A 144,179-nucleotide genomic window follows, 5' to 3' on the forward strand; every position below is an offset into this window, starting at 1 on the left:
AAATCCCTCCTTTATCTGTAAGCAGTTAATCAGTTCAATTAACCAGAAGGACCAATGGGGAGAGAAGATACTTTGAAATCTGGGGGGAGGGAAGAGGTTTTGTTTTGTGCTCTTTGTTTTGTTCCCTCTTGGGACAAAGAGAGAGACCAAGCAGGTTTCCCAGTGCCTATTGAAAAAGGGTCTGGTCTGTACTTTTATTAAAGGCAATTGGTTGGTACATTATTCTCAAGCCTCCCCAGGAAAGGGGGTGAAGGGACTTGCGGGGAGATTTGGGGGAATAGGAACTCCAAGTGGTCCTTTTCCTGAATGTTTGTCTAAATCACTTGGTGGTGGCAGCAATACTGTCCAAGGACAAGGGAAGGAATTTGTGCCTTGGGGAAGATTTTAACCTAACCTGGTAGAATATAAGCTTAGGGGGTCTTTCATGCAGGTCCCCACATCTGTACCCCAGAGTTCAGAGTGTGGCGGGAACCCTGATACCCCAAACATGTGCTCTGCTTTTAAAGGCCCAGGACACACTTCTCACAGCCAGGGCAGGGCTGTGCATTTCTGCTGTCTCACACCCACGCAGCAGCCTACGTAACCATCCATTCTTAGCACTGTTACTCCCCCATCTTCCCACTTGCCCCCTTTCCAGGATCTATGTCTTCAGTAAGCTCCTTGGGACAGGGTGTGACAATGTGGCCTCTGTTGGGACACTACTGAGAGTAATGATTCAGGAGAAATTGCTTAGAGCAGGGCAGTCACAGCCCCAGGCTGGGGGTCCTTCTAAACTAAGGCACCAAACCAGCCAGATAGAGAGGACTTCGGTTTCACCCCACAGGGTAACCAGAAGTCAAACACGCAATTCCCTCAGACACTCCACTTTCCCAGTATCACCACCAGCACCACTCCTTATGGGGATGAATTGTTATGAAAACCAATACCCCAGTAAAAGAAAAAAAGGTTGTCCCAATCAGAAAAGGACCAAGCCTCTGCTCCAGGTCAATATATAACTCAGATTTCATCCACAAATCATGCTGTTGCCAATCCTTTAGAATCTAATATCTAAAGGTTTATTCATAAAAAGAAAGAAATATAGATGAGAGTTAAAATAGGTTAAATGGAAACAAATACAAACAATTGCATCTCACTTCAGGCTTGTTTCAGGCTTGATGGGATTACTGCTGATTAAAACCAATCAAGTCTCTGGAGTACAAACATCCCAGCTTGGATGGGTTGTTCAGTCCTTTGTTCAGAGCTTCAGTTTGTAGCAAAGTCCCTCCAGAGGTTAGAAGCAGGCTTGAAGACCTGATGGAGGGGTTTCCAGGGCCTTTTATATCCTCTGCCATGTGCAAGAACATCCCGTTGTGCTTACTGGGGAAAATCACAGCAGCAAGATGGAGTTTGGAGTCACATGTGCAAGTCACAAATCCATGCCTGACTCAGTTTGCAGGTAGAGCAGCCATTGCTCACATGCTACCTTGAATGTTCCCAGGAACATTGCTCAGATGCGGATTGGAGTCTTCCAAGGCCCATTGTCAATTAAGTGTTTCTTGATTGGGCATTTACTCAGAATAGTCCTTTCTCAAGAAGCTGACCAAATGCTTCACTGATGTTACTCAGAATCAAACACCTTAAGATACAAATACATAGCCAATATTCATAACTTCAAAATGTTACACACAAGGCTTCCAAAATACAAATAATGATCATAAATAATAAACAAAATAATCCACACAAGTAAGTGCCTAGCTCCCACCACCCTTCATTGCCTTTAGCTACAGAGGAAGATCAAACCATGCTTGCCAGCTACAGAGTGTTAGTAACTTGAATACAGGAGGAAATGCCCCCTGTTCAGCTCAGACAGGAAAATTTGTTCTGTCTCATAACAGTGCTTAAAATCCCAGGTGCTCCACACCAGAGAAACACCCCCAATTAGCCAGATGATCAGACTGAGAACTCAGCTATGGAAATCCAACCACCCTCCACCAAGGCAGTCCTGGAAACTCAGACTCAGCCTGGAACATTTGATCTTCCCCCTGCCTTGCAGGAACCAGGCACAGTCCGATCCCCTTCTTGGCCAGACTTTCTAGTTCATAACCAGGTACCTGACAACCCTGCATGGAACCCAGACACGAAACCAAAAAACAGAGTGTCTGGATAAAACCTAGATTGGTGGAAACCCTATTAACTCACCATTTGTTATAGGAACCATGTGTATTCTTACATCTTTGGGATTTCCTGTACTCTTCACTCGCAGACCTTGTATTAAGAGACAACAGGCTGGGGTGGAGGCATCTGTTTATAACTAGGTTTGTCATTAAAGACTATCAGCCCTAGCGAGATCTTATAGGGACAGAAGAAGGGAGTAACCGCATTCTAAATTTTGTTTTCTTCAGTTTCTCTGCAGAGGGGCAGGCGTGGAAGGAACAAAACCTCCCCAGAAGGGGGAACACAGAGAGGCGGGGTTCATCCAGCCCTTTAAAACACAGAGACTGGATGAGCCAGAAGGAGCTGAGGCAGGAGAGAGGGAATCTATGGTTGCAGGGTTATGGCTGCAGCAGAGAGACAGACTCCAACTGGAGGAGAAGTCAGGAGTTGCAGGAGGTGGCCCCTAGACACCCTAGAAGGCTCTGACCAATCCCAAAGTATGCTCCAAGGTGATGTGGATAAAGTATACATACTGGAAAACATCATCCCGACGATACATATGAAATGATGGGGTCTAAATTGTAGCCAATGATTTTAGTTCATTATTCATTTTTTGTGTGATGTTATTATTAATCAATAAATTATATCATATATTTTCGCTGTATATTAATTAAGGTTAAATTGTGGGATTATAGAAGTGCAAGACTGATCAGTATTTAGAGGAACCAAGTACTAGACATGAGTAAGACAAGCTGGAATGCAAGAACCTGTAGGTTGAGGCCTGCAAGACTTTAGCTTAGCTATTGTAGGCATTGGAGACAAGAAATGATGGCATAAGTGACTGGGAAATAACCCGATGCCCTAAGATAATGTGTCTTAATCACAGGATACAGGTTGTGCGTCAATGGTAATGAGAATAAAGGGAACTTACCCACCCTATAGAAAATTGTGGTCCCTTAAGTTTCCAGGGGACGCAGACCAATAAGAGAAAAGAGGGTGGACAATTTTATGGACGTGCGCAGAATGTAGGTATAGGCAGAATCCCATTATAAAAAGGGGATGCCCAGAGTGGGAAAACTGGGCTCCCGAGGAAGACTCCAGCAGGAACCATCCCTCTACTGATGATCAAACTATGGGAGACCCATCAGACCCTAATACTATTGTGAAGGATGGGAATAGATTGTATTCTATATTGTAACTGGTGCATAGGTCTGTATAGACTTTCTATATATGCTTGGTTAATTGTAACTTTAATTGTAACTTTAATAAAACGTATAGAGTAGACTAGGCCTCGTACTGATGAATGTATGTGTGGTCACCCCCTTTGGTCTTTGTGTGTTCCTAGAGACTCTACATTTGAAGCAAGCAGCAGAGGTGACTTTCACTCTGTTAAACTTGAAACTATAGTCACCAGAGCCAAAGCCACGGTGGCATAACACCACATTACAGAATTTGCTTTAAATAAAATAAAAGGATAAAAAATCAATTTTTCCATCCGTCTGCACAATGAATTTTGTTATTTACACCAATATCGAGGTAATTTGCAGATGTGGGCCACCAGTAGAAAAAAAAAGCCTAGATATAATATATTTTTTAAAAGTTACCCTTGGGCTAATTACTCCAGCCAGGACAGGTTAGGTATTTTAGAACTCACTCACTATTCAAAGAATTAAATTTAAAAGTAAGAGAGAAATAAAATTTTGAAATGCACAGACCAGTCAAAAACCTAAAACAGCACTTGGAAAGAATAAAATTACAGCGCATAGATGTGCATTGCAGGAAATATGAAGAAGTAAGAACAACACCACATGTATGTGTTGTGATGTGACTATGAAAGACAGAATATGTGTGCATATGAGACTGAGACTCTGTGTGTGTGTGTGTGTGTGTGAGAGAGAGAGAGAGTGAGAGAAAGACACACACACATACAAACACAGGCTATGTGTGTGTGAGACTGAAACAGAGTGGGTGTGTGCTGGCTTGCACTGAGAGACCATGCTCTGTCTCTTTAAGCACAGCGGCACTCACCAGTCTGAAGGCTCATTCAAACCACAGCAGCTGCCAGCACCTCCATCCTCCTCCTGAGCCCTCCCCCTCCCCCACTCTGTGGAGATGGGGTACATGGATGGGGGGACGTGAGGGAGGGGGACACCTTGACATCAGCACCCCCTCCGTCCCTCTGAACAGCAAGCAGGAGAGTCCAGGGAGCAGCTGGCCAGGGGCTTCAAGGCAGAGGGCAGGAGCAGGGTGGCAGCAGACCAGCACGGGGAGGGGCATCTAAACACAAGTTGCCAGATGTGCAGAGCTGTACTAATGAAGTGCCCGACACTTGATTGACATGCGCACAGCTGCATAGCTTAGAGGGAGCACAGGTTTGGGTCTCACATGCTGGACTCGTGCTTTTGAGTCGCAGCAGCGTCCAGGCCCTGCCTCTGGGTTTCTAGGGCCATCCTCGAGGACAGCTTCCATTCTAGCACCACCCTGTCCAGCACAGGGTGAGTGTGTAGGGGAAGGACATACGTAACCTGTGTCAGTGCCTCCATAGCCAGAGTCTATATTCTCACCCCTGTTAGCAGGGCAATGAGGGCTAATGGGCAAAGTCAGTGTATTCACCCCTATTAGCAGGGCAGTAAGACCTAGTGGCCAATGTCAATGTTTGCCCCTGTCAATGGGGTAGTAAGGCCTCATGGCCAAGTGTTCTCTGTCAGGGAAAGTGACTGCCATGCACAAAAAGAGGGGTGGTGCTGGTCTGGGTTCGGGGGCCCAGGTGAGCACTCCCTCCATACTGGGCCCCTGCTATAAAACTGTAAGAGGGTTCCAAGAAGAACCAAAAAAGAACTAGATAAGTTCATGGGGGATAGGTCCATCAATGACTATTAGCCAGGATGGGCAGGGATGGTGTCCCTCGCCTCTGTTTGCCAGAAGCGGAGAATGGGCGACAGGGTATGGATGACTTGTAGATTACCTGTCTGTTCATTCCCTCTGGAGACTGAACTAGATGGACCTTTGGTCTGATCCTCTATGGCCGTTATTATATTCTTATAAGTTCATGGAGGATAGGTCCATCAATGGCTATTAGCCAGGATTGGCAGGGATGCAACACCATGTTCTGTGTAGACTGTTTGCCAGAAGCTGGGAAAAGGAAACGGGGATGGATCACTTGGTGATTCCTTGTTTTCTTTATTCCCTCTCAAGCACATGGCATTGGTCACTGTTGGAAGACAGGATACTGAGCTCATTGGACCATGGGCCATTCTGATGTTCTATACAAAACCCAGATTTATCTGCCCCCTTGCCCTGCTGTAATCCACTAGACACATCTCCACTCTCAGAGCTGAGATAGAACCTAGGGTGGGTCTCTCTCTCCACGGACTTAGTAACAAAAAAATAATATACATTAAAATTGTAAACCTAACCAGTGGCTCTCAAGTGCCTTGCCACAAGATAACAGAACATGTTAGTAATAGAGATGAGTGGGTCTAATATTAATGTATTTTTCTTTCTTTTAGACAGGAATTAGATACAGTGCTCCTGTCAGCTAATTGCTAAGTTACCTGCCAAAAAAATGAAAGTTTTCAAGAGCCTAGCTACTCTCTCTATTCACAGGTAAAGTTGCCTGCTGACCAAAATCTGAAATGGTGCCCCTGCAGCTGGCGGGGATAGTGAAGAGGATCGAGGGAGTGATGGGGATGGGAGTAAAGGAGAGAACAGGGACGCAGCCTTGGAGGAAGAGGCAGGGCAGGGGGTGGGGTCTCCAAGTTCCAGTTACCAGCAATTAAAAAGTTGGCATTCCTGAGTTAATGAGTAGATCACAGACCGACTCCCCAGTTTATCACACTGGCACAGCATAGTAAGCCAGGAATGGATTTAATGTCTCTTTAACTGCCCAGACAGTGATGCAGGGAAGAGGGCCCAGCACCATGTCACCAGTCAGCTCTGCACGGAGCTCAGTCTGAGAGCCAGAGCAATAGGGGAAAACTTTAGGTCCCTTTATGAATCAGGAGCCGGAGCAGCCACTTCCGGATCTGTTCGGTCCTTATCGCACAGATGATGGGGTTTAGCATGGGAGGCACCAGGAGGTACACACTGGTAATGACAACATGAAACCATAGGGCCGCCTTGTGGCCAAAACGGTATGTGAGGGAGGAGAAGATAACTGGGATGTAAAAGGTTAACACGGCAGAGAGGTGGGAGACACAGGTACCCAAAGTCTTGAGCCGGGCATCCCCGTTACTGTCACGGCTAACCTTGTGGCTGAACTTTGTGACTTTGTCCTGACCCATAACTATTTCACATTTGGTGACAATGTATACCTTCAAATCAGCGGCACTGCGATGGGTACCCGCATGGCCCCACAGTATGCCAACATTTTTATGGCTGACTTAGAACAACGCTTCCTCAGCTCTCGTCCCCTAATGCCCCTACTCTATTTGCGCTACATTGATGACATCTTCATCATCTGGACCCATGGAAAAGAAGCTCTTGAGGAATTCCACCATGATTTCAACAATTTCCATCCCACCATCAACCTCAGCTTGGACCAGTCCACACAAGAGATCCACTTCCTAGACACTACGGTGCTAATAAGCGAAGGTCACATAAACACCACCCTATATCGGAAACCTACTGACCGCTATTCCTACCTACATGCCTCTAGCTTTCATCCAGATCATAACACTCGATCCATTGTCTACAGCCAAGCGCTACGATATAACCGCATTTGCTCCAACCCCTCAGACAGAGACAAACACCTACAAGATCTCTATCATGTATTCTTACAACTTCAATACCCACCTGCTGAAGTGAAGAAACAGATTGACAGAGCCAGAAGAGTATCCAGAAGTCACCTACTACAGGACAGGCCCAACAAAGAAAATAACAGAACGCCACTAGCCATCACCTTCAGCCCCCAACTAAAACCTCTCCAACGCATCATCAAGGATCTACAACCTATCCTGAAGGACGAGCCATCACTCTCACAGATCTTGGGAGACAGACCAGTCCTTGCTGACAGACAGCCCCCCAATCTGAAGCAAATACTCACCAGCAACCACACACCACACAACAGAACCACTAACCCAGGAACCTATCCTTGCAACAAAGCCCGTTGCCAACTCTGTCCACATATCTATTCAGGGGATACCATCATAGGGCCTAATCACATCAGCCACACTATCAGAGGCTCCTTCACCTGCGCATCTACCAATGTGATATATGCCATCATGTGCCAGCAATGCCCCTCTGCCATGTACATTGGCCAAACTGGACAGTCTCTACGTAAAAGAATGAATGGACACAAATCAGACGTCAACAATTATAACATTCAAAAACCAGTTGGAGAACACTTCAATCTCTCTGGTCACTCGATCACAGACCTAAGAGTGGCTATACTTCAACAAAAAAGCTTCAAAAACAGACTCCGAGAGACTGCTGAATTGGAATTAATTTGCAAACTGGATACAATTAACTTAGGCTTGAATAGAGACTGGGAATGGATGAGTCATTACACAAAGTAAAACTATTTCCCCATGATATTTCTCCCTCCCACCCCACCCCCCACTGTTCCTCTGATATTCTTGTTAACTGCTGGAATTAGCCTACCTGCTTGTCACCATGGAAGGTTTTCCTCCTTTCTCCCCCCTGCTGCTGGTGATGGCTTATCTTAAGTGATCACTCTCCTTACAGTGTGTATGATAAACCCATTGTTTCATGTTCTCTCTGTGTGTGTGTGTATATAAATCTCTCCTCTGCTTTTTCCACCAAATGCATCCGATGAAGTGAGCTGTAGCTCACGAAAGCTTATGCTCTAATAAATTTGTTAGTCTCTAAGGTGCCACGGGTACTCCTTTTCTTTTTGCGAATACAGACTAACACGGCTGCTACTCTGAAACATACAAATGGGGTAATCTCATTCAGAAAATCATAACTTTTCCATCAATACCTTACATGTCATACAGTGTATAAATCACACAATAATTGTATCAAAATCGTAAATATGGGGGAGCCAGGGTGTTGCTTTGGGGCACAGGATGTCACACCTCCCAGGTTAGTCCACTGCAGGAGTGTTTGTCACTGACTGATGCAGGAGCAGTGTGCTCAAGGCTCTCTGCTTTTGGACCGTACAACTCCCAAGTGTTGTAAACATTGTAGTGTTGCCCAGAGGTGTTCTTGCAAGCTTCTGTGTACCTTTCAACACTTTGTATATCAGCCTAGTGATCTCAAAAGTCAGCAAGTGAGCTTCCTGTGCAGCATTGTTAACCATTGTGCTTTTCCAACTCGTGATAACTCAATATGTATATTCATCAGTGCCATGAGGTGTTGTGCCTCTGTTTCCCACTCCAGACAGCAGACCAAGTTTATTATCATTTCCCTCCTGTGACAAGCTTTGAGCTGTGAACAGGTGTTAGCTGAGAAGCAGTAGCCACATACAGCTTCTTAATGATTACTCCTAGCATATACAAAAGCTTTCCCCTAAAATCATGCCTGATTCACCTTTTCATAGTATCAGAGGGGTAGCTGTGTTAGTCTGGATCTGTAAAAGCAGCAGAGTCCTGTGGCACCTTATAGACTAACAGACATATGGGAGCATAATCTTTCGTGGGTGAATATCCACTTCATTGGATGCAATCCTGCAATTCTCCAACACCCCATGTGTAGACTGGACAGCCCCCTAATCATTTTTGTTGCCCTCCACTGGACTCTCCAATGTGTCCACATCTTTTCTGTTGTGGGGGCCTCAAATTGGGCACAATAGTTCAGATGTGCCCTCACCAGTGCCAAAAAGAGGGGAATGATTGCTTCCCTTCTTCTGCTGGCAGTGCTCCTACTAATGGAGCCCAATATGCCGTTAGTCTACTTGGCAACACTGTGGACTCATATCCATCTTCTTGTCCACTGTCCAATGTAATCCCCAGATCCTTTTCTGCAAAACTGGTGCTTAGCCAGTCATTCCCCAGCCTGTAGCAGGGCATGGGATTTTTCCCTTGTCCTTGTGAACCTCATCAGATTTCTTAGGGCCCTATCCTCCAATTTGTCTAGGTCACCCTGGATCCTATCCATACCCTCCAGAGTATCATCTGTGAAATTGCTGAGGGTGCAATCTATCTCATCATCCAGATCATTAATGAAGATGTTGAACAAAACCAGGCCCAGGAACGACCCCTGGGGCACTCTGCTTCATACTGCTGCCAATTAGTTAGAACGCTCCCGCTAGTATAAGTCCATATTCCAGAGGTTTGAGCAGGAAAGTGGCTAAATGAAAATGTTTCCAGGGCCTTTTGTAACTTCTGCATGTGGAGGGAACCCCATTCCTTCAAACAAAGCCCTCAGCCTAGTTTGTGGGAAAACACAGGTTAAGCCTCTTCTATGGTCCATTGTGAGTTAAGTGTTGTCTTAACACTTTAACATGGTGATTTAAGTGTTAAGATGTGCTGGCTGAATACCTTGTTGGTGTTACCACAGGAGCAAACACATTTACATACTCAATATTCAGATACAAAAATACATACAATATTCAGATACATATTCAGCAAACTATAACTTTCCCATAGACACCTTACTTGATATACTTTGTACAAGATTTGTTGCAATTATTTAATGTGCTATCACTAGTGATCTACATGGTCATATTTTAATCCAATAATATCTCAAGTATATTAGAAGAAAGGAAATCTGAAGAGTGGTAAAGGCCTTTACTAGATGGAGGTGGTAAAACTTAATAACCATGCAGAAAGGGAGGGGAAAACTATTCAAATAATCTTTCTGTGCTACATTTGGAAAGAAGCAGGACGATGCACTCAGATCACATGAACTTCTTTCTAGTCCACTGGTAACTATGGAGGATGGTAAACAGCACCTACTAGGGATCAATATTTTTAAATCAACTGTCCCAGATATCTCACACCCAAAGAATCCTAAAAGAATTGTCTGAGGAGGTCTCTGCCCTGCTGTTGTTAATTTTTAATAAATAAAGGAACGCCACGGATATCCTAGAAGACTGACAGTGTTCTAATGTTATGCCAGTATTCAAAAAAGGGATGACTTGGGTATTAAATGCCTGTTAGTTTGACATCAGTTGTGGGCAAAATAATTGAAAAGAAGATAGGATATTTAGTCAATAAAGACCTAAAGGATAAGACTACAATTCATACCAATGAACAAGATATGATGGAAAATATGACATGTCAAACAGACATGATTTCTTTTTTTAGGTGATATCAAATTTGGTTGATAAAGACAATTGCAGAGATAGAATAGACTTAGACCACTGCAAGTTGATTGACCTAATACCACGTGACATTTAGATCAACTAACTAGCACTAGGGGTTTCAGAGTAGCAACCATGTTAGTCTGTATTCGCAAAAAGAAAAGGAGTACTTGTGGCACCTTAGAGACTAACAAATTTATTAGAGCACAAGCTTTCGTGAGCTACAGCTCACTCATGAAAGCTTATGCTCTAATAAATTTGTTAGCACTAGAGGGTATCACTAGATCATTCATTAGATGGAGTGAGAACTGGCTAACTGATAGAACTCAGAAAGGAGACAACCACGGGGAATGATCATCCAGTGGGTTTTTTGTTTCTCATGGTTCACAAAGGTCCTTAAGCACCTAACTCCCACTGATTCATATCTCTAGGGGCCCATTTGGTGGGACAGAGAGAGGAGCCTATTTCCATGCAGGACTGCCAGCTGTGAGCCATCTCCTGGAGCCAGGAGGACAGGTCAGCAATTTCTCATGAGGTGCCTGAAAGAGACGTGGGAGACCCAGATACAAAATCTCTGCTCTACCTGATTTGGAGCAGGGCCTTAAACACAGGTCTCCGATGTCCTACATGAGTGCCCTGAGTACTCGGAAGGGGCTCTCTGTCTGTCTGTCTGTCTGTCTGTCGCTCTTCCACTTTGTACAAATAAACCTGCAGTGGAGCAGGGATTTGAATCTGGGTCTCCCACATTCCAGGGGAGTGTCGCTGTTAGCAGGCTGGCTTGCAGCACAACTGAGACAGTTGCTGGTAAAAGCATTTTATTTCTGATTATACAGTCATATATATACGATAGTTGTTTATCCTTTTTACAATTCATTATCCAATGTCCTTATCTTAGTGTTTCATTATTCTGCTGTGCTGGAAACTAGAAGTCGCTTCTCATGCTATTAGCTTTGTAGTGTAGCCAAATTCCCAACCTGTATATAATCTTGTTTACTTCGTTACTCATGACCCGTGGGGTAGCTTTATGCTCTGCCAAATTCTGATATCTTCCATTGACAAATTCTTCCTTAGAACATTTGATAGTCTCCATCTCCCACAGGGGAGGGTGCTAAACTGCTGGGCTATGAGATTATAGTGGGTCTGCACAAACACCCTCCGACATGCACACATACACATGGACCCACATGCACACACAAACACACATGCACATGCATGTGGACACATGCGCACACACACACACACGGACACACATGCACACACACATGGACGCACAGACACATACTTGGAGTATCCCAGGATACTAATGTCCAACAGTCCTTACAACTATAAGTAAAAAAAATTGCTTTAAAACATTAATAAGCATTTGATTATCACTTATAAATATTATTCATTACTATGGCAGTGTTGATAACTAGTTCCATTCCTTTCTGAACCCGGTGTTGTAATTTGGCTGTTTTGGTTGAGGTTGCATGTAGCAACACATTCCCGTCAGTGCAATTATTTCTATGGCTTGTATTCCCATCAGTGTTTGGGGCAACTCCATGTGTTAATGTATTAATTATAGGTGTTAATCTGCTTAATTTTTTTTCCTTTGAAATTCTTTTTTATTTACTGCCCTCCAGTCAAATCTCAGCTCCTGTCTTCTAATGTGCTTTGTGGACTATTCCATTTTTTCTTCATATGATTTATTAATTCAGTGACAGTATTGTTTGCTACTTTTTCCTTCTGTGCACTTACTTCTGACAGGCACAAGTCTAGGTTTGGGTTCAAGTTTTACCAGAACCTGCGTTTTATCATAAGGTGGTGGTTGCACTGCAGTGGACCCCGTTTCATCTTTTTAATTTTGCTAGGGCCACCTTTTTTCATTTCTCTCCTCATTCTTCAGACACAGGGTAGCTACCTGAACCCTGCTGTTAACTACACATATTTATAACCGGGATGACACATCTCTTTATGGTAGGCTTTTTAAAAGTGTTTCTAATATTTTGTTCTGTTCCTGTGATTACTGTCTCTGGACTGCTTGCCATCCTGCAAGGGGAGTGGGAGCATTTCAGAGCTCTGTGGCTTCTCCTTCTTCTTTTAACTCTTTATTTGTTTTTGTTACTTGTCCCACCAATTTTGTGGTGTGTTGTTTTAACCATTTAACAGCTCTGGTTATAGTTTGCAGTATTCCACATTTCAAGACAACACTCTTTGCCCTAGTCTTACACATTTCATTACATGTTCTTTCCCCACTATATTTTTTAATTCATATCAGTCGCTTTTGCTAGCAACCCAGCAGGTCCTTACTTCATTAAGCTTTGTGGAGATTTTCAGGGAGGGGATGAGAGAGTTCCTTTGCTTTTCATTTTCTGCCATGTTCAATTGAGATTCCTACAGAGGACAGCTTGCTTACTTACCAAATCCTGTCAGGGTCACCAGCGTGCCTAGCAGACCTCGAGCAAACCACCAAATGTCCACAAGATCCATTAGGGGATGAGGGCGGATCGGATGAAGTGAGCTGTAGCTCACAAAAGCTTATGCTCTAATAAATTTGTTACTCTCTAAGGTGCCACAAGTACTCCTTTTCTTTTTGGCCTGAATCTTATATCCCTTCTTCTGGTCGGGGGTCCATCATGAGATGAGAGATTATTGTAGTTCCTGCCCCAAGTTCCAGATTGCCGGGGGTGTCAAAAGCTCCCATAGTCCTCTTATTTGTAGTGTGGGTCCCCTTTGAGAGGGTCGTACTGGACCTGGCGGGACCCCTTCCGAAGAGTAACGCTGGGTTTTGTTATAGCCTTGTCCTGGTGGATTATGCTACCCGCTTACCCAAGGCTGACCCACTATGCAGTGGAGCTGGCAGAGATATATATCTGAGTAGGACTGCCCCAGAAGATTCACACTGATCAGGGAACCAACTTTACTTCCTGGTTGTTCCCAGGAGTTCACAGTACTGGGCATTAAGAAACTACAGACCTCAGTGTACCCCCCCCCCCCAGACAGATGGCTTTCTTGAGTGTCTTAACAGGACCTGAAAAGTTTCCCTGACAAGAATCACACCAGTGGGACCAATTGATCCCATCAGTATTGCTCCCTAATACAGAAGTGCCCCAATCTCCCCCTTTGAGCTCCTGTATAACCAACAGCCCCATGGCCTGCTGGATCAAATGAGAGAGGCCTGGTAACACGCCCCATCGACCACCCAGGGACTCTTGCAGTATATCCTGCATTTTCATGTACCCTTATGAAAGAAAATCTGCAGGTGGCCCCAGGATCCCAGGAAAGAAACTACAATCTGGGGGCCTGGGCCCCCAATTTGAGCCCAGGGACAGGGTGCTCCTGCTTTTCCCTAAAAGGAGCATAGTACAAGAATGTGACATGCTGCCAGGACAGATGGCAGAGCTTTTATTAGTAAGAGCTTACAGAAGCCTTGTGCCTTTGGCTAAAGTGCACACAGAAACTGAGGGTTTGGAAGCTGTATTGTCAGTGGAGGTAACCGATGATAACCTTATTGATATGATAATTAGCAATGAATTTTCCATTTGAAGCTCAGACTATTGAAGTGTCCATCTGCAGCAAGAAGGAGTGCTCTGCTGGAAGTTCAGAGGGAAAGAGGAAAGACCCAGGAACTTCTGAGAGAGTCTCCTTGATTCCTCTGCAGCAGGAGAAGCTGCATGCTTTCAGGGATGGGGTGGTTGAGTCAAGGTTCTGCCACGGACCTGAAGGCAGTGGCTCCTCAGTATGGGAGGAGGGTCTATTGCCTGTTTGGGAGAAAAAATGTCCATGTTGCAGCTAAGCCAGGGACACACACAATGTTAGGGCACATAGGAAGATGTGTCCCAGAGGGTAGCCCAGAGAAGGGTGATGAAATCATAGAAACCAGTGAGGAGGTGGAGGAGGGTTACTCTGACACTGCAGCATGATAGCTGTGAGCCCTTCACAGCCGAGCAGGGGATAGATCCCACCCTAGAGAGCACAGGGGTTTGTGTCCTGGGGGGAAGAGAAGGAAACTGAGGGAAAGTAATAGTGGGAGAAGAGGAATGTCTCCTCACTGGTCACTTGAGAGACGATATCCAGGACAGAATGGGTGGCTCAGCATCTGTGCACCCAGGTACTCAACCTGTGGCTCATACTTCGAGAGGAAACTGTGTAATGGACCTTCCGGAGGGGAGCAGTCACACAACTGACCTCTCAGGGATGGAGAGAGGGTGACAGAGAGTACCCTAATCCAGGTCCTGATATTTCAGGAATTTGTTCCTGATGAGTTTTTGAAAACGAACTCTGTCTCTTTAAGACAGGATGTGGCTCCTACTGAAGAAATGTTTGTCTTTGAAAATGTGAATGACCCATGTAGTAGAGAGGAGGAGGTCATTCCCTGGGATGGTAGGCAAAATATTCCAGAGGGCTCAGGAGTAACCATATTCCAGTTTGCACCACAGAGAACTCTGTCACACCCAATGACCAGGCCCTGATAGACCATGAATCCATTTCCCTCTTCTCAAGCCTTCAGTTACTGACAGAGAGCCTGTGATTAAGGCAGGAAAATCAGGACTCGTGGGGTCAGTTTTTCATTTTCTGTCTGACCTTCACCAAGTCACGTCAGCCCTTGCCTCAGTTTACCTACCTGTATAATGAGGATATGATCATAGTCACTTTCCTTTGCTAGGTGTTTTGAAGACCCTTCGATGAAAGGTTCTGCAAAGTATGATGGTGGTTACTGATGAGAATTATTGATTTCTGGTCCCTTAGTGACAGCCTTGTGTGCCTGCAGAAAATACTCATGTCTCCCTTCAGTCATCTTTCTCCAGATCTGTCTATCTACTATCCAACCAGCCGTCCTGGCTGTTTACAGTGTATAGAGATCTACACATTATCCCAAGTTTTCTTCCTAATCAACTATAACTTTAAAATATAAACAAATACATGGAGCAGCCAATTTCTCTCCCACTCAGCACAGAGCCCAAATGTTCTCATCTCTCTTTGGGAAGCTCCATTAATTACTGTTTACTCCTAAACCTGGATAAAGAGCACAGAAGCACAGAAATGGAAACAGAGACATTGGCTCAAGTGTCTCCAGTCTCCAGCCTGTTTACATCCAGATGCCACTTCTCCCGTAGAGGCAGACTGAAGTCCACAGGGATTGCAAAGAGCCATATTATAAACAGTTCTTACAACAGTGTTGGCTCTTGGCGTGGGATGATGCTGCAGATGCTGGCGTGAGAGAGGTGTGGGACACGGCTACCCGAGGGGGATTCCCAGGGAAGACACTTCCGTCTCAGGATTCACAGGTACCCATCCCTTGCTGAGGAGCTCACCTACTAAACAAACTGAGTGCAACATGGGTGTGATGGGATAGAGGGTAAGTCTATTATCCTTTTCAAACTGTGTTAGGGGGCTTATTCCTTCACCCACTTGCTTCCCTGGTCCTTCTCACATGAACAGAGAGCAACAATACCCGAAGTCCAAAGGTGTAAACAATTCAATGTTTATTGGGGTGAACTTCCAGCAAGCATGATTCCAGTTTCCTTCCTTAGTGTCCCCCCTTCCCAGCTCTGACACCACAGAGGCTTACCTGTGTCCCTGTTCCCATTCCCCCCTTTAGCTTTTAAACATGATTCCAATTTCCCCACCCCCGTTCCCTGTTCCCATTCCCCCCCACACACACACACTCACTTCCTGATTTACTGCAGACTATATAGTAAAACTTGAGTTCTCCTTAGCTCTTAACCAATCATTTTCTGGAAATTTAACTAACCAATGCTAACATTGTAACATGATTATTTAACCAATTATATCCCGCCACCTAAATTAGTTTACACCCAGCAAAAATTAATTATACGGCAGCCAGAAACAATCACAAAACCAGACAAAGACCATGCAAATAAACAACAGCAAAGTGGGAACTCTAATGACAAAACAATACAGAAGTGAGGATTTCACAACTACATCTATAAAGACATATGGGTTTTCCAGCTGTGTCTATTGATAAGTGAGTTCTTGCCAGACAGGATGCTGTCAAACTAAGTTTTCTTTTACATCTTCTAGGCTCTTCCCTTTCTCTGGAGGCGATGGGCATTATTGAGACAGGATTGTATCCTAACAGCCCCATCGCACCTGATTTCAGGGTGACTAGGTTGGGATGTGAGGAGGTGACCGGTCGCTTCCCAGCTTATGGCTGCTCCTGCTGCTTAGCCAGAGATCTTAGCCTGAGCACCGGGCCTCCGACTGTCGCAGGGAGACGAGGCCCTTGCACCGGCAGACAGTGATTTCGATTCTCTCTTTTATCCCTCTAGAACTAGCCAAGTGATAAGGATGCACCTACATTCTTAGAGTCTAGGCCTTTACAGATGGGCCTGAATATCTATATCCTAACACACTGCACAGCCATTAAATATCCCAGGGCCCTTGCCACAGGGATGTGTTTCATCCAGTATGATGGGTCAAAATGTCATTCTTTTTTTTGAGCCCCCACTTGCCCCAGCTGATTGCCCCCAGCCCCGAGGTGGCTGCATTTCAATGGCACAGGGGATCTTTCAGGATGAAAGGGGTTAGAAGATATACAATACAAGGCCAAATTCTTAGGCTGTGGCCCATACTTTGCTCAGGCCCTCCTAAGGCAAAACTCCTCTTGGAGTAAGTACTGAGTAAAGACCTCAGGAGCCAGGCGTGTGTGAATGCCCAGAGACTGTCACTTCCTCCTCTGGCATTTCAGGGCTCTGGCTGTTATCATAAGAACATAAGAATGGCCAGACTGGGTCAGACTACGGGTCCATCTAGCCCAGTGTCCTGTCTTCCAACAGTGGCCAGTGCCAGGAGCCCCAGAGGGAATGAACAGAACAGGGAATCATCAAGTGATCCATTCTCCGTCACCCGTTCCCAGCTTCTGGCAAACAGAGATTAGGGACACCATCCCTGTCATCCTGGCTCATAGCCATTGATGAATTTAGCCTCCATGAACTTATCTAGTTCTTTTTTGAACACTGTTATAGTCTTGGATTTCACAACATCCTCTGGCAAGGAGTTCCACAGGTTGACTGTGCGTTGTGTGAAGAAATATTTCTTTTTATTTGTTTTAAATCTGCTGCCTATTAATTTCATTTGGTGACCCCTAGTTCTTTTGTTATGAGATGTAGTAAACAAATTTCCTTATCTACTTTCTCTACATGATTTTATAGACCTCAATCATATCTCCCCTTAGTCATCTCTTTTCCAATCTGAAAAGTCCCTGTTTTATTAATCTCCCTTCATACGGAAGCTGTTCCATACCCCAAATCATTTGTGTTGCCCTTTTTGAACCTTTTCCAATTCCCTTATATCTTGAGGTTGGGCGACCACATCTGCACATAGTATTCAGGATGTGGGCATACCATGGATTTAGATAGGGGCAATATGATATTTTCTGTCCTATTATCTATCCCTTTCTTAATTATTCCCTGCATTCTGTTCACTTTTTTGACTGCTACTGCACATTAAGTGGATGTTTTCAGAAAACTATCCACAATGACTCGAAAATCTCTTTCTTCTGTGGTAATAGCTAATTTAGACCCCATCATTTTATATGTATAGTTGGGATTCTGCTTTCCAATGTGCATTATGTTGCATTTATCAACATTAAATTTCATCTGCCATTTGGTTACCCAGTCACCCAGTTTTGAGAGACTGGCTCCCAGCCCCTTCCACGGACCCCGCTCCCCTCCCAGCAGAACCCAGGCATCCTGGATCCCAGCCCCTCCCTGCTCCAAGCCCCCGGACCTCACTTCTCTTCCAGCAGATCCTGGGTGTCCTGGCTCCCAATCCGTCCCGCAGACCCCACTCCCCTCCCAGCAGAAACCAGGCATCCTGGATCCCAGCCCCTCCCTGCTCCAAGCCTCCAGACCCTACTCATCTCCCAACAGAACCCAGGCATACTGGCATGCTCTGATGCGGGGAGGGGAGGCTGCTACCTGACTTTAATCTCCTGGAAAGCATGGAGGTGTGAGGGCTCCTAACTGTAACAGTTATAAGAATGTTTCAACATGGGCAACACATCTTCTCGCTTAGCTGCATTCAAGTAGTCAGCTGAAATGTTAAGCCTCAATCTTTCAAGAAACAATTCAGCCATAACAGACACCCAGTGTGGGACATTTCATTTCATGTCAAATGTATAAGCAACTGAAAATGAGGTCTTCTAATGGAAGCTGTCAGACAGCCTCTACTGAAGGTGATGCCACCAGCAGAACCTACGCTGGCCAATCCATTCTTGAATCCCATTCAGCTCTTGGCTCCAATTATGTCTATGACAAGGAGTTCCACAATCCAAATAGGTATAATGTAAAAAAAATATTTTATCAGTGTTATATATTCAATGTAATTGGATTTTCCCTTGTTCGTGTGTTGTGAGACACAGTAAATATATGTTTGATCTATTTTGTTTATTAGATCATCCTCCTATATAATACAGGTCATTATATCTCACCCAGTTCCTCCTGTATTGAGTTCCATAATTTGTGTCTGACTAAGACCTGGTCCACAGTAAGTTTTTACATTGTATAAACATAGAGTCACAGGGTGAAAAGGGAATGCAAAGGTTAGCAAGTCTGACCCCATGCTAAGATGAAGGATGTATTGAGTCTAAATAATCCCAGACAGATGGCTATCCACCCTCCTCTGCAAAATTTCTAGTGAAGAAGATTCCACACTCTCCCGAGTCATCTGTTTCATTGTCCTCCTGTTCTTACATGTCTTTCCTGCACTCTGCAGCAAGAGACAACAGCTTTCCTCGATCTTTCTTATGGCAGCTTTTGAAGTATTTAAAGACCACTGTCGTACCCCCCCCCCAGTCTCCTCTTTTCCAAATTAAGCACACCCGGTTACTTCACCTGTCGTCAGTGTAAGTAGTGTCTACAACTGAAGCGTTATGGCAGCGCCACTGTAGCAATTCAAGTGTAGACAAGCCCTCAAGCAGATCTCCAAGAAAAAACATCAAGTCTGGATCTGTAGACAGAGGGAGTTGGAGAATCCACCACTTCCCTTTGCATTTTTTTGCAATGGTTCATCACGCTCAGTGCTAAACATTTGGCCCTTATTTCCATCTGGAATTTGTCTGGCTTCAGCTTTCTGGGCCTTGCTCTGCCTTCCTCCACTAGATTACAGAGCCGGTTATTACTATTTAAGATAAATAGATGAAGCTCCTTAAGTCTCTCACTCTCCAGCATTTTCTGCAGCTTCCAATCATTTATGTGGCTCTTTCCTGCACCGTCTCCAATTTTTCAACATCCTTTTATAAATGTGAATCCCCATACTGGACAGAATCAGTTTTCACTAATGCCATGTGCAGAGGTAAAATCCTTCCACTCTTCCAACTCGCCAACCCTCTGTTTATACAACCAAGGATCGCATCAGCCCTTTTGGCCACAGTCTCACCCTGGGAGCTCCACAGTGACTCTTAAATCCTTTTCCAGGTCTCTGTTCCATAATACAGTGCCCTAGTCTGAGGGTCGGGTCCTCATTCCTTGTTCCGAGAAGCTAACTTTGCATGTGAATGTATTAGAACATTTTGTTTGCATGGGCACAGAAACCAATCTGTTTCACCCATGAGAACAGCCTCCAGTAGTGCACGTAGTGTCTCATTTTAACATTGTCTCTCCATCTAGCCATCTGTACTGCGACCATCACCCTTGACTGTGGGCACATACAGGAATTCAGTGAAACATACGGTACACGCAGGAGACACCGTTCTGCCTCAGAGTTCAACACTTCCTACTCTACTCCATGTCAGATTCCAACACAACGGACTTCACCAACCCCTCCACCTTCATCCTGCTGGGCATTCCTGGCCTAGAGGCAGCCCATGTCTGGATCTCAATCCCTTCTGCACCATGTACACAATAGCCATCTTGGGGAACTTCACCATCCTGTTCATCATGAAAATGGAGCTAAGCCTCTGTCATAAATTTAAAGGGAAGGGTAAACACCTTTAAAATACCTCCTGACCAGAGGAAAAACCCTTTCACCTGTAAAGCGTTAAGAAGCTAGGATAACCTCGCTGGCACCTGACCACAATGACCAATGAGGAGACAAGATACTTTCAAAAGCTGGAGGGAGGGAGAAACAAAGTCTCTCTCTGTCTGTGTGTGTGATGCTTTTGCCGGGAACAGAAAGGAATGGAGTCTTAGAACTTAGACAGTAATCTAGCTAGAAATGCGTTAGATTCTGTTTGTTTAAATGGCTGAGAAAATAGGCTGTGCTGAATGAATGGATATTCCTGTTTTTGTATCTTTTTGTAACTTAAGGTTTTGCCTAGAGGGGTTCTCTATGTTTTGAATCTAATTACCCTGTAAGGTATTTACCATCCTGGTTTTACAGAGGTGATTCTTTTACTTTTTCTTCTATTAAAATTCTTCTTTTAAGAACCTGATTGCTTTTTTCATTGTTCTTAAGATCCAGGGGTTTGGGTCTGTATTCACATATGCAAATTGGTGAGGATTTTTATCAAACCTTCCCCAGGAAAGTGGGTGTAGGGTTTGGTGAGGATTTTGGGGGGAAAGATGTTTCCAAGTGGGCTCTTTCCCGGTTATATATCTGTTAGACGCTTGGTGGTGGCAGCAATAAAGTCCAAGGAAAAAAGGAAAATAGTTTGTACCTTGGGGAAATTTTACCCTAAGCTGGTAAAAATAAGCTTAGGAGATTTTCATGAAGGTCCCCACATCTGTACCCTCGAGTTCAGAGTGGGAAAGGAATCTTGACAGCATCCATAGGCCCACGTACTATTTTCTCTGCATGCTGGCCATCAGTGACCTGGTCATCTCTACATCCATCCTGCCCAAAATGATGGCCATCTTCTGGTTCAATTCTAGGGAGATCAATTTCAGTGCCTGCCTCACCCAGCTGTATGTCTTTCACTGCTTCTCAGTGATGGAGTCAGGGATCTTTGTGGCCGTGGCTTTGGATCACTATGTGGCTATCTGTGATCCCCTGAGACATGCAACCACACTGACAAACCCCGTGGTGGTTAAAATTGTCCTGGCCCTAGTGCTGTATGGCAGCATAGTCGTATTGCCCTATCCCTTCCTGTTGAGGCAGTGGCCATATTGCAGAACCAACATCATCCCCGAACCATACTGCGCCCACATGGCTGTGGTGAAAGTGGTCTGCGGTGACCTCTGTGTTAGTAGTTACTATGGACTCTTTGTGCTATTCTGTGTGATGGGTCTGGATGTGATTTTTATTGTCGTGTCCTATAGCCAGAACCTCAGGGCCATCTTCTGCCTCCCCACAAAGGATGCTCATCTCAAGACTTTTGGGACCTTCATCTCCCACCTCTGTGCCATCTTAGTCTTTTACATGCCTGGTCTCTTCTTCTCTCTCACTTCCCAGTTTCACCATAAAAATAAAAGGAGTACTTGTGGCACCTTAGAGACTAACAAATTTATTAGAGCATAAGCTTTCGTGAGCTACAGCTCACTTCATCGGATGCATTTGGTGGAAAAAACAGAGGAGAGATTTATATACACACACACAGAGAACATGAAACAATGGGTTTATCATACACACTGTAAGGAGAGTGATCACTTAAGATAAGCCATCACCAGCAGCGGGGGGGGGAAAGGAGGAAAACCTTCCATGGTGACAAGCAGGTAGGCTAATTCCAGCAGTTAACAAGAATATCAGAGGAACAGTGGGGGGTGGGGTGGGGGGGAGAAATACCATGGGGAAATAGTTTTACTTTGTGTAATGACTCATCCATTCCCAGTCTCTATTCAAGCCTAAGTTAATTGTATCCAGTTTGCAAATTAATTCCAATTCAGCAGTCTCTCCTTGGAGTCTGTTTTTGAAGCTTTTTTGTTGAAGTATAGCCACTCTTAGGTCTGTGATCGAGTGACCAGAGAGATTGAAGTGTTCTCCAACTGGTTTTTGAATGTTATAATTCTTGATGTCTGATTTGTGTCCATTCATTCTTTTACGTAGAGACTGTCCAGTTTGGCCAATGTACATGGCAGAGGGGCATTGCTGGCACATGATGGCATATATCACATTGGTAGATGCACAGGTGAACGAGCCTCTGATGGTGTGGCTGATGTGATTAGGCCCTATGATGGTATCCCCTGAATAGATATGTGGACAGAGTTGGCAACGGGCTTTGTTGCAAGGATAGGTTCCTGGGTTAGTGGTTCTGTTGTGTGGTGTGTGGTTGCTGGTGAGTATTTGCTTCAGATTGGGGGGCTGTCTGTAAGCAAGGACTGGTCTGTCTCCCAAGATCTGAGAGAGCGATGGCTCGTCCTTCAGGATAGGTTGTAGATCCTTGATGATGCGTTGGAGGGGTTTTAGTTGGGGGCTGAAGGTGATGGCTAGTGGCGTTCTGTTGTTTTCTTTGTTGGGCCTGTCCTGTAGTAGGTGACTTCTGGGTACTCTTCTGGCTCTGTCAATCTGTTTCTTCACTTCAGCAGGTGGGTACTGTAGTTGTAGGAATGCATGATAGAGATCTTGTAGGTGTTTGTCTCTGTCTGAGGGGTTGGAGCAAATGCGGTTATATCGTAGCGCTTGGCTGTAGACAATGGATCGAGTGGTATGATCTGGATGAAAGCTAGAGGCATGTAGGTAGGAATAGCGGTCAGTAGGTTTCCGATATAGGGTGGTGTTTATGTGACCATCGCTTATTAGCACCGTAGTGTCCAGGAAGTGGATCTCTTGTGTGGACTGGTCCAGGCTGAGGTTGATGGTGGGATGGAAATTGTTGAAATCATGGTGGAATTCCTCAAGAGCTTCTTTTCCATGGGTCCAGATGATGAAGATGTCATCAATGTAGCGCAAGTAGAGTAGGGGCATTAGGGAACGAGAGCTGAGGAAGCGTTGTTCTAAGTCAGCCATAAAAATGTTGGCATACTGTGGGGCCATGCGGGTACCCATCGCAGTGCCGCTGATTTGAAGGTATACATTGTCACCAAATGTGAAATAGTTATGGGTCAGGACAAAGTCACAAAGTTCTGCCACCAGGTTAGCCGTGACAGTATCGGGGATACTGTTCCTGACGGCTTGTAGTCCATCTTTGTGTGGAATGTTGATGTAGAGGCTTCTACATCCAGAGTGGCTAGGATGGTGTTTTTAGGAAGATCACCAATGGACTGTAGTTTCCTCAGTAAATCGGTGGTGTCTCGAAGATAGCTGGGAGTGCTGGTAACGAAGGGCCTGAGGAGGGAGTCTACATAGCCAGACAATCCTGCTGTCAGGGTGCCAATGCCTGAGATGATGGGGCGTCCAGGATTTCCAGGTTTATGGATCTTGGGTAGCAGATAGAATACCCCAGGTCCTGGCTCCAGGGGTGTGTCTGTGCGGATTTGTTCTTGTGCTTTTTCAGGGAGTTTCTTGAGCAAATGCTGTAGTTTCTTTTGGTAACTCTCAGTGGGATCAGAGGGTAATGGCTTGTAGAAAGTGGTGTTGGAGAGCTGCCTAGTAGCCTCTTGTTCATACTCTGACCTATTCATGATGACTACAGCACCTCCTTTGTCAGCCTTTTTGATTATGATGTCAGAGTTGTTTCTGAGGCTGTGGATGGCACTGTGTTCTGCATGGCTGAGGTTATGGGGTAAGCGATGCTGCTTTTCCACAATTTCAGCTCGTGCACGTCGGCGGAAGCAGTCTATGTAGAAATCCAGGCTGCTGTTTCGACCTTCAGGAGGAGTCCACCTAGAATCCTTCTTTTTGTAGTGTTGGCAGGAAGGTCTCTGTGGGTTAATATGTTGGTCAGAGGTGTGTTGGAAATATTCCTTGAGTCGGAGACGTCGAAAATAGGATTCTAGGTCACCACAGAACTGTATCATGTTCGTGGGGGTGGAGGGGCAAAAGGAGAGGCCCCGAGATAGGACAGATTCTTCCGCTGGGCTAAGAGTATAGTTGGATAGATTAACAATATTGCTGGGTGGGTTACGGGAACCATTGTTGTGGCCCCTTGTGGCATATAGTAGTTTAGATAGCTTAGTGTCCTTTTTCTTTTGTAGAGAATCAAAGTGTGTTTTGTAAATGGCTTGTCTAGTTTTTGTAAAGTCCAGCCACGAGGAAGTTTGTGTGGAAGGTTGGTTCTTTATGAGAGTATCCAGTTTTGAGAGCTCATTCTTAATCTTTCCCTGTTTGCTGTAGAGGATGTTGATCAGGTGGTTCCGCAGTTTCCTTGAGAGTGTGTGGCACAAGCTGTCAGCATAGTCTGTGTGGTATGTAGATTGTAATGGATTTTTTACCTTCAGTCCTTTCGGTATGATGTCCATCTGTTTGCATTTGGAGAGGAAGATGATGTCTGTCTGTATCTGTGCGAGTTTTTTCATGAAGTTGACAGATTTCCACTCTATACGGCTAAATTCAGTGCCTTGCATAATCACAGGTTTCAGAGTAGCAGCCGTGTTAGTCTGTATTCGCAAAAAGAAAAGGAGTACTTGTGGCACCTTAGAGACTAACAAATTTATTAGAGCATAAGCTTTCGTGAGCTACAGCTCACTTCATCGGATGCATTTGGTGGAAAAAACAGAGGAGAGATTTATATACACACACACACACAGAGAACATGAAACAATGGGTTTATCATACACACTGTAAGGAGAGTGATCACTTAAGATAAGTCATCACCAACAGCAGGGGGGGGAAAGGAGGAAAACCTTCCATGGTGACAAGCAGGTAGGCTAATTCCAGCAGTTAACAAGAATATCAGAGGAACAGTGGGGGGTGGGGTGGGAGGGAGAAATACCATGGGGAAATAGTTTTACTTTGTGTAATGACTCATCCATTCCCAGTCTCTATTCAAGCCTAAGTTAATTGTTGATGATTTTGTAACAAATTGGTTAGGATATTATTCTCAAGCCTCCCCAGGAAAGGGGTGTGTGTAGGGCTTGGGGGGATATTTTAGGAGAAGATGTCTCCAAGTGGTCTCTTTCCCTGTTCTTTGTTTAAAATGCTTGGTGGTGGCAGCATACTGTTCAAGGCCAAGGAAAAGTTTGTACCTTGGGCAAGTTTTTAACCTAAGCTGGTAAGAATAAGCTTAGGGGGTCTTTCATGAAGGTCCCCACATCTGTACCCTAGAGTTCAGAGTGGGGAAGGAACCATGACAGGCTCAGATTCCCAAAGTTGTATAAAAAAGTCACAAAGAAGGTGTACCCTATCTTAAGGAACCTCATACTGGGCCAGTGAATATGTGTCTGTGGCGGGAGGATACAGAAAAATATTCACCACTCTGGGGTGTGTCTGCTATATTCCTCAGCAGTTTGTCCTGAATTTGGCATCCTCAGCTGTGTCCCACAGAGGCACGGTGTCACAGGCACACCACTGATAGGTGCTTCACAGGCTATTGCGGACTACTCCTGGGAGCTATCCTCCTGTTACAGATGGGGAAACCGAGGCAGCAGGCAGAGAAGTGTCTTGAGCCAGGAACATAGTCCACAAGACCCTAGCTACCAGTCCATTGCTTAGTCTCTCCCAGACTTAGTCTGTCTGTCCATGCAGGAGCACAGAGGCCTCACCCCTGAATTCAGTGGGGCTGCAGCCACTTCCACCATTAGAGGATTTGGCCCAAGTTATTTAACTGGAGATAAAGCCTCAGCAGAGACAAGTGAGCTGGTTGTAAAGAGTCTCAGCTCTGCAACAGATTCACTGGGTGACCTTGGGCACAGCTTCTTCATGCATTAAATGGAGATGATTATTTATTATTTCTAGTAAAAAGAACAGGAGTGTACGGGGAGACTTTGGCAAACCAATAAAGTGCCTGAACCACTGTGGCTTATTGCTAAAAGGAGCCAAGTCAGCAGGCTGTAAATTGGCCATTCAACACTCTCAGTTTGACCGAGGTAGGAGTTTTGGGTGCCACAGAAAGGGCAGCTTGACCCCGCATCCTTCCTGATAAGAATGGTGTTGAAGTGGCAGATACATGCATTTTCGAAGAGCAGAATGTGCCACAGGAATGTCTATGGGGCCTCAAGGCTGCTAACTCTGAGAAAACCCACACCTGGTTAATCGATAATCAGAAAGAACCTCTTGCTTGACTATTGAAACTGCTTACTTAGCAAGTTTTCTTTAAGAGACATGTCATTCTATTATTAATGTATAAAGAAGGGGGAAAAGTTTGAGGTAGTTGGACTTGGGTTTGGACTCTCGCTCTGGAAACATCTTGCAGTCCCCACCGGCAGACAGAAGATTTGGCCACCAGAAGCCTGCCGCTGTGCCACACGAGAGCCACATTCAGCTCTGGTAATTATCAAGGATTGGGGGTGTTTTACTAACGTGTGTTAGTGCTTGAGACTAAGTAAAGTTTAGCTTTAAGTGAAAGCACTCTTGTGTTGTCCTGTTTGTGCCAGCCATCTATCGGTTGGACGGCCGTGTCTCCCCTGATTTATTTCCTGACACCACCGTGCACAGAGTAAAAGTTACCAAGAGCTTTGGTTTGAAACAACCCCGTGTAACAAGGAGTACTTGTGGCACCTTAGAGATTAACAAATTTATTTGAGCATAAGCTTTCATGGGCGACAGCTCACTTCATCGGATGCATGTAGGGGAAAAATAGTGGGGAGATTTTATATACACAGAGAACATGAAACAATGGGTGTTACGATATACACTGTAACAAGAGTGATCAGGTAAGGTGAGCTATTACCAGCAGGAGAGCAGTGGCGGGGGGCAGTGATGAGCTGCCAAAATCTTAACAACCGGTTCCCTATAAAAAGTTCTGATTTAAGGGATGTGCCCCAGTATGTAGTTTTTGTGCCAACAGGGTTACCATCCGTCCGTCCATATTTTCCCAGGAGGAATTTTTTAAATTTAAAAAATGGCTGGAGACAGGGGCAGACTGCGGGCAGTGCAGGGGATGTGTGTGGCGGGGCTGGCTGCGTGCAGGGAGTGCGGGGGTGGCTGGAGACGGGGGCTGGCAGCGGGCAGGGCAGGGGGTGCGGGGGTGGCTGGAGACGGGCTGGCTGCGGGCAGGGCAGGGGATGCGGGGGTGGCTGGAGACGGGGGCTGGCTGCGGGCAGGGCAGGGGGTGCGGGGGTGGCTGGAGACGGGGGCTGGCTGTGGGCAGGGCAGGGGGCGCGTGTGGCAGGGGCTGGCTGCGAGCAGGGCAGGGGGTGCGGGGGTGGCTGGAGACGGGCTGGCTGCGGGCAGGGCAGGGGGCGCGTGTGGCAGGGGCTGGCTGCGAGCAGGGCAGGGGGTGCGGGGGTGGCTGGAGACGGGCTGGCTGCGGGCAGGGGGTGCATGTGGCGGGGCTGGCTGCAGGCAGGGGGTGCGGGGGTGGCTGGAGACGGGGGCTGGCTGTGGGCAGGGCAGGGGGCGCGTGTGGCAGGGGCTGGCTGCGAGCAGGGCAGGGGGTGCGGGGGTGGCTGGAGACAGGGGCTGGCTGTGGGCAGGGCAGGGGGTGCATGTGGCGGGGCTGGCTGCAGGCAGGGGGGTGCGGGGGGGGCGGGAGACGGGGGCTGGCTGTGGGCAGGGCAGGGGGCGCGTGTGGCAGGGGCTGGCTGCGAGCAGGGCAGGGGGTGCGGGGGTGGCTGGAGACGGGCTGGCTGCGGGCAGGGCAGGGGGCGCGTGTGGCAGGGGCTGGCTGCGAGCAGGGCAGGGGGTGCGGGGGTGGCTGGAGACGGGCTGGCTGCGGGCAGGGGGTGCATGTGGCGGGGCTGGCTGCAGGCAGGGGGTGCGGGGGTGGCTGGAGACGGGGGCTGGCTGTGGGCAGGGCAGGGGGCGCGTGTGGCAGGGGCTGGCTGCGAGCAGGGCAGGGGGTGCGGGGGTGGCTGGAGACAGGGGCTGGCTGTGGGCAGGGCAGGGGGTGCATGTGGCGGGGCTGGCTGCAGGCAGGGGGTGCGGGGGTGGCTGGAGACGGGGGCTGGCTGTGGGCAGGGCAGGGGGCGCGTGTGGCAGGGGCTGGCTGCGAGCAGGGCAGGGGGTGCGGGGGTGGCTGGAGACGGGCTGGCTGCGGGCAGAGCAGGGGGCGCGTGTGGCAGGGGCTGGCTGCGAGCAGGGCAGGGGGTGCGGGGGTGGCTGGAGACGGGCTGGCTGCGGGCAGGGGGTGCATGTGGCGGGGCTGGCTGCAGGCAGGGGGTGCGGGGGTGGCTGGAGACGGGGGCTGGCTGTGGGCAGGGCAGGGGGCGCGTGTGGCAGGGGCTGGCTGCGAGCAGGGCAGGGGGTGCGGGGGTGGCTGGAGACAGGGGCTGGCTGTGGGCAGGGCAGGGGTGCATGTGGCGGGGCTGGCTGCAGGCAGGGGGTGCGGGGGTGGCTGGAGACGGGGGCTGGCTGTGGGCAGGGCAGGGGGCGCGTGTGGCAGGGGCTGGCTGCGAGCAGGGCAGGGGGTGCGGGGGTGGCTGGAGACGGGGGCTGGCTGTGGGCAGGGCAGGGGGCGCGTGTGGCAGGGGCTGGCTGCGAGCAGGGCAGGGGGTGCGGGGGTGGCTGGAGACGGGCTGGCTGCGGGCAGGGCAGGGGGCGCGTGTGGCAGGGGCTGGCTGCGAGCAGGGCAGGGGGTGCGGGGGTGGCTGGAGACGGGCTGGCTGCGGGCAGGGGGTGCATGTGGCGGGGCTGGCTGCAGGCAGGGGGTGCGGGGGTGGCTGGAGACAGGGGCTGGCTGTGGGCAGGGCAGGGGGTGCATGTGGCGGGACTGGCTGCAGGCAGGGGGTGCGGGGGTGGCTGGAGACGGGCTGGCTGCGGGCAGGGCAGGGGGTGCGAGGGTGGCCGGAGACAGGGACTGGCTACGGGCAGGGCAGGGGGTGGCTGTAGATAGGGGCTGGCTGGGGGCAGGGGGTGTGGGGGTGGCTGGAGGCAGGGGCTGGCTGTGGGCAGGGCAGGGGGTGTGGCAGGGGGTGGCTGGAGGCAGGGCAGGGGCTGGCTGCGGGCAGGGTGCTGGGTGCTCATGGTTAGAGCAGCAGGACGCAGCCCCGGCCCAGCAGAGCAGCCGGGGACCCACCATGTCACAGCGGGAGCCCCGGGGCCAGGGGAGCAGCAGCAGCACCAGGGCTCGTGCCCAGGGCCCGGCGGCAGCCCACGTGGCTCCCGCAGCGCAGCGCCCCCGGCGGCCTGAGGAGGAATCACATCACTTCCCAGCCGGAGCCCAGCAAAGCCTCAGCGCCCCCTGCAGGGAAGCGGGTGAACAACCGGTTTTAAAACTGCTTCAAAACTTAACAACCGCTTCGTGCGAACCCGTGAGAACCGGCTCCAGCTCACCACTGGCGGGGGGGACCTTTCGTAGTGATAATCAAGGTGGGCCATTTCCAGCAGTTGACAAGAACCTCTGAGGAACAGTGGAGGGTGGAATAAACATGGGGAAATAGTTTTACTTTGTGCAATGACTCATCCATTCCCAGTCTCTATTCAAGCCTAAGTTAATTGTATCCAGTTTGCAAATTAATTCCAATTCAGCAGTCTCTCGTTGGAGTCTGTTTTTGAAGCTTTTTTGTTGAAGGATAGCCACTCTTAGGTCTGTGATCGAGTGACCAGAGAGATTGAAGTGTTCTCCAACTGGTTTTTGAATGTTATAATTCTTGACGTCTGATTTGTGTCCATTCATTCTTTTACGTAGAGACTGTCCAGTTTGGCCAATGTACATGGCAGAGGGGCATTGCTGGCACATGATGGCATATATCACATTGGTAGATGCACAGGTGAACGAGCCTCTGATAGTGTGGCTGATGTAATTAGGCCCTATGATGGTATCCCCTGAATAGATATGTGGACAGAGTTGGCAACGGGCTTTGTTGCAAGGATAGGTTCCTGGGTTAGTGGTTCTGTTGTGTGGTGTGTGGTTGCTGGTGAGTATTTGCTTCAGATTGGGGGGCTGTCTGTAAGCAAGGACTGGTCTGTCTCCCAAGATCTGTGAGAGTGATGGGTCGTCCTTCAGGATAGGTTGTAGATCCTTGATGATGCGTTGGAGAGGTTTTAGTTGGGGGCTGAAGGGGATGGCTAGTGGCGTTCTGTTATTTTCTTTGTTGGACCTGTCCTGTAGTAGGTGACTTCTGGGTACTCTTCTGGCTCTGTCAATCTGTTTCTTCACTTCAGCAGGTGGGTATTATAGTTGTAAGAATGCATGATAGAGATCTTGTAGGTGTCTGTCTCTGTCTGAGGGGTTGGAGCAAATGCGGTTATATCGTAGAGCTTGGCTGTAGACAATGGATCGTGTGGTAAGATCTGGATGAAAGCTAGAGGCATGTAGGTAGGAATAGCTGTCTGTAGGTTTCCGATATAGGGTGGTGGTTATGTGACCATCGCTTATTAGCACCATAGTGTCCAGGAAGTGGATCTCTTGTGTGGACTGGTCCAGGCTGAGGTTGATGGTGGGATGGAAATTGTTGAAATCATGGTGGAATTCCTCAAGGGCTTCTTTTCCATGGGTCCAGATGATGAAGATGTCATCAATGTAGCTAAAGTAGAGTAGGGGCATTAGGGGACGAGAGCTGAGGAAGCCTTGTTCTAAGTCAGCCATAAAAATGTTGGCATACTGTGGGGCCATGCGGGTACCCATCGCAGTGCCGCTGATTTGAAGGTATACATTGTCACCAAATGTGAAATAGTTATGGGTGAGGACAAAGTCATAAAGTTCAGCCACCAGGTTAGCCATGACATTATCGGGGATACTGTTCCTGACGGCTTGTAGCCCATCTCTGTGTGGAGTGTCGGTGTAGAGGCTTCTACATCCATAGTGGCCAGGATGGTGTTTTCTGGAAGATCACTGATGGATTGTAGTTTCCTCAGGAAGTCGGTGGTGTCTCGAAGATAGCTGGGAGTGCTGGTAGCATAGGGCCTGAGGAGGGAGTCTACATAGATAGACAATCCTGCTGTCAGGATGCCAATGCCTGAGTTTCTTGCCAGGCTCTCCCCTTGCTCCCACGTAGCCCAGTGGGCTCCCACTGCTCATTCATCTGTTAGTCACATGGAGAGAAAGTTTCTCTCCTGGCTCTGGCCAGCCGTGAGGGGCAGAGGGACTCCACTCCTTTCCAGGGAGTGGTGGGCTGAGCCGCCACACTGCCAGTGATAGTTCACACCACTCTGGACTGCTGCCGGAGACCAGGGTGGAGCCGGAGCTCTTAGTCAGCTAGCTAAGGAGCGAGTGGGCCGGGGGGAGCAGGGACCGTGTCAGGGAGAAGCCCACCAGCCAAGCACTGGGGAGAGACGGGAGAGGAGGCATCAATGCTGTGGCCATGTGAAGTCCTGCTGCAGCCAGCGAGGGGAAGCTCTAGCCCCTTGCAGCGCTCCCCTGGCTACAGCCCCCTGAGTGTGAGCCCTACTTGCCCAGCTTGAAGGCTGCCCCTGTCTGGGGCTGAGATCTGACAAATGAAAGTGTAAGTGCCACTCTCTGAACAAGAAGAAAAGGAGTACTTGTGGCACCTTAGAGACTAACAAATTTATTAGAGCATAAGCTTTCGTGAGCTACAGCTCACTTCATCGGCTGAACAAGGACATTTTCAGAGGGTCATGTATTGAAAACACCCTTTCGTTGTCCTTTGGGCTGTATCTCAGCTTCTTTGTCTCCTTTGTTACAGACTAGGATGTAGGCTTTTTAAGACCATGGATATCTGTCTTATATAAAAGTACAAACTTCGATCTCAGAGAGCTCTAGCTCTATAGATATATTGCTGTGACACTCTGTATCCCAAAGCAACACCCTGGCACCCCAGCACTCACCACTGTTATATAATTGCAACGAATCTCTTCAAAATGTCACGTGAAGTGTCAGGGGAAAAAAATTGGTTTGCTGAATATGATTATCCTGTTTCTGTGCATGTCTCATTTTTGTATCTGAAGTTATGAATATTGACTATGAGCCTGTATTTCAAGTGTATTTGCTCCTGTGGTATCTCTCCCAAGTATGTTTACATCCAGTTTAGCCCGCACATTGTCAATGCACTATTCACATTATGGGCCATTAATGAACACAATGGGACATGCAAGAAGCTAATCGCCACCTGATGGACTTTTCTGGGGATGTTGTAGCCACAATATTGGCAATAGCCCCTGCTATTACTAATCAAAACACACAAGGGCTTGCGACCAGCTCTCATGACACCGGACTCCACCTTGTGCCTGTGCTTTTCCACTAACTGTGCTGGGGGCTTTATTTGGAAAATGAAGCTCCCTCCCCATCTCAGAAGTTATAAAAGTGAGAAGTGACATAACCACTTCATCTCACTGCCCCACAACTGAATACCTGGAAACATGGCTAGAGGAAAAGACTTTGACAGGGGAGGCGGTCCCAACTTGGGAAGGAGAAATCCCAACCTGTGTACGGAACATAGGTGAACTGTCTGTACGATTAGGGTGAGATACTGCTTAACTTAAATCCTCTCTATTTTATAGTGCTCAGACTGTGATCTTGTTTTATTTCTTAGGTGGCCAATTTTGATCTGTACATTTATTACTTATAACCACTTAAAATATATGTTTACATACTTAATAAATCGGTTTCATATTTTTTTACCTAAAACAATGACTTGTTTCAAATGTCCGATCAGGGGCTGGTGCACTATTCTCTTCACATACAGGGAGGGGCAGATTAGGTAATAAACTTATATTGGGTTTACTTCAGACCGGAGCAAGATGGTACAGCTCTGAAGTCCTAGGCAGGGGAGCTGGGGGGAATTGTCTGGAGCCTCTCTGTTGTTGTTTCATGAGTGGCTGGTGAAAGCATTCATGTAACTCAGCTGGGTGTGTCCCTGCCTGTAAACATTTGAGGGAGCGCAGGACCCGGAGGGGTTTGCAGCTTGTCACAGCCCCACAGAGTGAGATGGGGCCCAGACTGGTATGCCAGTGGTCTCAGTGGTACCCCATTTCCAGGTTACACCTCATGGACGTCCAGCCCTGTGACGCTGCAAGCAGGGTGAAATGCACAGGTTGTTGTTCTCAGTGAGATTTCCACATACACTGGTGTAAAGATTTTAAGTGAGACTTTAAGTGTGGTGATTGGAGATCAGCCGAAGAGGTTACCAATTTAATCTTTTCTGTGGGTTTATTTCGGGAAAGGGAAGTTGGGACAGAAAAGCAGCACGATGAGTAAAAACAGTGAAACAATTGTGAAATTGGAGCTATTCAGATTGGAGGCAGTAGAGAAAGAAAAAGAGCCTAGGAGAATTTTGGAGCTAAAGTCGGCAGAGGCTGCCAGAGAGGAGGCTGGACACAGAAGGGCGATGGAACTAAAACAACAAGAAATTGAGGAGAAAGAGGGAGAACGGAAACACCAGTTAGACTTGCTGGAAAAGCAGAACCAGAACCTTCCTCCTCCACTGATTCCCACCGATCTAAAAATCCACAAATGGTAACAGCTGTGTCCTGCATTCAATGAGGCAGGGGATATTGCTGAATTCTTCAGTAACTTTGATATTCTGTGTGTGATTCATAAGATTCTTGATGACCGGAAGGTGGCCACTTTAACTGCAAAGTTAACTGGTAAAGTTCTGGATATATTCAATAAAATGCCAATTGAGGATGCTTTAGATTATTGTAAATTCAAAAACTGGTTTTGAAGCAATTTCAGATGACCTCTGAAATGTATAGAGTGAAATTTAGGAGTCTTAAGAGGGGTGCTGGTATGAGTAATGTGGAATATATAAACAAAATGAAAGATTTGATGGGAAAGTGGGTAGGGCGCAAAAGTGTTACAAGCTTTGAAGGAATGTTTGACCTTGTTGCTCAGGAGCATTTCTTAACCTCTGTAAAGATGATGTAAAACAGGATCCACAGAAGAAAAAGATGAAAACTGTGGATGAGGTTGGTGATTTTGAGCAGACACAGGCATCTAACGAAGGGGTTTACACTTGGCAGGGTTCCGTTTTACCCCATTCCGCCAATCCCTGACCAGAATCTATTTTGGAAACAGAAGAGTCCAGATGGTGCTGTCATTGCAATCCCACTGATCACCTGAGGAATAATGCCCTGTGCTGGGAGAAAGTAGAGAGCAGGAGGCCCATGGAAATGCTGAGACCCTGAGCACAGAAGCCCCTCAGGCACCTGATGCTTATCATACACTAAAATTAGCCTTTGCACAACCAGTCTGAAGCCTGTCCAGGCTGTCAGCATCAATGCAGGGAACTCCTTGGATGGGAAGGCACGGGCAGAAATTCCTGTGGTTAGGCGGAGTACAATGCACGAAGGTGACATACTACAAGGCCAGATGTCAGAGCTTTCATTAGTCGTAGGTTAGAACATCCTTGTGCCTTTGGCTAAAGTGCACATAAAAACGGAGGTTTTGGAAGCTGCATTATCAGGGTCTAGACAATAACCCTGTTGAAATGCTAATTGGGAATGATTTCTTCCATGAAGCTCAGGCTGTTAAAGTGTCCACCTGCAACAAGAAGGAGCATTTTTCTGGAACCCCAGGGGGAAAGGGGAATGTCCCAGGAACTGCTGAGGGAAGGAGAACAAGTCTCCTTGATTCCTCTGCAGCAGGGGGAAGCTACATGATTTCAGGGGTGGGGGTGGCTGAGACCAGCTCCTGCCCGGCAGCTGAAGGCAGCGTCTGCTCAGGGAGGGAGGAGATTCTATTGCCTGTCAGGGGGACAAATGTCCAGGTTGCCGCTAAAAAGGGCCAAGCCCAGTGCTAGGGAGCTTAGGAAGATGTGTCCAGGAGGGGAGCCCAGAGAAGGGTGATGGAATCGTAGAAAGCACTGAGGAGGTGGGTGAGATTTCCTTTAACTGCATCAGGAGGCAGCACCTCGACAGGAAAAGGGAGGGGTGTGTGTAGTGCCTGCCAGTGAGACAACTGTCCAGGCTGTTAGCTAGGAGCCCTTTAGAGCTGAGCACATGTTCTACCCTAGAGATCACAGGGGTATGCGTCTTAGAGAGGAGATCTCAAGGACTTTCCTTTGCTAGGTGTTTTCAAGATCCTTCAATTAAAGATGTTGCACAGTATGATGTTAGTTACTGATGAGACTTATTCGTTTCTGATTCCGTAGTGATTGCCCCGTATGTCTGCAGAAAGTGTCCGTGTCTCCCCTCAGTCATCTTTCTCCAGATCTATCTGTCTACTATCTTCCTATCTGTCCTGAGTATTTTCAGTGTATGAGACCCTATGGAGACCTAGGTATTATCCCTAGCTTTTTTACTAATTATCCATAATTTTTAAAAATACAGAAATGCACAGAGCAGCCAATACCTCTCTGGCTCAGTGGAGAGCCCAGGAGTTCTCATCTCCCCTTGGGAAGGTCATTTAATTAGTGTTTACTCCCAAAGCTGTATAAAGAGTGCAGAGAAGCTTCTCCCCAGCCTATTTACATTCAGAGTATTTGCCAGAAACTGAGTGAACCCCACTGGGATTGCACAAGCTATATTATAAACGGTGCATACCCCTGTGTTGGCTCTCAGCGTGGGATGCTGCTGCAAATGCTGGGGTAAGAGAAGTGTGGGATACAGCTAGCTGAAGGGAATTCCCAGAGAAGACACTTCCATCTCAGGATTCACAGGTACCCATCTCTTGCTGCTCGCCAAACGAAGTGCAACATGGTCATGATGGAATCGGGAATGGGTGGGATGGGACCAAGAATAAATCTGTGGCCCTGTCCGCTCTGCACGCCCATTAAATAGAACCATAGAAGGTTGGAAGGAACCTCAGGAGGTATCTTGTTCAACCCCCGGCTCAAAGGAGGACGAACCCCAACTGAATCATCCCAGCCAGGGCTTTGTCAAGCTGGCCCTTAAAAACCTCTAAGGATGGAAATTCCACCACCTCCCTAGGGAACCCATTCCAGTGCTTCACCACAGAAGGGATATGAACAAACTGGAGAGAGTCCAGTTCAGGGCAATGAAAATAATTAGGGGGCTGGAGCACATGAGTTATGAGGAGAGGCTAAGGGAACTGGAGTTATTTAGTCTGCATAAGAGAAGAGTGAGGAGGCATTTGATAGCAGCCTTCAACTGCATGAAGGGGGGTTCCTAAGAGGATGGAGCTCGGCTGTTCTCAGTGGTGGCACCCTCCCAGTGAAATAGTGTTTTCTAATATCCAACCTAGACCTCCCCCACTGTGACTTGAGACTATGGCTGAAAGCTGAGGAAATGAGCCACACGATGGTCTCTGCCCTCGGGACTTTGCAGTTGAGCTTTCAGGACCACACGCTGAATGATGCACATTTCAGCTGCCTGCCTCTCAGCCCTGCTCCCAACCCACAGCTGATTTCACACGGTTTCCTGGCTTCCCCCTCTGCTCCGGACTGGCCGGCCTGCTGCATCCTCCCTGCAGGGTCCTTGCCAGGCTGCAGCACGTCCCGTCCCAGCCCCGGGGCAGAGGGAGCCCAGGCTGGGGAGGAGGAAGGTGGAGAATGACACAGCATACCACCACGTCCAGGCCGATCTTGGCCACAAGGGGATTTGTCAGGATGGTGGAATGTCTCAGGAGACCACAGATGGCCACGTAGCGATCCAGAGCCCTGGCCACAAAGATCCCAGACTCCGTCGCTGAGAAGCAGTGAATGAAGTACATCTGGGTGAGGCAGACACTGAAATCGATCTCCCTGGAATTGAACCAGAAGATGCTCAACATTTTGGGCATGGTGGACGTATACAAGACCAGGTTGGTGACAGCCAGCATGCAGAGGAAATAGTACATGGGCTCATGGAGCCTCGGCTCTGTCTTCACAATAAACAGGATGGTGAAGTTCCCCAAGAGAGTGATGGTGTACATGGCACAGAAGGGGATGGAGATCCAGGCATGGGCCGCCTCCAGGCCAGGAATGCCCAGCAGGATGAAGGTGGAGGGGTTGGTGAAGTCAGTTGTGTTGGAATGTGACATGGAGTAGGGGAGAAGGTGTCCAACTCTGAGGCAGAACAGTGTCTCTTGCTTGTAGCATATGTTTTCCTGAGTTCCTTTATGTGCCCAGGGTCTAGGGTGATGGTCTCAGTACAAATACCTGGATGTGAATATGAGACACTATATGCACTACTGGAGCCTGTTCTCATGCGGGAAGGAGATTAGTCCCTCTTCACATACTGAAAATGACATTTTCATTATTCAGATAAATGAATTATAAAGAACTGACCTTACTAATGCCAATTCCATATTTTATGGTGCTCTCTGCTCAATAATTCCTACACATCATGGTGTGGGAAACCTTACTAGGCACCAGAAGGAAATACAAGTGTGGATACTAGTTATCCATCATTGTTCCTTAGGCTTTTTCTGCACTACCATGCTTTGTGGCAAATAAGCAGCTTTTGCCAAAGAAAAAGTGAGGGTGTACACACTGCAAACCACTTTCCGTGATGGAACTCCTCAGTTTCAGTGACGAATGTAACCACCTTGACAGGAGTTTCACCCAAAGTTTCGTTGGCAAAGTGCCAGCGTAGACACTTGTGCTTGATTTTATTGCTGTAATTGGCCTCCGGAAGGCGTCCCACATTGCCCATCCTGAGTGCTCTGATGAACAGTTTCAACTCCTCTCCCCTCCATCGAGCTGAACACCTTCCACCCTTCCCCCTTTAAATTCCCCCTCAGAAATTTTGAAATTCCCCTTCCTGTTTGCTGGGTGTGGAATACTCACATCACATCTTCCCAGGTGGCCATTGTGGCTCAACGCTTGGGACATTGTGAAGCTTCTGGATCCACACAGTATTTGCGGAGAGGAGGCTGTGTAGTCCCAGATGCACTTCAGCCATAGGAATGTCAATACCTATGGGCAGATTTCGTGCAGCTTGTGGGAAAAGGACACATTGCAGGACACAGCAAAGGAGCTGAGGCACGTGTACCAGAAGGCAAGGGAGGCAAACAGTATCTATGTTGCTGTGTCACAGACCTGCCATTTTTATAAGAAGTTGGATGCTATCCTCAACGGTGACCCCATTTCCACCGCCAACAACCCCGTGGGTACTTCGTTGGGGGTACTCCTGTCAGCGTACATAATGTACCTCTCTGAGAGGTGGTAGCTAGGTCGGTGAAGAATTCTTTGGCAGACCTCATGCTGTATATACCAGGGTTATGTTGCTATAGCTACATCTCTCAGGGGTGTGATTTTTTTTTTGCTATTGCAAAAAAGAGCAAGTGCAATTTTCATTTGCATTAACAGAGGCATAGCCAGTCACGGGGGGGATAATAGCCCTTTTCTTGGTGCTGATTAGACCTCAGCAGGAATATTGTGTCCAGTTTGGGACTCCAATATATAGAAGGGATGTAGAGACCTGAAAAGGGTGCAGAGGAGAGTGACAAAGATGACCCAGAGGGTGGCATGCAAGACATATGAGCAAAGGCTGAAGGAAAAGGGTATGTTTAGTTTGGAAAACGGAGGATTAAGGGGGTATATGGCAGCAGTCTTGAGATACTTTAAAGGCTGCCATTAAAAATGTGGAAGAACATAGCCACATAGATCAAGAGGCAATGGGCTTGAACTAAAGCATAGCAGATTTAGATTTAATCTCTGATAAACTTCCCAATTGTAAGAACAAGAGACCAATGGAACAGACGCCCAGGCAGGTTGTAGAAAGTCCTTCACTGGAAGTTTTCAACAGGATGCTGGATAGTCATCTGTCTTGGATGGTTTAGACACAAAAAATCCTGCATCTTGGCAGGGGGTTAGACTAGCTGATCATTGCAGCCCCCTTCTAACCCTGTCACTCTTTGATTCCATGATATAAAAGACTGCATGATCTGATGGTCCCTTCTGATTTTGAAGCCTATGAATTTATTGATATAGAAAGTAGTTCAAAGAAGAAAAGTAGTACTTGTGACATCGTAGAGACTAACAAATTTATTTCAGCATAAGCTTTTGTGAGCTACAGCTCACTTTGTCAGGTGCATGCAGTGGAAAATACAGTGGGGAGATTTATATACCCAGAGAACATGAAACAATGTGTGTTACCATACACACTGTAACAAGTGTGATCAGGTAAGTTGAGCTACTACCAGCAGGAGAGCGGGGGGGGGGAATAATTTTTTGTCGTGATAATCAAGGTTGGCCATTTCCAGCAGTTGACAAGAATGTGTGAGGAACAGTGGGGGCGGGGGGGAGGGAATAAACAAGGGAAAATAGTTTTACTTTGTGTAATGACACATCCACTCCCAGTCTTTATTCAAGCCTAAGTTAATTGTATCCAGTTTGCAAATTAATTCTGTCCTGTAGTAGATAACCATCTGCTCAAGAAACTCCCTGAAAGAGCATAAGAACAAATCCGCACAGACACACCCCTAGAACGCCGACCTGGGGTATTCTATCTGCTACCCAAGATCCATAAACATGGAAATCCTGGACACCCCATCATCTCAGGCATTGGCACCCTGACAATGGGATTGTCTGGTTATGTAGACTCCCTCCTCAGGCCCTACGTTACCAGCACTCCCAGCTATCTTCAAGACACCACCGACTTCCTGAGGAAACTACAATCCATCGGTGATCTTCCAGAAAACACCATCCTGGCCACTATGGATGTCGAAGCCTCTACACCAACATTCCACACAAAGATGGACTACAAGCCGTCAGGAACAGTATCCCCGATACTGAAGGACTTTCCACAACCTCCCTGGCCTCCAGTTCTTACAGTTGGGAACACTTAAAACACAACAGGGGGGTTCCACAGCGCTTCACTGGGACCTGAGCAAACTAAGGCCCCAAGCTTCCGAATCTGGCCTTGTAATGGACGTCTACTAACAACTTTCATCCTGAAAAAAAGAAAAGGAGTACTTGTGGCACCTTAGAGACTAACAAATTTATTTGAGCATAAGCTGTAGCTCACGAAATCTTATGCTCAAATAAATTTGTTAGTCTCTAAGGTGCCACAATTACTCCTTTTCTTTTTTGCAAATACAGACTAACACGGCTGCTACTCTGAAACCTTTCATCCTGAAGGATCCACTGTACAACGGAAATGAAGCCACCTTAGGTCTGGATCCCATCACCGAGGGGCACAGCAAAAAGGGGCATTTTGGCCCCTGATACTAGAGCAAATTCAGTACCTGTGGCAAGGGCCCTGGGATGGTTAGTGGCTGTGCAGAGCAGAAATGAATACAGACCTATGGTCTGTCCCATCATGCATACATTGCACTTGGTTTGTCGAACAGAAAGAGATGGGTAGTTGTGATTTCTGAGATGGAAGCCTCTTTGCTGGGAATCCACCTCAGGTATCCGTGTCCCATTCCTCTCTCACCCCAGCATCTGCAGCAACACCCCACACTGAGAGCTCACAGTGGTGTGCATTGTTTATAATGTAGCTCTATGCAAACCCAGTGGGGTTCACTCAGACTCTAGGGGAGAAGCAGAATCTGGATGTAAACAGGCTGGACCAGACACTCTCTAGCTCATGTCTCTGTTTCCATGTCTGTACTTCTCTGTTTGTTATTCAGCTTTAACAACAACCAATAATTATGGGACCTTCCCAAAGGGAGATGAGAACTCTTGGGCTCTCCACTGAGTCTGAGAGGAATTAGCTGCTCTGTGTATTTGTGTATATTTAAAAATTATAGTTGATTCCTAAGAAACCTAGGGAAAGTGACTAGGTCTTATATGCTCTGATGTTGTCTAAATCCCCAGGATGGATAGATAGATAGTAGACAGAGAGATCTGGAGAAAGATGACTGAGGGGAGACACGTACACTTTCTGTAGGCACAAGGGATTTTTCCTATGGGATCAGAGATCAGCAATTCTCATCAGTAAGCTATTTTCAGACCACGTAGAACCTTTCATTGAAGGATCTTCAAAAGACCTAGGAAAGGAAAGTCACTATGAACATATCCCCATTATATCCATAAGTAAACTGAGGTACAGGGAGACATGACTTGGCAAAAATCAAACAGAGAATGACAGACCCAGGAGTTCTGAGTTTTCTGCCTAAAAATGGTTTCTCCATCAGTAACTGAGCACATGATAAGCGGGAAATGGATTCATACTGTCGTAGGGCCTGTTCATTGGGTAGGCGTGACGGACTTCTGTAGGTTGCAACCTGAAACAGCCTGTGAGGTTGTGAAAAGCTGCAAGCCCCTCCAGGTCTTGCACTTACACAGTCATACACAGACAGGGAAACACACACATGAAGTTACGTGAAAACTTTTACTTGCCACTCATGAACCAACCATAGAGAGGCTCCAGCCAGTTCCCCCAGCTCCCCAGCCTAGGACCTCAGAGCTGTACTGTCTTGCCCTTGTCGGAAGACTGAGCAGTGTAAGTTTATTGTCCTGCCCCCTTCCCTCAATGTGGAGAGGACAATTCACCAACCCCTGTTCCTGAGCAGATTTCCCTTTATACTTCAAATAACACACTGCTTTTGGTGAATAAATAGAAAGCAGATGTACTAAGTACAGAAAGATGGATTTTAAGTCATTATAAGTTATAGAGAACAGATCAAGGCTGGTTACTTAAGAAATAAACAAAATCAATATCTAAGTTCTGTACGTGAGACAGGATTTGAATCGAGGAGTGTTTTACCCTGATGGGACAAACAGCCCACCCATCTTTCATACACAGGCTAGAAATCCCTTCAGCTTGGGACAACATCCCCAGTTCGGCCCTAATTCCTAAGGTGGTTCTGGGTATTGAGTTGTGGGGGGAGTGAGGCCAAGTGACGATGTCGCTTTCCCACATTACAGCTTCTGCCATGTAGAGGGAACTTCATTTTTCCAAGCAAATGCCCCCAGTGCAGTTAGTGGAAAAGTTCAGGCACAAGACAGAGTCCACTGTCACATGAGCTGGTCACATGCCCTTGCATGCTTCTATAATTCATAGCAGAGGCCATTATCAATATCCTGGCTATAACAGGAACATCCATCAGGTGGGAATAATCTTCTAAGGCCTATCGTGGTTCTTAATGCACCAATACCTTGAATGGTTCACTCATAATATGCTGTCTAGATGGGATGTGAACTACATTGTGGCTGTTACCGAAGAGCAAACATATTTGAAATACTGGTACGTAGTCAATATTTATAACTTTAGGTCAAAAAAAAATACATGCATACAAATAGGGCAATCATGTTCTGCAAATGATAACTTTTCCATTGAAACATTAAATGACAAACTTTATACAAAACATATCATAATCATATCACCATGGTAAATATGGGGACGCAGGGTGTTGCTTTGCAGCACATAATATCAGAACTCACCCTTTAGTTTACTGCAGGAGTGTTTGTGAGTGACTAATGCAGTGGCAGTGTGCCAAAGGCCTTAATTAGGTTTTGACCATACAACTCCCAAATGCTGCAAGCATTGTGGTATTACCCATAGGTGTTCTTGCAAAGTTCTGTGTCTCTCCTACACTTTGTAGATCAGTCTAGTGAACTCAAAAGTCAGCAAGTGTGCCTTCTTAGGGTCACTAGAAAAACTCTATTAATGTCTGTGCAGCATTGTTTACCATTGTGCTTTTCCAACTGATGATATCTCAACACAGATATTCAATAATGCCATGAAGTGGTGTGACTCAGTTTCCCCTTTTACACAGCAGACCAGGTTTATTATGGTTTCCCTGCTGAGAGAAGCTTTGAACCTCTTTACAGATGTTAGCTGAGAAGCACTATCCCCATAGGTCTTCTTGTTTACTACTCATAGCATGGCAAATAGCTTTTCCCAAAGCTAAGGACTTGAAAGCAAGAAACACTATGAGGACACTCCTTCTCAGTTAACACCTGTGAACAGGCTCAAGGCTTGTCAGAGTAGGGAAACCATAATTAACCTGATCTCCTGTGTGGAAGGAGAAACTGAGGCACAGCTCCTCATAGCAAATTGATGAATATTTCTATTGAGTTATCACCAGTTGGAAAAGCACAATGCTTAACAATGCTGAAGAGATACAAAGAGAGGTTTTCTAGTGACCCAGAGAAAGCTGAGTTTTGAGATCACTTCACTGATCTACAAAATGTTAAAAGGTACACCGAAATTTTCAAAAACACCTGTGGTTAAGACTGTAATGTTTGCAAAACTTTAGAGTTGTATAGTGAAAACCTAAAGAGGGCCATGGCACATTGCCTCTGAATTAGTCAATGACTAACACTTCTGCAGTAAATTAAGGGGTGATGTGTAACATTCTGTGCACCAAAGCAACAACCTAGCACCACCAAATTTACTAAGGTAATATGACTGTGATGTATTTTATAAAAATTGTCTCATATAAAGTACATCATTTTGTACCTCAAATTATGATTATTGACTATACCCGTATTTCAAACTTGTTTGCTCCTGGGTAACACCATGAGGTAGACTACATCCAGTCTACCCATCCTATTGTGGATGGATGATTCGAGGCTATGGCCCATTAAGAAACACAATAGGACTTGGAAGAAGCTTATCGCCACCTGATGGACTTTCCTGTGAATATTCTACGTAGGATACGGGTAATGGTCCCTGCTATGAATCACTGAAGCATACAAGGACATGTGACCAGCTCATGTGACACTGGGCTCCATCATGTGTCTGTAATTTTCCACTAACTCTGCTGGGGACATTTCCCTCTGCTAGGGAAAAAAGAAATTTCCACATGGCAGCAACTATAAATGGTGGAAGTGACATCATCACTTCGACTCACTTCCCCACAACTCAACACCTGCAAAAAACCTTAGCAACAAGGACTGAACTGGGGATGTGGTCCCAGGCTGAAGGGGTTACTAGCCTGTGAATGGAAGATTGGTTGACTGTTTCTATCATCAGGGTGAGACTCTGCTTGATTTGGATCCTGTCTAGTGTAGAGAATTTAGATAGTGATTTTTTTTATTTCTTATAAAACCAACTTTGATCTGTGCAATATTACTTATAATCACTTAAAATCTATCTTTCTGTAGTTAATACATTTGTTTATATTTTTCTACCTCAATCTTTATGTTGTTTGAAATGTAAAAGGGAAATCTGCTCAGGAACATGGGCTGGTTCATGGTCATGTACACACTGAGGGAGGGGTGAGCAGTAGCTAGTGAAAGCATTCATGTAACTGCAGCTGGGTGTATCCCTGCATGTATATGGCTTTGTAAGTGCAAGACTTGGAGAAGATTGCATCTTATCACAGCCACAGTATGTGAGGGGGGCCCATATTGGTATGCCAGAGGGATCAGTGGTACCCCAGTTCGAGGCTACATCCAGGGGAAGTCTGTCATAGCCACCCATGGCCAGGCCCTGCTAGAACTGAGTCCATTTCCTTCTTGTCATGTGTTCAGCTACTCACGGAGAGACCATGATAACATCAGGGAAGACAGGACCCATCAGTTCTGTCTGTCATTTTCTGTGAGTCGTTAGCCAAGGTCATCTCTCCCCATGCCTCAATTTACCTATCAGTATCATGAAGATCTATTCATAGAGACTTTCCTTTGCTAGGTGTTTTGAAATGAAAAGAGGGTGGTTAATTTATGAGTTTACCCTGTATAAGTTTTATACAGAGCAAAATGACTTTATTTGGGGTTTTGATCTCATTGGAAACTGGGTGTCTGGATGCTGGAGACAGCTAAGCTGATGAGCTGTTTTCAGCTAAAGCCTGAAGCTTTGGGTGTGTCGCCCAGACCCTGGGTTTGTGTTGCAGCGAGCTAGCGTGTCTGGCTCAACAAGGCAGGGTTCTGGAAATCCCAAGCTGGCAGGGAAAACCGGCTCAGAGGTAATTTCAGCACATCAGGTGACAGTTGTAAGGGGATCTATATGACTGAACCCATCACACTGATCTCTGATCAGTTTGCTATCAACCCAGACATCCTGGGCATGTACAGTCTATCAGACCCTATGGAGGCCAAGGCATTATTTCTATTTTTCTTAATAATCAACTCTAATATTAAATATACACAAATACACAGAGCAGCCAATTCCTCTCTGACTCAGCACAGAGCCCAAGAGTTCCTATTGCCCTTTGGGAAGGTCCCTTAATTACTGTTTACTCCTAAAGTGGACAGAAAACACAGAAGTGCAGACAGTTTGTCTCCAGCCTAATCACATTCAGATGATCAATTCACCACTAGAGGCTGAACAAACCTCACTGGGATTGCACAGAGCTATGTTACAAATGGTGCACCCCCTGTGTCGGCTTTTGGCTTCGGATGTTGCTGCAGATGCTGTCGTGAAAGAGGTGTGGGACACGGCAACCTCATGGTGATTCCTAGGAAAGATGCTTCCATCCCAGAATTCACAGATACCCAAATCTCATTGGGAAACTCACCTGTTCGACAAACTCAATGCAACCTGGGTGTGATGCGATAGATAATAGGTCTCTGTGGTCCTTTCCACTCTGCACGGCCATTAAAAATCCAGGGCCCTTGCCACTGGTGACGAGTTTGCTTCAGTATCACCGACAAAAATATCTCTCTTTTCTCTGAATCCCTGTTGACCCTGGCTTTTGTCCTTTCACCCCAAGATGGCTGCATTTCAGTGGCACAGTCAGAGAGCGCAAGCAAAAGTTGGTGCCCCATCTCGACATACAGTGGACAATCCATTTCTGAATCCCATTTGGCTAAGCATGTTCCTCCAAGTGATTAGGGTAGGTTTTTGGAACAAATTGATAAACATAACAATAATAAGTCAACAGCACCAGATGGTATTCACCCAAGAGATCTGAATGACTTCAGGAGCCAGTTTTATGTTAATGCACAGAGACTGTCACATCCTCTTCTTGCATTTCACAGCTGTTAACAAAAGGGTTGATATCTGACTTTTACCTCCTGTAAGGCAAGGAGGTGCTAATTATAAAAAAATTTCAACATGAACAAGTTATCTTCTGTCTTAGCTTCATTTGAAAAGTTAGCCAAACCATTTTGCCTTAAACAACAATTCACACCGAAGCAGACACACAGTGTGGGAAATTCCAGTCCAAATGTATAAAGATTTGTCGAACTTATACAAAACTGAAAATGAGGTCTTCTAATTGAAGTTGTCAGATAAACTTAATTAACGGTGGTGCCACAAAAAATGGCCAATCCATTTGTGAATCCATTCAGTTAAGCTCTTTTCTCCAATAATGACTGTGGCGAGAAGTTCCACAAGCCAAATATCTTGGAATCATAGAAGATTAGGATTGGAAGAGACCTCAGGAAGTCATCTAGTCTAACCCCCTGCTCAGAGCAGGACCAACACCAACTAAATCATCCCAGCCGGGGCTTTGTCAAGCTGGGCCTTAAAAACCTCTAAGGATGGAGATTCCACCACCTCCCTAGGAAACCCATTCCAGTGCTTCACCACCCTCCTAGTGAAACAGTGTTTCCTAATATCCAACCTAGACCTCTCCCACTGCGACTTGAAAGCTAAGGAAATAAGCCACACAATGGTCTCTTCCCTCAGAACTTTGCAGCTGAGCTTTCAGGCCTACTTGCTGTATGATGCACAATCTCAGGTGACTGCTGCATAGTCCTGCTCCCAATGCTCAGCTGAATTTATAGGGTTTCCTGGCTTCCCTCTCCGCTCCAGACTGGCCTGTTGACCCCAGCACTGCGTCCTCGCTGCACTCACTGCAGGTTCCTTGCCAGGCTGCTCCAGATCCCATCCCAGTCCCACAGCAGAGGGAGCCCAGATTGGGGTGGGGGAAGGGAGGAAGGTGGAGATGATCCAGCAAGTGGATGGGGTTATAGAGGAGGGGAGAGAGAAACAGGGTGAGGCTTTGGGGGAAAAGGCGGAGCTTAGGCGGGGCATAGGAGGAAGAGGCAGAGAAGCAAGTGGGACCTTTTACGGAGATGGGACAGTGGAAGCTGCCTTGTGGTAAGAGGTGGGGCTGGGGGCAGGACCTTGGGGAATAGGCTGGGCAGGATGCGGGGCCTCAGAGGCCCAGTTAAAAACAATTAGAACGGTGGCAATCCTATGATTTGTACACAGACCAATTCCTCAGTTTGTCACACGGACACAGCACAGGAAGGCCAGGAAAGGATTTCATAGATTCATAGATACTAAGGTCAGAAGGGACCATTCTGATCATCTAGTCCGACCTCCTGCACAGCGCAGGCCACAGAATCTCACCCACCCACTCCTACGAAAAACCTCACCTATGTCTGAGCTATTGAAGTCCTCAAATTATGGTTTAAAGACTTCAAGGAGCAGAGAAGCCTCCCTCAAGTCACCCATGCCCAATGCTACAGAGGAAAGCGAAAAACCTCCAGGGCTTCTCCAATCTGCCCTGGAGGAAAATTCCTTTCCGACCCCAAATATGGCAATCAGCTAAACCCTGAGCATATGGGCAAGATTCACCAGCCAGATATTACAGAAAATTCTTTCCTGGGTAACTCAGATCCCATCCATCTAATATCCCATTTCAGGGGATTAGTCCTATTTACCCTGAATATTTAAAGATCAATTACTTACCAAAATCTCATTATCCCCTTATACCATCTCTTCCATAAACTTATCAAGTAGAATCTTAAAACCAGATAGATCTTTTGCCCCCACTGCTTCCCTTGGAAGGCTATTCCAAAACTTTACTCATTTAATGTCACTTTGACTGTCCAGTCACTGATTCAGGGAAGGGGGCCCAGCACCATGTGACCGACCAGCTCTGCATGGAGCTCAATGTCAGAATCATAGCACATGAAGGAAACTTTAGGCCCCTTTATGAGTAAAGAGCCGGAGCAGCCTGTCCCGGATCTGTTTAGTCCTCACCCCGTAGATGATGGGATTTAGCATGGGGGGCATGAAGAGGTACACATTGACAATGAGAACGTGGAAATGCAGGGGCACATTCTGGGCAAATCTGTACATGAGGGAGATGAAGAGACATGGGATGTAAAAGGCTAAAATGACAAAGAGGTGGGAGCCAAAGGTTTAAAAAGTCTTGAGCCGGGTGTCCTTTGTGGGGAGGCTGAAGATGGCCCTGAGGATCTGGGTATAGGACATGGTGATAAAAATCCCATCCAGACCAATCACATAGAATGTCACAAAGAGGCCACAGAAATTACTGACGTGGGTGTCAGCGCAGGCCAGTTTCACCACGGCTATATGCACACAGTACGGGCGGGGGATAATGTAGGTTCTTCAATATGGCCACTGTCTGACCAAGAAGGGAAAGGGCAGTACGACCATGCCACTGCTCAGCACCACGGCCAGGCCCATCTTGGCCACCAGGGGGCATGTCAGGATGGTGGAATGTCTCAGGGGATCACAGATGGTCACGTAGCGATCCAAGGCCATGGCCACAAAGATCCCAGACTCCATCCCTGAGAAGCAGTGAATGAAGTACATCTGGGTGACGCAGGCACTGAAATTGATCTCCCCAGAATTGAACCAGAAGATGCTCAGCATTTTGGGCAGGGTGGATGTGGACAGGACCAGGTCGGTGACAGCCAGCATGCAGAGGAAATAGTACATGGGCCCATGGAAGCTTGGCTCCATCTTCACGATGAAGAGGATCTTGAAGTTCCCCAAGATGGCAATGGCGTACATGGTGCAGAAGGGGATGGAGATTCAGATGTGGGCGGCCTCCAGGCCAGGAATGCCCAGCAGGATGAAGGTGGAGGGTCTGGTGAATTCAGTTGTGTTGGAATCTCACATGGAGTAGGAGAGAAGGTGTCTCCTGCTTGTACCACGTGTTTCCATGACTTCCTGTATATGCCCAGAGTGATGGTTGCAGTAAAATTACCTGGACGGAGAGACAATGTTAATATGAGACACTGCATGCACTACTGGGGGCTGTTCTCATGGGTGAAGCAGATTAGTCACCCTTCACACACTCAAAAATGATATTTTAATAATTCAGAGAAATGAACTATGAACAAATGACCTTACTAATCTCAATTCCATAGTGGCCTCCGGAAGGCATCCCACATTGCCCATCCTGAGTGCCCTGATGAACAGTTTCAACTCCTCTCCCCTCCATCGAGGTGAACACCTTCTGCCCGTCCTCCTTTAAAGGGTCAGAAATTTTAAAATTCCCCTTCCTGTTTGCTGGGTGTGGAATGCTCACATCACAGCTTCCCAGGTGGCCATTGTAGCTCCACGCTTGGGACACTGCCGAGGTGCTGAATCTGCTCAGTATTTGGGGAGAGGAGGCTGTGCCGTCCCAGCTGCACTCCAGCTGTAGGAACGTCAATATCTAAGGGTAGATTTCATGCAGCTTGTGGGAAAAGAGCTAGTTTGATGAAGAATTCTTCAGTAGACTTTTTGCTGTATGTACCAGCGTTCGGTTGCTCTAGCTACATCTCTCAGGGGTGTGATTTTTTTTTCTATTGCAAAAAGGAGCAAATACAGTTTTCATTTGCAATAGCAGAGGCATAGCTTGCCAATCACGGGAGGGGAGAGTAGCCCTTTTCTTTTTGAAGCCTCAGCTGGAGTATTGTGTTCAGTTTGAGTCTTCAATATATAGGAAAGATGTAGAGTAACTGGAAAGGATCCAGAGGCAAGTGATGAAGAAAAGCCACAGGATGGAATGCAAGCCATACGAGCAAAGGCTGAAGAAACTAGTTATGATTAGTTTGGAAAAGGGAGGATTGAGGGGGGACATGACGGGGTCTTGAGATACTTGAAAGGCTGCCATGAAAAAGATGGAGGAAAGTTGTTCTTTCAGATGGAGGAAAGAGACAATGGGTTCAAACTACAGCACAGCAGATTTCGATTTAATCTCTGATAAACTTTCCAACTGTAAGAACAGCAGGACAATGGGACAGACGCCCAGGCAGGTTGTGGAAAGTCCTTCACTGGAGGTTTTCAACAGGAGGCTGTATAGTCATCTGTCTGGGGTGGTTTAGATACAACAAATCCTGCATCTTGGCAGAGGTTAGACTCGCTGATCCTTGCAGCACCTTCTAACCCTGTCACTCTTTGATTCCATGATATAAAATCCTGGTGTAGACCAGGTCTTACTGAAACACAAGTTATGGAGCTCAATGCTGGGGTAACTGGTAGAAATTTAATGGTCTGTGTTACACAGGAGGTCAGGCTAGATGATCTAATGGTCCCTTCTGACTTTAAACCCTATGAATCTATCAATATAGAAAGTAGGTCAGGCACTTATATTTATTCTGTCTCACAACACATGAACAAGGGAACATTCAATTACATTGAAACACTAAACATATAAAACTGATAAAATAAAACTGGTTACATAATCCATATTTGGCCTGTGGAACTCCTTGTCACAGACATTATTGGAGCAAAGAGCTTAGCTGAATGGGATTCACAAATGGATTGGCCACTGTAGGTGATGCTGGTGGCACCAAACAGAGTTAAGTCTGTCTTACACCTTCAATTACAAGACTTAATTTTCAGTTGCATATAAGTTTGCCAGACATTAACCTGAAATTTCCCATGTTGGATGTCTACTTCCGGCTGAATTGTCTTTTGAAAGTTTCATGGCATAACAGTTCAGCCAACTTTGCGAATGAAGCTGTGGAGAAGATGTCTTGCCCACATGGAAAAATTGTTATATTTATGTGAGTGAGGAGCCCTAGCACCTCCATGCTTTTCAGCGGGTAAATTCTCATAAGAGTCCCACCCCCTCCCCGACCCCGTTAACAGCCAAAGCCCTAGATTGCAAGGATAGGAGGTGGCAATGTCTGTGCATTAACACACAGCTGGCTCCTGAGGTTTTACTCAGTTCTTACTCCAGACTGGATGTTTTTCTGGACGACCTGCTTGAGGGCTTGTCTACACTTAAAACATGACAGCAGGACTGTCATAGCACTTCACGGGGGCCTGAGCAAAGTATGGCCCATGGCCTCTGAATCTGATCTTGTACTGGATGTCTACTAAGAAATTTCATCCTGAAGGATCCACTGGGCCACTGTAATGAAGCCAACTTAGGGCTGGAGCCCATCATCGAGGGGCACAGTAAAGAGGGGCATTTTGATGCATGTTACTAGAGCAAATTCAGCACCTGTGGCAAGGGCTCTGGGATATTTAGTGTCTGTGCAGAGCAGAAATGAATTCAAACCAATTCTCTATCCCATCATGCATACATTGCACTTGGTTTGTCGAACAGAAAGAGATGGGTACCTGTGATTTCTGAGATGGAAGCATCTGGATGCAAAGAGGCTGGAGAAAAGACACTCTCTAGCCAGTCTCTCTCTTGCCATGGCTGTGCTTTTGTTTTTCTTATACAGCTTTAACAGTAAACAGTAATTAAGGGACCTTCCCAAAGGGAGATGAGAACTCTTGAGTTCTCCACTGAGTCAGAGAGGAATTGGCTGCTCTGTGAGTCCAGGGGAGCTGGCTGTATTTTAAAGAATCCTTATTGAGGTTACAGAGATAAACCATCCCGATGTGTAGAAAGAATAGTAAATATGGCAGGTGACCAGCTTGGCTTAACAGTGAAATCCTTGCTGATCTTAAACACAAAAAAGAAGCTTACAAGAAGTGGAAGATTGGACAAATGTCCAGGGAAGAGTATCAAAATATTGCTCAGGCATGCAGGAGTGAAATCAGGAAGGCCAAATCACACTTGGAGTTGCAGCTAGCAAGAGATGATAAGAGTAACAAGAAGGGTTTCTTCAGGTCTGTTAGCCACGAGAAGAAAGTCAAGGAAAGTGTGGGCCCCTTACTGAACAAGGGAGGCAACCTAGGGACAGAGGATGTGGAAAAAGCTAATGTACTCAATGCTTTTTTTGCCTCTGTCTTCATGAACAAGGTCAGCTCCCAGACGACTGCACTGGGCAGCACAGCATGGGGAGGAGGTGACCAGCCCTCTGTGGAGAAAGAAGTGGTTCGGGACTATTTAGAAAAGCTGGAGGAGCTCAAGTCCATGGGGCTGGATGCGCTGCATCCAAGAGTGCTAAAGGAGTTGGTGAATGTGATTGCAGAGCCATTGGCTATTATGTTTGAAAACTCATGGTGATCAGGGGAGGTCAAGAAATGACTGGAAAAAGGCTAATATAGTGCCCATCTTTAAAAAAGGGAAGAAGGAGGATCCTGGGAACTACAGGCCAGTCAGCCTCACCTCAGTCCCTGGAAAAATCATGGAGCAGGTCCTCAAGGAATCAATTCTGAAGCACTTAGAGGAGAGGAAAGTGATTAGGAAAAGTCAGCATGGATTCACCAAGAGCAAGTCATGCTTGTCTTATCTAATTGTCTTCTATGATGAAATAACTGGCTCTGTGGATGAGGGGAAAGCAGTGGATGTGTTGTTCCTTGACTTTAGCAAAGCTTTTGACATGGTCTCCTACAGTATTCTTGCCAGCAAGTTAAAGAAGTATGGGCTGGATGAATGGACCATAAGGTGGATAGCAAGCTGGCTAGATTGTCGGTCTCAATGGGTAGTGATCAATGGCTTCATGTCTAGTTGGCAGTTGGTATCAAGTGGAGTGCCCCAAGGGTCATTCCTCAGGCAGGTTTTGTTCAATATCTTCATTAATGATCTGGAGGATGGTGTGGGTTGCACCTTCAGCAAGTTTGCAGATGACACTAAACTGGGAGAAGTAAATGCATTGGAGGGTAGGGATAGGTTACAGAGGGCCCTATACAAATGAGAGGATTGGGCCAAAAGAAATCTGATGAGGTTCAACAAGGACAAGTGCAGAGTCCTGCACTTAGGACGGAAGAATCTTATGCACCGCTACAGACTAGGGACTGAATGGCTCGGCAGCAGTTCTGCAGAAGACCTAGGGGTTACAGTGGACAAGAAGCTGGATATGAGTCGAGAGTGTGCCCTTGTTGCCAAGAAGGCCAATGGCATTTTGGGCTGTATAAGTAGGGGCATTGCCAGCAGATCGAGGGAAGTGATCGTTCCCCTCTATTCGACATTGGTGAGGCCTCATCTGGAGTACTGTGTCCAGTTTTGGGCCCCACACTACAAGAAGGATGTGGAAAAATTGGAAAACGTCCAGCGGAGGGCAACAAAAATGATTAGGGGTCTAGATCACATGACTTTTGAGGAGATGCTGAGGGAAATGGGATTGTTATGTCTGCAGAAGAGAAGAATGAGGGGGGATTTGATAGCAGCCTTCAACTACCTGAAGGGGGGTTCCAAAGGGGATGGATCTAGATGGTTCTCAGTGGCAGCAGATGACAGAACAAGGAGCAATGGTCTCAAGTTGCAGTGGAGGAGGTTTAGGTTGGATATTAGGAAAATCTTTTTCACTAGGAGGATGGTGAAACACTGGAATGCGTTACCTAGGGAGGTGGCGGAAGCTTCTTCCTTAGAAGATTTTCAGATCAGGCTTGACAAAGCCCTGGCTGGGATGATTTAGTTGGGGATTGGTCCTGCTTTGAGAAGGGGGTTGGACTAGATGACCTCCTGAGGTCCCCTCCAATCCTGATATTCTATCATTCTGTGATTCTATGAAAGCAAAGAGACAATGACAGACAGAACCAGTGGTGAGCTGGAGCCGGTTCTCACCGGTTCGCTGGAACCCGTTGTTAAATTTAGAAGCCCTTTTAGAACTGGTCGTCCTGTGAGGGGCAACCAGTTCTAACAGGGCTTCTAAATTTAACAACTGGCCAAAAGTGGCACCGACTCCATGGGTGCTCCGGGGCTGGAGCACCCACTTGGAAAATTTGGTGGGTGCAGAGCACCCACCAGCAGCTCCCCGTCCAGCTCCAGCTCACCTCACCTCTGCCTCCACCTCCTCCCATGAACGTGGTGCCCCGCTCTGCTTCTCCCCACACCACCCCGGTTTCCCCCGAATCAGCTGTTGGCGCAGGAAGCCGGGGTGGGCTGAGAAGCAGGCGGTGGTTTAGGGCTCAGGCCCAGGGAGGCAGAGATGAGCTGGGGCGGGGCGGGGCGCAAGGAGAGCCTCCCGCGCCACAGTCGGTGACCTGGCGGGGGGGCAGGAGAACTGTTCCCCGCCCCAGTTCACCTCCGCCACCCTCGGCCTGAGTGGGAAGCCGCCACCTGCTTCTCAGCCCTCCCCGGCTTCCCGCTCGAACAGCTGATTCGCTGGATGCCGGGGGGGGGGGACAGAGAAGCAGAGCAGGGTGGCACTTTCAGGGGAGGAGATGGAGCAGAGGTGAGCTGGGGCCAGGCGCGGGGCGGGGAGCTGCCGGTGAATGCTCTGCACCCACCAAATGTTCCCCATGGGGGCTCCAGCCCCAGAGTCCTCACGGAGTCAATGCCTAAGGTGCCACTTTTGATGTGATCAGTGGGGGGAGTAGTCACCCCCCCTGCTCCCCCCCAGCTATGATCCCCCACCCCTAGGAGCCAGAGGGACCTGCCAGATGCTTCATAGGAGTGACCCCAGGTAAGCACCCCTGGGACTCCCCACCTCGCCCCCGGCAGGTCCCTTTGGTTCTTAGGGGTGGGGCGGGGTGGGTACTCACTACGGTGGCCCATGGGAGCCTCCTGCCCGGTTCTGGGGTCAGTCAGGGGACAGGGGAGAAGGGTGGGTGGGGCAGGGATACCAGGGGGCAGGGGCGGGCCACGACCCCCTCGTGGGGTAAGGAGGGAACCGGTTGTTAAGATTTTGGCAGCTCATCACTGGACAGTACCCAAGAGTCCTGACTTTCCTGCCATAACGACAGTCTCTCCATCAGTGACTGAATGCATGATAAGCGGGAAATGGACTCATACTGTCGTAGGGCCTGTTCAATTGGTATCTGTGATGGACTTCTGTAGGGTGCAATCTGGAACAGGGATATCACTGAGCCCTCTGGCATACCAACCTGGGCCCCCTCTCACACTGTGAGGCTCTGAAAAGCTTCAAGCCCATCGAGGTCTTGCATTTACACAGTCATAAACAGATAGAGATACACACCTGAAGTTACATGAAAACTTTCACTAGCCACTCATGAACCAACCATAGAGAGGCTCCAGCCAGTTCCCCCAGCTCCCCAGCCTAGGACCTCAGAGCTGTACTGTCTTGCCCTTGTTGGAAGACTGACCAGTGTAAGTTTATTGCCCTGCCCCCTTCCCTCAATGTGGAGAGGACAATGCACCAGCCCCTTTTCCTGAGCAGATTTCCCTTTATACTTCAAATAACACACTGTTTTAGGTAAATAAATAGAAAGCAGATGTACTAAGTACAGAAAGATGGATTTTAAGTCATTATAACTTTTAGAGAACAGATCAAAGTTGGTTACTTAAGAAATAACCAAAATTACAATCTAAGTTCTGCACGCAAGACAGGATTTGAATCAAGGAGTGTCTTACCCTGATGGGACAAACAGCCCACCCATCTTTCATACACAGGCTAGAAATCCCTTCAGCTTGGGACAACATACCCAGTACAGTCCTTATTCCTGAGATGGTTCCGGGTGTTGAGTTGTGGGGGGAGTGACGCCAAGTGACGATGTCGCTTTCCCACATTACAGCTTCTGCCATGTGGAGGGAACTTCATTTTTCCAAGCAAAAGCCCCCAGCGCAGTTAATGGAAAAGTTCAGGCACAAGATGGAGTCCAGTGTCACATGAGCTGGTCACATGCCCTTGCATGCTTGGATAATTCATAGCAGGGGCCATTATCCATATCCTGGCTCAAACATTTTAGGTACAAAAATAATACACGCATACAAATTGTGTAATCATATTCAGCAAATCATAACTATTCCATTGATACCTTACACAACAAACTTTATATAAAACATATCATAATCATATCACTATGGTAAATATGGGGATGCTAGGGTGTTGCTTTGGGGCACATAATGTCATTTCTCGCCCCTAAGTTTACTGCAGGAGTGTTTGTGAGTGACTAATGCAGTGGCAGTGTGCCAAAGGCCTTAATTAGGTTTTGACCATAGAACTCCCAAATGTTGCGAGCATTGTGATATTACCCACAGGTGATCTTGCAAAGTTCGGTGTACCTTTCAACACTGTGTAGTCAGTCTAGTGATCCCAAAAATTCAACAAGTGTGCCTTCTCTGGGTTACGAGAAAACTCTAGTAATCTCTGTGCAGCATTGCTTAACGTTGTTTTCCAACCGGTGATATCTCAACATAGATATTCATCAATGCCATGAGGTGGTGTGATTCAGTTTCCCCTTTCACCCAGCAGACTATTTTTATTATTGTTTCCTTGCTGAGAGAAGCTCTGAACCTGTTTACAGAAGTTAGCTGAGAAGCAGTATCCCTATAGGACTTCTTGGCTGAATGCTTTTCCCCAAAATCATGCATGTTACAATTTTTTATAGGATTTACCATCAATACCAAATTCTTTGTTATAAGGTTTACCATTAGGAACAAACTTTGCATCGTCAGATTTAACACCATCACCAAATCTTTTATCACAGGTAGTTGTTTCCATGTATTTTTATTATACCATGCCTTTTGCTTGAACAATTTGGTTTGTTCAACATCCACTGGGTCGTTCAATTCCTTCATGAACCCTAGCGTGTATTTAGTTACTTTTTTTCCTTTCCCCGCAGTGTCCCCTTCAGTAGGGCTCTCAGTCTAAGGCAGGGGTGGCCAACCTGTGGCTCCAGAGCCACATGCAGCTCCTCAGAAGTTAGTATGCGGCTCCTTGTATAGGCACCAACTGCAGGCCTGGAGCTGCAGGTGCCAACTTTCCAATGTGCCGGAGGGTGCTCCCTGCTCAGCCCCTGGCTCTGGCACAGGCCCTGCCCCCACTTCACCCTTTCCCTGAGCCTGCCATGCCCTTGCTTCTCCCCCCCAGAGCCACCTGCACACCACAAAACAGCTGATCGGGAGGTATTGGGTGGGAGGAGGAGGTGCTGATCATTGGGGCTGCCAGTGGGTTGGAGACACTGAGAGCGGGGTGAGGTAGCTGATGGGGGCTGCTGACGTATTATTGTGGCTCTTTGGCAATGTACATTGGTAAATTCTGGCTCCTTCTCAGGCTCAGGATGGCCACCCCTGGTCTAAGGTTATCTTTGGTGTCTTGTATGCTAGGGTCTGCTGAAGTGAGGATGTAAGGGGACTTTGCATGTTCGCTAGCCCTCTGTGGAGCTTAGAGGAATGGGGTAAAACAGAACATGCTTCCCAGAAACTGTAAACCTCTCTGTCTGTGGTTTATTCACAATAGATGCTTGTGTCTGCTCAAAATTGTCAGCTAGAGAAGCCATCTCATCTACAGTTTTCACCCTTTTGTCCCACAGACACTGTTTTACATCATCTTAACATACACTTAAGAAATGTTCCTGAGCAGAAACATCAACCATTCCTTCAAAGCTTAAAATACCTTTACCCTTTGTCCACTTTCCCATCAAATCTGTCATTTTATTTACATATTCCACATTACTCATAGCGCATCCCTCTTAGGATTTGTAAATTGGTACAATAATTGTAAAATAGCTTCTTCCATATGGAGGGAACTTCATTGTACCAAACAGATACCAGCATAGTTAGTGGAAAAGTTCAGGCACAAGATGGAGTCCAGTGTCACATGAGCTGGTCACATGCCCTTGCATGTATGTTATATAGGCATTTTTACCTTGAAAATAAATTTCTCTGCAACAATCTGTTGCTACAAATTTCCCTAATCAGGGGTTGTCAGTGGAGGAAGGAAGGGGCAATGAGCAGTTCTCGGGAGAGGGAGGAAAGGGCCATGATGCAGGGCTCGTGTGTGGAGCTGGGAAAGGAACGGGGGGGGGGAGAAAACACTTCTTTTATAGAAAGGGTATTCATTAGACGACTACATTTCTCATGCAGCTGCAGGGCTTATCAATTCTTACAAGCAACAGGGAAGGGAAAATATGGCAACTTATCTATCAAAAAAAGAAATGCTTCCTGCTTCTGCCTTTTCCGCTAATGCCATGTCAGCACATGTCAGGGTTCCCTCCCCACTCTGAACTATAGGGTACAGACGTGAGGACCTGCATGAAAGATTCCCTAACTTATTTTTACCAGCTTAGGTTAAAAACTCCCCAAGGCACAAATTCCCCCTTGTACTTTGGATTAGGTAAATGCTGCCACCACCAAGTGATTCAAAGAAACATTTTGGGAGGGCCACTTGGAACCCTATCTCCCCCCTAATATCCCCCAAGCCCTACACCCCCTTTCCTGGGGTGGCTTGAGAATAAACAACATGAGCACAGAACAGCCTTGGGTTTTTAGGGACACTAAAAACCCCAATCAGATTCTTAAAAAACAGAACATTATTAGAAGCCCAAAGAAAAGATAAAAGAACAACTCTGTCAGATCAGAATGGAAGATAATCTGACAGGCAGTCAGATTTAAAACAAAGAGAATCCCTCTCGGCAAAACCTTAAATTACAAAAAGACACAAAAACAGGAATACACATTCCCTCCAGCACAGTGAATTTCACAAGCCAAAACAAAAGAAAATCTAACGCATTTTCTAGCTAGATTACTTACTAACTCTGTAGGAATTGGAAGGCTTGCTTTATTGATCTGTTCCCAGCAGAAGCATCACATAGACGGACCAAACCCTCCCCGCCCTGCAGATTTGAAAGTATCTTGTCCCCTGATTGGTCATTTGGGTCAGGTGACAGCCAGGTTACCTGAGCTTCTGAACCCTTTACAGGTAAAGGATTTTATAGAGCTCCTTAACCCCTTCCCTTTCTATTTATGACACGCCCCCCCAAATCACAGATAGTGTGAAACACTGGCTGTAATTTCTTCCTGGAGCTCTGAGAGAAAGCAAAATGTATAAGACAAATGCATCTCTAGATATACTACTAACTGTATAAAGACGAACAATATTTTCCACATCTCAAGGAAGATTTTAACCAGTTGATTCTGGACACTATGGTGCTAATAAGCGATGGCCACATAAACACCACCCTATACCAGAAACCTACTGACTGCTATGCTTACCTACATGACTCCAGCTTTCATCCAGAACACACCACACAATCCATTGTCTACAGCCAAGCTCCATGATACAACCACATTTGCCCCGTCTCAGACAGAGACAAACATCTACAATATCTCTTTCAAACATTCTTACAACTACAATACCCACCTGCTGAAGTGAAGAAACAAATTGACAGAGTCAGAAGAGTAGCCAGAAGTTACTTACTACAGGACAGGCCCAACAAAGAAAATAACACAACGCCACTAGCCATCACCTTCAGCCCCCAACTAAAACCTCTCCAACGCATCATCAAGGATCTACAACCTATCCTGAAGGACGACCCATCACTCTCACAGATCTTGGGAGAAAGGCCAGTCATTGATTATGGACAGCCTGAAGCAAATACTCACCAGCAATCACACACCACACAACAGAACCACTAACCCAGGAACCTATCCTTGCAACAAAGCCCGTTGCCAACTCTGTCCACATATCTATTCAGGGGATACCATCATAGGGCCTAATCACATCAGCCACACTATCAGAGGCTCCTTCACCTGCGCATCTACTGATGTGATATATGCCATCACGTGCCAGCAATGCCCCTCTGCCATGTACATTGGCCATACTGGACTGTCTCTACTTAAAAGAATAAATGGACACAAATCAGACGTCAAGAATTATAACATTCAAAAACCAGTCGGAGAACACTTCAATCTCTTGGTCACTCAATTACAGACCTAAAAGTGGCAATTCTTCAACAAAAAAACTTCAAAACCAGACTCCAACGAGAGACTGCTGAATTGGAATTAATTTGCAAACTGGATACAATTAACTTAGGCTTGAATAAAGTCTGGGAGTGGATGTGTCATTACACAAAGTAAAACTATTTCCCCATGTTTATTCCTCCTCCCCTCCCCTACTGTTCCTCACACATTCTTGTCAACTGTAGGAAATGGTCCACCTTGATTATCACTAAAAAAGGTCCGTCCCCCCGCCCATGCTCTCCTGCTGGTAATAGCTCACCTTTACCTGATCACTCTTGTTACAGTCTGTATGGTAACACCCATTGTTTCATGTTCTTGGTGTATATAAAATCTCCCCACTGTATTTTCCATGCATCCGATAAAGTGATCTGAAGCTCACGGAAGCTAATGCTCAAATAAATTTGTAAATCTCTAACGTGCCACAAGTACTCCTTTTTTTTTGCGGACTCTGAAACCTTTTACAGGAGAGTGCATCAGCCACTTTGTTAGAAGCTCCTGAAATGTGTCCTATTTCAATATCAAAATCCTGGATAGCTAAACTGCACCAAAGAAGTTTTTTGTTATTTCCCTTGGTGGTATGAGGCCACTGTAGTGCGGCATGGTCGGTTTGCAGATGGAAATGCCATCCCCAACCATATGGACGTAGCTTTTCCAGATACATCCACCTTGGCCTGTAGGGGGTTGATAGTTCCTTGACCAACCTGGAGTCCAAGGTAAGTCACTCTGTTAAGGCCTATTTGACACTTCTTAGCCTTAACAGTTAGTCCTGCCTCCCTTATGCACTCAAAGACTTTTTGTAAATGCTCCAGGTGTTCTGCCCATGCATCAGAAAAGATGGCCACATTGTCAAGATAGGTGCCTGCATATTCTCCTAATCCCGCTAGGAGACCATCTACAAGTTTTTGGAAGGTGGTGGGTGCATTCCGCAGCCCGAAAGGGAGCACATTAAATTCATACATCCCTACATGAGCGATGAAGCCTGACCTTTCCATGGCGGAGTCATCCAGTGGTACTTTCCAGTACCCCTTGTTTAAGTCTAAGGTAGAGATGAAATGGGCATATCCCAGTTTCTCCAATAGCTCTGTGCATGGCATTGGATAGTTGCCTGGCGAGTTACAGCATTTAGCATTTACAGAAGTCCAGGCAAATACGTATCTCCCCATCTGGTTTGGGAACTAGAACCACTGGAGATGCCCATGCACTGCTAGAGGAGTGGATTAAACCCATCTGTAGCATATCCTGGACCGCCCGTTCTATAGCAGTTTTAGCTTGAGGAGACACCCAGTAAGGTTGGGCTTTATTTGGGTGAGCATTACCTGTGTCAATGGAGTGGTATGCCTGTTCAGTCAGTCCTGGGGGGTGGCTGATAATGTCAACATGTAGCTAGTGCACAGCTCCTGGATCTGCTGTTGCTACATATGCCCAAGGTTCATGGAGAGGTTCATCTCTTCCACGCCACCATCACTTTTTCATTAGTAGGAGACACCTTCAGGCCACACAGTGTCATCTCCTCCTTGGGCTGTAAACTGACAAACCTTTAATTTTCTGGAATAAAAGGGTTTTAGAGAATTAATATGGTACACCTTAGGCTTTCAGTTGGGGGGGGGGGTGCTAAGAGACAATTAACAGCTCCCAGGAGCTCTTGGACTATGAATGGCCATTCCCACTACTCTTCCATTTTACGGGCCTGGAGTGCCTTTAAGACCATGACCTGGTCCCATACCTTGAAGGACCACTCTCTGGCATGTTTATCACACCAAGCTTTTTGCTCTTCCTGAGCCTCTTTTAGGTTTTCTCTAGCAAGGGCTAAAGTTGTTTGGAGGGTGTTTTGAAGGTTGACTACAAAGTCCAGAATATTCCTGCAGAAAGTGTAAACCCCTCCCCTTGCTGCTTTACCAATTGTAATGACCCCTTAACCTCGTGGCCATATACAAGTTCAAATGGTGAAAAGTCTAAACTGGGATGTGGTACAGCTCTGTAGGCAAAGAGCAACTGCTGCAACACTCGGTCCCAATCATTAGATTGCTCATTTACGAATGTATGTGTCATGGCCCCCAAAGTTCCACTAAACGTCTCCACCAGGCCATTTGTTTAATGGTAGTAAGGGGTGGCAACCAAGTGGTTCAACCCATGAACTTCCCACAGGCTTTTCATGGTCCCTGACAGAAAATTAGTTCCCTAATCTCTGAGGATGTCGGAGGGCCAACCTACCCTGGAAAAAATTCTGTTAATGCCTGGCACACACTTTTAGCCCTGGTGTTGCTTAGAGCTACTGCTTCCGACCATCGGGTGTAAAAATCCATGAAAGTTAGTATGTACTGCTCTCCTCTGGGTGTCTTTTTCAGAAAAGGACCTAGAATATCCACAGCTACTTGCTTAAATGGAACCTCAATTATGGGGAGTGTCTGGAGAGGGGCTTTGACCTGGTCTTGGGGTTTCCCCACTGTTTGGCATACCTCACAAGACCAGACATTCAGTGAGAGAGGGATACCCCAGGTTGCTGGGACAGAGGGCTCAGCTATCCCACAGTCCTGTTTGCACCCCAGGGAACCCATCCCAGGAGTTATGTCCTTGGGATAGTCCCAGAAAACACAGGGACATTCAAAAGAACCCCTTATGGGCAGGTTGTTCAAAGCCAAGTGGACTGGCTGGTGATGCTTGGAGGAAACAGCTAAGTTCACTGATGTCCACCTCTCACTTTTAAAAAACCTCTTTCCTCCTTTCTTTGTACAGGAAGCAGGCTCCCTGTGGTAAAACAGATTTTTATCTGCTCTTCCTATCCTCAAGTAGCTCTAGTGTTCAAGCTGCTTGCCCTGCTAGAACCCAGGCAATGCCCCTTGCTTAGGTGGCTATTAGCTGTTGCACCGTCAGGGGGCGATAACATGGTGTGATGCTGTATAATTGAATATGACCATTTTTATCATTGTTGCTACCACGGTTATATAATTGCAACAAAGGTTCTATAAAGTACGTCCCATCAGGTGTCAATGGGAAAGTTATGATTTGCTAAGTATGATTCTCCTGTGTATCTGCATGTATCATCCTTGTGTCCGATGTTATTCATGTTAGCGATGTACTGGAATGGGCTTTGTTTGGGACAGTAATATTCCAAGCACAGGGCAGAGAATGTAAAAGGATCCCCGATACATCTCTGTATTGTCTTCATTTCTCTGCACTGGATTTCTAACAAAAAAACCTCTGAACAAGGACTAGTAATCCCCAATCTGCTTTTTTATTTCTAGAGATACTTTTCCAAGCTAGCAGTTTATTCCATCACTGGTGTGATCCTGATCTCTGAAAAACTACTTGGATGTAGAATCATAGAATATCAGGGTTGGAAGTGACCTCAGGAGGTCATCTAGTCCAACTCCCTGCTCAAAGCAGGACTGTCAAGGTTCCTTCCCCACTCCAAACTCGAGGGTACAGATGTGGGGACCTGCATGAAAACCTCCTAAGCTTATTTTTACCAGCTTACGGTAAAACTTCCCCAAGGTACAAACTATTTTCCTTTTTCCCTTGGACTTTATTGCTGCCACCACCAAGCGTCTAACAGATATATAACAGGGAAAGAGCCCACTTGGAAACATCTTTCCCCCCAAAATCCTCCCCAAACCCTACATCCCCTTTCCTGGGGAAGGCTTGATAAAAATCCTCACCAATTTGCATAGGTGACCACAGACCCAAACCCTTGGATCTTAAGAACAATGAAAAAGCAATCAGGTTCTTAAAAGAAGAATTTTAATAGAAGAAAAAATAAAAGAATTACCTCTGTAAAATCAGGATGATAAATACCTTACAGGGTAATTAGATTCAAAACATAGAGAATTCTTCTAGGTAAAACCTAAAGTTACAAAAAGACACAAAAACAGAAATATCCATTCCATTCAGCACAGCTTATTTTATCAGTCATTTAAAACTAATAGAATCTAACGCATCTCTAGCTCGATTACTTACTAAGTTCTAAGACACCATTCCTGTTCTGTCCCCGGCAAAAGCATCACACAGACAGACAGACAGACCCTTTGTTTCTCCTCCCCTCCAGCTTTGAAAGTATCTTGTCTCCTCATTGGTCATTGTGGTCAGGTGCCAACGAGGTTATCCTAGCTTCTTAACCCTTTACAGGTGAAAGGGTTTTTCCTCTGGCCAGGAGGGATTTTAAAGGTGTTTACCCTTCCCTTTATATTTATGACACACTGACTTCCTGTATGTGCCAAGGGTCTAAGGTGTTGGTCGCAGTACAAATATCTGGGTGGAGAGACAATGTGAATATGAGAAACTACATGCCCTACTGGGGGCTGTTCTCCTAGGGGAAGCAGATAGGTCGCTCTTAATGACATTTTCATTATTCAGATAAATGAATTATGAAGAACTGACCCTACCAATGCTAATTCCATATTTTATGGTGCTTCCTGTTCAATAATTCCTACACATCATGTCTAAACCATCCAAGACAGATGACTATCCAGCCTCCTGTTGAAAACGTCCACTGAAGGACTTTCCACAACCTCCCTGGGTGTCTGTTCCATTGGCCACCTGTTCTTACAGTTGGGAAGTTTATCGGAGATAAAATCTAAATCTGCTATGCTGTAGTTCAAACTCATTGCCTCTTGATCTATGTGGCAACGTTCCTCCATAGTTTTAATGGAATAGTTCAGTCTGTCTGACACCTTGAATGACAACACTTCATTTTCAGTTGGGTATAAGTTTGCCAAACATTAACCTGAAATTTCCCACACTGGGTGTCTCCTTATGGCTGAATTGAATATTGAAAGTATCAGGCATAACAGTTCAGCCGACTTCTGGAATGAAGCTCCGGGAGAAGATGTCTTGCCCATGTTGAAAAATTGTCATATTTAAGTAAGTGAGGAGCCCTAGCACCTCCATGTTTTTCAGCAGATGAAGTCTGGTAACACCCGCCCACCCACACCACCCCGTTAACAGCCAAAGCCCTAAATTGCAAGAAGAGGAAGTGACAGTGTCTCTGCATAAACACAGAGCTGGCTCCTGAGGTTTTACTCAATACTTACTCCAGACTGGATTTTTTTCTGGACGACACTTAAAACATGACACTGGGGCTGCCATTGTGCTTCACGGGGGCCAGAGCAAACTACGGCCCGTGACCTCTGGATCTGGCCTTGTTCTGGATGTCTACTAACAACTTTCATCCTGAAGGATCCACTGTGCCACTGAAATGAAGCCAGTTTAGGGCTGGAGCCCATCACCGAGGGGCACAGCAAAGAGGGGCATTTTAACCCATGATACTAGATTAAATTCAGCACCTTGGCAATGGCCCTGGGATGTTTAGTGTCTGTGCAGAGCAGAAATGAATACAGACCTATTGTCTGTCCCATCATGCATACATTGCACTTGGTTTGTTGAACCGAAAGAGATGGTTGTGATAGTTGTGATTTCTGAGACAGAATCGTCTTCTCTGGGAATCCCCCTCAGGTATGCGTGTCCCACTCCTCTCTCACCCCAGCATCTGCAGCAACATCCCACACTGAGAGCTCACAGTGGTGTGCATTGTTTATAATATAGCTCTGTGCAAACCCAATGGGGTTCGCTCAGCCTCTAGGGGAGAAGCAGCATCTGGATGTAAACAGGTAGGAGACCAGATACTCTCTAGCTCATAAAAAGAAAAGGAGTACTTGTGGCACCTTAGAGACTAACAAATTTATTAGAGCATAAGCTTTCGTGAGCTATAGCTCACTTCATCGGATGCATTTGGTGGAAAAAACAGAGGGCAGATTGATATACACACACAGAGAACATGAAACAATGGGTTTATCATACACACTGTAAGGAGACAGATCACTTAAGCTTATCTTAAGTGATCACTCTCCTTACAGTGTGTATGATAAACCCATTGTTTCATGTTCTCTGTGTGTGTATATCAATCGCCCGTCTGTTTTTTCCACCAAATGCATCCGATGAAGTGAGCTATAGCTCACGAAAGCTTATGCTCTAATAAATTTGTTAGTCTCTAAGGTGCCACAAGTACTCCTTTTCTTTTTGCGAATACAGACTAACACGGCTGCTACTCTGAAACATCTCTAGCTCATGTCTCTGTTTCCATGTCTCTACTTCTGTGTTTGTTATTCAGCTTTAACAACAACCTGTAATTATGAGACCTTCCCAAAGGGAGATGAGAACTCTTGGGCTCTCCACTGAGTCTGAGAAGAATTAGCTGCTCTGTGTATTTGTGTATATTTAAAAATTATAGTTGATTCCTAAGAAACCTAGGGAAAGTGACTAGGTCTTATATGCTCTGATGTTGTCTAAATCCCCAGGATGGATAGATAGATAGTAGACAGACAGGTCTGGAGAAAGATGACTGAGGGGTGGCACATACTCTTTCTGTAGGCAAAAGGGATTTTCGCTATGGGATCAGAGTTCAGTAATTCTCATCAGTAACTATAATCATACCATGTAGAACCTTTCATTGAAGGATCTTCCAAAGATTTAGCAAAGGAAAGTCACTATGAACATATCCCCATTATATTCATAGGTAAACAGAGGTACAGGGAGACATAACTTGGCAAAAATCAAACAGAGAATGACAGATCCAGGAGTTCTGAGTTTTCTGCCATAAAAATGGTTTCTCCATCAGTAACTGAGCACATGATAAGCGGAAAATGGATTCATACTGTCGTAGGGCCTGTTCATTGGGTAGGCATGATGGACTTCTGTAGGTTGCAACCTGAAACAGCCTGTGAGGTTGTGAAAAGCTGCAAGCCCCTCCAGGTCTTGCACTTACACAGTCATACACAGACAGAGAAACACACACATGAAGTTACATGATAATTTTTACTTGCCACTCATGAACCAACCATAGAGAGGCTCCAGCCAGTTCCCCCAGCTCCCCAGCCTAGGACCTCAGAGCTGTACTGTCTTGCCCTTGTCAGAAGACTGACCAGTGTAAGTTTATTGTCCTGCCCCCTTCCCTCAATGTGGAGACGATAATTCACCAGCCCCTGTTCCTGAGCAGATTTCCCTTTATACTTCAAATAACACACTGTTTTAGGTAAATAAATAGAAAGCAGATGAACTAAGTACAGAAAGATGAATTTTAAGTCATTATAAGTTATAGAGAACAGATCAAGGCTGGTTACTTAAGAAATAAACAAAATCAATATCTAAGTTCTATACGTGAGACAGGATTTGAATCAAGGAGTGTCTTACCTTGATGGGACAAACAGCCCACCCATCTTTCATACACAGGCTAGAAATCCCTTCAGCTTGGGACAACATCCTCAGTTCGGCCCTAATTCTTAAGGTGGTTCCGGGTATTGAGTTGTGGGGGGAGTGAGGCCAAGTGACGATGTTGCTTTCCCACAGTAAAGCTTCTCCCATGAAGAGGAAACTTCATTTTTCCAAGCAAAAGCCCCCAGTGCAGTTAGTGGAAAAGTTCAGGCACAAGACGGAGTCCAGTGTCACATGAGCTGGTCACATGCCCTTGCATGCTTCTATAATTCATAGCAGGGGCCATTAGCATATCCTTGCTAGAACATACAAAGGAACATCCATCAGATGGGGATAATCTTCTTCTAAGGCCTATTGTGTTTCTTAATGCACCATTATCTTGAATGGTTCACTCATAATATGCTGTCTAGATGGGATGTGAACTACATTGTGGCTGTTACCGAAAAGCAAACACATTTGAAATACTGGTACATAGTCAATACTTATAACTTTAGGTACAAAAAGAATACATGCATACAAATAGGGTAATCATGTTCAGCAAATGATAACTTTTCTATTGATTCATTACATACAAACTTTATATAAAACACATTGTAATCATATCTCCATGGTAAATATGGGGATGCGAGGGTGCTGCTTTGGGGCACATAATGTCAGAACTTGCCCCTTAGTTTCCTGCAGGAGTGTTTGTCAATGACTAATGTAGTGGCAGTGTGCCATAGGACTTATCTATTTTTTGACCATAGAACTCCCAAGTGTTGCAAACTTTTTTAATGTTACCCACAGGCATTCTTGCAAATTCTGTGTCCCTCCAACACTTGGTAGATCAGTCTAGTGATCTCAAAAGTCAGCAAGTGCGCCTTCTTAGGGTCATTAGAAAAAACTCTCTTAATGTCTGTGCAGCATTGTTTAACATTGTAGTTTTCCAACTGGTGATATCTCAACACAGATATTCATCAATGCCATGAGGTGGTGTGATTCAGTTTCCCCTTTCACCCAGCAGACCAGGTTTATTATGGTTTCCCTGCTGTGAGAAGCTTTGAACCTGTTTATAGATGTTAGCTAGAGGGGGTGTGAGTGATTGCTGGACTCAGGCTAGAAGGAGATTAGTCTGTAAAAGAAAGCTTACTGGAACTGGTGATGTTTTTATCTGTATTCAGTTTTATTACCATACTAGACATAGACTTGCGTGGTTTTTTAAATTTTCCTTGGTAATTCACTTTGTTCTGTCTGTTATTACGTGGAACCACTTAAATCCTACTTTCTGTATTTAATAAAATCATTTTTTTACTTATTAATTAATCCAGAATATGTATTAATACCTGGGATGAGAGGGGGAGGGGGAGGCAACAGCTGTGCATATCTCTCTATCAGTGTTACAGAGGGCGAACAATTTATGAGTTTACCCTATATAAGCTTAATACAGGTTAAAATGGATTTCTTTAGGGTTTGGACCCCATTGGGAGTTGGGCATCTGAGTGTTAAGGAGAGGCACACTTCTGTAAGCTGTTTTCAGTTAAGCCTATAGCTGTTAGGGGACGTGGTTCAGACCTGTGTCTGGGTTTGCAGCAGGCTAGGGGGTCTGGCTCATACCAGACTGAAATCCTAAACTGACAGGGCAGGAAAGCAGGAGCGGAACTAGTCTTGGCACATCAGTTGGCAACCCCCAGGTGTTTTCTGTGATCCAACTCATCACATCAAGCTTCCATCAGCAGTTTACCAGAGAGAGCTGATATCTGATAGAGTTAAGAACCACAAAGAGGAGTGGAGTCGGGAAGGGAGGTGTCCACAAGACGTTCTCTTCACCAAAATGTGGCTACTCTGCCCTCAGTGTTTCTCAAAGTGCTCTGGTTTCTGGACTGACCCAGCTGGACTCCCCTGAAGGAAATGTTTCCTCAACCAGTCAGTACTGGTTTGGGGTCAGGAAGAGGATTTCTCTTCTCCCTTGGAAAGTGCTCCCCAGAACTGCAGAGGCAGGAAGTCCCTGTTTTAGTGGGTTTTGTCCCATCTTTTCTCTCTGTATTCATTTAGGTCCATCTCTCCCTTTCCTTTTTAAGTCACCCTCCATGCCCCACCAACGCCTTCCTCTCTCTTCCACTTCTAATGTGCATCCCATCCTACGTACCAGTTACAAGCATACAAAGGGCTGTTATTCCATCAACTTCAGTGGCAACTGAAGGTGTAGCACTGTGAATCACTGCATCTGGAAGCTGATCTGGCTGGGCATGAAGCAGTGCACCTTAGTCTGGTTATTAATCCAGGTAAAACAAAGTCTCTGGCCATTACCATCAAGCTGCCTGAAAATGCAACCTGCTTGGTATTAACCTGTATGGTAGGATTGGTGATCGGGTGGCAGCTTCATAGACAGGGCTGGAGGCTGCTCGAAAGATGTGGGCACTTGGAGAGCAGCTGCTGTTGCCCTCTTCTGTTCCATAGCCTTTGTGGTGGTGTTGTGGTGTCAGGCTTGCTACAAAGCTGCAGTTCTATGGAACAATAGGTACCTCATCTCCCATGGATAGGAGCGAAATGTGTGGCTGATGAAGGCTGAGGATCTCCAGGCTGACATTTTCAACCCAGGAACCAATCCCTGCAACAAACCCTGTTAGGATATAGATATTCAGGCCTGTCTGTAAAGGCCTAGACGCTAAGAATTTAGGTGTATTCTTATCACTTGGCTAATTCTAGAGGGATAAAAGAAAGAATCAAAATCACTGTCTGCCGGTGTAAGGTTCTTCTCTCCCTGTGACAGTCTGAGGCCCGGTGCTCAGGCTAAGATCTCTGGCTAAGCAGCAGGGGCAGCCATAAGCTGGGAAGCGACCGGTCACCTCCTCACATCCCAACCTAGTCACACTGAAATCAGGTGCTATGGGGCTGTTAGGATACAATCCTGTCCTGATAATGCCCGTCGCCTCCAGAGAAAGGGAAGTGCCTAGAAGATGTAAAAGGAAACTTGGTTTGACAGCATCCTGTCTGGCAAGAACTCACTTATCAATAGCTGGGATGTGAAATCCTCACTTCTGTGTTTGTTCTATCACTGTAGTCCCCCTTTCCCTATTGCTTGTATGTATAATCTCTGTCTGGTTCTGTGATTGTTTCTGTCTGCTGTATAATTAATTTTGCAGGGTATAAACTAATTAAGATGGTGGGATATAATTGGTTACATAATCATGTTACAATATATTAGGATTGGTTAGTTAAATTTCAGGAAAATGATTGGTTAAGGTATAGCTAAGCAGAACTCAAGTTTTACTATATAGTCTGCAGTCAATCAGGAAGTGAGTGGGTGGGGGTGGGGGGGAATGGGAACAGGGAATGGGTGTGGGGAAATTGGAATCATGTTTTGCTAAGGGGGGGAATGGGAAAAGGGACACAGGTGTAAGGCTCTGTGGTGTCAGAGCTGGGAAGGGGGACACTAAGGAAGGAAACTGGAATCATGCTTGCTGGAAGTTCACCCCAATAAACATTGAATTGTTTGCACCTTTGGACTTGGGGATTTTTGCTCTCTGTTCATGTGAGAAGGACCAGGGAAGTAAGTGGGTGAAGAAATAAGCCCCCTAACACCCGTTGCCAACACTGTCTGCATATCTAGCATCAGAGAGTATCAATAGAGCACTTATTAGATGGAGTGAGAACTGGCTAATTGATAGGTCTCAGAATGGAGATATCCATGGGGAATATTCATCCAATGAGGAGATTTTCTAGTGATTCACATGGTTCTTAAGCACCTTACTTCCACTGATCTGGAGCCTGGATGATGAGCTAGAGATAGGTTCCTATTTCCACATGGGACTGTCAGCTATGAGCCCTCTTCTGGAGCAAGGTGCCTAGGACAGGTCAGCACATTTCCTTAGGTATCCAAGAGAGTTGTGGAGGAACAAGATCCAAAATCTCTGCTCTACCTGATTCGGAGCAGGGACTGAAATACAGGTCTCCCACGTCACACATGTGTGCCCTGCACAGCAGGCAAATGGCTATTCTGGGTGGAGCTCTCAGTCTCCGTGGCTGGAGCTGTTCCATTTTGCACAAATAAACTTTCAGTGGACCAGGGATTTGGAAGTGGGTTTCTCAAAGTCCAGGTGAAGGTGCTAAACCTCTGGGCTAGGGGATATTCTGAGGGTGCAACACAGATGCACATGCAAACACACACATGGAAGTACATGAGTGCATGCACACACACACACACACACACACAGGTGCACATGCAAACATAAACATGAGCACACCCGGACGCACATGCACACACACATACACATGGATGCACATGCATTCACGTGCACGCACACACACATGGATGCATGTGCACAGTCAGATGCATGCACATGACCACACACACACACACACACACACACACACAGATGCATATGCACACAGACATGGACCACTTTCTCACACACACACACATATGCACACACACACACACAAACAGATGCATGTGTACATACACATGGGTACACAGATCTGGACAGACAAACACACGGACCCACATGCACACATACACAAAGACTCACATACACACACACACACACACATGGATGCACATAAGGATGCACATGCACACAAAAAACATTCCTGACCTTCATGGCCCCATTCAGGAGGCGTAGTCTGAGAACCCCTAACCGATCAAGGCTGATGGGGAGATAGGTGGGTCAGGGAGCAGAGCCTTGAAGGAATAGGGGGGTAGGGCGTAACTTGTACATAGACTGATTCCCCAGTTTGTCACACTGACACAGCACAGCAAGGCCAGGAAAAGACATAATATCACTCTGACTACCATGTAAGTGATTCAGGGAAGGGGGCCCAGCACCATATCACCAGCCAGCTCTGCATGGAGCTCAGTCTGAGAGCCAGAGCACCAGGAGAAAACTTTAGGTCCCTTAATGAGTACAGAGCCGGAGCAGCCTGTCCCGGATCTGTTTGGTCCTCACCCCGTAGATGATGGGGTTTAGCATGGGGGGCATCAAGAGGTACACATTGGCAATGAGAATGTGTAAATGCAGGGGCACATTCTGGGCAAATCTGTACATGAAGGAGAAGAAGAGATTTGGGATGTAAAAGACAAAGATGGCACAGAGGTGGGAGATACAGGTCTCAAAAGTCTTTATCCGGGCGTCCTTTGTGGGGAGGCTGAAGATGACTCTGAGGATCTGGGTATAGGACAGGGAAATAAAACTCACATCCAGACCAATCAAACATAATACCACAAAGAGACCATAATAACTACTGGCATGGGTGTCAGCGCAGGCCAGCTTCACCACAGCCATGTGGGCACAGTACGGTTGGGGGATGATGTTGGTTTTGCAATATGGCCACTGCCTCACTAGGAAGGGAAAGGGCAATGCAAGCATGCCACCACGCAGCAACACGGCCAGGCCGATCTTGGCCACCACAGAGTTTGTCAGGATGGTGGAATGTCTCAGGGGATGGCAGATGGCCACATAGCGATCAAAAGCCATGGCCACGAAGATCCCAGACTCCATCACTGAGAAACAATGAAGGAAGTACAGCTGGGTGAGGCAGGCACTGAAATAGATCTCCCTGGAACTGAACCAGTATATTGCCAGCATTTTGGGCATGATGGTCATAGATATGATTAGGTCAGTGACGGCCAGCATGAATAGAAAATAGTACATGGGCCCATGGAGACTCGGCTCTGTCTTCACAATGAACAGGATGGTGAAGTTCCCCAAGACGGCTATGGCATACATGGTGCAGAAGGGGATGGAGATCCAGACATGGGCTGCCTCCAGGCCAGGAATGCCCAGCAGGATGAAGGTGGAGGGGTTGGTGAAGTCGGTTGTGTTGAAATCTGACATGGAGTAGGGGAGAAGGTGTCCTACTCTGAGGCAGAACGGTGTCTCCTGCATGTACGTATGTTCTCCTGGCTTCTTATGTGTGCCCAGGCTCTATGGTGATGGTAGTACTACAAATTCCTGGATGGAGAGACAATGTTAATATGAGACACAACGTACGCTATTGGAGGCTGTTCTCATGGGTGAGGGAGATTGGTCACTCTTCACAACCTGAAAAATGATATTTTCATCATTCAGATAAATGAATTATGAACAACTGACCCTACTATTGCCAATTCCATATTTTATGGGGCTTCTTGCATCAATAATTCCTACATTTCATGGTCTGAGAAATCTTAGGCACCAGTAGTAAACATGAGTGTGAATACTGGTTATCCATCATTGTTCCTTAATGCAATGAAAGCCAGGCTAACAATCCCATGCTGTAGTGAGTTCTGCATTCACCTGATTGCTCAAAATCTGATAGTGGAGAAAAAAAACATTGCCAAGACATGTGCCAAGTGAAAATATTCCAACTAGAACATACCTCAGGGAAAAGTCATTGGGAGTCATTGATAGCAGCTCCATGGAAACACCTGCTTGTTCACAGCAGTGACCAAAACAAAGACAATGTTTGGATGCCTAAGGAATGGGATGAAGAATAACCTGCTCTGGATATGAACTCAGTTTTGGTTACCCAGTCTCTCTAAAAGGGTTGCCAGATGCAGACAGATGGAAAAGTCTGTGACTGTTTAGTTTAGAGAAGAGACAAAGAAGGGGGCATATGATAGAGGAGACCCTTATTGCTTCAAATAGGTTAATTCCCCAAAGCTGAAGCAAATTATCAGCAAAACTGATTGGGAGAAAAAAATTAGACAGAAAAACAGGAATGAAAATGAAAAAAAAAGAACGAGAGTTCTTTCAGAAGAGTTCATTAGATATTCAAAAAGTCACGATTCCATAATCAAGAAAATACAGAATTTTGGACAAATCCCGGTTCAGTGGCAAAGTGAAAGCAGCGATGTTAATCTTTCAGAAAAAGAAGATGTGTTCAAAAAAAAAAATTTGTTCTGCATTTGGAAAGAAGCAGTATGATTTCATCCTTTAATGAGAGAACATGTCTCTCATCATGGTTGATCAAAGGAATGATGCAGATGCAATAGACTTTGATTTCTCTGTGGCATTGGATTTAGTAGGGGAAAACATCCTGATAAAAAATGAACACTGTAGAATATCAGTTGAGCACATGTAAAATGGACTTAAAACTGCCGAACTGACAGATCCCAGAAAGCAGTTGTCATTGGGCCATTGTCAGCAAATTTTGATGTTTTAATGGGGTTCTTCAGGGATCAGTTCTATGCCTGATCCTATTCAATATTTTCATCAATGATCTGGAAGCAAATAGAAAACCACTGCAGATTAAATTTGTGTACGACCCAAAGATTGGCAGAATGGTTACAATGAGGAGGCCAGGGCAGGCATACTGATTGATCTGGTGTGTTTTGTTGAGCTGGGCCCATGCAAAGAAAATGTTTTAATATAGTCATATACAAAGTGATCCTCTCTGAACAGGGAATGGAGGCCTGACCCACAGACTAGGGCACTGTATTAAGGAATATGGGGACCCTGAAAAGGATATGGGGTCCCTGTGGGCAACCAACTCATCGTAAGCTCCCAGTGCGATGATGTAGCCAAAAAGACTGATGCGATCCTTGGATGCATAAACAAGGGAGTTGTGAGTTGGAGCAGGGGAAGGATTTTATCTCTGCACAAGGGAGAAATTCACTCGTCGAATTGCAGGGTCCATATTTCAAAAGGGATGTTGAAAAATTGGAGAGGGTGCAGAAAAGAGCCACAAAATTATTGGAGGAAGGAGAAAATGCTGGACAGAGAAAGACTTAAAGAATTTCATTTATTCATCTTAAATAGTAATAATGGGCTCTGTAATCTATCAGAGAAAGATAGAGCAAGAACCAATGGCTGGAAGCTGGGGTAATTAACCGTTGGAACAAACTGCGATAGGAAGTGGTGGATTCTCCAACTCCCCATGTCAGCAGATCCAGACTGGATCCTCTTCTAGAAGATCTGCTTGAGGGATTCTCTACACTTAGAATGCTACAGTGGCACTGCCATAGTGATTCAGTGTAGATACTAATACTGACGGCTGGGGTTCCCATCAGTGTATGTAATCCACTTCCCTGAGAAGTGGTAGCTAGATTGTGGGACGACCTCATGGTGTCTACAGAGGGGTTAGGTTGATATAACTACATCTCTCAGAGGTTTGGATTCTTTCTGACGCTTCAAAAAAAGGCAAATGCAATGTTAGATTGTATTAGTGGAGGCATAGCATGCAAGTCACAGTAGGATATAGTACCGCTCTATTCAGCGCTGGTTAGTCCTTAGTTAGAGTGGTGAGTCCAATTTTGGCACTGCTTATAGAAAGGATGTAGATTACCTGGAGAGGATCCAGAGGCGAGTGACAAAGATGATCAAAGGGAGGAAATACAAGCCATATGAGCAAAGGCAGAAGGAACCAGGCAAGTTTACTTTCAAAAAGTTGAGATTAAGCGGCGGTCATGATAGCAGTCTTCAAATAGTTGGAAGGCTGCCATAAAAAGCTGGAGGAAAGTAGTCCTATTTTGCCACAGAGGGCAAGAGAAGAGGCAATAGGTTCAAACTACAGCATAGCAGATTTAGATGAAATATCTGGAAAAATTTTCTAACTGTAAGAATAGGAGAACAATTGAACAGATGCCTAGGGAGGTTGTGGAAGTTCCTTCACTGGAGGTTTTCTAAAGGAGAAGGGAAGGTCATCTGTCTGAGATGGTATAGTCATAATAAATCGTGCATCATGGCAGGTGGTTAGACTAGATGACCCTTGAGGTCTCTTCTTATCCTAAGTCTCTATGATTCTACAATGTAATCTAGTGAGGAGCAGGACTTAGTCAAATACAAGTCATGGAGATGAATACTGGGGAAACTGGGTAAAATTTAATAGCGTGTGTTATACAGGAGGACACATTGGATGATTTAATGGTCCCTTCTGACCTTGAACCCTGTGAATCTATCAATTAAGAAACTAGATCAGGCAATAGTGTTTACTGTGTCTCATAACAAGAACAAGGGAACATTCAATTACATTGAAAGTCTGAACATATTACAGTGAGAAAAGAAAATTCTTAACAGAATCCATATTTAGCCTGTGGAACTCATTGGCACTGACATATTGGATCAAAGTGTTTAGCTGAATGGGATTCACAAATGGGGAAACTTTGGGGAAAAGGGGAGCCTATAGAGGAAGGAGGGGCTCCACCTGAACCAAAATGGAACCAGATTGCTGGCACTTAACGTTAAAAAGGTCATAGAGCAGTTTTTAAACTAAGGGTTGGGGGAAGACGACAGGTGCAGAGGAACACATGGTTCGGACAAAGACATCCCTAAGGGGAGGCTCTATTAATGGAGATTCTCTAAGTCCTAGTGATGATGAGATGATGGAAAATGATAAAATATAGGCAGGATCTGATGAAAAACAATGAAATGAAAAAGTGTCCCATTCAATTACATCATGTAATGGCAGACAGCTAAAAGGACTTCAGATTTTAAAGTGCTTCTATGCCAATGCTAAAATTCTAAATAATAAAATGGGTGAACTAGAGTACCTCATATTAAATGAGGATATTGATATCAGAGGCACCACAGAAACTTGGTGGAATGAGGATAATCAATGGGGTATAGTAATACCAGGGTACAAAATATATCGGAAGGACAGAACAGGTCATGCTGGTGGGGAAGTGGCACTATATGTGAAAGAAAATGTAGAATCAAGTACAAATCTTAACTGAACCAAACTGTACTATCTCTATGGATAGTAATTCCATGTCTAATCATAAGAATATAGTGGTAGGGATATATTAGAGACCACCTCACTAGGATGGTGATCGTGACTATGAAATGCTCAGCGAGATTAAACAGGTTATTAAAATAAAAGACTAATTAATAATGAGGGATTTCAACTATCCCCATATTGACTGGCTACATGTCACCTGAGGACAGGATGCAGAGATAAAGTTTCTTGACACCTTAAATGACTAGTTCTTGGAGCAGCTGGTCCTGAAACCCACAAGAAGAGAGGCAATTCTTGATGTAGTAAGAAGTGGAGAACAGGATCTGGTCCAAGAGCTGAATATGGCTGGGCTGCTTGGTAATAGTGACCATAATGTTATTGAATTTAGCATTCCTGTACCAGGGAAAACACCACAGCAGCCCAGTAATGTAGTGTTCAAATTCGGAAAGGGGAACTACACAAAAACAAGGAGGTTCATTAAATAGAAATTAAATGGTACAGCGCCAAATCTGAAATCCCTGCTAGCGGTGTGTGGAAACTTTTTAAAGACACCATAATAGAGGCTCATCTTGAATGTATACCCCAAATTAAAAAACATAAAACGAGAACCAAAAATGTGCCACATTGGCTAATCAAAAAAGTAAGGGAAGCAGTGAGAGGAAAAAAGGCATTGTTTAAAGAGTGGAAGTTAAATTCTATTGAGGAGAACAAAAAGTAGCATAAACTCTCTGGCAAATGAAGTGTAAAAATATAACTAGCAAGGCCAAAAAAAAAAGAACAATACCCCAAAGACCCAAAATCTAGGAGCACAATTTTATTTAAGTACATCAGAAGCTGGAAGCCTGCTAAACAACCAGTGGGGCCATTAGACGATGAAGATGAAAAAGGGGAACTTAGGGACAATAAAACCATTGTGAGAAACTAAATGAATACTTTGCATTGGTCTTCATGGCTGAGGATGTGAGGGAGAGTCCCAAATGTGAGCCATTCTTTTTAGGTGACAAATCTGAGGAATTGTCCCAGATTGAGGTGTCATTAAAGGAAGTTTTGGAACAAATTTATAAATTAAAAAAGTAAGAAGTAGTCACCAGGACCAGATGGGAAAACTACTAACTGTAGTCTCAGAGTAGCAGCCGTGTTAGTCTGTATTCGCAAAAAGAAAAGGAGTACTTGTGGCACCTTAGAGACTAACAAATTTATTAGAGCATAAGCTTTCGAGAGAGTGAGCTGTAGCTCACGAAAGCTTATGCTCTAATGAATTTGTTAGTCTCTAAGGTGCCCCAAGTACTCCTTTTCTTTTAACTGTAGTCTGTAACCTATCATTTAAATCAGCTTCTATACCACATGGCTGGAGGATAGCAAATGTGATGCCAATTTTTAAAAATGGCTCTACAGGTGATGTCGGCAATTACAGGACAGTAAGCCTGACTTCAGTCCCAGGCAAACCAGTTGAAACTATAGTAAAGAACAATATTGTCAGACATGTAGATAAACATTATTTGTTTGGGAAGAGTCAACATGTGTAAAGGAAAATGATGCCTCACCAATCTACGAGAATCCTTTGAGAGGGTCAACGAGCCTGTGGGCAAGGGGGGTCTGGTGGATATAGGGTACATAGATTTTCAGAAAGCCTTTGACAAGGTCCCTCACCAAATGTGCTTAAGCAAATTAAGCTGTCATGGGATAAGAGGGAAGGTCCTCTCATGAATTGGTAACTGGCTAAAAGATAGGAAACAAAGGATAGTATAAATGGTCAGTTTTCAGAATGGAGAGAGGTAAATCCTGATGTCCCCCAGGGGTCTGTTCTGGGACCAGTCCTATTCAACATATTCATAAATAATCTGTGAAAAGGGGTAAAGAGTGAGGTGGCAAAATTTGAAAATGATACAAAATTTCTAAAAATAGCTGTGAAGAGTTATTAAAAGATCTCTCAAAACTGGGTGACTGGGCAACCAAATGCCAGATGAAATTTCATGTTGATAAATGCAAAGTAATGCACAGTGGAAAGCAAATTCCCAGCTACACATATAAAATGATGGGGGCTAAATTACCACTCAAGAATGAGATCTTGAAGTCATTGTAGATATTTCTCTGAAACCGTCCACTCCATGTGCAGCTGCAGTCAAAAAAGCAAACACAATGTTGGGAATAATTAAGAAAGGGACAGATAATAATACAGAAAATATCATATTGCCTCTGTATAAACCCATTTTGTGCCCACATCTTGAATACTGTGTGCAGATGTGGTCACCTCATCTCAAAAAAATATATATATTGAAATTAAAAAAGGTTAAGAAAACAGCAACAAAAATTATTAGGGGTATGGAAGCACTTCTGTGTGATGAGAGATTAATAAGACTGTGACTTTTCAGTTTGGAAAAGACAAGACTAAGGGAGGACATGCCTGAGGGCTGTAAAATCATGACTCCTGTAGAGAAAGTCAATAAGGAAGTGCCATTTATTCCTTCTTATAACACATGAACTAGGGGTGACCAAATGAAATTAATAGGCAGCAGGTTTAAAACAAATCAAAGTAAGTATTTTTTCACACAATGCACTGTCTGTGGAACTCCTTGACAGAGGATGTTGTGAAGGCAAAGACTATAACAGGGTTCAAAATAGAACTAGATAAGTTCATGGAGGATAGGTCCATCAATGGCAATAAGCTAGGATGTGCAGGAAAGTGTCCCTAGCCGCTGTTTGCAAGAGACTGGGAATGAGCAACAGGGATAGATCACTTGATGATACCTGTTGTGTTCATTCCCTCTGGGGCACCTGGCACTGGCCACCGTCAGAAGAGAGGAGACTAGGCTAGATGGACCTTTGGCCTGACCAAGTATGGCTATTCATATGTTCTTATTTTCTTCTGGATTGGCCATTGTAGGTGGTGATGGTGGCACGACTTTTAGTTAGGGCAGTCTGGCATGTTCAATTTGAAGACCTTATTTTCAGTTGCTTATAAGTTTACCAAACTGTTACTGTTTGGACTAAAAAATTCCCATACTGGGTTTCTGCTTCTGGTTTGAATGTTTCAGGCATAACAGTTCAGCTGACTTCATTAATAAATCTAGGAGAAAACATGTCTTGCACATATTGAAAAAATTGTTTAATTGTTCCAGTGAGGAGTGCTATCACCTCCATGCTTTCCAGCAAATTAAAGTCAGGTAACAGCTCCCGTCCCTGTTACTCATTAACAGCCAAGCCCTGAAATGCAAGAGGGGGAGGTGATATTGTCTGTGTGTTAATACACATCTCGCTCCTGAGGTCTTTTCTCAGTTCTACTTCCAAGGAAACTTTTGCCTCGGTGGGGCCTTAGCAAACTATGGGCCATGGCCTCCAAATTTGGCCTTGTATCAGACATCTGCTAACACCTTTCATGCTGAAGGATCCACAGTGTCACTGAAATACAGACACATTGGGGCTGGAGGTCATCAGCTTGGAGTTAAGGGTGCAGCAAAGAGGGATAATTTGGCCAGTGAAACTGAAGCAAACTCACCACCTATGTCCAGAGACCTGGGATGTTTAATGGATGTGCAGAGTGGAAAAGGATGACAGATCTAATCTCTATCCCATCCCGCCCATGTTCTATTGGTTTTGTCAGAGAGGTGAGCTCCTCAGCAGGAGATGGGTACCTGTGAATCCTGAGAACGAAGTGTCTTCCCTAGGAATTCCCCTCACGTAGTTGTGTCCCACAAATCTCTCACCCCAGCATCTGCGGGATCATCCCACGCCGAGAGCTGACACAGAGATGTGCACTGTTTATAATATAGTTCTGTGTAATCCCTGCAGGGTTCACTCAGCCTTTAGGGGAGGAGCGGTGTGTGAATGGAAACAGGCTGGACACCGGAGGCACTCTAGCCAATACGTCTTTTTCTATGTCTGTGCTTCTGTGTTCTTTACCCTGTTATTGGATTAACAATAATTAAGGGACCTTCCCAAAGGGAGATGAGAACTCTTGGGCTCTCTGCTGAGTGAGAGAGGATTGGCTGCTCTGTGCATTTGTGTATATTTAAAAATTATAGTTGATTACTAAGAAAACTAGGGATAATACCTAGATCTGCATAGGGCCTGACACCCTGTAAATGCACAGCTGGCATGAATAGTAGTAGACAGAGAGATCAAGAGACCTGAGCACTTTCTGCAGGCACACCCTATCAAAAGCTTTGCTAAAGTCAAGGAATATCACGTCCAGTCCTTTCCCCTCATCCTCAGAGCCAGTTATCTCATCATATTTCTCATGGCAATGGAATTATAAGTTTTGCACTAGGTATGCCTTGTGAGATATCATTCTAAAAGTCTTGATCTGCTGAATATGAATAGCTCATTGCTATCATTGTATGTGACATTATGAAATCTTGCTATGTGTGGTGTGAGGCTGGGAACACCCCAAAGCAGGCATTTGGGTATGACAATAGAGTAGCCAGAGAGTGTTAATTTCTATAATTTGCATCTATCCAGGGAAGAATCCACTAACACAGGAACTCTGAATAAGGAAGCCTCCTCAGAGGGAGCATGGATACAATGGAGAAAGTTTGGCCAATGGGAGTGGACCTCCCATGTCACATGCGCAGACTTTCCAGCAAGCTGGAAGAAATTATAAAAGATGCGGAGTGGCATCATCACTTGTCTTCACTCCCCCCACAGCCCAACACTGAAAGAACGTCGGGAAAACAAAGGATTTTGAATGGGGAAGGGGGACCCAGGCTGCAAGGCAGATGCACCCTGTGCCTCAGGAATGTGCGAGCCTGCTTGTATCATCAGTCAGGGTGAGATATTGCTCATTCGAATCCTGACTAATGTATTCAAGTCTTAGATTTGTTTCTTTTTATTCTATTTAAAGTTTATCACACTTCCCTGGTTTCAGCTCTGGCGGCTACAGTCTTAAGTTCAACAGAGTCATCTCAGGTTTCAGAGTAGCAGCCGTGTTAGTCTGTATTCGCAAAAAAGAAAAGGAGTACTTGTGGCACCTTGGAGACTAACAAATTTATTTGAGCATAAGCTTTCAGCTCACTTCATCGAATGTATTCAATGGAGTTATCTCAGTTTGTTTTAGATCCGGAGCCCAAAGGAATACAGTAAACCACAAGCAAATAACACAGACAATTACAAGAGCATTTATCTTTTAGTAATTTTATTAAAGATACCAATAAAATCATGAACGCAACAGCATATATAATTCCAAACATGTATCTGTACCATGGACTAACTGTAACAGTGACTTTGACTATACCTACTTCTGCGCATGCACATGCTGTCATTGTCCCTCTCTTTCTCATTGGTCATCCCTTGGAGTCATGAGGGACCCCGGATTCTACAGGCTGCGTAAGGTGATGTGCCACCTTCGCTTTGCAGTTAAAGCACGTGTTATGAACATTGTTGCAGCCATGTTGTGTTTAATTTTAAGCTTTTCTGAATTTGCTTTTGCAATGTCACCAGAATTTTAGGGCATTAGTTCACTCCTGGGCCATTTCTTGTATCTAAGGCCTAAAATAATTGAGCTAGGTCTTGCTGGTTTTAGCCTACAGTCTCCTTGTGTTTCAGCTTGTCTGATTTCTCACCTAGTTCCTTTAAATATTACTCATTCTTATGTCTTACTTAATCTTATACTTTTATAATTCCATAAATCAATTTTGATTAACATATCGTGAGTACACCGAACATAACGTATTGATTAATTAAATACCACACAATAAATTTAAACTAAAATTATTGGCTACACTGGGTGTGAGTTATCTTATTAAATGATGATTAGATAATAAGTGTCCTGTCACATACATATGACAACATATAGCAATGATTAATGTGAATATCGACAATCAATTGATAATCAAATCTTATATATAACTTAAAATTGATGCCTAACTTGCCTATATGTAACTTAATTTTACCCACACACCATTAATTTACATTATTACTAGAGTTTAATTCCTTTCTTTCAATTGTTGAAGTAATTACCCCTCTGCATTGTGGTATGTGACTGTAATCATAGGTTACTTCTAGAATTTGATGTGGACTTATGCTCTGTATTTCCTCATAAGTCTCAACATCTTTATACTCTTCTCTCATATTGTGTCTGGCTGTTGCTGGTGTTGTGACAGTTCATAGAATCATAGAAGATTAGGGTTGGAAGGGACCTCAGGAGGTATCTAGTCCAACCCCTTGCTCAAAGCAGGACCAATCCCCAACTAAATCATCCCAGCCAGAGCTTTCTGAAGCCTGATCTTAAAAGCTTCGAAGGAAGGAGATTCAACCACGTACCTAGGTAACACAGTCCAGGTGGATATGTTCATAGTGACTTTTCCTTGGAAGGTATTTTGAAGATACTTTAATAAAAGATGCTACAGGGTATGATGATAGTCACAGATGAGAATTAAAGATCTGTGATCCATTGGCAATACCCTCATGTACCTGAAAAAACTGAGGTTTCTTTCCAGTGCTTCACCACCCTCCTAGTGAAAAAGTTTTTCCTAATACCCAACTTAAACCTCCACAACTGCAACTTGAGATAGAATCGGTTGATCACATAGGTAAGAGAATAGAAAATATTCTCTTAAGGGGTTAGCCTGTCATGTACATATTGTTTTAATTTTTCCTCCCATACATTATGAATAGCCATTGCTCCACCTTTTACTGAGCTTCAACATCTGGTTCTGTTTTCCCATGATCCATATGGAATTCCATCACTGACTGGTAAAGAGTGAGTTTCTCCTGGGATATATGTTTTACATTCTCCCCCCTCCCCTAGATTTCTTCAGTAAGGAAAAGATGTTTTTTCTCCAATCTACATAAGATTTTTGGTTATCTCTCAATGTTACATGTAATCCTAATCTCTACAAACCCAACATATGATTTTGTACCTTACATTGTTACAGTTAGCTTTCGTGAGCTACAATGAAGTGAGCTGTAGCTCACAAAAGTTTATGCACAAATACATTTGTTAGTCTGTAAGGTGCCACAAGTCCTCCTTTTCTTTTCGAGGATACAGACTAACACTGCTACTACTCTGAAAATTGTTACAGTTGTATCATTAGTCCATGCAGTAAATAGTGTTCTGTCCCAAATTTTAGATATGAATTGTCCTTGGTCTGGTTGACTATCTCATCTTCAGTAAGAGAAAGTTCTTTTTTCCAATCTACATAAGGCTTTTGTTTATTGTTTTCTATATCATACGCAAGAACTATATGTTTCCCTACTTTTTCTTTGAGTTGTTGATAAAAGCTTTTATGAGGCATTTGGCTATGTAATGTCTTTGGGAAATGGTATATGTACCTTTTTTATGTTTCTGTGCCTTTGGTGGGAAATTTTTCCGTAATAAAAGTTTTTATCTTTCAGTGTTACATGCAACCCTAGTCTATACAAACCCGACATATGGTTCTGTACCTTATACATTGTTACAGTTGTATCATTAGTCCATGCGGTAAACAGTGTCTTGTCCCAAATTTTAGATATGATTTTTTTTGGTCTGGTCGGTAATTCCATTTAAAGAAAATTGCAGTTGACAGGTGTGGTATTTTAAATGGTTCTTGACCTGGTTTTATTCTTTGTTGTACCCAAGTCACTGTTATCTGTGAACTTTTAGCCTTTATATATATATATATATTTATAGGCAAGTCTGAGTTTAGTCCCGCCATAACATTTTGATCCACTGCAATGATTTGCGCCTCTAGCGACAAACCTGCCTGTGACTCAGTTTGAACTGCAGCATTCAAGCAGAAGTGCAGGATTAGTGTGGTTGCGAGTGGCATTTTTATTGTTTCTGTCACTGAGCTGTTTTTTGTTGGCTTTCTTGCACAATTATGGTTCTGGTGCCTGTGGAGAGATATTTCTCTCGCAGTACCGCTTTAGCTGATTCGCATGTTAATACTTATCTACTTTTTTGTTACTTTGTACAATTTTAATTTGATACACAGAGGCACTTAATCTGTCCACAATAGTATATAGCCCAGGTTATGGGTTTCATAAATTGTGTTCGGTTACACCATAAGATAAAATCATAACTTGGTTTCCAACCTCCCAAGAATTTTTTTTTATTTTTGTCAAAATAGGCTTTTGTCTTTCATCTGTATTTTTCCAACTTGTTACCTGCAAGTGGAGCCGGTTCCGACGTTTTTGTAATGCTTACACATCGGTTTCAACTTTAGTCCCTTTAGCTGTGTGCCACTGGCATGCCATAAAAGATGTTCTGGCATGTGCATAGTTTGTTTAGTTATAACCTCAAAGGGTGTACGATTTGTGGAGGCAGCTGAAGTTACCCGGACTGCCATTAAAATGAGAGGAATCAGGGTGTCCCGATTGCGTCCATTAGCATCTATCAGACTTGGCAGCAAACATTTGATGGTGCGATTTGTTCACTCTACTGTCCCTGGTGGTTGAAGTCTGTATGGATTATGCAATTTTTCATGCACTCCTAACAATAGTAAGCATTTCTGGAACACTTGTTCAGTAAAGTGTTCAGTAAAGAATGCATCTGATAAAGTGAGCTATAGCTCACGAAAGCTTATGCTCAAATAAATTTGTTAGTCTCTAAGGTGGCACAAGTACTCCTTTTCTTTTTGCAAATACAGACTACCACTGCTGCTACTTTGAAATCAGTAAAGTGTGTTCCTCTGTCTGACTCTACCCTAGCAGGGAGCTCCCTGAGAGAAAATACTTGTTCAGTTAAAATCTCTGCTTTTAAAGGAAATGCAAAAATGGAGCTTTTGGTAAAGGTTCCAAAATCTCAATTTGCATAGCTTGCCATGGACCTTCATGCACCTGGGATCTTAAAGGAACATTCTTTTTTGTGGGGATAGGATTATTCTGTGTGCAAACCAAACAATTTTTTACAGTACTGGTGTACACTTGCCTTCATGCATGGCCACCCCCAACCTACTGGGGTGAGGCGCTGCATAGTATTTTCCACCCCTTGATGCCCTTCTAATTGTATAGCATGTACCAAATAGATAATTTGCCTAGCTTTGCATGCTTGTTTGTCCAAATTCAAGCAACTCTTTTTTTCAAGAGATTATAGAGTGGACCTGCAATGTGAGCAAATTTTGAGATGAAGTCTCGATGGTATCCTGCTAAACCTGAGAAAGAATGTAAAGAAGCTGTGGTAGTGGGCATAGGTAATTCCCAAACTGCATCCACCTTTTGCTGTGCAGGTGATCAATTTCCTTGAGACAATGTGATACCTAAAAAGGAAACTTCTGGAACCATTAGTCATACCTTTGTTGGATTACACTTTAATCCTGTGTCCTTGATGATTTGAAAAAGTTCATTTAGACACTCCAGGTGTTTCTCTTGAGTTTCTGTAGCTAAATAAATATCATCTACACATTGCAATAGAACAGATGGTTTAGAAAACCTTGACAAATTCATTTTATTTGCCTATGGGAAATGGCTGAGCTATTATCTACTCCTTAAGGTCAGATTTGAAATGTAAACTGAACCCCTTCTACTGTGAAAGCTAATGTTGACTTTCCTTAGACACATGGTAGAAAACCATTTTGCTTTGGGATTGATAGATTTAATCAGGTCAGATATTTTGGATACAACAGCTGTAAAAGCTGTAGTCACTTGATTCAACTTTCAATAGTCAATAGTAAGACGCCATGACCCATTTGGTTTTTGTACTGGCCAGATTGGAGAGTTGCATATTGAAATACACTTATCAAGATTCCCTGCTGAAGCAATGATTCAGTGGTTTTAGCAATATGAGGTGAGGCCTAAAAAATTGAAAAATTTGCCATTCCTTGGAAAGTCTGAAATGGCTCTCTTGCAAGCCACAGGGGCTTGGCCTCGGCAGAAGAGGTGGAGCATTTACCAGCAATTGGAATGGTGGAAACTCTATGACTTGTGCATAGACCGATTCCCTAATTTGCCACACCAACTCAACATAATAAGGTTAGAAAAGGATTTAATGTCTCTCTGACTGTCCAGCACCATGTCACTAGCCAGTTCCATGGAGGTCTGAGAGCCAGAGCACCAGGAGAAAAATTTTAGGTTCTGTTATGAGTAAAGAGCCGGAACAGTCTGTCCCGGATCTGTTTGGTCCTCACCCCGTAGATGATGGGAATTAGCATGGGGGGCATCAAGAGAAAAACATTTGCAAAGAGAATGTGGAAATGCAGGGGCACATTCTGGCCAAACTGGTACGTGAGGGAGAGGAAGAGACTTGGGATGTAAAAGGCTATGATGGCACAGAGATGGGAGATGCAGGTCCCAAAAGTCTTGATCCAGGCATCCTTTGTGGGGAGGCTGAAGATGGCTCTGAGGATCTGGGTGTAGGATAGGGCAATAAAAATCACATCCAGACCAATCACACAGAATACCACAAAAAGGCCGTAGTAATTACTGATGCGGGTGTTGGCGCAGGCCAGCTTCACCACGGCTATATGTGCGCAGTATGGCTGGGGGATGATGTTGGTTCTGCAATATGGCCACTGCCTCAACAGGAAGGGTTAAGGTAGTGTGACCATTCCACTTCGCAGCATCACGGCCAGACCAATCTTGGCCACCACGGAGTTTGTCAGGATGGTGGAATGTTTCAGGGGATGGCAGATGGCCACGTAGCGATCCAGAGCCATGGCCACGAAGATCCCAGACTCCGTCATTGAGAAGCAGTGAAAGAAGTACAGTTGGGTGAGGCAGGCACTGAAATCAATCTCTCTGGAATTCAACCAGTATATTGCTAGCATTTTGGGCACAATGGATGTGGATACAACCAGTTCGGTGTATGCCAGCATGCAAAGGAAAAAGTACATGGGCCCATGCAGACTCGGCTCTGTCTTCACAGTGAACAGGATGGTGAAGTTCCCCAAGATGGCTATGATGTACATTGTGCTGAGGAGGATGGAGATCCAGACGTGGGCAGCCTCTAGGCCAGGAATACCCAGCAGGATGAAGGTGGAGGGGTTGGTGAAGTCGGTTGTGTTGGAATGTGACATGGAGTAGGGGAGAAGGTGTCCAACTCTGAGGCAGAACGGTGTCTCCTGTGTGTATTGTATGTTCCTCTGGCTTCCTGTATGTGCCCCGGCTCTAGGGTGATGGTCACGGTACAAATGCCTGGATGGAGAGACAGAGTTAATCTGAGACACTACATGCACAACTGGAGGCTGTTCTCCTGGATGAGGCAGATTGGTCACTCCTCACACACTGAAAAATGATATTTTCATTTTTCAGAGAAATGAATTATGAACAGCACACTCCTCTAATGACAATTCCATATTTTATGGGGCTCCTTGCATCAACAATTCCTGCATGTCATGGTCAGGGAAACCTTAATAGGCATCAGCAGGAAACGTGATTTTCAATACTGCTTATCTATCATTGTTCCTGTCAAGAGTGAATCCCAGCTCTGTGACTCCAAGTACAGAAGTGGGGCCCGTAAGGATTTTAAAAATTAATACTTGCATTAAGGCTTAAGGCTTGTATTAACTCCCAAGGTTTCACATTCTCTTCAATGTTGGCTTGGTAAACACTACCACCACCCAAATGCAAAAAAACAAAAACAAAAAACACACCTTTGAACCCAGGAAGGAGCACTTGGGAATTCCTCCCTGTGGGGTACCATCAAGCCTTTTTACACACACACATACGCCCCCACCAAGGTAGAGCTGAGAAAGAAAACAAAGTAATGTAGCTGTGGTTACCAGCTCATCAAACAACATGCACAAACCTCTTAGGACACCCAAAATCCAATCCTGTTCTTAAAAAAGGTAAATTTTACTAAAAAAAAACATAAAGAAAGAAAATACATCTGACACTTAGGCTTTTACAAGATTCAAAAAGAGCAATTCCAAAAATCAAGCATCCAACTTAGCTTTCTTGGGGGTTCAGCTTAAAAGGAGTCCACAAGCCAAATAAAAGAAATAACCCTAATTGCATCTAGCTAATCATTCTGATCTACTTACACATCTGGAGTTCAGATAAGTAGTTTAGACATGGTCTGATAATGTATGATCATACCTGGCTTAAGCTGCCTACAGTATGGCTGCTCTGTCCCTCCAGCCCAGGGAACAACAGACAACAGGAAAGTTTATTTCCAAATTTTAAAAAGTTTTACCTTCCCATTGGCTCTTTTGGTTAGGTGCCCACTTTTTTTTCATTACTCAGGGACTTTTTAACCCTGTACAGGTAAAGCAAGCAAAGCACAGCTACGAAGAGGAATTTTACAGCTCACTGACTCTATGATACACTAAATCGCTATGGCAGGGAAGTTTTCAGGAACAACGATGGAAAACCAGTATTGACATTCCAAGCTGAAAAGTCCCAGTCTTATTAATCTCCCTTCATACAGAAGCCGTTCCATACAACTAATCATTTTTGTTGCCCTTTTCTGAACCTTTTTCAACTCCAATATATCTTTTTTGAGATGGGGTGACCACATTGGCATGCAGTATTCAAGGTACCATGGATTTATATAGAGGCAATATGATATGTTCTGTCTTATTACCTATCCCTCTCTAAAGTGTAAAAATATAACTAGGAAGGCCAAAAATATAACTAGGAAACAAAAAAATAATTTGAAGAACAACTACCCAAAGACTCAAAAATAGGAGCAAATTTAAAATTGTCAGACATATAGATAGAAATTATTTGTTTGGGAAGAGTCAACATGTGTAAAGGAAAATGATGCCTCACCAATCTACTAGAATTCTTTGAGGGGGTCAATGAGCAGATGGGCATTAGGATATAGATATTCAGGCCTGTCTGTAAAGGCCTGTACTTTAAGAATTTAGGTGTATTCTTATCACTTAATTAGTTCTAGAGGGATAAAAGAAAGAATCAAAATCACTGTCTGCCGGTGTCAGGGCCTCGTCTCACTGCGACAGTCGGAGGCCCTGTTCTTAGGCTAAGGCCTTTGGCTAAGCAGCAGGGGCAGCCATAACCTGGGAAGTGACTGGTCACCTCCTCACATCCCAACCTAGTCACCCTGAAATCAGGTGCTATGGGGCTGTTAGGATACAATCCTGTCCTGATAATGCCCATCGCCTCCAGAGAAAGGGAAGTGCCTAGAAGATATAAAAGGAAATTTAGTTTGACAGCATCCTGTCTGGCAAGAACTCACTTATCAATAGCTGGGATGTGAAATCCTCATTTCTGTGTTTGTTCTTTCATTGTAGTCCCCATTTTCCCATTGTTTGTCTGTATAATCTCTGTGTGGCTCTGTGATTGTTTCTGTCTGCTGTATAATTAATTTTGCAGGGTGTAAACTAATTAGGGTGGTGGGATATAACTGGTTAAATAATCATGTAATAATATGTTAGGATTGGTTAGTTAAATTTCAGGAAAATGATTGGTTAAGGTATAGCTAAGCAGAACTCAAGTTTTACTATATAGTCTGCAGTCAATGAGGAAGTAAGGGGGGGAATGGGAACAGGGAATGGGAGTGGAGAAATTGGAATCATGTTTTGCTAACGGCAGGAATGGGAACAGGGACACAGGTAAGGCTCTGTGGTGTCAAAGCTGGGAAGGGGGACACTAAGGAAGGAAACTGGAATCATGCTTGCTGGAAGTTCACCCCAATAAACATTGAATTGTTTGCACCTTTGGACTTCGGGTGTCGTTGGTCTCTGTTCATGTGAGAAGGACCAGGGAAATGAGAGGGTGAAGAAATAAGCCCCCTAACAGTCATTCCATCTCAAAAAAAAAAAAGATATATTGAAATTGAAAAAGGTTCAGAAAACAGCAACAAAAATTATTAGGGGTATGGAAGCACTTCTGTGTGATGAGAGATTAATAAGACTGGGACTTTCCAGCTTGGCAAAGACATGAGTAAGGGAGGACATGTCTGAGGTCTGTAAAATCATGACTGCTGTAGAGAAAGTCGATAAGGAAGTGGTATTTACTCCTTCTCATAACAAAGGAACTAGGGGTGACCAAATGAAATGAATAGGCAGCAGGTTGAAAACAAACAAAAGGAAGTATTTCTTCACACAATGCACGGTCAACCTGTGGAACTCCTTGACAGAGGGTGATTTGAAGGCCAAGACTATAACGGTTCAAAAAAGAACTAGATAAATTCTTGAAGGACAGATCCATCAATGGCGATTAGTCAGGACGGGGGAGGGAGGGGAAGGTGTCTCTAGCCTCTGTTTGCCAGAGGCTGGGAATGGACAACAGGGGATGGAACACCTTTCATGCTGAAAGATCACCTGTGTCACTGAAATACAGACACATTGGGGCTGGAGGTCATCAGCTTGAATTGGAGCGGGCAGCAAAGAGGAACAATTTGGCCATTGATACTGGAGCAAACTCACCACCTATGTCCATGGTCCTGGGCTGACCTAATCTCTATCCCATCCCACCCATGTTCTGTTGGGTTTGTCGGACAGGTGAGCTCCTCAGCAGGAGATGGGTACCTGTGAATCCTGAGATGGAAGTGTCTTCCCTGGGAATCCCTGTCAGGTAGTCATGTCCCACACCTCTGTCACTACAGCAGCATCCTATGCTGAGATCTGACAAAGAGGTGTGCACTGTTTATAATATAGTTCTGTGCAACCCCGGCAGGGTTCATTCAGCCTCTCGGGGAGAAGCAGCATCTGAATGGAAACAGGCTGGACACCGGAGGCTCTCTAGCCAATGTTTCTTTTTCCATGTCTGTGCTTCTGTGTTTTTTATCCAGCTATAGGAGTAAACAGTAATTAGGGGACCTTCCCAAAGGGAGATGAGAACTCTTGGACTCTGTGCTGAGTGAGAGAGGAATTGGCTGCTCTGTGCATTTGTGTATATTTAAAAATTATAGTTGATTTCTAAGAAAACTAGGGATAATGCCTAGATCTGCATAGGGCCTGTCACCCTGTAAATGCCCAGGTGTGATGAGAAGTAGTAGACAGAGAGATCGAGAAAGAGATGACTGAAGGGAGATGTGAGTAGTTTTTGTAGGCACACAGTGATGTCACTAGTGGATCACAGATCTTTAATTCTCGTCTGTAACTATCATCATACCCTGTAACACCTTTTATTAGAGGATCTTCAAAATACCTAGCAGAGGAAAGTCACTATGAAAACATCCCCATCATTCAGATAGATAAACTGATGCACGGGGAAATGTGAATTGGGAAAAGTCACACAGAGAATGACAGACAGAATGCATCAGTCCTGATTTCCCTGCCATAACCATGGTCTCTCCGTCACTAACTGAGTACGTGACAAAAGGGAAATGAAATCATGGTCTAGCTGGGCCTGTTTGTTGGGTGGGTGTGATGGACTTCCTGGGTTTCAACCTGGAACGGGGTTATCTCCTAATCCTCTGCTAAACCTATCTGCCCCACTTCTTACACCATAAAACTCTGACAAGTTGCAGTCATCTCAGATCTCCCACTTACATAGCCATTCACAGACAGGGACACAACCATGTGTACTTACATGCATGCTTTCACTAACCACTCATGATACAACAATACAGAGGCTCCAGCCTGCTCTCCCCAGCTCTCCTGCCTAGGAGCCCAGAGTTGTACCATCATGCCCTGATCAAAAGTTTGACCAGTCTAACTTTATTACCCAGTCTGCCTCTCATAGAATCACATAAGATTAGGGTTGTAAGAGACCTCAGGAGTTCATCTAGTCCAACACCTTGCTCAAACCAGGACCAACCCCAACTAAATCATCCCAGCCAGGGATTTGTCAAGCCGGGCCTTAAAAACCTCTAAGGATGGAGATGCCACCACCTCCCTAGGTAACCCATTCCAGTGCTTCACCACCTTCCTAGTGAAATAGTGTTTCCTAATATCCAACCTAGACCTTCCCCACTGCAACTTGAGAACATTGTTGTCCCTCAATGTGGAGAGAACAGTGCACCAGCCCTTGCTCCTGAGCAGATTTCCCTTTTACATTTCAAACAATGCACTGTTAGGTAAAAAAATATAAAACAGATTAGGTACAGAAAGATAGATTTTAAGTGATTATAAGTAATAGCATACAGATCAATGTTGATTACCTAAGAAATAAACAAAATCACAACTTAAGTTCTGTACACTAGACAGAGATTGAATCAAGCAGTATCTCATCTTTATGATACAGTTAGTCCACCAGTCTTCTATACACAGACTAGATATCCCTTCAGCCTGGGACCAAATCCCCAGTTCAGTCCATGTTTCTAAGGTGTTTACAAGTCTTGAATTATGAGGCCGAGTGATGATGCCGCTTCTCCCCATTATAGCTTCTGCCACATGGAGGGAACTTCAGTTTTCCAAGTAAAAGCCCCCAGCACAGTTAATGGGAAAGAACAGGCACAAGATGCAGTCCAGTGTCACATGACTGGTCACACGCTCTTGCTTCGATGAGTCATAGCAGGGGCCAGTACCCATACCCTGGCTAGAACGTTCACAGGAAAGTCCATCAGGTGGGGTTAAGCTTCTTCTAAGGCCTATCATGTTTCTTAACGGGCCATTACCTTGAATGGTTCATCCAAGTGGATGTAAAGTCTTATGTGGGTGTTACTGAGGAGCAAACACATTTGAAATACTGTGAAGTACATAGTCAATATTCATAACTTTAGGTATAAAAATCATACATGCACACAAATAGCATAATCATATTCAGCAAATAAAACTTTTCCATTGAAACCTTACATGTATGTAAAAGATACATGTACTGTATATAAAACACATCATAAACAACTCACTGTGGTAAGTATGGGGGTGCCAGGGTGGGTTGTTTTGAATGCAGAATGTCACACCTCCCCCCTTAATTTACTGCAGCAGAGTTAGTCACTGACTAATATGGATACAATGTGCCCAAGGCCCCCTTTAGGTTTTGACCATAAAGCTCCCAAGAGTTGAAAAACATTGCAGTATTATCCACATGTTCTTGCAAAGTTCTGTGCAGCTTTTAACACTTTGTAGATCATCCCAATGATATTAAAAGTCAGGCAGTGTGCCTTCTCTGGGTCGCTAGAAAACTTTTCTTTGTATCTGTGCAGCATTGTTAACCATTGTGCCTTTCCAACTGGGGGTAACTCAATACAAATATTCATCAATGCCATGAGGTGGTGTGCCTCAGTCTCCCCTTCCACACAGCAGACTAGGTTTATTATGGTTTCCCTGCTGTGATGAGCTTTGAGCCTGTTTACAGGTGTTCACTGAGAAGCGGTGTCCCCAAGGGTTTCTTGTTTCCAACTCCTAGTGTGTCCAAAAGCTTTGCCTCAAAATCATGCACGTTACACCCTTTCATAGCATTTACCATCAGTACCAAATTCTTTGTTATAAGGTTAACCATTAGTAGCAGACTTTGCATCATGAGATTTAATCATAACTCCACATCTTTTATCACAGGCAGGCGTTTCCAAGTATTTTTATTATACCACACCTTTTGCTTGGACAGTTCTCTGTGTGTGTATATCAATCTCCCCTCTGTATTTTCCACCAAATGCATCCGATGAAGTGAGCTGTAGCTCATGAAAGCTTATGCTCAAATAAATTTGTTAGTCTCTAAGGTGCCACAAGTACTCCTTTTCTTTTTGCGAATGCAGACTAACACGGCTGTTACTCTGAAACCATTCAAACCCATTGTGTCTTTCAATTCCACTGTGAACCTTAACATGTTTAATTACTGGTTTTCTTTTCCTCTCAGTGTCCCTTTCAGTAGGGATCTCATTCTAAAGTCATTTTGAGGTCTTTGTCTGCCAGGGTCAGGTGAGATAAGGATGTAAGGGGACTTTGCATGTTGGCTAGCCTGCTGTAGAGTTGCTTGCCAATCCCAGGGTTATGCCCATGCAAAAAAATTCACCCACCCCCATCTCATGCTTTTCTTGTGATCCCTACTCTCAGCACTTGGACCTAGAGAGCTGTGATCTGTGCTCTTTGCAATAAGAGGTGGATCTTCTCCCAGCAGCTATTTCACAGCTGATTTCTGTGTCTTCCCAACCCAGGGAATTTACTCCTCCTCTCTGTCAGTTGGGTCATTAGCATTTTCACAGACAACCATTTATTCATTTGGATCCACATCCTGTCTTTAAGAGAGTGGGTTTTCACAAGCCCATCAGGAACAAAGTCCTGAAAAATTGTGACCTGGATTGGGTTATCCTCCGTCACCCCTGTCTCTGTCCCCGAGAGGTCAGTTGTGTGACTGCTCCCCTTCGGGAGGTCAGTTACCTGGTTCCCTCTCAAAGCCTGAGCCACAGCTTGAGTACCTAGGTGCACAGATGCTGAGTCAGCCATTCTGTCCTGGGTGTCTCCCCCACCACCATGTGACCAGTGAGGAGACTTTCCTGTACTTCCACTATTCCTCCCCCAGTTTCTTCCTCTGTGCCCACCCAGGGACATTTCTAGGGTGGGACCTGTCCCCAGTTCAGCTGTGAAGGGCCTGGAAAGTTGTGTCACTGGCAGGCGCTCCACCCCCTCTCCTTCCTGAGTTGGTGTTGCCTCCTGCTGCAGAGTTAAAGGAAATCTCACCCATCTCCTCAGTGGTTTCTATGACTCCAGCACCCTTCTCTGGGCTCTGCTCTGGGACACATCTTCCTACACTTCTGAGCATTGGGTTTGTCCTATTTAGCTGCAACCTGGACATTTTTATCCCTATAAACTGTTCTCCCTCCCTGGGGACACGCTGCCTTCAGCTGCAGGGCAGGCGCTGGTCTCAACCACCCCCACCCCTGGAAGCATGCAACTTCCCCCGGCTGCAGAGGAATCAAGGAGACTCTCTCTTTCCTTCAGTAGTTCCTGTGACTTTCCCCTTTCCCTCTGAGGTCCCAGCAGGATGTTCCTTCTTGTTGCAGATGGACACTTTAACAGCCTGAGCTACATGGAAGAAATCATTACCAATTAGTGTATCAATGGGGTTATTGTCTAGTACCCCACTGATAATACAGCGTCCAAACCCTCGATTTCTATGTGCAATTTAACCAAAAGCACAAAGATTTTTTGACCTCCTACCAATAAAAGCTCTGCCATCTGTCCTAGCAGTATGTCAGCTTTTTACAATATACTCCTAACCACAGAAATTGTTGCCCCTTTATCTTCCCACCGAAGGTGTTTCCTGCAGTTAATGCCGACAGCCTTGTGGTGCTTCATGCCTAGTTTTGCAAAGGCTAGTTTGAGAAGTGACAGGCGTCTGAGAGGCTTCTGTGCTCAGGGTCTCAGTATTTGCATGTGATACCTGTAGCCTGCTTCCTCCCAGCACAGGGCATTGATTCCCCAGGTGATGAGTGGAATTACAGTGATAGCACCTTCCGTGCTCTTCTATTTTTACAAGAGATTTGAGTCTGGGATTATTGGAATGAGGTAAAATGGAATCCTGCTTCCCACCAAGTTTACACCCCCTCTGCTAGAGAAGCCATCTCATGCATAGTTTTCATTTTTTTATCACATAGACACTGTTTTAAATCATCTTTGCGTATGTTTACGAAATGCTCTTGAACAACAGGGTCAAACATTCCTTCAAAACGTGTAACATCTCAGTTCCTTACCCACTTTCCCATCAAATCTTTCATTTTCATAAAATTATAAGACTGAAATGGACCTTGAGAGTCATTTAGTCCAGTTCCCTGCCCTCATGGAAGGGTTAAATATTATCTAGGCCATCCCTGACAGGTGTTTGTGCAACCTGCTCTTAAAAATCCCCAATGATGGAGATTCTGCATTCTCCATGGGCAATTTATGTCAGGGCTTATCCACCCTGACAGTTAGGAATTTTTTCTTATGTCCAACATAAACCTCTCTTGCTCCAATTTAACCCCATTACTTCTTGTCCTATCCTCAGAGGTTAAGAAGAACTATTACTTGAAAACTGTTATCATGTTCCTCTCATAGGGCATGGGTACACTGGAAACTTCAAAGCGCTGTCGCGGGAACACTCCCTGGCAACGCTTTGAAGTGCGAGTGTGGTCGCGTGTAAGCGGTGGGAGAGAACTCTCCCAGCGCTCCTGGTAATCCACCTCCAGCATGGCTCTCAGCGCTCTGAGCCTATCTACACTAGAGCTTTAAAGTGCTCAGACTTGCTGAGCTCAGGGAAGTGATTTTTCACCCTCGTGAGCCAGCAAGTTAGAGGGCTATAAAATGTAAATGTAGTGAAGCTGATAGTCTTCTCTTTTCCAGACTAAACAAACCCAATTTTTTCAATCTTCCCTCATAGGTCATGTTTTCTAGACCTCTAATCATCACCTTTGTTGCTTTTCTCTGGACTTTCTCCAATTTGTCCTGATCTTTCCCAAAATATGGCACCCAGAATTGGACACAATACTCCAGTTGAGGCCTAATCTCCGTGCAGTAGAGTGGAAGAATTACTTCTTGTGTCTTCCTCTGAACATCCCGGCTAATACATCCCAGAATTATGTTTGCTTTTTTTTACACTGTTCACTCATATTTAACTCATGGTCTATGGTGACCCCCAAATCTCTTTCCTCAGGACTTCTTCTTAGGCAGTCATTTTCCATTTAGTATGTGTGCAACTGATTGTTCCTTCCTAAATGGAGTACTTGGCATTTGTCCTTATTGAATTTCATCCTATTGACCTCAGACCTTTTCCCCAGTTTGTCCAGATCATTTTGAACTATAATCCTGTCCTCCAAAGCACTTGGAACCCCTCCCAGCTTGGTATCATCTACAAACTTCATAAGTGTACTCTCAATGCCATTATCTAAATCACTGATGAAGATGTTGAACAGAACTGGTTCCAGAACTCCCCCACCCACTGACCAACTGGACCTGCTCTTCACCCCTTGATGTGGCCATCTGCTTCACCCTTTAAGCCATCTGGGACTGTTCCAGCAGCAGAAAAAAAGACTGAGTGACACAGGCGCACTTGGGTGCATGTGCCTTCCCCCCCATCCCCCTTTGGACTTACCCTCCCAGCTACATTTGGATGGTGGGTCTCCCCCTGCTTTGCCCACCAGCCCTCCTGCAGCAGTTGACTCCTTCTGCCTGCCACCTGCCTCTCCTGCCCCTTTTTGCCTGTTTTCTCCCCATCTTCTGCTTTGGCCCTTTGGGAGGGTTTTTTTTCCTCTTAGTTTGCTTACCCCAACTCAGTGTTTGTTAGTTTGTTAGCTGCAGCCCCTCTTCCCTTGTAGTTCCTCCCACCAGCTCTAGAGACGTTCCACCCTTGGATCGCAGAGTATACACCCAGGAGCCCGCAGCCCCTCCATGCGCCACCCGTCATCTGCCCTAACTGCCGCCTCCTGTTTCATCCCTGGCGGCCAGAGTCCCTTCCCCACCCTGACCAAGAAGCATGGTGTCTGTTGCCTCCTGGTACTCGCCTTGCCCCACGTGGAGATCTAGGTGCAGACATTGGCAAGGGTGGTGCGACCTATGTCTATGGTGGCGATCTCCATGATATATGGGAAGGTGGTCTTCTTGGCATCAGAGGCCATCATCCAGGAGGCAGAGGAGAAGGGACTGGCAGTGTGGGGAGTTTGTCCCTGTTGAGCCCCTAGAGGACATGGGCGTATGTGTGGTTTTTACCTCCATTCCTCCCTTCCTTACTAACAGAACCCTTCTGCCATTCCTCTCCACCCCGAAGGAAGCTGATATCTATAATGAGCCCACTCCCATTGGGTTGTAAGGACCCTATCCTCCGTCACATCCTGTCCTTCCACCAGCAGATCCAAATCAAACTGCTGCCGGTGGCATGTGATGGAGTGGCACTGGAAGGATCCGACTGGTGCCCTACAAGGGGTCCACTACCTGGTGCACTACTTCTTGGAGGAGGCTTGGTATTACCTCTGATGGGCAATGGGGGATGTGCAGAAGGATTGTCCCCCTGCCCCAGCATGGAGGGGCATCTGGGAACCCCAAGAACCAGGACAATACCCACCCTGCCATTGCCAGCAACCCTGGTGGACTTTTCATTGTACTCGCCCCTCCTTCCTTCATAGAATCATAGAATATCAGGGATGGAAGGGACCTCAGGAGGTCATCTCGTCCACCCCCTTACTAACAGAACCCTTCTGCCATTACTGGAGGGATTGCTGGGCAGGGGGAAGCTTCATAGACAGGGTTGGAGGTTGCTCGAAAGATGTGGGTGCTCATAGAGCAGCAACTACTGCCCTCTTCCTTCCATGGCCTTTGTGGGGATGTCAGGACGTCAACCCTTACTACAAAACTGCAGATCTATAGAACAATGGATGCCAAAGCTCCAGTGGATGGAAGCAAAATTTGGGGCTGAGGGAGGTTGAAGAAATCTGGGCTGAGGTCGTCAATGCTCATATTCTCCAATACCTGCTTCACGTCAAGGGGCAGCATAAGATCAGGAGTGAGTATATAGAGAGTATATATTGAACCCAGAACTACTCCCATAAACGGTGGCAGTTTTGGCAGCTCTCTTGTTGGGGACACATTACTAGAGTAAATGACCAGCAATTACTGAAGTGAGCATACCAAGAAATGTTATTGCATGGCCAGCGATCACGTGGGTGCCAAAAGCTTCAGAGGCACAAGACTGTCACTGAGTGAATATACAGCCAGACCTGCTTCATCAGCTTCCAAGAGATAGATCCAGACAGTCCTGGGTTTGCAAGGAGGCTGCATTCATTTGGGATTAGCCATGATGATGCTGATGATGACTGACAGTACGAATAGCTCCCCAGGTACTGTGGAAAAATTTCTGTTGATCCAATAATGTGTGTGAGGCTGAGGTCTGCCAAACAGAAAATGCAGGTGACACTTGCTGAACAAGCAACGTGAGAGGGACATTTTCACATATTGAACATATGTTGGGTAATGGGGAAAAAACTCTTTCATTTTCCTTTGCTCTGTACCTCGGTTTGCTTTTCTCCTATGGTACAGGCTATAGTCTTTTTCAGGACATGGATGCATGTTTTATATAAAAATACAAAATTAGATTTCAGAGAGCTTTAATTTGATAGATGTATTGCTGTAACATGCTGTACCCAAAAGCAACACCCTGGCACCCCTGTATGCACCACTGTTATATAATTGCAACAAATCTAGTCCAAAATATGTCATGTGAAGGGTCTATGGAAAAGTTATGGTTTGATTAATATGATTATCCAATTTGTATGCATGTCTCTTTTTTGTATCTGAAGTTATGAATATTGACTGGTGCAAGTGCTAGGGGAGCTAGGAGAGTGCTGAAGGAATTGGCGGCTGTGATTGCAGAGCCCTTGGCCATTATCTTTGAAAACTCGTGGCGAACGGGGGAAGTCCCGGATGACTGGAAAAAGGCTAATGTAGTGCCCATCTTTAAAAAAGGGAAGAAGGAGGATCCTGGGAACTACAGGCCGGTCAGCCTCACCTCAGTCCCTGGAAAAATCATGGAGCAGGTCCTCAAAGAATCAATCCTGAAGCACTTAGAGGAGAGGAAAGTGATCAGGAACAGTCAGCATGGATTCACCAAGGGAAGGTCATGCCTGACTAATCTAATCGCCTTTTATGATGAGATTACTGGTTCTGTGGATGAAGGGAAAGCAGTGGATGTATTGTTTCTTGACTTTAGCAAAGCTTTTGACACGGTCTCCCACAGCATTCTTGTCAGCAAGTTAAGGAAGTATGGGCTGGATGAATGCACTATAAGGTGGGTAGAAAGCTGGCTAGATTGTCGGGCTCAACGGGTAGTGATCAATGGCTCCATGTCTAGTTGGCAGCCGGTGTCAAGTGGAGTGCCCCAGGGGTCGGTCCTGGGGCCCGTTTTGTTCAATATCTTCATAAATGATCTGGAGGATGGTGTGGATTGCACTCTCAGCAAATTTGCGGATGATACTAAACTGGGAGGAGTGGTAGATACGCTGGAGGGGAGGGATAGGATACAGAAGGACCTAGACAAATTGGAGGATTGGGCCAAAAGAAATCTAATGAGGTTCAATAAGGATAAATGCAGGGTCCTGCACTTAGGATGGAAGAATCCAATGCACCGCTACAGACTAGGGACCGAATGGCTCGGCAGCAGTTCTGCGGAAAAGGACCTAGGGGTGACAGTGAACGAGAAGCTGGATATGAGTCAGCAGTGTGCCCTTGTTGCCAAGAAGGCCAATGGCATTTTGGGATGTATAAGTAGGGGCATAGCGAGCAGATCGAGGGACGTGATCGTTCCCCTCTATTCGACACTGGTGAGGCCTCATCTGGAGTACTGTGTCCAGTTTTGGGCCCCACACTACAGGAAGGATGTGGATAAATTGGAAAGAGTACAGCGAAGGGCAACAAAAATGATTAGGGGTCTAGAGCACATGACTTATGAGGAGAGGCTGAGGGAGCTGGGATTGTTTAGTCTGCAGAAGAGAAGAATGAGGGGGGATTTGATAGCTGCTTTCAACTACCTGAAAGGGGGTTTCAAAGAGGATGGCTCTAGACTGTTCTCAATGGTAGCAGATGACAGAACAAGGAGCAATGGTCTCAAGTTGCAGTGGGGGAGGTTTAGATTGGATATTAGGAAAAACTTTTTCACTAAGAGGGTGGTGAAACACTGGAATGCGTTACCTAGGGAGGTGGTAGAATCTCCTTCCTTAGAGGTTTTTAAGGTCAGGCTTGACAAAGCCCTGGCTGGGATGATTTAACTGGGACTTGGTCCTGCTTTGAGCAGGGGGTTGGACTAGATGACCTTCTGGGGTCCCTTCCAACCCTGATATTCTATGATTCTATGATTCTATGACTATGTACCTGTATTTCAAACGTGTTTGCTCCTGTGGTAACTCTCACGAGGTAGTTTACATACCGTCTATCCAGCACTTTGTGAATGGACTACTCAACTTGATGGCCCATAAATAAGCACAATAGGCCATGGAAAAAGCTCATCCCCACCTGATGGACTTTCCTGTGAACATTCTAACAAGGGTTATGGCCCCTGCTATGACTCATTGAAGCATACAAAGTCGTGTGACTAGCTCATGTGACCCTGGATTCCATTCTGTGCCTGGACTTCTGCACTAACTGTGCTGGAGACCTTTGCTTCAAAAAATGAAGTTCACTCCACATGACATAAAGGGAAATTTGTTCAGCAACAGGGGCTGCTACTTTGTCCTCTCCACATTCAGCGAGGGGAAGACTGAGTAATAAACTAACACTGGTCAGGATTCTGACCAGGACAAGATAGTATAGTTCAGAGGTCCTAGACCGGGAAGCTGTGGGGAACTGGCTGGAGACTCTTTCCTCTTAGTTCATGAGTAGCTGATGAAACTCATGTAACTCATGTAACTCAGCTGGGTGTGTCCCTGCCTGTGAATGTTTGTGTAAGTGTAGTACATGGAGGGGTCTTCTTCTTGTCACTACCTTACAGTGGGAAGGAGGAACAGGCTTGTATGCCAGAGGGATCATCTGGGAACAATTGTGTTCTGCATACAAAGAGGCAGGTGATATTGCTGAATATTTCACTACCTTTGAGAAGCTGTGTGTGATTCATAAGACTCCTGATGACCAAAAGATGCCCTGTTTAGTTGCAAAGTTAACTGGTACAGCTCTGCATAAGTTAGACAAACAGCTGCCAGGGATGGTCTAAATGTTGCTGGTCCTGCCATGAGTGCAGGGGACTGGACCTGATGACCTCTCAAGATCCCTTCCAGTTCTTTGATTCTATGATTCTATATACTCAATAAAATGACATCTGAGGATTCTGTAGTTTATTGTAAATTCAAAGAAATGGTGTTGAAATAATTTCAGATTGTCCCTGAAACATGTAGAGTGGAATCCTGAATATGGAGCTGATATGAAAAATGCAGAATATATATAAAAAATGAAAGTTTGACCTTGTTGCTTATGAGCATTTCTTAAACATATGTAAAGACGATGTAAAACAGTGACTATTGTACAAAAAGGTGAAAACTACGGATGAGATGAGTGGCCTAGCTAATGATTTTGACAGACACAAGCATTTATTTTGAATAAAGCACAAAAAGATGGGTTTAAACCTGGTGGGAAGCAGGGTTCCATTTTACCCCATTCCTCTAATCCCCGACCCAAATCTCCGGTAAAAACAGAAGAATCCAGAAGGTGCTATCAGTGCAATTGCACTGATCACCTAAGGAATAAATGCCCTGTGCTGAGTGAAAGCTGGCAGCAAGTAGCCCTTGCAAATCCTGCAACCCTGAGCACAGATGCTCCTCAGGCACCTGTCACGTATCATACTGGGATTGTAAAATTAGCATCTGCACAACCTGGCATGAAAAACATCAGGGCCGTCAGGATTAATGGCACGGAATGGGTTGGGTGGGAAAATACAGGGGCAGAAATTTCTGTGCTTAGGTGGAGTAGAGTTCAAAAAGGTAACAAACTGACAGGACAGATGGCAGAGATTTTATTACTACGATATTAGTGTTCTTATGTTCTTAGGATGTTACAAAATCCTTGTGCCTTTGGCTAAAAAACACATAGAAACTGAGGGTTTGGAAGCTGTATAATTAGTGCATGTAGGATATGATAACCCCTGCTAATATGCTAATTGGTAATGATTTCTTCTGTATAAACCAGGCTGTTAAAATATCTGCCTGCAGGAAGAAGGAGCATTTTGCTGAGATGCCAGAGGGAAAGAGGAAAGTTCTAGGAACTGCTGAGGAAATGGGAGTAAGTCTTCTTTGTTCCTTTGCAGCAGTGGGAAGCTGAATGCTTCCAGGGGTGGGGGAGGTTGAGACCAGCTCCTGCCCTGCAGCTGAAGGCAGCATCTCCTCAGGGAGGTAGGAAAGTCTATTCCCTATCAGGGAGAAAAATGTTCAGGTTGCTGCGAAACAAGGGACAAACCCAATGCTACGGAGATTAGGAAAGTTTGTCCTAGAGGGGAGGACAAGGGTGACGAAATCATAGAAACCACTACAGAGGTAGGTAGACTTCTCTTAACACTGCAGCAGGAGGTAACACCACCTCATGGAGGGAGGAGGGTGTAGCGCCTGTGCCAAGATTCCTTCCCTACTCTGAACTCTGGGGTACAAATGTGGGGACCTGCATAAAAGACCCCCTAAGCTTATTCTTAGCACCTTAGGTTAAAACTTCCCCAAGGTATAAACTTTGCCTTGTCCTTGAACAGTATGCTGCCACCACCAAGCAATTTAAACAAAGAACAGGGAAAGAGACAACATGGAGACATCTTCCCCAAAAATATCCCCCCAAGCCCTACACTCCCTTTCCTGGGGAAAACTTGACAATAATATCCTCACCAATTGGCACAGGTGAACACAGACCCAAACCCTTGGATCTTAAGAACAATGAAAAATCAATCATGTTCTTAAAAGAAGAATTTTAATTAAAGAAAAGGTAAAAGAATTACCTCCGTAAAATCAGGATGGAAAATACCTTACAGGGTAATCAGATTCAAAACATAGAGAATCCCTCAAGACAAAACCTTAAGTTACAAAAAGACACAAAAATGGGAATATACATTCCATCCAAAACAGCTTATTTTACCAGCCATTAAGCAAAAGGAAATCTAACGCATTTCTAGCTAGATTACTGACTAATTTAACAGGAGTTGTAAATCTGCATTCCTGATCTGTTCCCGGCAAAAGCATCACACAGACAGACAAACCCTTTGTTCCATCCCTCCAGATTTGCAAGTATCTTGTCCCCTCATTGGTCATTTGGGATCAGGTGCCAGTGAGGTTATCTTAGCTTCTGAACCCTTTAAAGGTGAAAGGGTTTTGCCTCTGGCCAGGAGGAATTTTATAGCACTGTATACAGAAAGGTGGTTACCCTTCCCTTTATATTTATGACACGCCCCCCAAATCACAAATAGGGTGAAAAATGGCTGTGATTTCTTCCTGGAGCTCTAGGAGAGAACACAGTTAAGAAGACACATGCACCTCTAAATATACTACTAACTGTATAAAGACTAACAATAGTTTCCACTTCTCAAGAATGATTTTAACCAGCTGATTCTGGGAAACTTTCATGGGATAGTGCATCAGCCACTTCTTTAGAAGCTCCTGAGATGTGTTGGATGTCGAAATCTAAATCTTGGAGAGCTAAACTCCACTGAATAAGTTTTTTGTTATTTCTTGTGGCGGTATGAAGCCACTGTAGCGCAGCATGGTGAGTTTTCAGGTTGAAACTCCGTCTCCAAATGTATGGGCGTAGCTTTTCCAGAGCGTAGACAATGGCGCAACGTTCTTTTTCACTAACTGACCAGTTGTTTTCCCTCTCAGACAGCTTCTTGCTGAGAAACACCACAGGGTAGAATTCTTGATCTGGTCCTTCCTGCATTAAAACTGCTCCCACACCACGCTCGCATACATCTGTGGTTACTAGGAATGGTTTGTCAAAGTCCGGGGCCCTTAGTACAGGGTCAGACATGAGTGTCGCTTTAAGCTGGTTAAAGGCCTTCTGATACTCTTCGGTCCACTGAACAGCATTTGGCTGTTTCTTTTTGGTTAGGTCTGTCAGTGGGGTGGCAGTTTGCTGTATTGTGGTACAAATCGCCTGTAATATCCAGCCAAGCCTAAGAAGGATTGGACCTGTTTTCTTGACTTTGAGACAGGCCACTTTTGGATAGCATCCACTTTGGCCTGTAGGGGGTTGATAGTTTCTTGACCCACCTAGTGTCCACGGTAAGTCACTCTGTTTAGGCCTATTTGACACTTCTTAGCCTTAACAGTTAGTCCTGCCTCCCTTGTGCGCTAAAAGTCTTTTTGTAGATGTTCCAGGTGTTCTTCCCAGTAATCCGAAAATATGGCCACAACCTCAAGGTAGGCGACTGCATAGTCTCCCAATTTCGCAATGAGACCATCTACAAGTTAATAGAAGGTGGTGAGTGCATTCTGCAGCCCAAAAGGAAGCACATTAAATTCATACAGCCGGACATGTGTGCTGAAGGCTTACCTTTCCTTGGCGGATTAATGTAGCGGTAACTGCCAGTACCCCTTGGTTAAGTACAAGGTAGAGATGAACTTGGACCATCCCAGTTTCTCCATTAGCTCATTTGTGTGTGGCATTGGATAGTTGTCTGGGTGACATACAGCATTTAGCTTACAGTAGTCCATGCAAAAACATATTTCCCCATCTGGTTTGGGAACTAGAACCAGTGGAGATGCCCATGCACTGCCAGAGGCGTGGATTACACCTATGTGTAGCATACCCTGGATCTCCCATTCTATAGCAGTTTTAACTTGAGGAGACACCTGGTAAGGTTGGATTTTAATTGGGTGAGCATTACCCATGTAAATGGAGTGGTATGCCCGTTCAGTCAGTCCTGTGGTGGCTGAGAATGTTGACGCATAGCTAGTGCACAGCTCCTTGATCTGCTGTCGCTGCATAAGCCCAAGGGTCATGGAGAGGTTCAGCTCTTCCATGCAACCATCACTTTTCCCTTCATAGTAGACACCTTCAGGCCACTCAGCGTCATCTCCTCCCTGGGCTGTAAACTGACAAACCTTTAATTCTCTGGAATAAAAGGGCTTTAGAGAATTAATATGGTTCACTTTAGGCTTTTGGTTTGAGGTGGGGATGCTATGAGATAATTTACAGCTCCCAGGCACTCTTGGACCGTGAATGGCCCTTCCCCTGATGCTTCCATTTGATGGGCCTGGAGCACCTTTAAGACCATGACCTGGTCCCCTACCTTGAAGGAATGCTTTCTGGCATGTTTATCATACCAGGCTTTTTGCTCTTTTTGTGGTAAGTGGTGGCAACCAAGTGGTTCACCCCATGAGCTTGCTTTCCATAGTTCCTGCCAGGAAATTAGTTCCTGCATCTGTGAGGATGTCAGAGGGCCAACCTACCCTGACAAAAATGTCTGCTAGTGCCTGGCACACACTTTTAGCCCTAGTGTAGCTTAGAGCTACTGCTTCTGGCCATCGGGTGGCAAAAATCTGTGAAAGTCGGCATGTACTGTTTTCCTGTGGGTGTCTTTTTTTCAGAAAAGAACCCAGAATATCCACAGCTACTCGCTGAAAGGGAACCTCAATGATGGGGAGTGGCTGGAGAGGGGCTTTGACCTGGTCTTGGGGTTTTCCCACTCTTTGGCACACCTCACAAGACCGGACATAGGTAGAGACATCCTTGCCCATTCCCTCCCAGTGGAACCACTTTCCCAAATGGTCTTTGGTTCTGTTCACACCAGCATGGCCACTAGGATGAAAGTGGGCTAAGCTTAAGAATTACCAACTGTCTCTGTGGATGCCAGTCTTCCTGGTGTCCACCAGAAAGTGTTTCCTTGTATGAAAGTCCACTTTCTACAACAAACCTCTATTGATTAGAAGAGCTGAGAGGTGGTGGGTTGCTCCGTGCCGCCGTCCAAGCCCTCTGGAGGCTTTCTTCTGCTTCCTGTTCTCTCTGGAACTGTTCCCTTGATTCTGGAGACATCAGTTCCTCATTGGATTGTGGGCCTGGGCTTGGTCCCTCTAGAAGAGATGTTTCCATTGACTGTGAACATCTCTCCACAAGTTCACTATGTTGGGTTCAGGCTTTGGCTGAGCCTCTTGTGTAGGGTTATCTGCTGATGCCGGTTCAGGTTCAGTGGGGCTCTCTGGGGTTAGGGTTGCAAGTACTGGATTCAGTGCTGGCAATGGGTCTGGTGCGGGTTGTTCCGCTGGTTCCAGTTCTGGGACTGGTTCTGTCTGGGTCTCTGGGACTGGAACAAATCAGACGTCAAGAATTATAACATTCAAAAACCAGTTGGAGAACACTTCAATCTCTCTGGTCACTCGATTACAGACCTGAGGGTGGCTATACTTCAACAAAAAAGCTTCAAAAACAGACTCCAACGAGAGACTGCTGAATTGGAATTAATTTGCAAACTGGATACAATTAACTTAGGCTTGAATAGAGACTGGGAATGGATGAGTCATTACACAAAGTAAAACTATTTCCCCATGGTATTTCTCCCTCCCACCCCACCCCCCACTGTTCCTCTGATATTCTTGTTAACTGCTGGAATTAGCCTACCTTGCTTGTCACCATGAAAGGTTTTCCTCCTTTCCCCCCCCTGCTGCTGGTGATGGCTCATGTTAAGTGATCACTCTCCTTACAGTGTGTATGATAAACCCATTGTTTCATGTTCTCTGTGTGTGTGTGTGTGTGTGTGTGTATATAAATCTCTCCTCTGTTTTTTCCACCAAATGCATCCGATGAAGTGAGCTGTAGCTCACGAAAGCTTATGCTCTAATAAATTTGTTAGTCTCTAAGGTGCCACGGGTACTCCTTTTCTTTTTGCGACTACTGCTGTTGCAGACATTGGCCTGGGGTCTGGTTCCATCACCTCTGAGTGGGTCCTGGTAGAAGTTTACGGAATAGATCTAGATGTGACAGCTTGCTTAGCCTGGCTGCAGGTGACCATTCCCAACCTCTTGGTTAGCTTCTAATGATTGGCAAAGTCTTCCCCCAACAGCATGGGGATGGGATACTCATCATAGACTGCAAAAGTCCACGTTCCTGACCAGCCCTTGTACTGGACAGGCAACTTGGTTGTAGGCAAGTCAAAAGAGTTGGACTTGAAAGGTTGAATTGTCACTTGGACCTCTGGGTTGATTAAATTGTGGTCCACTAAGGAAGCATGGATAGCCGACACTTGTGCTCTGGTGTCCCTCCATGCTGTGACCTTCTTCCCACCCATACTCACAGTTTCCCTCTGCTCTGAGGGTATTTGGGAGGTATCTGGGCCTGAGGCCCTCTGGTGTGATTCCGGTGCAATGAACTGTAATCTGTTGGGGTTCTTGGGGCAGTTGGCGTTTACATGCCGTGGCTCATTACATTTTAATCATCGTCCAGCTGACGGATCACTGGTGCGAGGTGGGTTGCTGTAGAATGGTGTGGCAGGACGATAAGGTGTCTGGAGTGTTCTGTGGTGTGTAGTTGGGGCCTTGAGTTGCCCCTCGTAGTAGGGGGTGGTCTGAGGGTGTCCCTTCTGGTATCCGCTCAAACTGCTACCAGGATTTTTCCTCTCTCCTCCCTCTAGCTGTTTTGTTCTGGTTTGCCCTGCCTCTCTGGCATCTGGGACTGCTGGTATTGATCAGCATAAGAAGCAAGAGTTTCTGCTGAGTGTATTTTCTTATCACATGAACACTGTTTTATATCCTCCTTGGAAATATTCAGGAATTGCTCCTGAGTCATCAAATCACACATTCCTTCAAAGCTAGTTACACCCCTTCCTTTGACCCATTTATTTACCAGATCCTTCATCTGGTTTACATAAGCCACATTACTTATTCTAGGTCCTCTCTTAAGGGCTCTTAATTTTAATGTGTAAGTTTTAGGTGAAAGTTGAAATTATTTTAAAACCAAATCCTTGAATTTATTATAGTCAGAAGCCTCCTCAATAGGCATCTTACTGAATATGTTCAGAGTTGTTACGGTCAATTTTGAAATCTATGTGGTCACCTTGTGAGCTTCAGGAATTTGATGGAGTGTGCACAGTCTCTCAAAAGGTGAGAAAATATTCAGCAATATCACTGGATTCATCATATTGTGGACATAGTTGCTCCCATTTGGGGATTGCTGGGGAAGGATTGTTAGGGTAATTCAGAAGATTCCACTCAGCCCTTGCCTTCTCCATCTCCAGTTCTTGCTTCCTCTCTTTTTCCCTCTCCTCCATTTCTTTTACCTCCATAGCTGTCCTGTGGGTAGCCTACATTTATTTTTCTTTGGCCGCTTCTGTCTTTCCTCAGCTTCAAATCTGGCTAATTCCAGTTTATGATGGGTATTGCTTTCTGTCATTCTAACCTCTCTGTTTTTAACCTAGCTATAACCAAAAGTAAGAAAGGAAAATAAATCTGGCTTTTAAAATTTTGGTGTGCTGAAACCTGATACCTATTTTCTCTGATAGCTGTTCTCAGTGTAGAGAAAAATCCTTTTGTTATGCCTTCTGTTCTGTCCCCCAGGCAGAGAGACAGAATCTACAGCTGCAATCACCTTTTACAAAACCTTATCAAATCCTGTTGTGCTTCTGGTTCAAAATGATCCCTTCACTCTGCCACCATGTCAAGGTTCCTTCCCCACTCTGAACTCCAGGATACAGATTTGGAGACCTGCAATAAAGACCCTCTTAGCTTATTCCTACCAGCTTGGGTTAAAAACTTCCCCAAGGTACAAACTTTGCCTTGTCCTTGAACAGTATGCTGCCACCACCAAGTATTGTAAACAAAGAACAGGGAAAGAGCCCACATGGAGGCATCATCCCTGCAAAATATCACTCTAAGCCCTACACCCCCTTTCCCGGGGAAGACTTGATAAAAATCCTCACCAATTTTCAGAGGTGAACACAGACCCAAACCCTTGGATCTTAAGAAGAATGAAAAAGCAATCAGGTTCTTAAAAGAAGAATTTTAATTAAAGAAAAATTAAAAGAATCACCTCTGTAAAATCAGGATGGTAAATACCTTACTGGGTAATCAGATTCAAAACATAGAGAAGTATACCACTAAGTGTTTCCATTCCATCCAGCACACCTTATTTTACCAGCCATTAAACAAAAGGAAATCTAATGCATTTCTAGATAGATTACTTACTAACTTAACAGGAGTTGGAAGGCTGCATTCCTGATCTGTTCTGAACAAAAGCATCACACAGACAGACAAACCCTTTGTTCCCGCCCTCCAGATTTGAAAGTATCTTGTCCCCTCATTGGTCATTTTGGGTCAGGTGCCAGCGAGGTTACCTTAGCTTCTTAACCCTTTACAGGTGAAAGTGTTTTGCCTCTGGCCAGGAGGGATTTCATAGCACTGTATACAGAAAGGTGGTTACCCTTCCCTTTATATTTATGACAGCCTGTCAGTGAGACAATTGTCCAGGCTGTTAGCTGTGAGGAAGTTATTGCTAGCTGGGGTATAGATCCCACCCTAGAGAGCATTGGGGTATGTGTCTTAGAGGGGCCCCAGAATAGGAAACTGGGGGAGGAATTGGGAGAACAGGAATGACTTCTCACTCATCACATGGGGGATGATGGCCAGTACAAAATGGCTGGTTATGCATCTGTGCAATGAGGCACTCAACCCATGGATCAGGTTTTGAGAGGAAACTGTGTAATTGACTTCCCAAGGGAGAAGTCACATCATGGACCTCATGGGGATAGAGAGAGGGGGGAGAGAGGGTACTTCAATCTAGGTCCTGATTATTCAGGAATTTGTTCCTGACATGCTTCTGAACACTAACTCTGTCTCTTTAAGACAGGGTGTGGATCGCACCGAAGAAAGGGTTGTCTGTGTAAATGCTAATGACCCACCTGACACAGGGGAGAAGGAAATTCCCTGGGCTGGTAGAACACAGAAAGCATCTGTGAGAGAGCTGCTGGCACAAGACACACCTCTTAGATGAGAGAGCACAGATCCCAACCCTTTATGAATGGGGTGGGGAGTCCCAGTGCTTGGACTGGGGATCACAAGAAAAGCCCAAAGGGGGAGGTGGATTTTTTTGAATGGGTTTTTTTGCATCTATAAACCTGGGTTTGGGAAGAAGCTCCACAGAGGGCTAGCAAACACTCAGATTCCCTTTACATCATAACCTCACGAGATCCCGGTATACCATGACCCCAAAGATGACCCTTGACTGAGATCCCTACTGACAGGCAGGGTTACAAGGTCTGCAGTTTTCAGCTGAACACCTGGTCGAAAAGGGACCCTCTCCAGTCCTCCCAGCCCGGTGAAAATAAGAAAGAGATGGAGGGAGGGAGGGGAAGAGTGAGTAACTGAGGGAGGTCACAGGTTTCAGAGTAGCAGCCGTGTTAGTCTGTATTCTCAAAAAGAAAAGGAGTACTTGTGGCACCTTAGAGACTAACAAATTTATTAGAGCATAAGCTTTCGTGAGCTACAGCTCACTTCATCGGATGCATTTGGTGGAAAAAAACATTTTTTCCACCAAATGCATCCGATGAAGTGAGCTGTAGCTCACGAAAGCTTATGCTCTAATAAATTTGTTAGTCTCTAAGGTGCCACAAGTACTCCTTTTCTTTTTGAGGGAGGTCAGATGGAGTGAGAGGGGTGGGACCTAGGAGAAGGGGCGGGGCAAGGGTGTTTATTTTTGTTAGTCAGAAATTAGACAACCCTTCTGAGAGGGACATTGAGGGGAAAGGAAAACCACTTACTAAACACATGGTAAGGTTCAGAGAGGAGTTGAAAGTCACAGTGGGTTTTGAAGAAACAAACTGTCCAAGCAGAAGGTGTAACAAAATGAAAAGTCTGAGAAAAGTATACCTCTGACAAATGATTTGTGTTATTGTTCAATCTTATGATGCAAAGTTTGTTGCTAATGATAAATCTTATAACAAAAAATTTGATACTGATGGTAACTCCTATGAAATGGTATAATGTGCATGATTTTGAGGGAAAGCATTTGGACCTGGTAGGAGTAGTAAACAAGAAGCCTTATGGGGATACTGCTTCTCAGCTAGCATCTGTAAACAGGCTCAAAGCTTCTCACAGTAGGGAAACCATAATCAACATGGTCTGCTGTGTGGAAGGGGAAACTGAAGCACCCCCACCTCATGGCATTGATGAATATCTGTATTGAGTTTTCGCCAGCTGGAAAAGTCCAGTGTTTAACAATGATGCACAGATACAAAGAGAGATTCTCTAGCGACCCAGAGAAGGCACATTTGCTGACTTTTAATATCAATAGGCTGATCTACAAAATGTTAAGAGGTACGTAGATCTTTGCAAGAACGCCTGTGGATAACACTACAATGATAGCGACACTTGAATGTGTGAAATGCAAAATAGCATATGCTCAGGAATACAGGCTTGTTCATTGTCCTCTGCTCATTGAGGGAGGGGCAGACTGGGTGTTAGGGTACTTATTCATTCACCCACTTACTTCCCTGGCCCTTCTCGCATGGACAGAGAGAAACAATACCCAAAGTCCAAAGGTGCAAACAATTTGATGTTTATTGGGGTGAATTTCCAGCAAGCATGATTCCAGTTTCCTTCCTTACTGTCCCCCTTCCCAGCTCTGACACCACAGAGCCTTACTCCTGTGTCCCTGTTCCCATTCCTGCCCTTAGCCAAACATGATTCCAATTTCCCCACCCCCATTCCCTGTACCCATTTTCTCCACCCTTACTTCTTGGTTGACTGCAGACTATATAGTAAAACTTGAGTTCTGCTTAGCTACACCTTAACCAATCATTTTCCTGAAATTTAACTAACCAATCCTAATATATAGTAACATGATTATTTAACCAATTATATCTCACCACCTTAATTAGTTTACACCCAGCAAAATTAATTATAGAGCAGACAGAAACAATCACAGAACCAGACAGAGACCATGCAAATAAACAATAGCAAAGTGGGAACTATAATGACAAAACAATGCAGAAGTGATGATTTCATATCCCAGCTATTGATAAGGGAGTTCTTGCCAGACAGGATGCTGTCAAACGAAGTTTCCTTTTACATGCTAGAGAGTGAGTTCATTTCCTTCTTTTCATGCGCTCAGTTACTGACAGAGAAACCATGGTCATGGTAAGGAAGTCAGGATCCTGGATTCCGTCTGTTGTTATCCGTGTGACCTTCACCAAGTCACATCTCCCTTTGCCCCAGTTTACCTATCTGTATAATGGGGAGATGATCGTAGTGACTTTCATTTTCTAGGTATTTTAAAGATTCTTCAGTGAAAGGTGCTGCACAGTATGGTGATAGTTAGTGACAAGAATTACTTACCCCTGGTCACTTAGCGATAGCCCCATGTACCTGAATAAAACTGCTAGTGTCTCCCTGTCATAAAAATAAAGGGAAGGGTAAACACCTTTAAAATCTCTCCTGGCCAGAGAAAAAACCCTTTCACCTGTAAAGAGTTAAGAAGCTAAGATAACCTTGCTGGCACCTGACCACAATGACCAATGAGGAGACAAGATACTTTCAAAGCTGGAGGGGAGGAGTAACAAAGGGTCTGTCTGTCTGTCTGTGTGATGCTTTTGCCGGGAACAGAACAGGAATGGAGTCTTAGAACTTAGTAAGTAATCGAGCTAGAGATGCGTTAGATTCTGATTCTGATTTCTTTAAATGGCTGAGGAAATAGGCTGTGCTGAATTTTCAAATTTTTCAAATTTTCAAATTTGATTTTTTTGAACCAGAAGCACAGATTTGAAAAGGAATTTTTTTTTCCTTTGGGCTGCTGGAAAGCAGGTTAAACTGAAAACAGTTAGAGGGTTTTTTTTTTCTGCTTTGGGGCCAGAGCAGAGACAAAAGGGAATTGTCTTTTGTGAGGTGCTGTTTTCTCTACCTAAAGGCAGGATAGTTAACCTCCTGCAGGGAAATTTTCAAGTCTTCACAGACCTGAAGTTGTTTTTTTACCTAAGAGTAACTAGAGGGGTTTTCTGCCTATCTGCCTGGAGACAAAGGTGTTAGTTTGGGGGGGTGTGGGGGGGTTAGGATTTTGATTTTTTGAACAAGGAGCACAGATTTGAAAAGGAAATATTTTTTTCCTTTGGGCTGCTGAAAAGCAGGGTTTTGGCTGAAAGCAGCTAGTTTTTTTGTTTGTTTGTTTTGTTTTGTCTTTGCTTTGGGGCCAGAGCAGAGACAAAAGGGAATTGTCTTTTTTGAGCTGGAGTTTTCTTTCCCTAAAGGCAAGATAGTTAACCTCCTGCAGAGAAATTCACCAGTCTTCACAGACCTAAAGTTTTTTTTTTCCAAAGAGCAACTAGAGGGATTTTCTGCTTATTTGCCTGGAGCCAAAGGTGTTAGGGTTTTTTTTTTTGTTTTGTTTTGTTTTGTTTTGTTTTTAATTTTTCTGCAGGCTGACAATCACTATCAGAGAATATAGGTATCATATTCAGCACAGCAAAGTTTTACAAGCCAAGTTTTGTTTGTTTTATTTCTAACCCTCAGGTGTAAAGTTAGTTAAAAACAGAGAGGTAAAGATGACAGAAATGAAGACACTACAAAATTGGAGTTAGCCAAACTGGAGGCAGCGAAAGCGGCAGAACAACACCAAGCAGCTGCCCACAGGAGAGCAATGGAGGCCAAGGACAAACAAATGGAGGCAAGGGCCAAAGAACTGGAGGAGAAGGAAAAAGAGAGGAAGCATGCACGGAGATGGAGAATGCAAAGACTCAGCAGAATATACCAACAAATACCTAGCAATCCTTCTCCAGGTACCATTTCCCATCCCAGAAAGTTCCCGACCGACAAGGCAGGCGATGATACCAAGGCCTTCTTAGAAAACTTCGAAAGGGCCTGCCTTGGGTACAGCATCTCTAGAGACCAATATATGGTAGAGCTGAGGCCGCAGCTCAGTGGACCCTTAGCTGAGGTGGCGGATGAAATGTCTAAGGAACAGGTGAACCAGTATGAACTGTTTAAAACCAAGGCGAGAGTCAGAATGGGGCTAACCCCCGAGCATTCCCGTTGGCGGTTCAGAACCCTAAGGTGGAAACCAGATGTGTCATTTACCCGACATGCCTACCACATTGTGAAACATTGGGATGCCAGGATATCAGGAGCAAGTGTTAAATCTCCAGAAGATTTGCCCTTCTCAATGCAAATGGAGCAGTTCTTAGAGGGTTTTCCTGAGGAAATGGAAAGATACATCCTAGATGGGAAGCCCAAAACTGTAATTGATGTGGGGTAGATTGGAACCAAATGGGTGGAGGTGGCAGAAAAGAAAAAAACTGGTCGCAGTTGGAACGGATACCAGAAGGGTCAACCTCAGACCACCCCCTACTACCTGGCGCCACCCAAGGCCCCACCTACCTCCCCAAGGAACCCTCCAGCCACCTTATCATCCCACCACACCGTTCTTCAGCAACCATCTCGCCCCAGTGATCCGTCAGCTGGACGATGTTTGAAATGTAATGAGCCGGGGCATGTAAACGCCAAATGCCCCAACAGATTACAGTTCATTGCACCGGAATCATACCAGAGATCCTCAGGCCCAGATTCCTCCCAGACACTCTCGGAGTGGAGGGAAACTATGAGTGTGCGTGGGAAGAAGGTCACAGCATGGAGGGACACCGGAGCACAAGTGTCGGCTATCCATGCTTCCTTAGTGGACCCCAATTTAATCATCCCAGAGATCCAAGTGACAATTCAACCCTCCAAGTCCAACTCTTTCAATTTGCTTACAGCCAAGTTGCCTGTCCAGTACAAGGGCTGGTCAGGAACGTGGACTTTTGCAGTCTATTATGATTATCCCATCCCCATGCTGTTGGGGGAAGACTTGGCCAATCATGTGAAGTCAGCCAAGAGGGTGGGAATGGTCACCCGCAGCCAGACTAAACAAGACCTCATGCCTAGCACTGTACTGGAAACTTCTACCAGGACCCACTCAGAGGTGATGGAACCGGACCCCAGGCCAATGTCTACAAAAGCAGAAGTGGATCCAGTCCCAGAAACCCAGACAGAACCAGTCCCAGAACCAGGACTGGTGGAACAACCCGCACCAGACCCATTGCCAGCACTGAATCCAATACTTGCAACCCCAACCCCAGAGGGCCCCACCGAACCTGAACCGGCAGCAGCCGATAACCCTACACAAGAGACTTGGCCAGAGTCTGAACACCAACATAGTGCACCAGCGGAGAGTGGTTCACAGTCAATGGAAACACCCCCATCCCCTACATCGCTTCCAGAGGAACCAAGCATAGGTCCACAATCCAATGAGGAACTGATGTCTCCAGCATCAAGGGAACAGTTCCAGACCAAACAGGAAGTAGATGAAAGCCTCCAGGGAGCTTGGACGGCAGTATGGAGCAACCCACCAGCTCCCAGCTCTTCTAATCAATCCAGGTTTGTTGTAGAAAAAGGAATTTTATACAAGGAAACTCTTTCTGGCGGACACCAGGAAGACTTCAGAGTAGCAGCCGTGTTAGTCTGTATTTGCAAAAAGAAAAGGAGTACTTGTGGCACCTTAGAGACTAACAAATTTATTAGAGCATAAGCTTTCGTGAGCTACAGCTTGAAGTGAGCTGTAGCTCACGAAAGCTTATGCTCTAATAAATTTGTTAGTCTCTAAGGTGCCACAAGTACTCCTTTTCTTTTCACCAGGAGGACTGGCATCCTCAGAGACAGTAAGTAGTTCCAACTAAGTACCGAGTCAAGTTCTTGAGCTTAGCCCACGATCATCCTGGTGGCCATGCTGGGGTGAACAGGACCAAAGACCAGTTGGGGAGGTCACTCCACTGAGACGGAATTGGCCAGGATGTTTCTATCTATGTACAGTCTTGTGAAGTATGCCAAAAAGTGGGAAAACGCCAAGACCAGGTCAAAGCCCCACTCCAGTCACTCCCCATTATTGAAGTTCCATTTCAGCAAATAGCTGTGGATATTCTAGGTTCTTTTCTGAAAAAGACACTCAGAAGAAAGCAGTACATACTGACTTTCATGGATTTTTACACCCGATGGCCGGAAGCAGTAGCTCTAAGCAACACCAGCGCTAAAAGTGTGTGCCAGGCACTAGCAGACATTTTTGCCAGGGTAGGTTGGCCCTCCGACATCCTCACAGATGCAGGAATTAATTTCCTGGCAGGAACTATGGAAAGCCTTTGGGAAGCTCATGGGGTAAATCACTTAGTTGCCAAACCTTACCACCATCAAACAAATGGCCTGGTGGAGAAGTTTAATGGAACTTTGGGGGCCATGATACGTAAATTCATAAATGAGCACTCCAGTGATTGGGACCTAGTGTTGCAGCAGTTGCTCTTTGCCTACAGAGCTGTACCACATCCCAGTTTAGGGTTTTCACCATTTGAACTTGTATATGGCTGTGAGGTTAAGGGGCCATTACAGTTGGTGAAGCAGCAATGGGAGGGGTTTACACTTTCTCCAGGAACTAACATTCTGGACTTTGTAACCAACCTACAAAACACCCTCCGAACCTCTCTAGCCCTTGCTAAAGAAAACCTACAGGATGTTCAAAAAGAGCAAAAAGCCTGATAAGATAAACATGCCAGAGAGCGTTCCTTCAAAGTAGGAGACCAGGTTATGGTCTTAAAGGCACTCCAGGCCCATAAAATGGAAGTGTTGTGGAAAGATCCATTCACGGTCCAGGAGCGCCTGGGAGCTGTTAATTACCTCATAGCATTCCCCACCTCCAACCGAAAGCCTAAAGTGTACAATATTAATTATCTATTGCCCTTTTATTCCAGACAATTTAAAGTTTGCCAGTTTACAGCCCAGGGAGGAGATGACACGGAGTGGCCTGAAGGTGTCTGCTACGAAGGGAAAAGTGCTGGTGGTGTGGAAGAGGAGAACCTCTCCGTGACCCTTGGGCGTATGCAGCGAGAGCAGATCCAGGAGCTGTGCACTAGCTATGCGTCGACATTCTCAGCCACCCCAGGACTGACTGCACGGGCATACCACTCCATTGACACAGGTAATGCTCACCCAATTAAAGTCCAACCTTACTGGGTGTCTCCTCAAACTAAAACTACTATAGAATGGGAGATCCAGGATATGTTACAGATGGGTGTAATCTGCCCGTCTGGCACTGCATGGGCATCTCCAATGCTTCTAGTTCCCAAACCAGATGGGGAGATACGTTTTTGCGTGGACTGCCGTAAGATAAATGCTGTAACTCGCCCAGACAACTATCCAATGCCACACACAGATGAACTAATAGAGAATCTGGGATGGGCCAAGTTCATCTCTACCTTGGACTTAACCAAGGGGTACTGGCAGGTACAGCTAGATGAATCCGCCAAGGAAAGGTCAGCCTTCCCCACACATGTTGGGCTGTATGAAATTAATGTGCTCCCTTTCGGGCTGCGGAATGCACCCGCTACCTTCCAAAGACTTGTAGATGGTCTCCTAGTGGGATTAGGAGAATATGCAGTGGCCTATCTTTACGATGTGGCCATATTTTCAGATTCCTGGGCAGAACAGCTGGAACATCTACAAAACGTCTTTGAGCGCATAAGGGAGGCAGGATTAACTGTTAAGGCTAAGAAGGGTCAAATAGGCCTAAACAGAGTGACTTGCCTTGGACACCAGGTGGGTCAAGAAACTATCAACCTCTACAGGCCAAAGTGGATGCTATCAAAAAGTGGCCTGTCCCAAAGTCAAAGAAATAGGTTCAATCCTTTTTAGGCTTGGCTGGTTATTACAGACAATTTGTACCGCAATACAGCCAAATCACTGCCCCACTGACAGACCTAACCAAAAAGAAACAGCCAAATGCCGTTCACTGGACCGAAGAGTGTCAGAAGGCCTTTAACCAATTTAAAGCGACATTCATGTCTGACCCCGTACTACGGGCCCCAGATTTTGACAAACCGTTCCTAGTAACCACAGATGCGTCCAAGCGTGGTGTGGGAGCAGTTTTAATGCAGGAAGAACCGGATCAACAATTCCACCCTGGAGTGTTTCTCAGCAAGATGCTGTCTGAGAGGGAAAGCAACTGGTCAGTCAGTGAAAAAGAAAGTTATGCTATTGTCTACGCTCTGGAAAAGCTACGCCCATGTGTTTGGGGACGGCGTTTCCACCTGAAAACTGACCATGCTGAACTATGGTCCCCTTGATCAACCAAACCTGTACTCTCATTAAAGGATAAACATGTTAATCAACTCTGTTGTTGATTGGCATTAATTAAATTCCTAGACTTTTTTTTAATTAATCCCAGTCCAGCTTTTCCATTGTTTCCTAATCTTGTCAAATCTTTTTTTAAACCTTTCCCTTTCTTTTTTAATAGTTTATGTTTAACAAGTTACTGCCCTGTATTTGCTTCTCTCTTTTTTTGGCTCTGCTGCTGCCTGATTGTTTACTTCTGGTTCCAGATGAGATTTGTGGTGGATCGGTCAGTTCGTAACCCTGGTGTTCGTATATGTAAGGTTCTACTGTCGATGCTGTTTCACTCACTCCTTGACTGCTAATGGACTGGAAAGTATTTGGTTACCTCATGTGATACGAGTCCCTCATACTGCTTCTTTCCAAATGAAGAACGAATATATTTATTGAAGAAATCTACCTTTTGTGAAACATTAACATGTTTCCTTTCTCCCTCTAGGAATTGGCCTAAACCTTTTCTAGGATTTCTTTTGTTCTTAATAATAGAATCATAGTATCATAGAATATCAGGGTTGGAAGGGACCTCAGTAGGTCATGTAATCCAATCCCCTGCTCAAAGCAGGACCAATCCCCAACTAAATCATCCCAGCCAGGGCTTTGTCAAGCCTGACCTTAAAAACTTCTAAGGAAGGAGATTCCACCACCTCCCTAGGTAACGAATTCCAGTGTTTCACCACCCTCCTAGTGAAAAAGTTTTCCTAATATCCAACCTAAACCTCCCCCACTGCAACTTGAGACCATTACTCCTTGTTCTGTCATCTGCTACCACTGAGAACAGTCTAGATCCATCCTCTTTGGAACCCCCTTTCAGGTAGTTGAAAGCAGCTATCAAATCCCCCTCATTGACCTGCGCTGGACGTTTTCCAATTTTTCCACATCCTTCTTGTAGTGTGGGGCCCAAAACTGGACACAGTACTCCAGATGAGGCCTCACCAATGTCGAATAGAGGGGAACGATCACGTCCCTCGATCTGCTTGCAATGAACAACCTCCTTTGTGATCCTGAGACCTGCCACACATGGATCTTTCCCTCATGTCTTTAATGTCCATGATCAATTTTCACAGCTTCAATTTCATATTATTTGCTAATTATTTACCTTTTTTCCATGAGTTATATATTGCTCTTCTCCCTCCTGCCCTGCCCCACACAAAAAATGTTTTCGCTTTTTCGCTGAACCAGGTGTTTATCCGAAGCTGTCCACTTTTTGACTATGGAATTGTGACTTTCTAGCTATCTAATAAATGCTTCTTATAGAATTCCAATTTTCCCTCCCCAATTTTCTGTCTAATCTTTTCCTCCCAATAAGTTTTTCCAATATTTTGCCTCAGCTTTGAGGAACTAACTCTTGTGAAAAACTAAGTGTCTACACATATTACTGGTTGGGAATAGTTCTCTGTTTGACCATTTGAATGTAATCAGCTCCATTTTTTAATTTTCCTCTCCTCTATCACACACCCCCTTCTTTGTCTTTTCTCTAAACTAGACAGTCCCAGACTTTTCACTCTGTCCACATCTCACAGCCTCCCCCATTCTCTCAGCCTCTTGGAAACCCCCTTTCTATCTGAAATATCCTTTATAGAGACTAGGAAACCAAAACTGAGGGCATGTCCAGAGCAAGTTATTCTGTATCCCATTCCATAGGCATCCAATCATTGCTGTTGTTTTGGCCACTTTTGTGAATCAGCAGATGTTTCCATTGAGCTGCGATCAGTGATGCCAGATCTTTTTCCTGAGGTGTGTTCTACCTGGGATATTTCCCCCAGTATATGCCTTCACACAGGTTTTTTTTTTTTTAATCTCAAATTTTGAGCAACTGGGTAAATGGGGATCTCCCTACATAATGCATTCTCTAGCCTGGGTTTCACTACATTAAGGAACAATGACGGATAACCAGTTTCCATATTCATGTTTCCTGCTGGTGCCAATTAAGTGTTCCCATACCACTTTGTGTAAGAATTATTGATGCATGGAGCACTATCAAATATGGAAGTGGCATTATTAGGGTCAGTTTTTCATAATCCATTTCTCTGAATAATGAAAATGTCACTTCCCCGAGACCAGTCTCCAGTTGTGCATGTATTGTCTTATATTCACAATGTCTCTCCACTTAGCAATTTTTACTGCGACCATCACCCGACACCCTGGGCACATACAGAAAGTCCAGTGAATGTACAGTAAATGCAGGAGACACGGTTCTGCCTCAGAGTTGGACACCTTCTCCCCTACTGCATGTCAGTTTCCAACACAACTGTCTTCACCAACCCCTCCACCTTCATCCTGCTGGGCATAACTGGCCTGGAGGCGGCCCATATCTGGATCTCCATCCCCTTCTTCGTCACATATGCAATAGCCATCTTGGGGAACTTCACCATCCTGTTCATTGTGAAGAGGGAGACGAGCCTCCATGGGCCCCCGTACTATTTCCTCTGCATGCTGGCTGTCAGTGACGAGGCCCTATGCATGTGCACAATTCCCAAAATGCTGAGCATCTTCTGGTTGAATTCCAGGGAGATCGATTTCAGTGCCTGCATTACCCAGATGTACTTTGTTCACTGCTTCACAGTTATGGAGTCTGAGATCTTTGTGGCCATGGCTTTTGATTGCTACGTGGCCATCTGCGATCCCCTGAGACATTCCACCACCATGACAAACTCTGTGGTGGCCAAGATCGGCCTTGCTATGGTCCTGCTTGGAGGCATGCTTGTACTGCCCTGTCTCCTCCTGGTGAGGCAGTGGCCATATTGCAGAACCAACATCATCCCCCACTCATACTGCGAGCACATGGCCATGGTGAAGCTGGCCTGTAATGACATCCACATCAGTAGTTATTACGGCCTCTTTGTGACCGGTGTGGATGTGTTTTTTATCACCATGTCCTATATCCAGATCCTCAGGGCCATCTTCAGCCTCCCCACAAAGGACACCTGGATCAAGACTTTGGGGACCTGCACCTCCCACCTCTGTGCCATCTTAGCCTTTTACATCCCAGGTCTTTTCTCCTTATTCACACATTGGTTTGGGCAGAATGTGCCCCTGTATTTCCACATTCTCATGGCCAATGTGTACCTCCTGGTGCCCCCCATGCTGAATCCCATCATCTATGGGTGAGGACCAAACAGATCCAAGACAGGCTGCTCCATCTCTTTACTCATAAAGGGACTTAAAAGTTTCCTCCTGGTGCTCTGGCTCTCAGACTAAGCTCTGTGCAGAGCTGACTGGTAACATGGTGCTAATTCCTCTTCCCTGAGTCACTTATTAGACAGACAAAAAAACATTAAATTCTTTCCTGGCGTTCCTGTGGTGTGTCAGTTTGGCAAACTGGGGAATCGTTCTGTGTTTAACTCCTTAACTCATCGGGATACCACCTTTCTAATTTCCGTTAAATCTACACCTAAAGCTCTGCCCTCTGCCCAGTTCCTTCCTCCAATGCCCAGCCCCTGCTCCACATCTCACCTCGGGTTCCGGTACTCACCAGAGACTGCATACCACACAAAAAAAACACTAACCCAGGAACTAATCTCTGCAACACACCCTGTTGCCAACTCTGTCCGCATATCTATTTAAAGGACACCATCATAGGACCTAACCACATCAACCACACCATCAGGGGCTCGTTCACCTGCAAATCTACCAATGTGATATATGCCATCATGTGCCAGCAATGCCCCTCTGCCATGTACATTGTCCAACCCGGACATTCTCTATGCAAAAGAATAAATAGAGACAAATCTGACATCAGGAATCATAACATTGAAAACCTGTAGGAGAACACTTTAGTCTTCCTGTTCACTCAATAACAGACCTAAAAGTGGCAATTCTTCAACAAAAAATCTTTAAAATAGATTCCAACGTGAAACTGGAAAACTGGAATTAATTTTCAAACTGGACACCATCAGATTAGGCCTGAATAAAGAGTGGGAGTGGTTGGGTCATTGCAAAAGCTAAACCTAATTTCCCCCATACTAATTTCCCCCATACTGTTACTCACAGCTTCTTAAAAAGAAAAGGAGTACTTGTGGCACCTTAGAGACTAACAAATTTATTAGAGCATAAGCTTTCGTGAGCTACAGCTCACTTCATCGGATGCATTTGGTGGAAAAAAAGTTTTCCACCAAAAAAAGTTTTTCCACCAAATGCATCCGATGAAGTGAGCTGTAGCTCACGAAAGCTTATGCTCTAATAAATTTGTTAGTCTCTAAGGTGCCACAAGTACTCCTTTTCTTTTTGCGAATACAGACTACCACGGCTGCTACTCTGAAACCTGTCACAGCTTCTTGTCAACTGTCTGAAATGGGCCACTCTCATTACCACTTCAAAAGTTATTTTTCTTCCCTTTGTATTCTGCTGTCAATTGAATTGTCTTGTTAGACTGACCTCACACTTGGTAAGACAACTCACATCTTTTCATGTATTTATACCTGTTCCTGTATTTTCCACTCCATGCATCTGAGTAAATGGGTTGTAGCCCACAAAAGCTTATGCCCAAATAAATTGATTAGTCTCTAAGGTGCCACAAGGACTCCTCATTGTTTTTGCTGATACAGACTAACACGGCTACCACTCTGAAACCATTTCTTCATCAATGATTTAGATAATGGTACACAGAGTACAATTATATAGTTTTCAGACAATAACAAGCTGGAAGGGTTTGTAGGTTCTTTGGTAGATAGGATTCAAAATGATCTGGACAAATTGGAGAAAGGCTCTGAAATTAATAGGATGAAATTCAATAAGGACAAATGCAATTTATTCAATTTTGGAAAGAACAATCAGTTGCACACATACAAAATGGGAAATGACTGCCTAGGAAGGAGTTCTGCGGAAAGGCATGTGGGGTTTATAGTGGATCACATGCTAAATATGAGTCAACAGTGTAACACTGTTGCAAAGAAAGCAAAGATCATTCTGCAATGTATTAGCGTCCAGTTCTGAGTGCCACATTTCAGGAAAGATGTGGACAAATTGAAAAAAGTCCAGAGAAGAGCAAGATGTATAATAAAACATCTAGAAAACATGACCTATGAGGGAAGGTAGAAAGAACTGGGTTTGTTTCGTCTGGAAAAGAGAAGACTGAGAGGGGACATGATAACAGTTATCAAGTACCTAAAAGGCAGTTACAAGGAGGAGGGAGAAAAATTATTCTCCTTAACCTCTGATTATAGCATGAGAAGCAATGGGCTTAAATTGCAGGAAGGCAGGTTAAGGTTGGACATTAGGAAAAGCTTCCTAACTGTCAGGATGGTTAAGTCCTGGAATAAATTGCCTGGGGAGGTTGTGGAATCTCCATTACTTGAATTTTTTAAGAGCAAATTCGACAAACACCTGTCAGGGATGGTCTAGATCACCATTTCTTATACACGGCCACCCTGGCTGCATGCGGCACCAGAGGGTGTGACGGGTTGGATCACAGAAAACCCCTTGGGAACTGCCAACTGATATACTCAGACTACTTCTAGCCCACCCCACTGCCATTTTCCCTGCCAGTTTGGGACTCCAGAACCTTGCGTGGTTTGAGCCAGACACACTTGACTGTTACAAAGCCAGACCCAGGTCTGAACCATGTCCCCCAACAGCTGCAGGCTTAACTGAAAACAGCTTAAGAAGTGTTCCTGTCACCAACACTCAGATGCCCAGCTCCCAATGGGGTCCAAACCCCAAATAAATCCATTTTACCCTGTATAAAGCATATACAGGGTCAACTCATAAATTGTTCGCCCTCTAAAACACTGATAGAGAGAAAAGCAGTACTTATGGCACCTTAGAGACTAACAAATTTATTTGAACATAAGCTTTCGTGAACTACAGCTCACTTCATCAGATGCTTTCAGTGGAAAATACATTGGGGAGATTTTATACACACAGAGAACATGAAACAATGGGTGTTACCATACAGACTGTAAGAAGAGTGATCAGGTAAGGTGAGCTACTACCAGCAGGAGAGCGGGGGGTGGGGAACCTTTTGTGGCAATAATCAAGGTGGGTCATTTCCAGCAGTTGACAAGAACTTGTGAGGAACAGTGTGTGTGTGGGGGGAATAGTTTTACGTTGTGTAATGACCCATCCACTCCCAGTCTCTATTCAAGCCTAAGTTAATTGTATCCAGTTAATTGTATCCAGTTTGCAGATTTGCCTTGCTCCAACTGGCACTTCTGCCGTGGAGTGGAGTTCAGGACTCTCCCCATTCTACCTGGTGTTCCTACTGGGTAGCAGGGTCGTGGATTCACCCCGCTCCACCTGGCATTCCTGCCAGGGTGCGGGGTCACAGAGTTGCCCCACTTGCTATTTTTTCCTGCAGGGAAGTAAGATCAGGGCAGAGGGGTTTACCCCACTCTACCCACCCGGCATTCTTGCTTGGGGATTGGCAAGCCTCCGTTTCCCGACCCCAGTCCCTGGTAGGAGTGCTGGGCAGAGTGGGTTTAGCCCCCAACCCCTGGAGTGCTGGGTTAGTTCAGAGCAGGGCGAGTCCCGGACCCCACTCCCTGGATGAAGCGCTGTGTGGGTGGGCAAAGCAGGGCATATCCGTGGCCCTGCTCCCTGCCAGGAATGCCAAGGGAATTGGGGCGAGCCCCTGACCCCACTCCTCGGCAGGAGTGCTGAACTAGCTGAGTGGGGAAAGCCCCTGACCCTGCTCTCTGGCAGGAGCACCAGGCAGGTGGGCAGAGCAGTGCAAGCCCCTGCGCCCCCACCCCCTGCCCTGGGTGTGTGCCAGAGTGTCCATGGCCCCCCACAAGATCAGCTTCAAGGGGTGAATGGAGGTGGCTCCATCTTTTCTGCCCCATCCCTACTACCTCCTTGCCCCTCTGATTGCCCACCCACCCCAAGTCAGGGCCCACCCCACTGCTCCACACTCCCCAGCCTCCCCAGACAGCCCAGGGGAACACTCACAACACTGTACTGTATTGTATACATTAGGGAGGTCCTCTTGTGAGTCTGGAACCTAAATCCTTATTTGCCAGAGACCCTTGGTATCTTTGTACGTGGTTTCTATTTGCATGGTGTTATTTTAAGTACAGAACCACCATGTAAATTGAGGGCTGACTGTATTCAATAAAAGGACAATTGAGGATGCTTTAGATTATTGTCCATTCAAAGAAATGGTTTTGAAATAATTACAGGTTACCCCTGAAACATGTAGAGTGAAATGTAGGAATCCTAAGGGTGCTGGTATGAGTAATGTGGAATAAGTAAACAAAGTGAAAGTTTTGTTGGGGATGTGGGTAAGGGGCAAAGGTGTTACAAGCTTTGAAATAATGTTTGATCTTGTAGCTCGGGAGCATTCTTATTTAAACATATGTAAAGATGACGTGAAACAATTTTTATGGGACAAAAAGGTGAAAACTATGGCTGAGATGCCTTCTCTAGCGATAATTTTCAGCAAACACAGGCATCTACTGTGAACAAACACCATGTTTAATCATGGTAGGAAACAGAGTTCCTATTTTACCCCTGGGAAGAAAGAGGCTAACTGCGCAGCTGGCACATGCCACCCCAAAACCATTCCTCTAATCCCCAGTGAATAAAAACAGAGAACTCCAGAAGGTGCTATCATTGTAATTCCACTGATCACCTGAGGAATAAATACCCTATGCTGAGAGGAAGCAGGCATCCCATGTGAATACTGCAACCCTGAGCACAGAAGCCCCCATATGCCTGTCATTTATCATATGGGTTTGTAAAGTTAGCCTCTGCATAACCACACATGAAGCACATAAAGGCTGTCAGCATTAATTGCAGGAAACACCTTGGAAGATACAGGGGCAGAAATGTGTGTGTTTAGGCAGCGTACAATGCCAGAAGGTAACATACCACCAGGACAGATTTCAGAGGGTTTTTTAGTAGGAGGTTACAAAATCCTTATGCCTTTGGCTAAAGTTCACGTAGAAACCAAGTGTTTGGAAGCTGTATTATCAGTGGGGTAGTAGATAATAACCCTACTGATGTGCTAATTGCAAAGATTTCTTCCATGTAGCTGTTAAGGGGTCTTCCAGCAGCAAAAAGAAGCATTCTGCTGGGACTCCAGACAGAAACAGGAAAGTCCCAGAACAGCTGAGGGAATGGGAGAAAGTCTTCTTGATTCCTCTGCAGCAGGGATAGGGGTGGTTGAGACCAGCTTCTGCCCTGCAGCTGAGGGGTGGTGTCTATTCAGAGAGGAAGGAGACTATATTGCCTATCTGTGAGAAGTCTGTTTCAGCTGTTAGTTGCAAGCTTGTCACAGCTAAACTAGGGATAGATCCTGTTCTAGGGAGCATAGGGAAGTGTGTTCCAGAGGGGAGCCAGAGAAGAGTGATGGAATCTTAGCCGCCAGTGACAGGGTGGGTAAGAGCTCCCTTAACTATGCAGCAGGAGGTAACACCAGGTCAAGAAGGGCAGGGGGAGCAGAACTTGCAGGTGAGAAAAGTGTCCAGGCTCCTAGCTGTGAGCCCTTTATGGATGAGCAGCAGGTAGACTGCAATCTAGACTGAAGAGCATAGAGGTATGTGTCCTAGAGGGGGCCCGAGAGAAGGAAACTGTGGGAGGAATAGTGGGAGAACAGGAATGTCTCCTCACTGATCACATGGGGGAGGATACCCAGGACAGAATGGATGATTCAGCATCTGTGCACCCAGGAATCCAACCTGTGATTCAGGCTTTGTGAGGGAACTGTGTAACAGACCTCTGAGAGGGGAGCAGTCACATACCTGACCTCTTGGGGATGAAGAGAGGGGTAACGGAGGTGTACCTCAATCCAGGTCCTGATTTTTCAGGAGTTTGTTCCTGACATACTTGTGAAAACTAACTCGGTCTCTTTAAGACATTCTATGGATGTTTGAGCTAGCGAACAGGAGCAGCTAACAGGTCCAGTGGATGTGTTGTTCCTTGACTTTAGCAAAGCTAAAGTGTCGGCTCAACAAGCCCAACAATGGTGGGATCCCGGGTGAACCAACAACAGTTATCAACAAGGAGACGTCCATGGGGAATCATCCAATAAGGGGTTTTCTAGTGCTTCAGCAAGGTTCGTAAGCACCTAACTTCCACTTTGTGTCTCTAGGGGCCCGGCTGAGAGGCTGGAACGAGGTGGCTATTTCCATGTGGGATTGCCAGCTGTGAGCCCTCTTCTGGAGCGAGGTGCCTAGGACAGGTCAGTGCTTTCTCGTGAATCTAGCTCTAGCTGATTTGCCGCAGAGACATGAACAGAGGACTCCCACCAGATAAGTGCCCTGAGCACCAGGCAAATGGCTATTCTGGAGTGGCGCTCAGTCTCTCCAGCTGGAGCTCTTGTACAAATAAACATTAAATGGAGCACAGTTTTGAATCTGATTCTCCCACTTTCCAGGTGAAGGTGTGCTACAGGGTTGATATAGCTGTCTCCCTTTGGGGGGCAGATGTGGGTGGCATTTTAGCCCCAGGTTGCATCTGTAGTGCTGTCCCCAGGCTCGGAGTATCATGGCCCTGTGGCCCTAGTCAGTGACCCAACCCTTGCCATCAGAGCAGCATGGCCTAGTAGCCAGGGTCAATAATGGTCCCTGATATCAGGGCAGTGCAGATTAGCAGCCAGAATTAATAGTGCTAGTGAGCTGGGCCATCATGCCAGAGGGGTTGGTGGGCAAGATAGCGGGAATCGGTCCCTCCCTCTCCATCAGATCCCAACCTAGGGCCCTGTTGGTGGCAGGGTTGCCCACCACCTGCTTGACAGGGAGCCCATTGAAACACACCAAGCCTATCTCCAGTTCTGCAGCCACTTCCCCACCAAGTTTCCCTGGGTCACTTCCTAACCAATTATCTGCAGTTTGCCATCTCTGGGTCTCTGTGGTCTCTCCCCTCCCTGTGGCATCTCGAGCCTGTGTGTAGGGCTCTGTCTCCTGCTGTCTGGCCTCCATGTCATCGAATCAGCACCACACCTCCTTCCTCACTGGTGGTCACCAAGACTGAGCTGTTCGGTGGCCTTTTATAGCCTGTCTCCAGTTGGAGCATGTTCAACAGAGCCAAGCGGGTGTGGCCTCCATGGCCAAGAGAGAAGTTTTATCAACCCCCTCTGCACTGGTGCGGGTTTTAATATATCCCATCACAAGACACTAAACCACTGGGCTAGGGGACATTATGGGGATCCACAAACACAGATGCACATGCACACACAACCACACATGAACCCATGTGTACACACACACACACACACACAAACGACATGCACACACATACATGGACCCATGTGCACACATAGACATGGATCCACATTCAAGAACGCCTGTGCACACATGTATGCGGACACGTGCACAGACACAGATGGACCCACATAAGCACACACACACACACGCCCACGTGTGTACACACACACAGGTTCACACACAAATGCAGATGCACGTTCACACACACAGATGCACATGCACACATACACACACACACACACACACACACATGGGTCCACGTGCAAACAAACACATGGATGCATATGCACACACACATTCCCAATCTGAAGGCCCCATACAGGAGGTGGGTCTGAGAACCTCTAACAGATCAGGCCAGCTGATGAGATGTGGGGGAGACACCTCATAGGGGAATCCCACCAGAATTGAGGCCTGAGCTAAGGCTCTGAGCAGCCCATTAGCTGGGGAGCAGCGTCAGCCCCCAGGTTGCTTTGTGCAGGCCACTGACAGAACCCGAGGCTCCAACAGGGTCAAGCAGCAGTGAGCCAGGGTTTGAGAAAGGCAGTGATGTCTAAGTTCAGTATTTACCCAAATGCCTTTGTGGATCTAGCCCTGGCTACCTTTCTGGAAGGTGCTTTAGTCAAACACAAGTTGAGGTTGTTCAAAGTCGAAGGGGCTGGCTGGCGACGCTTGGAGGAAACAGCCAAGTTCACGGACGTCCACCTCTCACTTTTAAAGAAAGCTTTGCTCATTTCTTTGTACAAGGTGTAGGTTCCCTGCGGAAAAAAGAGGTTTTAATCTGCCCTTCCCATCCTCCAGTGGCTGTAGTGTCCCAGCTGCTTGCCTTGGCAATGTCCCGTCCTTAGGTGGCTAGCAGCTGTAGCACCATGATGGGACAAGAACATGGTGTGGTGCTGTATGATTGAATATGACTATTTGTATTATTGTTGCGACCATGATTATAGAATTACAACAAAGGTTGTTCAAAGTATGTCCTGTCAGGTGTCAATGGGAAAGCTATGATTTGCTAAGTATGGTTCTCCTCTTTATATGTATGTATTGTCTTTGTGTCTGAACTTATGTTTGTTGTTGATGTACTGGTACCAGAGAAGCAATGCCAGTTCATAGCCAAACAATGATGCTGGGGGGGGTCACGACTCCCAGGTCTTATTCTCAGCTCTGCCACCGACTTATTGTGTGGCCTTGGGTAAATCACTTTACCTCTTTGGGGCTCAGTCCATCTTCTGCGTCTCTCTGCTGTTTTCCTCGTAGCTTCAAAGCAGATTTTTTCTTGCCCTGCCCCTGAGGCCTGGCTAAGGGCAAAGATCTCCCAGCACATCCCCATTGTTGGGACCCTGCCAGCTACAGGCCCCCAGGAGGGGAAAAAAGGGAACTGAAATCAAAACAAGTAATCCACAGAATGGTCTCTTCCCTCGGGAATTTGTAGTTGAGTAATAGGGGCAGGGTCGTGGTGGAGTAGGGAGAGAATAGGGGGAGAAGGAGGTTGTGCTATGTGGGAAGAGGACGGGCAAGGGTCAGGGTGTCAGGGGTCTTGTTACCAGCAATAAGAGAGGTGGAAGCCCTATGAGTTAATGTGTTCTACACAAACAAATTCCCTAGTTTGTCACCCTGACACCGCACGGTAAGGCCAGGAAAGGGTTTAATGTCTCTTTGAGTGTCCAGTCACTGATTCAGGGAAGAGGGCCCAACACCATGTCACCAGTCAGCTCTGCACAGAGCTCGGTCTGAGAGTCAGACCACCAGGAGAAAACTTTCGGTCCCTTTATGAGTAAAGAGCCAGAGCAGCCTGTTCCGGATCTGTTTGGTCCTCACCCCATAGATAATAGGGTTTAGCATGGGGGGCACCAGAAGGTAAACGCTGGCAATGAGAACGTGGAAATGGAGGGCCATATTCTTTCCAAAGCGGTACATGAGGGCAGAGAAGAGACATGGGATGTAGAAGGCTAAGATGGCACAGATATGGGAGCTGCAGGTCCCAGAAGTCTTGAGACGGGCATCCTTTGTGGGGAGGCTAAAGATGGCCTTGAGGATCTGGGTGTAGGATACAGCAATAAATATCATATCCAGTCCGAATACACAGAATACCACAGAGATGCTATAGTAATTACTGACATAGATTTCTGCACAGGCCAGCTTAACCACAGCCATGTGCTCGCAGTATGAGTGGGGTATGATGTTGGTTCTGCAATATGGCCACCGCCTTGCCGCTAGAATTAACGGGAGCACGAGCATGCCACCACGCAGCGCCACGGCCAGCCCGATCTTGGCCACCAAGGGATTTGTCAGGATGGTGGAATGTCTCAGCGGATCACAGATGGCCACATAACGATCAAAAGCCATGGCCACGAAGATCCCAGACTCCATTACTAAGAAGCAGTGAAGGAAGTACATCTGGGTGAGGCAGGCACCGAAATCGATCTCTCTGGAATTGAACCAAAAGATGCTCAGCGTTTTGGGCAGGATGGACGTAGACAGGACCAAGTCGGTGACAGCCAGCATGCAGAGGAAATAGTACATGGGTTCATGGAGGCTCCGCTCCATCTTCACGATGAAGAGGATGGTGAAGTTCCCCAATATGGCTATGACGTACATGGTGCAAAAGGGAATGGAGATCCATACATGGGCTGCCTCCAGGCCAGGAATACCCAGCAGAATGAAGGTGGAGGGGTTGGTGAAGTCAGTTGTGTTGGAATCTGACATGAAGTAGGGGAGAAAGTGTCCAACTCTGAAGCAGATCGGTGTCTCCTGGATGTACTGTATATTTCCCTCACTTTGTTTATGCACTCAGGATCTAGGATGATAGTCACTGTAGAAATGCCTGGATGGAGAGACAATGTTAGTACTGGAAGCTGTTCTCATGAGCGAAGCAGATTTTTTGCTCTTCACACACTGTAAAATGACATTGTCATTTAGTCAGAGAAATTAATTATGAACAACTGACCCTCCTAATGCTGGTTCCCTGTTTTATGGTGCTCCATGTGTCAATAAATCTTACATGTCATGGTGTGGGAAACTTTAATAGGCACCAGCAGGAAACATAAGTGTGGATACTTGTTATCCCTCATTCTTGCTTAATTCAGTGAATGGCAGACTAGAGAACCCATGCTGTACTGAGTTTGCCATTCACCCACTTGCTCAAAATCTGAGAGAGAAAAGAAACAAAGCTTTGCTAAGAGTTGTGTCAGGTGAAACGTTTGACCTAGGACACATCTCAGGGAAAAAAGACCTGGGCTCCATGGAAACACCTCCGTTCACATGCTTAAGGAATAGGGTGGAGAAAACCCTGCTGTAGACATGCACTGAGTTTTGTTCACTCTGTCTCCAGAAAGGATACAGTAGGTAGAATGGGGGTTTCCAAGGCAGTCTATGAGAACGGGGGAAGCTGCCATAGGTGGACAGAATGAAAAGTCTGGGACTATTTAGTTTAGAGAAGAGGCAAAGAAGGGGGCATGTGATAGAGGAGAGAAAAATAAAGAATGAACTGATTCCATTCCAATGGACAAACAGAGAACAGTTCGCTACCATTAACATCTATAGAAACAGTGCTTCAAAAGGGCTTCTTCATCAAGGCTGAGGCAAATTATTAGCAAAACCGATTGGGAGGAAAATATTACACAGAAAACCGGGAATGAAAATTGGGAGTTCTTTAAGAAGAGTTTATTAGATTGTTAAAATGTCACAATTCCACAATCAAGAAAGTGGACAACTTTGGCTAAAAACCCACTTCAGTTGCAAATTTATTTGTTTATTAAAGGCAAAAAAAACAATTTATTAGAAATGGGGGGAAGGAAAATATATAGAAAGCAATACATATTGGAAGTTATGAAAATTGATAAGGGACCTTAAGGAAATCAGGGAAAAATCCGTTCTTGGTATGGCTAAGGATAACACAAAGGACGTTTTTAAGCATACTAAGAACAAACAAAATCCTAGAAAAGGCATAGGGCAATTATGTGTTCAAGAAATAGTTTTGTTCTGCATTTGGAAAGAAGCAGTATGAGGTATGATGATGAAAGCATGAGATGATGAAATACTTTCCAGCCCATTAGCTGTTAAGGAGAATATAAAACAGCATCTACTGTAGAACCTTAGAATTATGAACAACAGAATTATGAACGATCGATCAACCACACAAAGATTTGGAATGAGAAGAAAGCAATAAGGAAGCAGCAAAGCCAAAACAAATAAAGGGAAAATATTTGACAAGGTTCTGATACAAGGGAAAAGATGGGATAGGATTAGTTAAAAGTAATTTAGGAATAGGATTAATGCCAGTCAAGAACATGGTTTATGGAAAACAGGTCTTGTCAAATGAACCCAATTTTATAGAGCACATGTTAAATAGACTAAAAACTGGCGAACTGGCAGATCTAAGAAAGCAGTTGTCAATGGGCCATTGTCAATAAGTAGGTCTGTTTCTAGTGAGGTTTGGCAGATATCTGTTCTATGCCCAATGCTATTCAATATTTTCATCAATGATCTGGAAATAAATGGAAAATAACTGGAGATAAAATTTGTAGATGATCTGAAGATTGGCACAGTGGTCAAAAAGAGGCAGCCAGGACAGGAATAACGATTAATCTGTAAAGTTTGGTGAGCTGGTAAATGCAAACAAAATGGTTTAATGCATTCAAACATCCTACGACACTCTATTATTAAATGCAGGGGTCACTGTGGACAACCAACTCATCGTGAGCTCCCAGTCTGATGCTGTGACAAAAAGGGCTGATGCGATCCTTGGATGCATAAGCAGGGGAGTGGTGAGTTGGAGCAGGGAAAGGGTTCTACCTCTGCACATGGCATTGGTGAAACAACTGCATCCAGTCCTGGGGTCCACATTTCAAAAAATAGCAGATGGTGCAGAAAAGATCCACCAAAATGACTGGAGCCGGAGAAAATGACTGACACAGAGAGAAACTGAAAGAGCTTTATCTATTTATCTTATCAAAAGGATGATCAAATGGAAACTTTCATGGAGAGAAAATCGTGGGTACTAAAGTGCTCTTTGTCTAGCAGAGAAAGTCGGAGCAACACCCAATGGCTGGAAGCTGAAGCCAGTCACATTCCAGATAGAAATAAAGGCCAAATGTTTAGCACTCAGGATGAATTACTGTTGGTACAAACTATGAAGGGAAGTGAAGGATTCTCCAACTCCTCATGTCTGGAGATCCAGACTGGATGCTTTTCTGAAAGATTTGCTTGAGGTTTGTCTACACTTAAAATGTCACAGCTGCATTGCCTTACCACTACAGTATAGATACTACTTACACCGATGGCGGAGGTTCTCCCCTCGACGTAGGTAATCCACCTCTCTGATAGGTGGTAGCTAGGTTGATGGAAGAATTCTTCCTTCAACCTCATGCTGTCTACACTGGGGTTAGGTTGATATAGGAGTACTGTGTCCAGTTTTGATCACCAGGAAGGTTGCATTAGCAGAAGCATAACATGAAAGTTACTGCAGCTGATACTACCAGTCTACTCAGCACTGGCTAGGCCTTAGTTGCAGTACTGTGTCCAATTTTGGTCATTGCTGTATAGAAAGGATGTAGAGAAACTGGAAAGGATCCAGAGGTGAGAGAAAAGGATGGTCCAAGAATGGAATGCAAGTCTTGTATGGAAGCTGAGGGAAATGGAAATGTTGGAAAAGAGGAGATGAAGGGGGGACAGGACAGCAGTTTTCAGATATTTGAAAGGCTGCCCTAAAAATATGGAGAATATTGTTTGCATAAGAATGTACGAATGACCACACTGGGTCAGACCAAAGGCCCATCTAGCCCAGTATCGTTACAGTGGCCAGTGCCAGGTGCCCCAGAGGAAATGAACAGAACAGGTAATCGTCAAGCAATCCATCCCCTGTCGCTCATTCCCAGCTTCTGGCAAACAGAGGCTAGGGACACAATCCATGCCTATCCTGGCCAATAGTCACTGATGGACCTATCCTCTATGAATTTATCAAGTTCTTTTTTTTTTAACCCTGTTATGGTCTTGGCCTTCACAACATCCTCTGGCAAAGAGTTCCACGGATGACTGTGTTGTGGGAAGAAATGCTTCCTTTTATTTGCTTTAAACCTGCTCCTTATTAATTTCATTTGGTGACACCTAGTTCTTGTGTTATGAGAAGGAGTAAATAGCACTTCCTTATCTACTTTCTCTACACCAGTCATGATTTTATAAACTTCAATCATATCTCCTGATCTTCTATAACCTTTCACCCCAAAGGATCCACTGTGACACTGAAATACAGTCACCCTGAGGCTGGAGGCCATGAGCCTGAGTAGGAGAGGGAGGGATACAGCAAAAAGGGACATTTTGGCCCATGATACCAGAGCAAACTCATCACCTGTGGCAAGGGCCCTGGGTTGTGCAGAACAGAAAGGGACACAGACCTATTCTCTATCTCATCACGTCTATGTTGCACTGGGTTTGTCGAGCAGGTGAGTGCCTCAGCATGAGATGGGTACCTGTGAATCCTGAGATGAAGGTATCTTCCCTGGGAATCCCCCTCTGGTAGCCATGTCCCAGACTTCTCTCACCCCAGCATCTGCAGCAGCATCCCACGCCGAGAGCCGACATGGGGTGTGCACCGTTTATAATATGGCTCTGTGCAATCCCAGTGGGGTTTGGTTGGCCTCTAGGTAAGAAATGGTGTCCAAACGTAAACAGGCTGGAGATAGGCCTGTCTGCGCTTCTGTGCTATTTATCCAGCTTTAGGAGTAAACAGTAATTAAGGGACCTTCCCAAGGTGAGATGAGAACTTTTGGGCTCTCCACTGAGTCAGAGAGGAATTGGCTGCTCTGTGCATTTGTGTATGTTTAACAATTATTGTTAATTAGTAAGAAAACTAGGGATAGTACCTAGATCTCCCTAGGATCTGATTCCCTTTAAATGCCAAGGATGTATAGGTAGTTTAGCTAGATAGATCTCCAGACAGATGACTGAGGGGAGACATGAGCAGTTTTAGGAGGCACACGGGGCTGTTGCTAAGGGATCACAGATCAGTAATTATCATCAGTAATTATCATCATTCTGTGCAGCAACTTTCGATGTAGGATCATCAAAACACCTAGAAAAGGATAGTTACAATGAATGTATTCATATTGTACAGATAAGTAAGCTGAGACCCAGGGAGATGTGACTTGGCCCGTGTCACACAGAGAATGACAGACACAACCCAAAAAGAAAAGGAGTACATGTGGCACCTTAGAGACTAACAAATTTATTTGAGCATAAGTTTTCGTGAGTTACAGCTCACTTCATCGGATGCATTTGCTTTAGCTCACAAAAGCTTATGATCAAATAAATTTGTTAGTCTCTAAGGTGCCACAAGTCCTCCTTTTCTTTTTGTGAATACAGACTAACACGGCTGCTACTCTGAAACCAGACACAACCCAAGAGTCCTGACTTCCCTGCTCTAACCACAGCCTTTCTCTAAGTAACTGAGAGTATGACAAGCATGAAATGGATTCAAGGTCTAGCTGTCCCTGTTTATTGGGTCAGTGTGATGGATTTTTCGGGGGGTAACCTGGAACTAGAATCTAACTGAGACCTCTGGCATAACAATCTGGGTTCTGTCTCACACTGTGAGCCTGTGACAGGCTGCAATCCTCTCCAGGTCATGCACTTACACAACAGGGACATTGCCAGCTGAGTTACATGAATGCTTTCACTAGCCACTCCTGAACCAACAATAAAGATGTTTCAGCCAGTTCCCTGCAGCTCCCCAGCCTAGGAACCCAGAGCTGTATTTTCTTGCCCTGGTCAGAAGCATGGACAGTGTAAACGTATTATCCAGTCTGCCCCTCCCTCAAGGTGGAGAAGACACGACGCCATCACCTGTTCCTGAGCATAAATCTCTTTTGTATTTCAAACATTCAAGTGTTGCAAAACATTGTAGTGTTACGCCCATGCGTGCTTGCAAAGTTCTGTGTACCTTTGAACACTTGGAAGATCAGCCTAGTTGTTAGAGGGTTTTTTTTTCCCTTCATCCTCTCCCCTTGTTCTTGTCATGCAGACAGAGAGCAACAGACAAGAAGTCCAAAGTGCAGACAATACAATGTTTATTCAGGTTAGTTTCCAAGCAAGCGTATTCCGAAGCACTTCACACCAATCGGTCTTATCTTTATACATCAATAGAGTCTGTTCCCCAGTATTCCCTTCCCAGATCTGACACCACAGAGACTTTACTGTGTGTCCCCCTTCCTCAATCCCACCTCCCATTTCCTATTCCCTATTCCCTCGTCCTTAGCCAGTCCAAATATATCGGTAGTGCATGCCCCTAGCTGCACCACTTACAACTTATGGTCATGTTCCGTTCTGCAGGGTCCTCAGTTGGGGTATTTGTCCCACCTCTTTTGTACTCCATGGGAGGGGTAAGGATTGAGGTTGTACTCTGGTCAGTGCAGGCATTTCTCTGGTCTTTTAGTGTTTTATTTCCTTCACCACCACCACCCCGCAAACCCCCTTTGCTCCTCCCTTTGTTTGACCTTGCTTTAAGATAAGGAGTTGAGACAGCCACCAAGTGTGTGCTCATATATTACACTCCCACCATACCCTGGAACACTTTTAGCTCCATCCCTTATCTGTCTCATTGTACTATAAGCCCCATCTGGTTATGGGAAATGTAACACACAGTATCTTTCTCTTTTGCTCTTCACATATATTAGTGAGGATGTAAAAATATTAAAAGTCAAACCCAAAATTCTATCTAGGGCTAACAAGCTGGCTTATATCCTAACACTAGTGATCTCAAAAGTCAGGAAATGTGAAGTGTAAAGGGAAATCATGTCTTACTAATCTATTAGAGTTCTTTGAAGGGGTCAACAAACATATGGACAAGGGGAATCCAGTGGACATAGTGTACTTAGATTTCCAGAAAGCCTTTGACAAGGTCCCTCACCAAAGGCTCTTATGTAACTTAAGTTGTCATGGGAAAAAAGAGAAGATCCTTTCATGGATCGAGAACTGGTTCAAAGACAGGGAACAAAGGGTAGGAATAAATGGTAAATTTTCAGAATGGAGAGGGGTAACCAGTGGTGTTCCCCAATGGTCAGTCCTAGGACCAATCCTATTCAACTTATTCATAAATGATCTGGAGAAAGGGGTAAACAGTGAGGTGGCAAAGTTTGCAGACGATACTAAACTGCTCCAGATAGTTAAGACCAAAGCAGACAGCGAAGAACTTCAAAAAGATCTCACAAAACTAAGTGATTGGTCAACAAAATGGCAAATGAAATTTAATATGGATAAATGTAAAGTAATGCACATTGGGAAAAATAACCCCAACTATACATACAATATGATGGGGGCTAATTTAGCTACAACTAATCAGGAGAAAGATCTTGAAGTCATCAGGGATAGTTCTCTGAACATGTCCACGCAGAGTGCAGTAGCAGTCAAAAAAGCAAACGGGATGTTAGGAATCATTAACAATGGGATAGAGAACGAGACGTAGAATATCTTATTGCCCTTCTATAAATCCATGGTATGCCCAATCTTGAATACTGCATACAGATGTGGTTTCCTCATCTCAAAAAAGATATACTGGCATTAGAAAAGGTTAAGAAAAGGGCAACTACACTGATTAGGGCTTTGGAACGGGTCCCATATGAGGAGAGATTAAAGAGGCTAGGACTTTTCATCCTAGAAAAGAGAAGACTAAAGGGGATATGATAGAGGTATATGAAATCATGAGTGGTGTGGAGAAAGTGAATAAGGAAAAGTTATTTACTTGTTCCCATAATAGAAGAACTAGGGGCCACTAAATGAAATTAAAGGGCAGCAGGTTTAAAACAAATAAAAGGAAGTTCTTCTTCACTCAGCGCACAATCAACCAGTGGAACTCCTTGCCTGAGGAGGTTGTGAAGGCTAGGACTATAAGAGGGTTTAAAAGAGAACTGGATAAATTCATGGAGGTTAAGTCCATTAATGGCTATTAGCCGGGATGGGTAAGGAATGGTGTCCCTAGCCTCTGTTTGTCAGAGGGTGGAGATGGATGGCAGGAGAGAGATCACTAAGATTATTACCTGTTAAGTTCAATCCCTTTGGGGCACCTGGCATTGGCCACTGTCAGTAGACAGGATCCTGGACTGGATGTACCTTTGTTCTGACCCAATATGGCCATTCTTATGTTCTTATACAACATAACTGGAAAATATTTTATGCTACATAAGCCATGTAACATATCTGTGTAAAGGTTATGATCTACTTAATCTATTCATCCTGTTTGTATGCATGTATCATTTTTGTATTCAAAGTTATGAATATTGGCTGTGTACTGGCTTGATTTTAAGTAGCCATAGTAAGGCATTTGGTCAGCTTCCTTAGAAGGGAATTTGCAAGTTAAGTGCCCAATCAAGAAACACTGAATGAACAATGTATCTTGGAAGGATCCAATCCACATAAGAAGTCTACGTGAGGATGTTCAAAGTAGCATGTGAACCATGGCTGCTACCTGTAAGTTCTGAATCATGCATTGACATGTGACTTGCCCATGTGACCCCAAAACTCCATCTTGTAGCTGGGATTCTACAAAGGGGGAGTGAGGATTGTCCACCCAGAAGAGAAAGTCTATTTAAACCCTTGGGAGACCCCTCCAGTTTGTCTTCAGCTGGCTCCACCCCCAAAGGATAACTGAAAGAAACTGGAACAAAGCACAGTGTCATCTGAAAACTTGCTGAGGGTGCAATCCACACCATCCTCCAGATCATTAATGAAGATATTAAACAAAACTGGCCCCAGGACCGACCCTTGGGGCACTCCACTTGATACCGGCTGCCAACTAGACATGGACCCATTGATCACTACCCATTGAGCTCGACAATTTAGCCAGCTTTCTATCCATCTTATCGTCCATTCATCCAGCCCATACTTCTTTAGCTTACTGGCAAGAATACTGTGGGAGACTGTGTCAAAAGCTATGCATATCTACCTCTCCTCCCAGTTTAATGTCACCTGCAAACTTGCTGAGGTTGCAATCCACGCCATCCTCCAGATCATTTATGAAGCTCCCAGAGTACTGCACTGGGCATCACAGCATGGGGAGGAGGTGACCAGCCCTCTGTGGAGAAAGAAGTGGTTCGGGACTATTTAGAAAAGCTGGACAAGCACAAATCCATGGGGCCAGATGCACTGCATCCGAGAGTGCTAAAGGAGTTGGCGGATTGATTGCAGAGCCATTGACCATTATCTTTGAAAACTCATGGCGATCGGGGGAAGTCCAGGGCGACTGGAAAAAGGTTAATATAGTGCCCATCTTTAAAAAAGGAAAGAAGGAGGATCCTGGGAACTACAGGCCAGTCAGCCTCACATCAGTCCCTAGAAAAATCATGGAGCAGATCCTCAAGGAATCAATTCTGAATCATTTAGAGAAGAGAAAAGTGATCAGGAACAGTCAGCATGGATTCACCAAGGGCAAGTCATGCCTGACTAATCTAAATGCCTTCTATGATGACATTACTGGCTCTGTGGATGAGGGGAAAGCAGTGGACGTGTTATTCCTTGACTTTAGCAAAGCTTTTGACACGGTCTCCCACAGTATTCTTGCCAGCAAGTTAAAGAAGTATGGGCTGGATGAATGGACGATAAGGTGGAGAGAAAGTTGGCTAGATTGTTGGGCTCAACGGGTAGTGATCAATGTCTCCATGTCTAGTTGGCAGGCGGTATCAAGTGCAGTGCTCCAAGAGTCGGTCCTTGGGCCGGTTTTGTTCAACATCTTCATAAATGATCTGGAGGATGGTGTAGATTGTACCCTATCATAAATATAACGGGAAGGGTAAACACCTTTAAAATCCCTCCTGGCCAGAGGAAAAAATCCTTTCACCGGTAAAGGGTTAAGAAGCTAGGATAACCTCGCTGGCACCTGACCACAATGACCAATGAGGAGACAAGATACTTTCAAAGCTGGAGGGGGGAGAAACAAAGGGTCTGTCTGTCTATGTGATGCTTTTGCCGGGGACAGAACAGGAATGGAGTCTTAGAACTTAGTAAGCAATCGAGCTACAGATGCGTTAGATTCTGATTTCTTTAAATGGCTGAGAAATTAGACTCTGCTGCATAGAATGAATATTCTTGTCTTTGTGTCTTTCTTGTAACTTAACATTTTGCCTAGAGGGATTCTCTATGTTTTGAATCTAATTACCCTGTAAAGTATTTACCATCCTGATTTTACAGAGGTGATTCTTTTTACCTTTTCTTATATTAAAAATCTTCTTGTAAGAAATTGAATGCTTTTTTCATTATTCTTAAGATCCAAGGGTTTGGTTCTGTGTTCACCTCTGCAAATTGATGAGGATTTTTATCAAGCCTTCCCCAGGCAGGGGGGTGCAAGGTTTTGGTGAGGATTTTGGGGGGAAAGACATTTTCAAACAACTCTTTCTCAAAAAATAAACCCGGACATTTGGTGGTGGCAGTGGATGTCCAAGGGCAAAGGGTAAAATAGTTTGTACCTTGGGGAAGTTTTAACCTAAGCTGGTAAAAGTAAGCTTAGGAGGTTTTCATGCAGGTCCCCACACCTGTACCCTAGAGTTCAGAGTGGGGAAGGAACCCTGACAGGGGTAAACTAGCTGACCCCTTCAGTCCCTTCGAACCTTGTGACTCTACGATTCTATGATGTAAAATCCGAGTGTATACCAGGCCATAGTCAGACACAAATTATAGAGCTCAATACAGGCATAACTGGGTAAAATTTAATGGCCTGTGTTATACTTCCCTTTATATTTATGACAACCCCCCATGCCAAAATGCAGGATTTGTTGTGTCTAAACCATCAGAACAGATGGCTATGCAGTTTTCTTTGGAAAACTTCCAGGAAAGAACCTTCCATGACCTCACGAGATGAGTGTTCCATTGTTCTACTGTTCTTACAGTTAGGAACTTTTTCCTGCAATCTCATGTAAATCTGCTGTGGGGCAGTTTGAACCCAATTCACTGTTGTCCTTCCTGCTGTGGTGAGACAGAAAAACTTTTCTCCATCTTTTGTATGGCAGTCCTTCAAGGATCCGAAAACCACTGTCATGTCCCCCCAGTCTCCTCTTTTCCAAAGTAAACACACCCAGTTCTTTCAGCCTTTCCTCATATGGCTTGAATTCCATCTCTTGTATTATCTTTGGATCCTTTCCAGTTTCTCTACATCCTTCCTGTACGTGGGTGACCCAAACTGGACACAATACTCCAGATGAGGCCTAACCAGGGCTAAGTAGAGCAGAACTATCACCTCCCATGACTTGCATGCTATGACTCCGTTAATGCAACCCCAAACTGCTTTTTATTTTTTTGCCATAGCAAATAATCCACACCCCTCAGAGATGTAACTATATAAAATTAACCCCTATATAGACAGCATGAAGTCAATGGAAGAATTCTTCCAATACCTCCCGCTTAGTCAAGCCCTCAAGCAGATCTTCCAGAAAAGCATCCAGTCTGTATCTGCAGGGATGGGAAGTTGGAGAATCCACCAGGTTCCTCTGAAGTGTGTCCCAATAGTTTATTACCCTCAGTGCTAAAGATTTGGTCCTTATTTCCAACAAGAATTTATCTGGCTTCAGCTTCCAGCCATTGGGTCTGTCTCTGCCTTTCTCTGCTAGATTACAGAGCATGTTCTTACCCATGGATTTCACCCCGTGAAATTCTCTGCTTCATTGTCTTTTTCATAAGTTAAGACTCTCGCTGTCTAGCATTTTCCCCAGCCTCCAATAATTTTTGTGGCTCTTTTCTGAAGCCTCCCCAATGTTTAAACATCTCTTTTGGAATGAGGACCCCTGGGCTGGACACAGTCAGTTTCACCAATGTCATGTGCAGAGGGGAAAGGGTTTGGTGAGCTAGGCCCATGCAAATAATATGTTTTAATACAGTGAAATCCAAAGTTATTCTCTAGGAACCAGGAATGCGGGCCCGACCCACAGACTAAGGCACTGTATTATGGAAAGCAGGGACACTGAAAAGACCACGCTGCCAATAGTTGCTACATCCACAGTTGTTTTTTACAATGATTTTTATTTGCTTCCAGATCATTGATGAAAATATTGAATAGCCTCGGGCCTAGAACTGATCCCTGTAGAACCCCACTACAAACAGCCCCATTCACTGACAATGACACATTAACAACAGCTTTCTGAGATGTGTCAGTTACCTGGTTTTTAATCCATTTTACATTTGCTCTACTGGTATTGTATAGTGTTCATTTTTAACTGTTATATTTTCCAATACTAAATCAAATGCCTCAGAGAAATCAATGTTTATTACATCTGTGTGGTTTCCTTCATCAACCAAATGAGTACTCTCGTTAAAGGATGATATCGGATTTATTGGACAAAACCGGTTTTCCATAAACCCTGTTGTTGACTGGCAGATTGTTTTCTTCCATGGCCACTAAGTGATGTTCCAGTTCCATTATTTGTTGTGTATAATAAAACCCGTGTTCTTTTTGGTGTTCCTGTTTTTGTTTCTTAATTTTTGTGGGTTTGTGGGGTGTTAGGACAAAATTTACTAGTAGACTCAGGTGCCACCTACTCCCTAATTAGGGGGGAGGGATAGCTCAGTGGTTTGAGCATTGGTCTGCTAAACCCAGGGTTGTGAGTTCAATCCTTGAGGGGTCCATTTAGGGATCTGGGGCAAAAATTGGGGATTGGTCCTGCTTTGAGCAGGGGGTTGGACTAGATGACCTCCTGAGGTCCCTTCCAACCCTGATATTCTATGATTCTACCCAAAATAAGCACCTGTTTGGACCTCCAGCTGGAGTCAAAACCTTACAGGGATTTAATGAGACACAAAGCATTGTTCCATTATTTGTTGTGTGGTTAATAAAACCCATGTCCTTTTTGGTGTTTCTGTTTTATTGTTTCTTAATTTTTGTGGGTTTGTGGTCCATGGATGCCCGTCTCTCATGTTCAGGGCCGGCTCCAGGCACCAGCGAAGGAAGCAGGTGCCTGGGGCAGCCAATAGAAAGGTGCGGCACTCTGTCCATCAGCGAGGTGGCGCGTCCTGGTCTTTAGAGGCAATTTGGTGGCGGGTCCTGCAGTCCCTCTCTTCCTCTTTGGCTGCACTTCGGTGGCAGCTCAACCAGGCTTGTTTTTTTTGTTTGTTTTTACCTTCACCGCTTGGGGTGGCAAAAAAGCTGGAGCCGGCCATGCTCAGGTGTATTAATAGAACTGGTGTTAGGAGATATGGTAGGGTAATGAGTTGCTCACAGTTAACCTCCTCATCCACCTTCGAACAACAAGCATACAATCCCTGTGTCTGCTTGGTTAAAGTCAGTTCCTTTTCAATTCTTCATTTAACTTTACTAAAGTGTCTTGTGAGAATATGATGCCTCTGGGTTGTGTTTCTAAAACTCCATGCCCAGGCCAACAGTATAGCTATGGGAGATTCTTTAAGGATGTGTTCTGCTTGTTATTTTCCTTCTGCTTCACAGTCCAAGTTCAAAACAGTTCTGGTAGG

General features: G+C 45.3%; 4 protein-coding genes and 2 pseudogenes across 4 annotated transcripts; 1 reads left to right on the forward strand and 5 right to left on the reverse strand.

The window, feature by feature from the left end:
• Window positions 1-36,371: 36,371 nt before the first annotated feature.
• Window positions 36,372-37,070, reverse strand: LOC122457840 (olfactory receptor 52K1-like). Its single transcript, XM_043503927.1, has one exon. The coding sequence runs from the start codon at window positions 37,011-37,013 to the stop codon at window positions 36,372-36,374; it is 642 nt and encodes a 213-aa protein (XP_043359862.1). The 5' UTR covers window positions 37,014-37,070.
• A 10,616-nt stretch (window positions 37,071-47,686) lies between these two features.
• Window positions 47,687-48,634, reverse strand: LOC119843840 (annotated as a pseudogene).
• Window positions 48,635-71,472: 22,838 nt separating this feature from the next.
• On the reverse strand, window positions 71,473-72,556 carry LOC119849628 (olfactory receptor 52R1-like). The gene has a single exon (XM_038386607.2). The coding sequence runs from the start codon at window positions 72,554-72,556 to the stop codon at window positions 71,567-71,569; it is 990 nt and encodes a 329-aa protein (XP_038242535.1). The 3' UTR covers window positions 71,473-71,566.
• A 13,749-nt stretch (window positions 72,557-86,305) lies between these two features.
• On the reverse strand, window positions 86,306-87,502 carry LOC119860988 (annotated as a pseudogene).
• A 33,205-nt stretch (window positions 87,503-120,707) lies between these two features.
• Window positions 120,708-121,713, forward strand: LOC119842683 (olfactory receptor 52E2-like). Its single transcript, XM_038371077.2, has one exon. The coding sequence runs from the start codon at window positions 120,784-120,786 to the stop codon at window positions 121,711-121,713; it is 930 nt and encodes a 309-aa protein (XP_038227005.2). The 5' UTR covers window positions 120,708-120,783.
• An 8,765-nt stretch (window positions 121,714-130,478) lies between these two features.
• On the reverse strand, window positions 130,479-131,546 carry LOC119842763 (olfactory receptor 52M1-like). The gene has a single exon (XM_038371300.2). The coding sequence runs from the start codon at window positions 131,445-131,447 to the stop codon at window positions 130,479-130,481; it is 969 nt and encodes a 322-aa protein (XP_038227228.1). The 5' UTR covers window positions 131,448-131,546.
• Between the last annotated feature and the right edge of the window lie 12,633 nt (window positions 131,547-144,179).

The sequence above is a fragment of the Dermochelys coriacea genome, chromosome 1 (genome assembly GCF_009764565.3).
Source record: "Dermochelys coriacea isolate rDerCor1 chromosome 1, rDerCor1.pri.v4, whole genome shotgun sequence".
Lineage (NCBI taxonomy): Eukaryota > Metazoa > Chordata > Testudines > Dermochelyidae > Dermochelys > Dermochelys coriacea.

What these genes read in the sequence shown, in the direction of transcription:
- LOC122457840 (XM_043503927.1), bottom strand. Translation starts at nt 37,013, where the DNA reads ATGTCACATTCCAACACAACTGACTTCACCAACCCCTCCACCTTCATC.
- LOC119849628 (XM_038386607.2), bottom strand. Translation starts at nt 72,556, where the DNA reads ATGCAGGAGACACCGTTCTGCCTCAGAGTAGGACACCTTCTCCCCTAC.
- LOC119842683 (XM_038371077.2), top strand. Translation starts at nt 120,784, where the DNA reads ATGCAGGAGACACGGTTCTGCCTCAGAGTTGGACACCTTCTCCCCTAC.
- LOC119842763 (XM_038371300.2), bottom strand. Translation starts at nt 131,447, where the DNA reads ATGTCAGATTCCAACACAACTGACTTCACCAACCCCTCCACCTTCATT.